Raw genomic sequence first — 128,758 nt, 5'->3', positions numbered from 1 at the left:
CACTAAGATTTTTTTATATCACTGACGTAGAACCTAAACAATTATAGCTCGAGACTTGACATTTTCACGATTTACCTTCGTACCACAATATTATGTAAGTGTGCGCTAAGAAAGAATTTTCCAAAATTCGCATTTTAAGGTGGTGTTTGCACGAGTATTTTTAGATTTAAGAGGGTCGATGGAACATTTTTAAGTTTTGAACACCATTCCGAATATTAAATAACGAATTGAACAAAGTTTGAATCATATAATAAAGCAGCCCTTTTTAACGGGCAACGTAGTGCACGGGGTCAGTAAGTAATAATATATTATTATTTTAACACATTGAACGAAACGTCAACAAACAAAAAATAGGCGGATAATTGAATATGAAAAATGATTCTATGCGGAGACGGTCGTCAGCCTATATCAATAGTGTAGTTCGTAATATTGCTATTGAAGTAACTTATTTTAGTATAGTTAGTATTACTATAGGTTAATTTAATTTTCGCCGAAAATATTTCATTTATTATATTAATTAATATAATATAAATACCTACTATAATAGTGTATATTTCTATCATATTATATTATTGTTATTGACTTTTGAGTCAATACCCACCTTACCGTAGAATTGTGTGAATAGGTTCATGGTATAAACAGGAGACAGCTTAAAAACGTCTCGTCACGCCATCTTGGAGGACGTCAATGGAAAAGTAATGATCTGGAAAATCAGCAGCAGCGGCGGCAGTGTGTAAACTTCGAGTGTAGGTATATCATGACGAGGTAACCAGCTCCTTCACAGGCCTGAAGATGACAGGTTGAAGACGCCTCGGAAGCTCTCGCGGGTAATCCTTGACCATCGTTCTCGGATACTGTAGAACAAGAGCCCCAAGGGACAATGGGACTTCGTGGAAGCGCAGAGTCCCCCCCCCCCCCGGCACTATAAATATTTCTATCCATCGATCCGGCTCCGGGACCGGACGGCACCTAGAGCCACTGTGCAGCAGCCGATTCCATATATGACAGTCAAGAATGTTTGGCATTATAACGAATTCAAACCGACACATTCGCACTGCACACACACCACGGAATGTACATTTTAGTCGAAGGTGCTGGACTAGATAGGTAGATATCAATATACGTGTGAGTTTGGCCGTATGTGTGGCAAAATAAATCATAATATTATATCTCCATGTTATAATAAGCTTCAAAATATAAAGGTACGTTGGTTGAATGTGTAATTACCGTCGCGCAGGCGAATATTTTCGCGTCGTAAATACTCGTAAATTACACGAAACTGTGGAGGTATGTGCGACCGGTGGTGGTGATGTCCATGCAGGTCATGTAAAAAGTTTGTCATTCCGAAACAAAACAGACCACATATTATGGCGTGTTGATTTAGGATAGACAAACAGTATAAATATAATATAGCGTATATCATCGATTAATCGCCCCAATTCCTGGTTCTCGACGCTTTTAAAAACTACAATACTCCTCCAAAATATCCCTCCCCCTCACAAGGTTCATTTTTCCACCAGAAAAAAATACTTAAGTATAAAATCGAACTAATTTGACTGCCCCAAAAAGGTGATGACACGCAGAAGAAATACACATTGTAAAATCGATACGTCAATCATCGCTCCACTCAGAATCTAAAATTAAATCAATTATTATTATAAGTGTTTAGAGTTAAGATACAATTGTGAAGATTAAGGTCTCAGGTCATCTAAACTCTAAATCTTAAATTAGAAAATATCGGTAGGCACAGTGAGTATTTTATCATGGTGAAATAAACAAAACGCTTACAACATTATTATATTGGTCTCGGGATATGAAATTAAAAAAAATCAAAAAATAAAGTACAGCAACATTTTGTTAATATGTATATTTTTGCACGAGTTCATATTATACCGTTATGAAATATATTGCAACCGTTAAAATGTATTTTTATTTTCAAAATTACAAAAATGCACTTGGCCAAAAAAAATAACCAACCTGTATGTGAGTATTATAAATAAGACGTGTAGTATCGTGTACCATCATCGGGATTATGATTGCTAGGTACCTACCAATAAACCAAAAAACATAAATGACGTCTCGACGGTAAATAAATCGAATACTTGGGTGCAAATAATAATTTCATGTGCTTGTATAGTATGTAATGTCTCGAATTCATACAAACAATATTGTGCGTCACGTAATAACAATACATAATATTATTATTGTTTATGTTACATTGAATTTAATAATACTTAAATTATGTACATTATATATTTTATATTATAATATTGTTATACGTATTAAATGGAAATGTCAAATGTTTAAGACTGCGACTTACTTTTTAATATAGTTGGTACGTACGTAATAATGTTATACAAACACCGAAACCAAAGAACTAAGTAATATACCTATATATAATGTTAATATATATGAATGGTAGGCATACCACTCGTGTCGTCAAATATTTTAATACCTATTGATAGTTAATAATAAGCATATAACCACCACCCGTCTCGGCGTCTTTGAGCAGCGTCTACATAAAATAGGTATAAGCAGACAATAATAATACATACTATCTTATTATGTGTTCGTGGGTGCACCCTGTATGTAATTTATTTTACTGTCGTGTTTATGATTCGAACCGACTTCGCGGGCACAATTCATATTGATTCAGCGCAACTATACGACAGAATAGGTGTAGGAGATGAAATGTGGCGGGCGCTAATAGATTATAATTCTTATCTATAAGAATAAATATTAGATACTCTGTTTTTTGGGTTGAAAAATAAACGATTAGAGGCGTATACAAGTCGTAATTTTTGTTTTATTTCCAACATATAAAATCATTTAAAACAAATCATATTAGGACACCGTTACGACGTTTTGCATTACCCTCCGAAAATTTTTCATCGTTACGAAAATTCTTTATACAGTTGAATATGTTTAATTTATATAAAAACAATATTTATGTAATTATAAGATAATTTATTTTTTAAATATTAAAGACATGTTTATTCTACGTGAGAATTTATTAATTTATGTTTCACCGTTTTTGTATTTTTACCGTGTTTTCCAGCATATTTTGCAGATTAGATCAGGTCGTGTTTACTATAATTTGGTATAGGTACATACGTAATTTTATCGGTGAAATTTATGGAGATCGAATTTTAAACCGACCATCTCCACAGTCTCTTCATTTTTATTAATTGCTATTGCCGAGCAGAGTTTATACTTGGCCATTCCCACACTTTTCCTATATACATTTTTAATAAAATATTATAAAAACAATTAAAACTATATAAGTGTGGTTTTTAAAAATATTTGTGCTTGATTACTGAAATATGAACACTTAAGTACATATTTAGTTCCATACACACAATAAATCGTTAAATTGATTAAGACTTTATTTTAGACTATTTTTCGACAGTTATATTATTTCACTCGTAAAAATACGAAACCAAAAGAAAGCAACGGCGAAGCACTTCCATGCAATTGGGGTAGTCTTGTTAAGTATTCGAATACTTGTATTCAAATACTTTTTTTGTATTTCAAATACTTATCAAATACTTTTTGACCAATGTATTTTAAATACTTAAAAAATATTTTTTATTTGTATTTTTATTCTAGAATACTAAATACTTTTTTTCATTCTTGTGGTCTACTCCAAAGTCCAAGCTCCAATTACTAATAATTCGGAATGTACTATTTTAAATGTTATTTATAAAATGGTTGTAACCTCTGATAATTTATAAATAAGGTTTCGCCAAAATATAAGCAGATAACAGAATGACTGAACACTGAAACCCCTGCGGGCTCCTCACTCCCATAGTCACATATTATACTATGGCATACAAGACACTGACCACCACTGGTTAGATTGGCATTTATCTTGAATCTTTAAATAGTCTTTCTTCTTATTTAATGGGTGGTACTGTGGTAGTAGTTTATAATTTGAATATAAGATATTGGTATTAATGTTATTGAAAATTTTTTTTTTCATATTTATTTAAATTTGTACCTACAATAATTTGTATTACAATCTAATTTACAATAAGCACAATAGATGGAGGGATACATAAGAGGGTTTGGTTTGCTTGATCAAAGAAACTATTCAATAATAGTACTTCATGGGCGTGGGTAGTAGTGGTTATAGTCGACTAGTCATTGAATTGATTATTAATTATTCATTTATTGATTTTAAAATAAAGTATTTTGAATACTTTTAAAAGAAAGTATTTGAATACGTATTTTAAATACAAATTACACCAAGTATTTAAATACGTATTCTGAATACATTTGAAAAGTATTCTTAACAAGACTGAATTGGGGTCTAGAGCAGCAATCAAATCAACAAAATAAAAAGAATCGAATACGAAGATACACGGTGGTTACTCTATAAAATAATATCAAATTAGTACTTATAATTTTTCTATTCGTACGAGCAATGTATAATTAGTTCTTTACGATTTTTAAACACTCATTTCGTTTGATATTATTAACCTTTTAAATCCTACGATCTTGAGCAGTGTTATAATTTATAACTTATATTCGTGCGCGTAGAATGTAAATAATGTACCTACCTTAATAACGATGATATTAAGACGTTTCCCATAAAACTATCTACGCACATTATACTGTACATGAACAATATTGTGCTCGACACGAATGCGATATATTATTTTCTAATGCACATTTTTCAAAATAAACATGTACGATGTGAATCTTATTTGGATATTATGATGGCATAATAAATTTGTTGTAATGTGTCATAACCAAGTTGTAAAAAGGTGGATAAGTGGATGTCGCTCTGCTGTACAGTAGGTTACAAGTGGGTCACTGTAATGGATGGTGTTAAATTTGAATTCAATGATATAATATCATTGTATAAGAAAAACGATTCTGAGCGAAAACGGTCAGTCAGCCTATGATATTACCAAGTATATTTGATGATATTATTGTGAATAAAGTAATTTATAAATAACCTATTTACGTGGAGCCTTGTTTTCAATTTTCAATCCTTAGCTATAAAAGTTGAAAATTTTATAAATTTTTAACTACAAAATAATTATTAAATTATAAATTTGATAAATTCTGTCCAAATTTGATCTTTAAATGCTTATAAAAAAAAACTGTGCCTATGTATTTTCAATATTTTTCAACTGCTATTGTAAAAATATATCAGGAGTCTTGTATTAAATTTTTACACTTTTTGGCCCAACAGATAAAACTTTATTGATATTTATAGAAAAAAAAACTAAAAAAATTGAAAACTGAAAATGCCCGTAAACAGCTCAAAAAGTGTCAAAATATTTTCAAAATTGTATGGTGTATAGGAAATGCTAATATAAACATTCAGTGAAATTTTCATGTATCTACAGTTATTCGTTTTTGAATTACAAGAAAATAAGGAAATCGGTACATGAGAAATCGAGTGAATATCTAATGTTGTAAAAATATGAATTTAAAACGCTCATAAAAATTTAATTTGACTTTCTTGTAGAAATTTTTTTTTTGATAAAGTTAGACAAACTTATGAGGAATCTTGTATTAGATTTTAAAATCTTAGATTTAAAAAGAAAATTTTTTATGAATTTCTAACTCAAAATAATTTGCAAATTTTCGTGATTTTTCCGTATTTTTTCAAGATTTGAACTTTAAACGTGTATAAAAAAAAACTGTGACTAAGGATTTTTAATTTTTTTCATCTGCCTTTGAAACAATAACCTAGGAGCCTTCTATTAAATTTTCAAGCTTTTTTACCCAACAAATAAAATTTTATTGATATTTATAGAAAAAAAATTTAAAAAAACTGAAAACTGACAATGTCCGTAAACAGTTCAAAAAAAGTCAAATTATTTTCAAAATTGTATTGTGTATAGAAAATGCAAATATAAACAACCAGTGAAAATTTCATGCATCTACGGTCATTTGTTTTAGAGTTACACCAATAACCAAAATCGATTTTGTTAAAAATCGATTTTGCGTAAAAATTCCCGTTTTTCCTTAATTTTTCTTTTGTTTTTCACATCGCTTTTGAAAACTACTGGGAAATTAAAATTTTGACCTCCCCAAGCACCAACGATATTCACTTTCCCATCGAACAAGATACTGAAGTCGAAAATCGAAGCATTATTTCGACTACTTATCGTGTACACAGACACAAAAATAAAAAAATAAAAAAAAAAATAAAAAAAAATAAAAAAAAAAATAAAAAAAAAAAAAATAAAAAAAAAATAAAAAAAAAAAACACACATCATTGTAAAATCAATACATTCATCGTTTCACTCAGAATCTAAAATTATTTAAATGACGTATAAGGTACTTTAAAGATACAATATAGCTATAATGATACAGGTTTACCGTTTAAAATATTGAACAATTTATTGTCATTATACATAATATTATAATAACGTGAAATAATGACACTGGTAAGTAGCAAAATCAAATATTATTTAAGGGGATTGTCAACGGACAATTATTTCAATAAAAATGTACCAATCTATTGTAAATCATACCGATCACCGATGCATCAGATAACACGATGAGACTTCTGAAAACTGATTTGAATTCGTTAATATATCTACTTGAGATCGATCCGGCCATTTTTTTAAATTTAGTTCTTAAAATCCTATACGTTTTGTTTGAATGTTTAAAATTTACAACATGATTATTCGAAAATTGAACTAAACATCTTCAAATGTGGCCTGATTGATCTCAAGTAGACATATTAACGAATTCAAATCAGTTTTCAGAAGTCTTATCACGTTATCAGGGCTATTGGTAGGATTGACAAAAAGTAAAATATACAAATGAGCATAGATTGTTTACTGGTTAACGCGCCCATATCCGTGGCGGTGACTTGTACGTGCGCGTGTGGTAGAGCTCCGCTATTTTATTTACACACGGTCACACACACTAACGATGACTTACACATTTACAAGACACACATGTTTACAATTTGAAAATGTCCTATTTTGAACTCCTTAAAAACTGTCTTTTTGCATTCCCCTTAAAAATTATTTATTTACAGGGTAACCGTAGAGAGATAATAATTTCAAATTATACAAGTTTGACTAAGGAACATACAATTTTGGTATATAAATTATACTTTATGTATAAGTATAAAACACAATACGATATGATATTATGATAATATTCATTATTAATAATGACACATTGAATATGTGTAATGACTAAAACATCCTATAAAGATCAAGGTAAAAATACATTCATCGCTCCGCTCAGAATCTAATAGAAGTCTATAACTTTGTTTCACGACTTCAACATACGAAAGCTATTACGTAAGTTTAATGTTTGACGGAAAGTAACGGCAGAGCCTCTGGGCATAGAATATTGTCATAGAGTTTTCATCGTGAATACTTTAATTAATTAATACAAAATATGATACTATATTAATTAATACTAAAATATAATACGAACGGGACGTGGACAAAACCTAGCAGCGAATCGGCCGGCGTACTCTCGAGACTCTTGGCGGAATACTATAGAGTATAATAACGATAGCAGGTAATAATATCATAATATAAAAAGTCGAAAACCACAACCTTGGTATAAATATTTTAGAGCTCAGTCAAAGGCAAACGTCAACAGCCCGAGGGAGGGCCTCTCACGGATATGACGTGTAATGTGCTGAAAAACGATTTGCGTTTAATTTTTTTTTCCTCGACGAAACGACGCACAAAAAGTTATAAAAAAAAAAATATATATATTTCGGTACAGTACATTATATTTACTTATGTGAATACGTCGCTATAAACGAAGAACAAACATTGTTACTCGGGGATTTACAGTCAATTTGTGAGTAAATTTGTTTTACCAAATGCATATACGATATATATAGCTCGTATTACGTATATACAGGTTGTATCTATTTGTGTATCGTACAATTTAAACACGAATACATGGAGATTCCGAGTTGTCAACAAATCTCTAGAAAGCTCTATATGTTATAAGCGCGCGATTGCAGTGCGATTAAAATAATACCTTTAGTCGATGATGATGAACCTGTTCAGCAGCTATTATTGTAATATAATATTCGATTTTAATAAATAATAATATATTATAACGTCTCGGCTGATCGCTGTTTTAATTACCTACGGCGATTATTGTTTTGATAATATAATCTCACTACCTTCACGCACAGAAGTTCTTTCACCTTATGGTTTCCAAATAGAATGCATGACTTATAATACCATGCACAGCAAAAAGTAAAATGAAAATTGTCCACGCCAGGATGGAATTAAAATAGACCCGGCTCAAATTGGTTACGTGCAAAGCCAAATCGACTGAATAGAATGGAACAAATAGTTCGATAAAAATCGTATATTGTGTGGCAAGTGAGCACTACGCAATAATCAGATTATTTTACGAAAACAATTTCGTGAAACAAAAATGTTTATGCGTCATGCGAGGAGGTTATACTATGTAACCAAAAGTCTATGTTTTGTAAGGACCGCGGTATAGATTTCTGTATAAATAATAATAATTGTTTTATATTAAAATAAAATAAGAATAAAAAATGTGACCTGCACGGCGATGGTAATGCACTATGTAGGGATCTATGCAACCATGGCTAAATATTTCCATGTATGCAACAATCGGATTATTCTACGAAAACAATTTCATAAGATAAAAATGTTTACGCGTCATGTAAGGAGGTTATAATATGAATATAAGATGTAATCAAATGTCTTGTAATGACCGTGGTATAGATTTCAGTGTCTGGTTGTGCAGGGGATACGCGTAATATGCGCGCCCAACACTTTTTGGGATTTCCACTTTACCACCCGGCACCATTAGGGGTCCCACCTGCAGGACGGAAAAAGGACGCTTTCCAACGCTTCAACCGCTATCAAAAACCAAACTTTCGGCGCAGGCGTGACGAAAAAAAATATTTAACAATTTATCGGGATGGGCGATTATTAGCGCGGGAAAATCGTTCAGACAAAACATAATATCATATCCTATTAGGGATGCATACGCAATGTCGGTGTAATCCTATTGATCGTTAATTATACAAGTCATAATATATACTCGCATCAATAATGTTTGACATCTACCGACGTAAAATATATTATTATAATATGCATGCTCGGTAGGTACCTAAACCGTCTACTACGCAGCTTCTCCGACAAAAATAAACGAGCCCAAGTGTTCAGACATCCTATAGCAGGCTATAGGACATAAGTACGTCGTCATGTGTTGTAATCCACATACGAAATATCCATAATTTAATTGGAATGCCTTAATATCAAACGGAATAAATAAAACCCCATTTAGAAGCATCTCTAATAAACTATTATACGTTCGACTAAACCGAGGTGCTATACTATAGTAATTACCGTACGGCATTGCTGGTTTCCAAACAATTCAATCGAGATTAAAACCGTATTTACCTACCACAAATCAGTAAATATTATAACTACCCACGTGTAAAGGTGCTTTTGAACTCTAAAGAATCTTTCAACTTGCACAAATATGATTATTACGATCATAAATATATATATATAAGTAGGTGATAATAATAAATAAATAATAATAACAAAACAGTAGTGATATGATTTGAGCTAAAGTATTATGACGACGTGTTCAACGTAACAATAATAAATGTTATATTTGTGTTGAAACGATTTAATTTAATTTACCAAAAATTACTGACGTACAAAATAATATGTACAATAGTATTGGTAATGGATGATTACTGAGCCACGAACAAATCGAGGGCTTTGAATGAGCCGACAGAAATCTTGTCGGATGCTATTTATTTATCAAACCCCACTTTACACGACAGTGAATTTCACATAAAAGTAATATCAGACAACACATGGCACATGGATGTAAATTTCGGGGGAGGGGGGGGGGGCAAAATCCGAACCGAATGCAATTATGAGTAATAATGCCTATTATCCACGGATGTTCTCATATTTTACCATTTTGGTACCTTCGGAAAAGTCGAAACTGGCTGTATCACTTGTCAATACATATAATATCAAGAAAATCGGTAGCGTAGCCTAAGCACAACCGCAGTAGGTAGTTCGGTAAAGATTTTTACTTAACATTGAAAATCGAAGTAATGACATACCAATCGGTTTTATTTCTGTTGTAAACGTATAAACAACCGAGCAGATACGATAATTGAAAAATTTTATTATGAAAAAAAAAAACCGTTTCGACCAAACCTGCGGCCTAAAATCATAATGTGTGTTATTATTATTACTTTAGCCTATACGGAGTGCTATTTAATTGATTTATAAACCGAAATCGTCCGATATTTAAATATTATATGATTTAATTGGTTTATAGTTAATTTTCATTTTCAATTCAACCCTTCGCCGTACATTATACGCAATATGGGCCAAGTGTGTAGGCGCACGAGAGAGATGATATAAGCACGGCGTGGAGAGCAGCCTGTAATTTCATGCAAATGTTAAATACACACGCATATATATATATTATATTATGTATAAAAAAAAATCATTTTCTACGCAGCTGGTAACGAGAGAAAAAAAATATCATAAAACCCACAACCATTATTTAAATTTATTGTTATCATCCCAGACGGGAAAAAGACGGGGCAGTCATTATTCCGCATCACACGTAGTAAAATGCAAAACGAATTACAACGGCGGCGGCGGCGGCGCTCTCCCCATAATATGTATAAAATATATTATATATATATATACACACACACACGGCGATACGTTTTATATACCTTGGGACGTATATGTTTTTAATCGGTTATGCCGCGCACTGTCCCCTAAAAAACACCTCCTCTGGAAAAAAATATGATACCTAATGGGGGTATAAAATTACTTGACCGGAGGAAATAATTTGCGACTCGTTCGTCGGTACTGAGCATGCAGCGCGCTCACAAATTCGTATAAGCTATGTCGATAAAACACCGCCACTATTAGGTGGTTGCTATATGAACCGTGTGAATAACACCGCAAAATTATGGAATTTATGGGCGCTACCAAAAAAAAATGTCCGAGTGTCTCGAGTGCCCGGGTATTGTAGCAATTATTATTGTAGTAGCGATAACTATATAGACACTTTAATGTCCTAAAAAATACGATTTAATGACCTAAGAAAATGACACAATTTAAAAAAAAACAGCCCATTAAAAAAATATTAAAATTCATCAAAATATGTTCTGAGCAGTTTGGTTTATTGTTTGAAAAAAACTCATCGTAAAAAATATGTACCTAGAACAATAAAAATAAAAATTGAACAATATCGAGGATATAATATTACTATGAGATAAATATTTATACACATATGAAAGTTAGCACCGTTGGTTATTGAGTGAAAAATATAATGTATTAAATTTAATAAGTCAAAAAAAATATGAAAAATATCCTCTTAATATTATAAACTATCAAGTAAAACGTAAAAAATATTAAACTAAATTTTCTAAAATCAAAAATGTTCAAAAAAGCCAAATGAAAGTTTCATTTTTATGCTCTTCGATGCTTTGAAAGCAATGTCTATGAGACTCAGAGAAAACTGCAATTAGCATTCAAATCTGCACCCTGGTAATAACAGCTAATAACGCGTTGAAAAAACTGTTAAACGCGAGAGAGTTTAAAATAAAAGTTTCGTATCCACTGCGTAGGTACAAAGATAGGTGAAATCGTATAATAAGTTATGATAGAGCTAATGAGTACACACAGCAGCAAAACCTAGAGTTTTTAGTTTTATTTATTTACTCTTTCCAAGGAGTCTTAGGAAATTCAAAGTATTTATAGGGACGTGGTATAGAGGGGAGAGCAAATTTCTGCGTTTTTATGTGCATTGTACAGGATAAAAGAGTTACGAGAACGGAAAACTATCTTATATATATATTATATACAATTGGAGTTACTTGGCCCACTTTACAGATTCCAATGTAGGACATTAATCTTGTTTTCTACATTTCGGTCGGTCGAGTGTGAGAGATGATTTTCTAAGCGGAGCAAAGAGCGGTACCTGTGTCAAACATTATACGTATTTGGGTGCGTTACGATTGCGTATTTGTAGTATAGTTTGCAGTAATTATTGCACAGAAAGCTATGCAAAATATGTAATTTTAATCGTATTTTCGTATCGGTTCGACCGTTAATCACGGCCAACGGAAAATACGAGTAAAGTCTGTCGTGTATTTTAGAAAAAAATTCATAACTAAACTACTCCATTAAACATATTATTTTGCCGCATTCAAAGTTCGTCACGTGCGGTCTGTCGTCAACAACTAAATTAAACTTGTTGTGACTTGGACGAAAAAACATTACTGGAAAATTGGTATAAAGTTCAGTTGAACTGAACGCAGTTACAAGAGTGGTGTTTTAGATGTCCTTTAATTGGCTCTTGAAAACAACGAGAAATATTCTTCTAAACGAAATTGTTCGCGATGTTTTTTTTTTTGTTTCTTGGCAAGACAACACAACAGGTATGATTTACTCGCTGACACCACTGTAGAGGTATCCAAAATATAACATATATAACAAAATATACCACGTCATGTGATAATAATTATGTATGTCTCGTCGTCAGGAACGTCACAAAAGTCCGATAGGGTCTATATTACGCGCGTCTGCCCAATTAAAATTTAAAAATGTATAGGTGCCTACATATAATAACATTATAATATATCATACAAGCGATATGTTTGGATTATAATAGGAAAAGAAATGGGAGTACTTATGCGTTAAGTGCGCTCGCTCGAATAATAGCTAGGATGTTATAGGTTCTATTGTTGCGTGTGCGCATATACAGAAATTATTAGGTAGGTACGCAACATAAATAGAACACAATTTTTACCCTCTCCGTGCCGGTGTACCTACCGTATTATTATGATGTGCACCCTCCTTATACGTACGATATATTTTTTTTGATTAATGCAGCCACTCTTGGCATTGTCATGTACTGAGTACCTACATGGCGGATAAAATGTATATTATGTTACAATATAATAATGTATACTCGTTCTACTCTGGACGTTTTTCCGATGAAAACGAGCTCTATAGTCACAATATAATAATAATAATACATCATATTATATTATACGGATCACTTAGGTCCAAGTCGTTTTGAGGGCGATTCGTGCTTATTTAATATTAACCCTTTTAGTTATATATTTCAGTTTAACCTAACCCGATCTCCGGGAATTATACACTGCTGCAGATAGCTGCTATAATCAGTCGTCATTGTCGTCGTCGTCCACGTGATTGCAGGTGGCGGTGGTGTGGTTTTGATTTCTCTGTCCGGAGAAGGTTTTAAAAACGCCCCTGCACGCCATTAATTCGACGTTCTATCGACCCTCGAACCGTTTTAGGAATGATAATAATAATCCCATGTTTTTACCATGTTTTTTTTCATATTATGTTCAAATGCATTGTTCTCGGCAAAAATTAATTCAACCTACGGTATTACTAAGTTCATTTCCCTGGCACCCCCACTTCCGCATTTCAGAATCGAACACGGGGCTTTCAAATGTTCTTCGTTTGTTCCCAAAATTGTCTTTTTCAACCTACCATATTACTAATAATTGTAAAATAGGTTATTATAATCATAGACAATTAAATAACAATACGATATTATCATAAAATGGTTCTTTTCGGTTGTCGCGAGTCGCGACCACCAACATGGTACATGTTATAGACCTGGTGGAGTAAATCTTATGCTGTGCTCGCATGGACAATATATATTATGTATTACTAATAATACTGAGTAAAAATCGTTTTTCGTATTAATCGACTTATCATCGGATTCAAATCAATTATATCCACACAGTGAATTCTATTCAATGAAGAGGTACACTCGATTCCTTCTGTACAGCAAAGCGGTTATATAGTGGTTACCAGCTTCTTTCCCCTTTTTATTTCTTTTCAATTGCGCGGCAAACCAAGAAACATAACACTTGTTTTATAACACTGCTATACAGGATCGTATAAAAAAACACGAGTACTTACCCATTGTTATGATAACATAACATAGTTTTGCCTTTGTCCACGGGCAAGACGTACAAATCTTTACCTCGCAGACCCCGAAATCTCTGCGATAATTTCGCGTGCAGTTCGCTTTATTGTTTTTGGTCGATGCGGCCAGTGACAACGAATATGAATTACTTGAATTTTTCAACCAAAATGATTTACTTTTGAATCTTCCACAGAGTTGATCGCAATGCGGTATGACCGGTTCCAGTTGGCGGTTTATATATCATATAAGTTTGTTGTTCGATCTGCGATCACAAAAATTACGTCCGGCGGATCCTCACGGTCGGCATTTGATACTGCAGTCTATAATAGCTGCAAGACAACGGATTGATGTTATTTTTTTTTTTTTTAAACACTTACAACGCGACGGTTAATAATATCGTACACTTATTATACGATATCGTACTTTATTATAGTCCGTCGCGTATTAATAATGAAAACATTCACGATATGCCTCGGCAGTATTCATTCTATTTAACAACAGTTTACCGCCGCAAACTCGGTAGACCAGCGACCGATAAGAAATGCAACGCACGGCGGCCGACGTGACAATGAATAATTTAGCATAATTTTAATGGCACAGATTGCACCACAGTATATATTATATTATATATATATTTATGTGCTCCTCGCAATTATTGCTAAGAAAATATCGGCCAAGTTTATGCTTTAACGATGCGTCATGCACATCATGATATTATTTTGTGTATTGTAAGTATATTATATTATGTTCTTATCCACGGAATTATTGCAATATCGGTTGGCCTACTGGGATGTTTTCGTAAAACCTATCCACGATAAAAATTCGAAAAATGAATTTTAAATGACAGAATTGCTAATAGAATAATATCATGCAAAGAGGGGTTTTATATTGTTTCCACCGTTTAAATATTGATTTTTCCGGATATTTTTATAGTAGGTATATCGATTCCGCCGGCTATCGATTCCACTGGATAAAATAATAATCGATATCGACGTCTGCATCAATTACTCTACAGTATTATTTATTTAACAAATTTTATTTTTTCGACAATACGAGTTGGTATATGAACAACCAAATATGTAGGTGAAAAACGACATGATGACAAGAAACTTCTAATTTAATTTTACAAAATGAAAATAGCTGTATTGTTATGATTTTTACAAAATAAATTTATCTATTAGCGATAGGTTTCTCATAAGTAAAATATATTTTGACGAATTTGATAAAATATTTATATCACCTAAATATATATTATATTCTAATAGCAATGAATATTAATTGTATATGGATTACTACCCATGTTAATATTTTATTATCTTTGTCACCACAGTGTTCTATTGTACTGATGCAGTGATGCCTTATAAAGGTTTGTTAGTGTTCTGTTAATAATTTTTTTCTCTTATATTTGTCTTTTATGATATGTAAAAGTAAAAACGATTTCCCGAATGTATATAGGTACCTAGGCCCTAGGTAATACAACATAGTCTAATATTTAATTATTTAAAATATTATACGATTTTCCTATTTAAATTGCAATTTCATCGCTCATTACTCTTACTGCACATCTACAAATGTAATATTACATTTAAATAACATGAATCGAAATTGTTTTAAACGAATCGGCGCTGCAAGTTAACGCAAAATATTTCTTAGTATTTTGAAAGAACTTAACACACACTAAGAGAAAAGATAAAAGTTTGGACTTGGGACTGCAGCTGTTTTGGAAGTTTAGTAAACGTATAATTTAAGTTGAAAATTGTATTTTGTTTTTCATTCTCACAGTTCTTAAGATATACCCGTGATTCAACGAAAATGCAATTCATTTTTTAATTTTAAATATTGTCCGGGTCTTTACGAAAATACCCCATTGCGCGACGTGAATGCTCGTCTCGCAACCGTTTGCCCGTTCTGCGATTATCATGTTATAATAATGCATTTATGCCTATAGTATTATGTTGTACGTGGGTATATAGATTACGTTATCAAATAAGAGTTCAGATCATTTTATCGTAACGACAAAAATTAATATTCGATTGGCGGGCGGAGGGTTAATTTAATACCGAAGACCTATGTCTTGTTAGCTGTAAAACATATGGTGTTCAGACAAACAAAAAAAAAAAAAAAATGTAAAATTTCAAGACATTTCCTCGGGGCGGGTGCGCGGTTATGAGACTTAATCCGTCGGCCTTCGGTCACAGACTCGTGATATAATGCCGACGTCGATGTATACGAACGGAATTTACGCGAATATACATAACAGTATAAACTGCAGTAATGTGTATAATATACTATACACAGGTACGAATGTACAATGCGTATACCTAACCTTTCGACGGAGACATATATTGTAAATATTATACTATGTTAAATATGACTGTTTTCGAAACAAAACGGGCGGTATATTATAATGTGTTTTAGCAACGAAATTTATCGTGCACGAGCGGATAAATTATTATACGCATTCGGCTTTTGTTTTCCAAGACATCAATTTATTATTATGGTACCCACCTATATATTCGTTATTTTTGTCGGTATCTAAAGTGTAGGTATAAAGTATTGTCTAAACATGAAACGATTCGATAGAATTGTTAATGTGAAAAATTTTTTCCGCGACCGATCCGCCAAGACTATGCAATAAAACAAATTAACCCGAACTTTTTCAAATAAGTAAAAGTACAATAACTTACAATTATTTATGGCAGCATTGTTTAGAATAATACAATTTAGATATCTTTATAGTGAAATCGATATAGATAAGTATTTATTATACGCATATATAATAATATAATGTATTTATTATAATATATACATTACATTAATATAGTTGGTGATTTATTTACCTTCAGATGTCCTGATAACTATAATAATGGTTTGTACGTTTATTTTATTTTTTGTAAGTTAAGTTTTTTTAGATACTAGTTAGTTAACTTTACTATGAAAATATTTAAACACTGATAAGAATACGGCATTAACAATATATTAATACAGAGTACTCTCGGTAACTCGAACCTTGATAACAGGAAATTCTCGACATCTCGAACAAATAAAATTTCCCTTTAAATACAATAACGCATTAAGATTTTGATAACTCGACATTTTTAGTATGTCGAACATCGAATTTTTTTTCCATGTGAGCTTCGAGTTACAGAGAGTACACTGTATATATAGCTATAATTAATATAACTATCAATTGTTTCGTGATGTCGATTATTTATTTTTTCATTATTTTTTTTTTATTTACAATTTATATTAATAAATACAATAAGTAAATTAGATTATGGAGAGAAAAAAAACTGACAAGAAGAACGTGATTAGAGGAATTAGCTTGTGATATTACTCTGTAAAATGTACAAAAGTTGTACCTAATATCATTATCGTTGTGATGTAAATTGATGATTTAATTAACAATTCTTCCAGAACATTTTGAATACTAAATAAAAATATTGTATCATGAGATATAAAAAAAAGGTAATTAAAGTAAATATCACAAGCCAAATCAAAAAAAAATATATACCAAATACATTTAAGAGGGTGCCACCACATTAGCATTTGTCTTCTTTTCTTATACGATGGGTAACACACAGCAGACGCATATTAATATATATATACATATACACTACATATTATACCATATAAATAGAGCAATACAGTTTTGTTACAGTAAATATTACTGTAAATTTACATATTATTATTTAATTTATAGAACAGAATATTATCTCTGTCTCGGTATGGAATTTTATACTTTATATATATTTAAATTTCAAACGAGTTACAGCACAATATAGCTGGTCGTTAAATGCAATTTTTCATTGAAAAAATTCATTTTTGACTCGTTTTAAACATAAAATATTTAAATTTAACGCTAGAGACTTGCAGATAATGAGATCAGGCGAGCGTTTATCATGGTAAGTAGGTAGATACCCTATAATTACTACAATTAATATGTATGTGATAAAAATATAAAGCTATAATGTTGGCTAAGGGGTAGAGCCTCGGGGACCGCTGTCAACAGTATGTTCAATACGTTTTTAACTGACTATATAAAATATATAATATAATTTAAAAAAGAAAATTATAGTATAATATTATTATAAAATTAATGTTGTTTACAATTTATTTAAAGTTAAACAATAAGTAAATTTAATGAGAGAAGAAAAAATATATGTCACGGGGTTCTCATGATCAGAGAACATTTCCATCTAACGACCTGGTAAGGTCGCCCTAAGTATACAAATAAAAGAGTGCCTTAAAATGTACACATAGGCAATACAACATGTGATTACTAGCCGGGTAAAATAATTATTAGCTACACGATTCACGAAAAAAATTTCTTCATAAAGCATAACGAATTTGTAGTTAAATAAGTAAAGATGTTTGAAAATACAATCATCTAATTGAAAATTGCACTCAGATGTGCATGCTATATTTTTCAAATTATTTTGTACAATATTAATAGAGTTATTGCCAACTTAACTAGAAATAAATTATTGTAGCGTATTTTCAACATTTTATTATATAATATTCCCCGTAGCCCATCATACAATACACTATCAGACTCCAATGACAACCAATATACGAAAAAAAATAAATATTTACAACCAATGGAAGCGATTTATAAACTTATAAACTTATTTTATAGGATATTTAAAAAAATATATATCATTGTAAAACCCATGTGTTTTCGAAATAATAAGGTATCAACAAAAAATGAGTGATATCGCAACAAAAACACTCCACCTAACTCCATGTAAAAAAAATGTAAAGTAAAAAAAAAATTGCTCTAAAATATGTGATATAATTTTATAGATAAATCTTTGAACTGTAGACATCATTTATGTTAAAATAGTCTGCTAAATATTTGAACTTAGATTGGAAACTTAAGTTAAAAATTTAAAAATACTATACCATACATAATGATTAATGAGTACTTACTTACATAATAATATAGTCTACTAGGTATCATTGAAATTGGCAATGTATTGCTATTCAAGTGTTTGAAAGTCGCCAAGTTAAGTTAAACTATTTAGCAGACTATTTTAACATAAATGGTGTCTTTAGCTCAAAGATTTAGCTGTAAAATGATATCACAACTTTTAGATAAGTTTTTTTTATACTCGACGTTTTTACACGCGGAGTGTTTTTTTGTTGCGATTGATATTACTCTATTCATATATTATATATTTATATTATACATAAGTAATAGTAATAATAATACTATTAGAATAAGTTGTCTTAATAGTTGAGTTCAAGTAGGTATTGTTAGTTTTTTTTTCTTACACAGTCGAGTATGAACAATAGTTAGGTTAAAAGGTTTATGGACCATTTTATTTTCATTTGACGGGTTGTATCGGCTAGGCATAAAAGAAGATAACATTGATACCAGAGGATTTGAATGATTATACGTAGTTTTTATGATAACGTTTGTAGAATTTAGATGCTGATCAGGGATGATAATATTAATATTACTATGTTGAGGTCATTGAAGGAGAGTTCGATTACTAATGATACCATGATCACCACTTGTGTATTCGTTTTTCAGATCAACTCGAAGTTCTTTAGTCAAGTTAGTCCAGTACATATCATTGAAAAGTCTATTCAACATTTTATCCGTTCAGTTTTTTCAGCGGTTATTAAATTGTATTCAAAGTTTAGACTTGAGCCGCAGAAGATTGAGCACTTCTTCCGAGAATTTAAGTTCAGTCATTATAAAACGAGGACGAACACTTAGTTAACAAGGCGTTTACATTTCTGTACCCTACATTTAAGTGATATATCATGAAACGCAAGTCATAAGGAAGACCATTAGATAATTGTTAAGTTTTATCAGCAGTATTTGGTACATTAAAATAACGATATTCTGACCATTCTGGGTCATACAACCAGCATAATATTTATTTATTTATTATTCTACAAGGAAAAAAAAACCTTAAGTTAATAACTTATGTTATTATTATAATTAGTATTATATTCGTTGTTCTGCAATCGTTAATGGGTAAAACCTCACCCCTTCCCTTTATTTATAAGGACATACATATTTTGTAGAACGATTTTGCTTGTACAAATAATGTCTTTAAATTAAATGTGAGGTAATTAATGTATGGCAAGGCTGACATCCTATACGGTGATCTTGACCACTGCTAATTTATAAAATACTCCTCTTCAGTCAACATGAAATCGAACTGTCGAATCTAACTGTAAAATTATCTTAATGCTAAAACTGGTATTGAAGTGATTAAAGTACCCACCTATTGAAATGATTTAGAGACCAAACATATATATATATATATATATATATATATATATATATTATATTTATATACGAAAAAGAAAATAACACTACTAGATAGCTCGAAATCGGATATACTTTAATTTTTTTTACTTATAGTGTTAGAGAGTGGAAATTTGATGATATTTTAACTTTTAAGTTGGTATACTAACTCCTATTTGTCTATTAACATTATCTTAACACGTATGGTATTAATCGACTTAAAATGTTTTTTCAAAACCGAAAAGGTTTATTAATAACTAATAAGTAATAATAAAACCATATGGTATATGAATATTTTAAAACTTGTTTACGGCATATGTTTATAAACACAATGAAAATATTTTAAGTTGTTGTTCTTAGTAGTTATATAGAATTACAAAACTACGAGTTTTATTTTCCAGAAGAAAACTTTGTTTATAATATTAATAATAATAGTGTGGTTACGCACACAACTTCTAGTAAACAATCCGAGACACTCAAATTTAATAATAGTTTATTAAAATAAAAGTATATGATGCACTAAATTGCATTTAAGACTAACCTGTCTTGCTGTCTCTCTCTTACTCTCTATCTCTCTCTGTATTTTGATATGCCTCTCGCTCCAGTGGGACTTCATCCAAATCTACCAACAAAGGGGCTTGTATATACAATTTGTTGTAATTCTAAACAAACATTTATCACCAGGGTGGGACGTCCGTTCATTATAATAAAATTAATATAAAAAGAAATGGCAATGACAATGACCTGCCTACATATATATACGCATTATTGTAATATGCATAAGCAGCTCGGAAAGTGTATAATATAATATTTCGCCGTCCTGGTCGGGAACCCAGGATTTTGCATTTAAATTTTTCAATTACGCCGCAGATTTTCCCTACCACTGATCGCCCACCCGAAGCCTATATTATATAACGCAGGTATATATTATCATGACCTATCACATAATATAGCCCGTCTCTCGATTACCACGACAGTGGTTATCAGTGGCGGTGGTTATATTATTTTCCTTCAAGTTTTTCGTCTTCTATAGTCTGTTGCTCTATAGGAGCGCACCTGTCGTGCGGGCAGCGACGTATAATATTATAGTGAAATCCGTCTCTGCTCGAATTCAGTTTATTTATGATCATCGTTTTATCTTCCTACGAATTAATAATTTAAATGTATTTAAATATTAAAAACGCATCCCAATTTGAATAAGTAATGAGTGTAAGCCAAGTTTTGTTTTTTAAATTTACATCGTTATATGCGACGTGAGTGTATTGTATTATCAAAATTTATTTTTTTTTCGAGGAGCCTAAAGATTTTGAATCGCCCTAAAAAATATCCGAGCCTAGAATGATTGGCCAAATGCGGGGCGGAAACACTGGAACAAGACCAAACGAAATTATCTTTCTTGTCTCCCCCCCCACCCCCAAACCCCTTTACCTCCCACGTATCGTAAACATTCCACCGGCACTTACTGTCATATATATATATATATATATTGTATAACAACACAATCTAAGGACATATTATTATTATAGTATCAATCCTAGGGACGAGCAAAATATTATATTCGCACGTACCCGCGTATTATGATACTGCACGTTACATAATATAATAGCACCATAATAATAATAATATACTGTGCGCGTTTATGGTCGGATAATAATATTCGTGCCGACCCCACAGCTGAGGGGTCTCGTGGGGCGCATGCCCGAGCGCGCGGCGTACAGCCCCGAGACCATGTGCTCGCGTTCGCCGAGTTTTCGACAGCCGCCCGCTGCAGTCGTAACGTACGCACCGGTCGAGCGCGAGTGTGGTCCACCGGTGACCAGAGTGTCCATAGTCTCGCGATCTCCGAAACAGTAATATCATCGTCATCGTCATCACTCTCGCTCGTCTAAGACAACAGCTGTTTTTATTTTTTTCGTCCGTTCCGTCGCGGTCCGCACGTCGTTCGCCTGTCGCAGAAAACGATTCCGCGCGTTTCCGACGGAGGAGTTATTGTTCAACGAGGTTTGAACTTTTGTTCGAAACTGTATGATATTATTGTACAGGAGCTATCGGCCACAATACCGCCAGTAACGATAGCGCCAGACCGCTATAATTTCACGTGCCGACTACCGCAGCAGCAGCAGCAGCAGACTGCGCGATTAGTTTTCCTTGTAAAGTGAAAACCACGCTTCCTCGGCCGATTTCATAAAACGCGCGTGTGGAAAAAACCTAAACAATGCGGCTTTATGATTTCGAAACTTGTGAGTACACGGAAAACAATAGCTACTTTCGTATTATTATATGACGTGTTCACGACAAAGACATTATAGATGTCGATTTTTTTTTCCATGTAATATACAAAATATTTAAATAACTTATCGCCGTTTGTCATACACGTCATACAAAATATAATATACGAAACAAGGATTTAATTAAGTTAAACATTGTTTACATTTTTCATTTTACATTATTACGTAAGACTTTTCGATGGGGGGTCCGAGGCGTAAATCGAAAAAGTTAGGGAACCTCCGCGACCATAATACAAGGCATAGGCATCGAGTGACTTACGAATTCTATTTTTCTCTCACGAAAACTGTACATATGTGTATTGAGAGATTTCATCTCACGTCTCACTGTCTCGTGGATTTTGGGCACTATTTTTGAACAGAACTCGCAGATTATCGTTAAACGATATTTTGTAAGATTCGCGATGCATTGATATTTTTTTTATACCCGTTATTCCATAATCTATTTCAATTAACATATTTCGATGTTTAGCAGCTGTTTCCAGGGAATGAATACTCTGCATATGGTTATATATAGATTTGCGAGACGACTCGTTCGATGTATTAATTCAAAATTAAATATCTTGGAAAAACGTATTAAGTTCTAGGTTAGGTGAAAGATCTTTATTGTTTCTATTATCGTACGCATAGAAGACGTATTATAATGTAATATTAGAACATTTAAACATTCGTTTCAAATAATAGTATGTGTTTATTATTTACGTTTCAATTAACTCACGTAAATTAAAAAAAGTAATCACGGCTAAAACGGTTTAAACGGCTTTGTCTATTTGGAAAAAAATTTAGTATAGACTGTGACAGAAAATGATAATATACAAAACACGTAGTTGGATGTATTGTTATAATTATTATTACTCTGTGGGGGTCTTGTATCATATATCATTGTATCGAGGGAGAAAGGCGCATGCCTTTATAAACGTGACGTACGTGATTTTAACCCGAAACTTTGTATTTGGTTTGAAAATATTAAATCCGATTGCCCTCATTATTATTACGAGTATTGTCATTACTATTATTACAATTATTTAAAAACATAATGCATTGTTCAATCGTTATTGAAAATTGAATGAATTTGGTGGAAGTACCTCTGTATAGCTTAAAATAATAATTCAAGTTTAAGTATTATAACATACATACTTAGTAGGATGTAGGGCATATAAAATAATGCATTTTTTTTTTAACATATGGGTACGCCCGCATTTAAGTGACCAGTTTTGAAAACGCATAATATATAATGTGCACCATAAATTGCATGTTGCGTACACTTACGGAATTTTGTGACGAAAACAAATAGGCACTGCATTTTAAAATAATTTGAACGTCCTATATATTTTCGTTGCAAAAATATTAGATAATAATATTCTAGCAATGATTTAAATGTTAATAAATATTCATATTGTGCATTACCTATAATATTAAAATAAAAAAAAAACGTGTGAATATATAATGGTATAAACAGTAATAAATAACAAATTGTGTAACTTTGAAAACACCAAAAAAAAAAAATCCCTTAAATTATCGATGTTCTTGATTTTATGGTACCTAATACCTACGTCTTAGTTGAAAAATAATTGTCTAACATGTTGTAATAAAGAACAAAATGTGTATCTTAGATCAAACCAAAACGTCCAAAACATAATAAAATCCTTTAAATTATCGACGTTCTTGATTTTATGGTTCCTACATCTTAGTTGAAAAATAGTTATCTAAAATGTTGTTTCTGCAGATATCACGTAAGATATTGTGCACATAATACATTTTCAAATATACTATAATTATATATGATTAACATTAAACTAGTCAATAACAATTTTGTTGTATAATGAAATGTCTGATGATCACTCACATAAGTCATAACTCATAACGTTCCAACACTTCCGACAGTATTTAAATATGCCTTAGTACGATACACATTATATAATTTGTAATGCATTTACTTTCAAACTATTTATTTTGGGTTTATTAATCCTGCAGTATTCATTTCCTTATACAGATATCGGAGAGAAAATTACATCAAAGCATCGTTAAACCAAATTAGATTTTTGTTCAACATTTATTTGTAATTCGTTTAAACTGTGGGGGTACCTACGTGATTAATTAAAACTAAAACTATTATTACGGTGATAGTGTAGTCAAATAAAATCAAGCTGTTAAAATAATTGCTATGAGCATAATATTTACATAATCAGACATTTCAACAGTACTTGAGGACAATTTGAGTACAAATGATTAAAAGTAAATCACGAAACTTTGGAACAGAAAATGAATACTGTGAGCATAATGAAACATCGGTTAGTATATTAAAATACATTATCTGTGAAGCTGGAAGCGTTTTAGCTGCTTAACAGAAAGAAAGCGTCTTTATAGAAAGTTAGTGTTTAGGGTTAGTTTAAATATTTAAATCTCTTGTAATAGTTGTTTAAAATACAAGTAGGTAATTGTCAACTTATTAAATAACTTCAACATTAACAATTTTAATTTTTAAACGCTACATTTGCCATTTGGCATGTACCTTATAACTAACATAATTGACCAAAGCTGTGAATATTATTTATTGTTATATCATTTTAGTATAAATTAACTTTGTCAACTTACACATAATAATCATAATATACAAATTTAATTTGTGTGTAAAGTTTATTATTTTATTAAATTATTATACTTTTGGCTGATTAAAAGTAATAAATTGAAATAATTATTAATTCTTATAAACTCAAGTGTCAATCAAATTGTACGTTAAATGATTTAAATATGCACAAACAACGGCGGGATATTTTCGAAATAGTGTAAGTTGTTAGTTAGTTGTTATTCAATTATAATTTATTACACTCATGCGGCATACGCGACTGTATGAGTATTAATAAACAGAATTATGCTCCAACAGGATTTGTTTAAAATGTGTGTTAGTCCCGAATTCTATTGTATTTTGTATACACTCTCGTTGCAATTTTACAAAAAAAAAAAACATCGTAATAAAAGCCGTGTGTGTAGTTTTAGTCAATGTGAATGATTCTATTGTATAACAACACAGAACATAACGAGACAAAAGAAAACGGACACTACGACAAAAAAAAAAAATAATAATAATAACGTAAACATAATGTGAATCCCTAAAAAAAAAAGAACGCTAATTGATCAGGAATTCTTTCAGTGTTATAATACGTATAATATGTAATTAATTTATTGAAAAGAGGTGCTTGTGGACCGTTAACATTTTTCTTAACATTGAACCATCAGCTGCTGACTAAAGTTTTTGTAATCGCGCAAACACGTAGATTCGAAGGTAAAACAAAATAAAGTTAATCCGACTCTACAATAAAAACTCAACAAATACAGACTCTGATCTATCTATAAAAAATGGGTCTCGATTAGATTATATACATTTTTGTTCTACATTCCAATACATTAACACATTAAAATATTATGTGCTCGTCGTGTCCAGGACTGCAATTTGCATGCACCTAATCGACATTTTATCCACGTGTTGTGGATTATTATATTACTGTAGTTATTCCTAGATGCACCTACTATACCTAACCGTAGTTTCAGTTTTAAACCCGTTCAAATAATATTCCAGTTATTGAGTAAACACCCCCTTTAATATAGTGTGCAAACATTATTATATTTAATTTTCATGCATTATACATAGTTTATGTCTCTATTTTATATAATAATTATATCGGTATGTTACGGTCATGGACGTGTCACGCATCAACCACAAACATATAATTTTGGAAACGAAAATAATTGGAAATTTAACTTTTGTAAATGTTTAATACGGTAAGTGGAAGAGTTGTGCTCATATAATAATATCATTATTACAGTAAGAGTATAAGAGTATAAGACCAATAACTTATCAGTCCTCCATTCCTAAATCCAGAATCAAAAGTTTTTAATTATCATTACGCTTTGAGATACCTATATATAGATGTACTGTTGTAAAACAATGTGTTATTATAGCATATGTACCCGTAACGACAATATCGGAAACTATTAATGTTCATATTTTATATTAAATTTCGAATAAAATAAAATGATTTTTATTTTACGTGGGTAGTTTTTTTTTTAATCTATAATACCGTTACCTACTTAATGGGGAATGACAAGAGTAAAACGGCTTTAAGACCACATAGGTTTAACGTTAAAAGCTTTTTAGTCAAATATTTTTAGTTACCTAACTATGAAATTTCTTGTCTTAAAATATTACAGCTTTTAACCTAACCAAAAATTAACAGTTAGTTATTAGGTATTTTTTTTATTTCTGTAGCTTATATACGCACCATTATTTTTTTTATAGGATTTTCTAAGGAAAACAAACTAATAAAAGTTACGTATTGTTACAGCCGATAATTATTATCTATATTATAATGTTCATAATGGAGGTCTATCTAAGGCAACATACATGTTTATTTTACCTAATTTATCAATATTTTAATAATACAAATGCAATTTGAGTGTTTGACGGCCAACAACTAACACTCATATGTCATTTCATAATTATTGTACATTGGACAAAAATAGTCCAGTGAATTCAATAACCAATGTGGAATGAATCAAAAAAATTGCGTGTCCATACCACAACGGTTTGTTAAATTTTAGGTCACGAATAACGCTCGCACGACCGCGACGATTTGGTATCATTATCCTAATGAGTAGGTATCGAAAAGGTCATTAATTAAAACAATGTACCTTCAACGTACAATAACGACATGTTACTCAATTTTAAAAAACTCCATTATTAATTTTTTTTAAATCTTTAAACAATATTGTGATTATATTGTAAACAAACTCGTACTCAAAATACTTTTATTATTGTCTCACAAGACTTCTTACCACAAAACTGTACGGCAGTATACGCATGATCAAACCGGTGGTTCGAAAACTTATTTATCATACCTACCCACACAGTAACATATTATATTATATAGGTACCTACCTATCTACCTACTTACCTACGAATTGACGAGGTACCGAACGATAGCGAATGGCTATTCGCTGGTATTAAAACTTTCCAACTCGGCCGACCGCCTCATTACAAAAATTAACTTTTTATTAGCTCGTAGTGTTCAATCCCGCATAAAATAAGTAATATTATGTCGATAGTATATGCACCTACCACCTAAAGTCTTTTATTTGTGGATGCGAATAAACTTTTATTAAATCAACAAAATGTTGGTAGATACGTATCACAGTATTCGTTTTAAATTATTTTACCGAATCGTGTTTGTTGATATCACAATATTGTTTTTCGTTCTTCGCCAGTGCCCAGTCGTGGTCGTCAGCCTCGGGTCTATAATAATACTATACAGGGTGTCCCGTGAGGATATACCCACTCGCCGCCCGGACAAATACTGGTTTTTGCTGTTTTACCTATAAACTAAAAAATTATTAGAAATCATGAGGTTAATGAAAATAAAATGTTGAAAGGTCAACATTTTCAGAAAATTAAACTTTATAAAATGGCTATCTTCAATTGTTTCAAAAGTAAAAAATAAAAAAATAATATTGTATTAAATACAATAAAAAAAAATCCTCAATTACAAATAAAAAAAAAATTCACTTAGGTATAATTACTGTGCACTAAATCACCGATGTAATAATGTATGGCACAGCTAATACAACAAAAAATAAGCCAATAAAGACAAAATGAAACTGTGAAAATATTTTCATAATAACACCATATATACATAATATAGAGAATTTCAATACAAACATTTGGTGAGAATTTCAAGTTGTACGGTTATTCATAATAAAACATGTTGAAATACAACGAAATAAGAAAATTGTTTGTGTCAAACTCTAGTTTTGTGTGAAAATTCCCATTTCCTCCATTTTTCCTATTTTTAAAAAAAAAAAATATATTAAAACAATGGTTTTTTATTCAACTTTTCATATATTTGAAGATTACAAATACTTAATGCAAAGTTGATAAATATTTATAATATTGTCTTATTTTTTTTTTTAGGATATTCACAAATTATTCAAAGGATAATCAATTTTGAAAGATCATATTTAACTGAAAAAAAACATGTGGTTTTTCCTGTTAATCATTTCATCGTTTTACATTTGGACATGTAAGTGATTTTATTTATATACAAATATGCTAAATAGTTAAATGAAATATTATGTAACACCACACATTCAATAAAAATACGCGCTTAGAATATTCGATATTGTATTATATCAAATTTATCTGTGGCAATATTGTTTGATATAAATAATATTTTGATATTTGATACAAAATAAATGGTGAGAATCACAGAATATAATAAGTGAAATTATTATCGAAAATTATTGAGACTATCCAAGTTTTTAATTTAATATTCTATGAATTATTCATACATCGCATTAGACATTTTCAGAACTATACCTACATTATCTTACATATTATAGAAAAGCGATTTTTGTTTCTCAATAATAATTAATAAGAAAACTTTTCTTTTCATTTTAGTGTTATAATATAATATATGTCTACATTATTCTTTACAGTTAATAAATATAAAAAATTTCGAGTTAAGTTGAAAATGTAAAGCGGAAGTTAAATAGACTTGGAGGTAAAAACAACAAATGTAAGTTTGTTTTGAAGTTTTTGAATATTACAAATACACAAGAAAATACATTCCATATAAAATAAATTAGTTTTAGTTGAAAAAAATGTATTCATTTGTATACTTTTTCGAGAAAATGTATTAATGCAGAGAGGATGGGGTTTTTTATATTATTGCAGAGTGATGTGTAAAATTGTAAAATGTAAATTGATAACAAGAAGATACGTTTTTTCATAAACTATTGGGTGTTTAAAAGTATTAATATTGCGCGGAATAGTTTAGAATTCAGGATCGTCATACGAAGAAAGAAGGAATATTGACATAGGGTATTATATTAATTCAAACGGGAGCTGTTATCAATAGGAATTACTTACCCAGCCCATGTACGATTGATTTGTGGTGTTAAAGATGAGTTGAGTCCAAAAAACGACCGAAAATGGTTTCGACGGCATCAATCATTATAAGGATAAGGATACCCCCCGCGTAGAAGGTTATTAGTGCGACCGAAAGAAAAAATAATACTTGTCTGCAAACTGAGATAAATGTTTTGAAATGTTTTAGTGTACACCGCCGCAACTCCAGTATCCATTTTTGATGCCATATAATATAATATAGCAATCCGTATTATTTTAGGTTCTTCAGTGTTATGCTGTATGTATATAAAAACTACTACTATGAGTTATTTTAAAAAATGTTAATGTGTGTTTATCGCAGTAATAACAGTTAGTTGTATTATATACGTCCCGAGTAGAATAATATTCTGAAACTCAGGAATTTTAAAATGCGATGACAAATGTCGAGAGTGAATTTATAAATTGAATCGAATTTATAGAACACTAAAGATGTATATAATTTAAATAGATACACCTGACTTGTTTGCAAAAGCCTCGCGAGTCGCTACAAGGACGTCTCTCGTTGAACGCATATTCATATTTAATGTGACGTTCCGTCGCAACATTTCTAGCAGCTATATCACACTAAATCACGAATGCATAGCCGTCGTCGAACGGACGAAAACAGTGTAGTTTCATCAACAGCATTATTGCGTTGCCGGAAGTGGCAGTTGCAAAAATTATCAAATAAATTGCACCGTATAATATTATTTTGTACTTGTTACGTCCAACAATATTGTATGATAGTATATTTATTTATCCAACAAAACTTTTCCCGAACATATTGCTATACACAATATCATTGGAAAATATGAAGGATTTATGCAAGTTATATTTTTTATATACTTGACAGTGTATTCAGTGTACAATGTCATGCGTTAAAATAATAATTAATCATATTATACGAGTACTAAAAAATAATGTGTTCATTTTGTTTGAAATTCCATTAAAATTAAGATATCGATAATATAAATATAAATATTGTATATCCATACAGGATAAAATATAATAATCGTGGTCATAGGAGATTAAAATGAATAGAAAAAAAATACATCAATAAAGTGATAAACGTATTGGCGGCTTCAACGATTCTTAAGAATATTTATATCTAAGAAAAATTGTTGTTTACAATCTTTTCGTCGTTTGTGTATAATATTAAAAAGTGTATTTTCGGGATAGTTTCGTGTCTTGCATTGAAGAGACAATACATTCTTGGCTCTATAGAATCATTCCAATATTGTTAAAACTTTGGTACAAAGCAAAATTGCAAAATATGCTCTCCCACGTATTTATTTATTCAAATGTACAAAATAATGTCAATACAATTGTATAATGTTATTGAATACCTGCTAAGGAATGTTTCATTTTTTAGATGTAAAAATGTCGATACTTTCAATAATTTTAGTTAGATTTACCAAGTTAACATAATATATTATGATCATAACTACTCAGACAACAATTATTCCAAAAAATATTTTTGGTACACTGTAGGTACATTGTATAATATTAATATATCATTTTCACACTGGGAACTTGACAACACTGACAATTGAAAGCAATTTATCCTTTTCTCGTGCTATACACAAGTGAAATTGTGACAAATTTTGGGTTGTAATAATTTCGAAATGTTTCTACTGAATTATTCAATATAATAATATCACTGTGTGTACTAGAATTTCTGTGCGTTTCACTTGAATCAAATGACACAAGGACTAATAGGATACACAGAGTATTATAAATTGAATTTTTTTCAATATGAAATATTCTGATCTGAATCAACGCGTATGCATATTTATCATACTATTACCATTTTTTCACGGTCCTCAAAAGCAACCCTTCGAACTAGATTCCCTTAATTTGCAAAAACTTATGACCTTCCGACCACTGCATTCATTGAATATAATATTATGAAGCAATCAAACAAAATGTCGGTTATTCGTTGTACACAGTTCTTGTCAACGTCTTAACTGTATTACTGTATTAGGTTAGGGCGATACATAATATAATATATAGCACACCAAACATGCTCACCCCCATTTTTTCATTTAATAATAAAATTATTCAAATTCTGATTATTTGATATTTTTGAATATATTCAATGACCATAACATTTTAAGATTCCTGATGTTTGTTTACTCAAAAATCAGATTTTTAATGAAGTAATTATTAAATGGGACGAGCATACTTGATGAATCGCCCTGTATTATAATCACTGGTCAAAATTAAAACTCTTTTTTTATTGATGAAAATGTTTAAATAAATTCCATCGAGAACAAACGTCGTTTAATCATAACAATACCAATATCGTTCTTCACACATATTATTTGGACTGGAAGTTCTTTCTACAATAACGTTGCAAATGAACAATCATCTTTTGTTAAAAACGGTTTCTCGGTTAAGTCGATTTAGTTGATAGCCACAATAAGTTACTTTCCTGGTACACTATTATAACGGTATCGTATAACGTGGTTTAAAGTTCATATTTGGGGATTTTATAGATCACACACACACACACGTATACATATATATATATATTATATAGTAACTGCTGCGGTAAAAACAAGACAAAAACAGCAATATGGTCATTGATCACTGGAGCAATAAGACGGTATTGGTCACGGCACAAGGTGGACAGATCAATATAACATATAATAATATTGTGTTATTGTTCTCGAAACAATAACGAAGTGTAAGCTCCGGATACAATTTAATATATATATATATATAAACAAAACGTCGTATTATTTATATATACGTGGTATATATTTTTATGACACGACGTGTCCGTATGGGTACATATTATTTTATCGGAGCGACGATTGGACGACCGACGAGAGTTGTAGCAATAAATGATTTCTCCTACACAGCTATACAATATTTTATTATTATGATATATATATCGGGACATGCGTATAATATTATAACGAATAGGTGGACGTCGTCGGCTTGTTTTTCGATACGATTTGGCGCGATTCCTGTGATATATACCTAGGTATAATATTATATGCAATCATGTGCTGCGGATGTATAGGAACGGCGGGAGGATTTCATTCTTTTCAATAATAATGATAATAGTAATATTATAATATTGTATACAGCGTACGCGTACGATTATGTAGTGGCCCCCGGCATGGAAACGGTTTGGGGAAAAAAATTGTCTGTCGCTGCAATAACACGCACTAGCCGGTGCAGCGTGTCCGGAAATATCCATCGGATCTCACCTGTTTTTCTTTTTTTTACTCTCCGTCGTCTCTTAATAATAATATTTTTTATCGCGCACGCCTATAATACGACGGAGCAATACCGAGTGAACGCAGGTACAATACGATACGCGTGTATCTATGTGGGATGTGCACATTATAATATTATATTATTATTATCATACAGTATTACATATTGTGCAGATATTATATTATTATGTTTTTTTTTATTATTATATTTCCGTCGGCGGAAACGAAATATACGAACGCGCTCGGTTCACTATACATTTTCTACGAATAAAACATATCGCAAGTAAATTGCGTATAAAGAATACATTATATTATACGGTATCACACGTTTTATTAGATTATATACTATCGATACACGTTTCGTAACGGTAGATTACTGTTTTGTCAAAATATTTTTCAATTCGATTTTGTTATTGTAAAATAAAACCGGTATTATGCTGGTCCGTAAGAATATATTTTCCGACTGTGTGTGTTATAATGTCATCTATATACTATAGACACTCAAATAAAAATATGTACTGCATATATACCTACGTTAAAATATTATATTTTAGTCAGAGTTATCGACGTAGGAAATATCATATACACCGTTTTGTTTTAGATTCTGAGTGAAACGATGAATGTATTGATTTTACAATGATGTGTGTTTTTTTTTTTTATTTTTTTATTTTTGTGTCTGTGTACACGATAAGTAGTCGAAATAATGCTTCGATTTTCGACTTCAGTATCTTGTTCGATGGGAAAGTGAATATCGTTGGTGCATTGGGGAGGTCAAAATTTTAATTTCCCAGTAGTTTTCAAAAGCGATGTGAAAAACAAAAGAAAAATTAAGGAAAAACGGGAATTTTTACGCAAAATCGATTTTTAACAAAATCGATTTTGGTTATTGGTGTAACTCTAAAACAAATGACCGTAGATGCATGAAATTTTCACTGGTTGTTTATATTAGCATTTTCTATACACCATAAAATTTTCCAAATATTTTGACTCTTTTTGAGCTGTTTACAGCCATTGTCAGTTTTCAATTTTTTTAGTTTTTTTTTCTATAAATATCAATAAAATTTTATCTATTGAGTAAAAAAGCTTGAAAATTTAATAGAAGGCTCCTAGTTTATTGTTTCAAAGGCAGAGGAAAAAAATTAAAAATCCTTAGTCACAGTTTTTAATTATAAGCATTTAAAGTTCAAATTTTGACAAAATACGGAAAAATCACGAAAAATAGCAAATTATTTTGATGAGAATTCATAAAAATTTTTCTTTTTAAATCTAAGATTTGAAAATGTAATATAAGATTACTCATAAGTTTGTCTACCTTTATCAAAAAAAAAATGTCTAGAAGAAACTTAAATTAAATTTTTATGAGCGTCTGAAATTTATATTTTTACAACATTTGATATTTACTCGATTTCTCATGTAACGATTTTTTTATTTTATTGTAATTAAAAAACGAATGACTGTAGATACTTGAAAATTTCACTAAATGTTTATATTAGCATTTTCTATACACCATACAATTTTGAAAATATTTTGACTCTATTTGAGCTGTTTACGGACATTGTCAGTTTTCAATTTTTTTAGTTTTTTTTTCTATAAATATCAATAAATTTTTATTTGTTGGGTAAAAAAGCGTGAAAATTTAATATTAGACTCCTGATATATCGTTTTAATAGCAGTTGAAAAATATTAAAAATACATTTGCACAATTTTTTTTTATAAGCATTTAAAGTTCAAATTTTGACAACATTTATCATATTTATAATTTATTAATTATTTTGTGGTTAAAAATTTATAAAATGTTTAACTTTTATGGCTAAGGATTGAAAATTTAAAACAAGGCTCCACGTTAATAGGTTATATATAAATTACTTTATTCACAATAATATCATCAAATATACTTGGTAATATCATAGGGTGACTGACCGTTTTCGCTCAGAATCGTTTTTCTTATACAATGATATTATATCATTGAATTCAAATTTAACACCATCCATTACAGTGACCCACTTGTAACCTACCGTACAGCAGAGCGACATCCACTTATCCACCTTTTTTTTTTTTTTTTGTTTTATTTCGATTTCAGTATTCGAAAATAATAAAATATAGCCAAAATATATTACGTGTTGAACCTAAACTGCCAATGCAATAGTTGCAGAAATAATCAAATTTCAACATCAAAAGCCCACGGATTTGGAACGGGACAAATACACACGAACACGCGCGCCATTGTGTATTGATCCCAATTAACATAATGAAAATGACATGAATTCTTTGTGATACGACGCGTCGACATGGTGATTCGATATTGAAACGATGTCATGTCGCCAGGTATACAATTAGTGAAAATCGATGAAAAAGCCAATTGGATTTTCACTTCACGTACATCGGGAATTAAATAAGTAATTTAAGAAAAATCAAAGTTTAGCAAGCGAAACATGTACGCGCGTCGTCTACCGAAGGGAAAAAAATTGTGTTTTGTTTAACCACGTTATCTGTTTTATTTTTTTTCATTCCTAAATGAATATCCCGGATGAATGTATACGTATAATAGCGTTTATTGTAATAATATTATAATAAATACGCATGGCCGGCGACGACGGCGACAAAACGCATATATATTTTATTATCTTAATTTAAAGATAAACACTTTTGGAACCAAACAGATGTTCTACAACGGTTTCGGGTTGTATTGTTGTTCGCGAATGAACAAAAGCGCAACCTTCTGTCGGTCCACAGTTTATTATGGAAGTCCAAATGAAAGCCGTTCAGGCGATCACGCCTCTATATATACACGACGAAAACGGATATCCGGCGGTACACCAGATCTTCCGGTGTCCCGATTTTTTTCCCCGATAGTCATTTTTTCCCCTCCGTCCGCGAATAACATCCCAAGACAAAACTCCATTAAAACTTTACGCCTTTGACGCAGCACCGCCGCCGAAAAGTTTTCATTTTTATATATATATATTTTTTTTTTGGACGATTTTAACCTTCGACCCTACGCTGTATTAATGTTTTGTGTTTCACCGCGCATGTGTATTATACACGGATCCGTGTGCCCGCGGGTAATCCGGAATGGGTTATTATGTGTTTTTATGTATTTTTTTCCCCGCAAAACGAGCGCGATGTCTCATTCCGAAATCGAAGCCATTAAAAGATCGTGTGGGTAAAAAAAAAAATGAAAAAAAGCTCCTTTCTGTATCGCTCATATCACTCTTGGTCGGTTACATTTTCCGTGACACATAAATCGACGAGTGAAAGATAAAAACAGTAAAAGAAATGACGTCTTTTCCCCAGGTCTCGCGGTATCTCCGAGTGCCATCCATCATAACGTGGATTTGGGTTTTTTTTTTTAAACGCGCGTACCTATGACGATCATTATAATAATAATAATAATAATAATAATAATACGCGATATAATATACCTATACGTGAGACGTAGTACCAGTAGATTGTGGCGATTGTTATAATATTATACGCGACGCATAAACGCGTATCTACCTATGTAATATAATATATATTATAATATGCTTACGCGACTTTGTTGCACGACCGACCGCGACGGGGAGAACTGTAACTCGATTTGGACGGTGTCGTCGTCGTCGTCGTCGTCGTCGGATTGAAAGCCCGAAACCCGTGAGAATCCCATTAAAAGTTACTATTTAGATTTAATAATAATATACACTCGCAGACGCCCTATTATTAGCATTGTATGTGTATAATGGTATATAACCGGTGCGGTTTTTCACAGTCGCGACATAATGTGTTGAGAAATGGATGTTGACTTTGTATACAACCGTCGACGTGCGGGAAAATTGAAAGAGAGACCTGGCTGCGATGAGTTTTTATATATACAATCACTATAAATATAGTAAGCCTCTCGCGCGTACGTGTGCACTGCAGGGTCTCCCAAAGTGTCCCGTGCCAAAGACGGTAGAAATGGCGAAAGAACTACCAACTTGATGCCCGTCGTTTTTGTATCACTGCAGAATTTGGAAAACCCTGTGTAAACAGGTAGGTAATTCACCGAGGACGCTCACCCCCGTGTATCCGTGAAGCTTTGGTATAAAACATTTATTTAAATTCTGATTTTTGGAATGTTTAAGTATATACCTGCTTGAGGACAGGTTTTTAAATGCTTGGATTATTAATTTGATGTACTATTTAAGGAATGCGTGCTGCTATATCATGGTGACATTATATACACTTCGTGTTTGCAAATGAACACCGCCTTCTTTTCTTGTAAATTGTTAAGCAGATTCTGCTATTGAATATTTTAATGCATAATATACTTAAATCGAAATTCGAACGAGTAGTATTTGAATTATTTACATTTGTACACTAAAATATAGGTCGATGAATATAGGTTTAGATGATATGGGAGGTATCATGGTCTCGATATTATAATAATTAGTACTAATTCGTCAACATTTTGTAACTTGAACAAATGTTCAAACACCAGAAGTATTACCTCGATTTATACATTTATTGTACGCAATTTTTAAGGAATATTTTCCTTAGTTAATAGATTTTAGAAACTAGAAAAATTCTCGTTCGAATTTTGATTCAGAATATATACCTACCAACATTTTCAAAAAATTCATCTGCTTAATATCGTACAGTAAAATAGATTGGTCTCGCATCAGAAAAAAGCAAGTCTGTATCGCCACAGGTCCATCCTTATGATGGTATAAAAAAATCCATATACCTTATGGAAAAAATAGTCCTAAAGTAAACTTAAAATTTCAAAAATCAAAATTTGGATTGTCAAGGAAAAAATGGGGTTAAGCATGATTGGTGAATAACCCTGCAGCTACTTACCCATATGAATGTATATCATTATTATTATTTTTTAATACGCAAACGAAACGGGATTATTTCCATTAGCTTAATATAGGCACTTTGGGTAATGCTGTTTATAGTATGTGTCATATTACGCCTTTGCCTAAGCATAATATATTATAATTTATTTCATATGCGGTAACTGGTAGTTGTATTTATAATACGGTTACCTACATTGAAATGGTTAGCACCTATAAAAGTCATCGTGGTCCGCTTATATATAATATTATATAACCCTTATTGCGCCTAGACTAATATTTTTGCGTCCCATAAAGACCTCGACACTATATCCGATTATAATTAATTATAAGCGTACATAATATTATTATTATTATCGATATCGTTTTCGGGCGACTTTAATTCGATATGCAGTGTACTGCGTCTGCACCATATTGTGCAAGATTCGCACGACAAATTTACTGAATTTCGTACGAAACAGTTTAAAAATATATTATATACCAAAGGACATGAGTTAAGATTAGATGTTATATTCATGTATGGTATTTTATATATATCATATTATATAATATTGCATTTCACATTGAGACTACATTTGTATTGTTACATCAGATGTATACCATACAACATAGCTTACATAAAATAGGTAATATCCATGTGTCACGGAGCAATGAATTTAGTTTCAATTGAACGAAGAGTTGAATATATTAATTCTAATAGGGTTTTTTTTTTTGTCAATAAGGATGTTGTTGACAAAAACTCGGGGTTGTTTGATTCTCAACTGAAAAAAAAAACAGGACTTTTGCGAATAAATGGGTTTGTTGAGCCGAAATTCCTCTCTTGTTATAATATACGCCATACTGAACATAGATGATAGACTATAGGTATAGTGCATAAACAGGGACGAAAAGTAAAAAATTGAAATTTGACGTTTTTTATTTTTATTAGAGAATATTTTTTTTTATAGGTACCTAATACCTATATCTTATATTCGTAGAATTGAAGAATTTCGCGTAAAATTATTGTGTATGATTTAATAAAATATTCAGTGATATATTATTCATTTTTACTATTTTACTATAAATAGTTTTTTGATAAATATTGACTCGAATCGAAATTTTCTATTTGGAATATTTTAGAATAAAATTTTTAAACTTCTTACTACTCTTTTTTTTTCCAAAAAATGACTAGATTTTGATTTTTAAATGGCCATTTTACTTTTAATCTTGTAGTTAAAAATATAAAGCCAAAATGAGACGTTAAAGGAATTCATTGCATGACATAAAGTTTCCTAAATTTAAAAAAAAATATATACAATTTAACCATAATGAGTGTACGAGTGTTAAAAGAATCATTCCATAATGTTATGCCATTTTTCTTTCGGATGGTTTTCATGTTGTATTTTAGATTAAAAATACTATAACATCACTGTAAAACGTCTGCAATTAATAAATGTGTAATAAGTTTAATAGCTTGTATATAATTGTGTACACTGTACTTAAGGTTCCAATTATGTTAATGCGTTGATTTTTGTATTATTAATACTATGATCAAATATTTTTATAGTCCATATTAAGTGCACCTGTGTTGTTATGATATTATGTAGAACGAAAAAGCATTATAATTTACAAATAATTAAAACGTCACGTAAACAATAACGACTTAATTTAGACGTGGTACAATATTATACCTATACACAATATCATTAAACACCTAAAAGTGCGTTTGTACTTATCTCCGACTATAGAAGCACACGATATCACATTGATTAGGTAGGCACATAAGTATATTTTCAAACATTCAATAAAAAAAAGGTGGGTAAGTAGATGTCACTCTGCTGTACAGTAGGTTACAAGTGGGTCACTGTAATGGATGGTGTTAAATTTTAATTCAATGATATAATATCATTGTATAAGAAAAACGAATCTGAGCGAAAACGGTCAGTCAGCCTATGATATTACCAAGTATTTTTGATGATATTATTGTGAATAAAGTAATTTATATATAACCTATTTACGTGGAGCCTTGTTTTAAATTTTCAATCTTAGCTATAAAAGTTGAACATTTTATAAATTTTTAACTACAAAATAAATATTAAATTTTAAATTTAATAAATTTTGTCAAAATTTGAACTTTAAATGCTTATAAAAAAAATTTGTGCCTATGTATTTTTAATATTTTTCAACTGCTTTCGTAACAATATATCAGGTGTCTTGCATTAAATTTTCACGTTTTTTTACCCAACAAATAAAATTTTATTGATATTTATAGAAAAAAAACTAAAAATTGAAAACAGACGATGTCCGTAAACAGCTCAAAAAGAGTCAAAATATTTTCAAAATTGTATGGTTTATAGTAAATGAAAATATAAACATTCAGTAAAATTTTCATGTATCTACAGTTGTTCGTTTTTGAATAATAAAAAAATATCAAAATCGTTACATAAGAAATCGAGTGAATATCAAATGTTGTAAAAATATGAATTCCAAACGGTCATAAAAATTTAATTTGATTTTCTTGTAGACATTTTTTTTTTGATAAAGGTAGACAAACTTATGGATAATCTTGTATTACATTTTCAAACCTTAGATTTAAAAAGAACTTTAAATGCTTATAAATAAAAACTGTGACTAAGGATTTTCAATTTTTTTCATCTGCCTTTGAAACAATAACCTAGGAGCCTTCTATTAAATGTTCAAGCTTTTTTACCTAACAGATAAAAAAAACTAAAAAAATGGAAACTGGAAATGTCCGCAAACAACCTACGATCATTTGTTTTAGAGTTGCACCAAAAACCAAAATCGATTTTCTCGAAAACAGATTTTGCGTAAAAATTCCCGTTTTTCCTTAATTTTTCGTTTGTTTTTCACGTCACGTTTGAAAACTACCGAGAAATTTTTACTTTTGACCCCCCAAAGCATTAACTAGATTCACTTTCCTATCAGAAAAGTTACTGTTGAAGAAAATCCAAGTACTTTTACTGTCCTAAAAGATGATGACAGACACAAAAAAAACAAAAAAAAAAAACACACATCATTGTAAAATCAATACATTCATCGCTTCGCTCAGAATCTAAAAATAAAAAACCAAGCATATCCGAGGGTATTATATTTTAAATAAATTTTGCTTCGTACGCTTGTATCGATTCCGGTTGGTCGTATTATGTGCACGTATAATATAGCAGGTACCTAGGTATATAAACGATATTGCCATGTCGGTATTACTTTTCACTTTTGTTTAACTTCACTTTTCGTGAAATAATAACAATAAAATAATGTGCTTTACACGGAGTTTCGACAAACGTAATAATACAATATTATACTTTACGTGTGTTGTACACGTGCGCGGAAGTTGTCGTCTTCACTGTTGAGAAATATTACGAACTGTATGCAAGTAATAAATAATAATATGGTTGTAGGGGTACATTTTTTCATGGTATATCTGGACGAGTACAAGTTAAATAATATAATTTCGGGCAGGTATACCCATCGTGGTTACTATTGTCAGCAAAGGTTCAACTATTAATGAAGTGAGATGTCAATGTTGAAGAGTTGCTAACAAACAAACAATTATGCATATTTTTTTAAAGTGGGTGAGTACGTATTATTGTAATGCTGAAGAGAAAATAGTTTGTTGGTATACGAAAACCTCAAAGACTCAACTCATTTAAGACCCGCCTTCAAGTATGAGTGAACACACAACAATAATTGAAAGTGTGCTAAAATGAACCAGCAATAGTAAAGTTGTATATTCATTTTTCTGTCCTTTACATAATATTATCATCTCGAAAGCTTTTATTATTCCCATTTTAAGTTTTTGAATTGATAAAAATCAGAAAAAGTGATTTATTTTCTTTACTATTCATTACATTTTTTTCAATAGTTGTGCGTACAATAGCGGTTTAATTATAATTGTCTCGAGTTATGTGGGTAAATTTTTTATTAAAGTTACCTTCCTACGTGCAAATGATTACGTAATTGACTAATCGTCATAACTCATAATGGTGGTCGCATAATATGTTATTCAGTCGCGTCACTTTGATATGCATACGTATGCAAATGTAAAACTCAAATTGTTATATTTACAACGAAACGATCATTTGGCCCATCACCATACAGTTTCATTAAAACATTCTTTAATAATTAATTATAATAAATAATTTATAAAAATCCCGCACTTGGACCGACCGCGCGGTTACACGCATATTATTATTATAATCACATCCATAATATTATATCCACGCTGGTTCGCGCTTTATATTTTGCGAGTAACTGTATCATTTTCCATTATATAGTGAAATATTATTAGTATTATAATTCTCGCGTTCCTCTATTATGATATCATATCACCCACGTGTACCTATCAATTATTATTATTATTATTATTACTATTGTTATTATTACCATCGCGCACACTGTGTCTCGAATCGTTTGATTGACGAGTACACGTACAACATAGGTACACATGTTTACTTATAATATAATATTATTATATATTATGTATATGGTATATTGGCAATAAATCGAAACGTCGCGATACGACTTTGATCCGTTTCGTACATGCATCATAATAATATGATTTTCGATGTAACTGCACATATACACGCGAAACGTTTTCGTCATCCCGCCGCAGACAATGTGTATTATATTATTATCGATATTGTAATGCGATGTCACTGCAAAGTAATACGGCGGTTATACGATGTCATAAATATCACAATATGTAAACGGGCCGATCGGAATTTCGTGTTTTAGATAAATGGCTCAGATTTCATGATATATACGATTCTTGTGACACACAATCCCCAGAGTTTTCGCTGAACGAAATTCTGCAGATCATCTAACCGGTCCGATATAAATGAAATCTGTTAGGTTATTGCGTTATAGGCCATTTATCCGATGAACATTGTCGGTCATCTAATACAGTGGGCGCCTTTAAGGATTGTTCGAGGGGCGAGACAATAATTATGAACGTATTTATTTTTTAATATAAAACATATTTCGATCTGAACAACGTTATTTTTGATTGTACGACCATATAATATGACCACCAGAAATAAATGACAAACAACGACGTATTCGATGCACGGGATGATATTCACAAAGCATGCTTACCCCACTTTTCTTCTTAAATAATACTGTTGTACTAAAAAACGATTTTCGGAATTTTTAAATACTCAACCGTATTTTAAAATTCTCGAAATTTCTTTTTTACTCTGAAAGAAAGCCCTGTGGAGAAGCACAATTTGGTAATTTGTAAGTACATCCGTTTTCAACTATCCTCAAAAGTTTAAATCACGGCTAACTTCGGCAAATCTTGGCCGTGTTGGCATTTTAAAGTTTTTGACTATGCCAAAATGTTGTTGACAAATATTGTGAGTATTTGAAAGCACGAATTAAAAATTTGTAAGGTTAGGTATACCATAGTATAATAATAATAATAATATGGTCTGACATCGGTGATAACTATAGTGTCTACACGAATACAATTTTTAATCGTACGTTAGTCAAATATTCCGCCAACTATACAGTAAAATGGACGATCCACATGGGATGACGAGGGGCTCTTATAAAACGGCGTCGTCTTCGGTCCGATAACGCTGCCGGTCTTCTAGTGGGGGGTTCAAGGGGTGTGTCAAATACTTTCGATCGAAACCATATTATAATATAATCGTCTGGTGCGCTGCGGATGCAGTATAGGCTGCTGCTGCTGCAGTTAAAGTGCAATGAATGCGTCTGACCGGTGTGTGTGTGTGTGTGTGTGTGTGTGTGTGTGTGTGTATAATGTGTACAAGTATATTGTGTAGTACCTATTGGACATCGTCGCTGCTGCTGCCTCGGTATACTCGGGTCGGAAACCTTTCCTCGAGAAACGTACGCCAATGGCAAATTGAAAACTGCATAATATATTATATATATAAAATTATTATTATATATTTTATTGCACAAGACGTGATGTGACTTGAAACGATTACGGTCGGCTGCCACACATATACATGTACAATACAGGTACCCACCTATTATACCTATTATACGCGGAATGTACAGCACTTACTAGCTGATATTGGTATATATATATATATATATATATATATATATTTAGCTACACGAATACACGTCACCCATACGCGACTCCATACTATACATACATATTATATTATAATGTTATATTATAATAATATGCATAGCTATAAATAAATGTATATAATGTGTGTGCTACCGAGGTACGTATAATAGAGGCGTGGGAGGTATTTATTTATTTATTTTTTTTTTAGCCGATGTTTAAAACTACGACGCGCGTGTTATCGCGCCGTAAAGTAATGCGCCGAGCAGGCTGCAGCTGGTGTAACGTCGTACGTATATTATAATAGGTGCCTTACACATTTATTATTATCGTCGTAGTTATTATGATTTTTCGTTTAATATTAATCAAACTTTGATCGATGAACGAGTTTAATAACAATAATAATATTATACCTAACATTATTGTACGCGGTCACGTGCTGCAGAACAACGCGCTGTTAAATCTCTATCAGTCCGCTATTACACCGCAACGGTACCTACAACAATAATAATATTATGTAAAAAAACAAATAGCGAATGGCCTGTTCTAAAATTGAGAAATACAATAATTATAATTATATGTAAGTGCATATTATATATTTGTAAAGTATCCTTGAGAGAGGGGGGGGGGGGGGATTCAAAATTGCTGAGCACGCCTCTGACTGCGTGGCATTACCCTCCTCCTTTGAGCACAACCCTGTACGTAGTATACCATTATCGATATGATTATTATTATTCTTATTACGACGTTAAGGCCTAGTAGGTATGCTATTTTAATGTGAATAATAAAATATGTATATATTATTTAAATCAAGACGCATATATTTTTCTATGAATATAATATACAAACCATAATTATTTAAACGATTTTATTTTCGTGCACACGTACGAGTAATATACATAGACTATTTTCTGCATTTTTTTAAAAATTAATTTACACTATTTTTATTGCTATTATTATTATTCAAACCTCATACATAATAATATTTCGAATACGTTTCGAGGAAGTAAAATTAATAATAATGCAGCGCTCTCCGAGTTTAAGGTGGTCGGAAACCACCCTCGATGTTCAGCTTATTATAATTTATAGGTCATGAATGGACTAAACAACATTTCGGGACTTTCAGTTATTCGGTTTTAATTTTGAAAATAACACTCGAGACTCTATATTCTAGGTCGTTGGAGAAATTGAATTTTAAAATATACTTTCGAACGTGTCAATATTAACACAAATTAATTTCTACAACAAAGTACAGCGTTCGGAAAGGAAATCGAGGGGTGGTAAATATTTCCATTCTCAGTGCAACGATATTATTATAACGAGCACCGATATGATTACCTATGTGTCTATTTACAGCTCTTCGTCTACATGGTTTTTGTATGGACAAGGAAATTCAGTTAAAAATAAAATTTAAATTAGATAAAAATATTAAACAAACGGTGAGATACGTTATGTTTAAAAATTAAAGTATACAATATGTATATAAAATGTACCTAGTTTATTATTTTCTTTTTTTTTCGCTCAACTCAGTCTAAATTGATTATACGCACTGCGTACCGTGTGCTTACATTTAATTTTCATTGTTCTATGGTTTGTTTTTCTCGAATTTCATACATGAGATATAGTTTTTTTTATCGAACTATAGTTACACCTCCAAAGAAGAATTATATTTTCATGCCAAGTTCGTATAATAGAGACCATATCGTAATCGGACTGTCGTTACGTACCCTGGAGTTTTGTTTGTAACAGAGAATCGTCTACAATAAATATTTTAATCAAAAATAAAATAATTTTTATATTATAACAATAAACCTAACCTAACCTATTCGAGATTCGTCCAAAAAACTAATAAAACTATGGTGTAAAAGTGATAAAAAAAAAATGTATTCACCTAATATTAATTATGTCAGTTTTTTTATAATAGTATACTATTTAGTGCGATCACAAAAAATCAAAAATAGAAAAAATATTTTTATTCAATATATCAGTTACTAAAAATGCCCCATGAGAAATACGTGTAAAATAGTACGCTTTTTAAATAACGATTGTAGGTACTATTTGCAAGTAATCGATGTATAAGGTACTTCTATACCCGATAATTGAAAATGTAGAATTGTTGCTAATGATATTAATTGCACTGCACTAGATCGCCGATGTTCAAATTTAAAAACAAAAATGTTTGAAATTCCTTATAGAATTTGTGTTTGTTTTACTTTTGTTTCTTATTAAGTATGCAAATGCTAGAATTCTGCGATCAAATTGTTGATTATTGGACGCGCGCGACAGTGTCGTACTGCAAGAGTCGTATATTTGACCTTTTTTTCATTAAAAACTTATCGCGAATTTATGAGTCTCATCGAATATACATATAAACATTGACGTTATGGTGAAAACGGCGTATTATACGTGCGCAGTTCGACGGGCTCTATGATAATAATATATTTCGTTAAATAAAATAATTGCCGATTGTTTTGTGTTAGGTACTTGTTTCATTCTTTCTACATACAAATTACGAATGAATAACGTATTTTCATATAATTTTTAAATTTAATTAAAATTCTAAAAAAGCTGCCGAGCGTTGTTCCGTATCACTGCTTGTTTGGCTGCGCCCGAAACTTGGGGAGTTTTTCGTTTTCGCCAAAAAATGATTTTTTTTTTTGTTTCCACCAAATCCAGTTCTTTGTAAATTAGACTTTGAGAACCACCAAAATCTGTTTCTCTTTTTATATTTATTGATTTCGTCTTATGAATACAATATATTTGTCTAGGATTAATAATGTTATTATTTCAATTATAATTTACAATAAGTAGTTTTTACAAATAGAAATAGCTAGGTAGGCAATGGTTTTAATGGAATACTTTGTTATTGTAGATGAGTTGTTAATTGTTCTGTTCTGAATAGGTACTTTATATTTTTTTGATATTTAATTTCGAACTATTTATTTGTGTACCTACGTATAACCATTAATTTGAACACATTAAATTAAATTGTTTTACATATATTAATACTAGGATGTTAAATTGTGTAGAACTGTTTGCTGAAATGAGCATGCCATGATTCGCAATTATTTGTTTTTCTACATAAACTGACAGTGCAGATATTGAACCTCACTGTGGACTGTGGGTGGAAACGTATTATTTTTGGATATATAAATTTCAGAATATCATAAAACAATAGTTATAATTAAAACAAGGATAATTATGGTTATCAAATCTCATCTCGGACGATAATAGTTTTGGAAGAAAACTGATTTGGCGGAAAGAAAAACCAAACCTTTTTTTCATTTCGGTGGAAACGACGCTCGCCCAAAACTTGAGCACCTATAGATATACCTTTCGCCGGCACCGTCCTTCCTCGGTGGTAACATCGGCCTTGGTGATTTATGGTCGAATCGATTTCGCTATTGTTCGTGGGCATCCAGAGTATGATATGGGAGAGACTCGACGATACGTTTAATACATATATGTGTACTTGAACTCGTTTATCCTCTCGCGGGTCACCGTCAAAATAACGGCAAAATTCGACCGAGACAATGGAAATTGTGTTTATACATGCGCAGATAAATGTGGTCACGACACTGTGAATGTACGGAATTTCCGAAAAAATTTCAATCGTACCGACCTTTTCTAGACGAAACATGTTAGGTACACGGGTACGTAGATAATATAATGTTCTATATTATCATTTTATAGCCGTTGAGCCAACATTGTAAGAGGCGTTTCAAATTATTTTGATTTGTTGTACAACAGTGTCCATAATTTATTTAATATTTTATTATTACCTCATTTTCTAAATTTCGTCGTGTTGCCAATATTGGATTTACTATTATAGAATTTGTCGCAACATGCAAATTATTTTACAATGACAACGATATTTTTGAAATATCTATATAAGTTTTGATACTATCGAGAACATAATAACGCGTAGTTTGACTGTTGCGCATATGGACATTTGAACGCAAAAAGTAAAAGCAGAAAATATTTCTATTTGATATTAAACTCATTTTAGTTTTTAAAGATAATTTCTGTTTTATTTTTAAAATTTTAAATCTATCGGAAATGAATCAAACATAAACATTGGCTTAGAATTAAGCCTTGTTGTAGCCCAACAGTTTAATGAAAAATAACGTAATTTTAATTTGCGTTAAGACGTTGTATTAATTCGTCGTCCACAAAAAACAATTTAAAGCAGCCTGCAATAACGCCGGGAAAATAAATCGTAGTTAAACTGTATATCATGTTTTCCAATTGACCAATAAAAAGTCACATCCTTGTAACGCATTAAATCTTCATACAAATTGGCATATTTTCTAGGGCAAAAAATGTCAAATATTATGAATTATAATGCCATTTTTCACATTAAGTGCACAGAGAAAACCCGTACTTCAATTGTTATGCTTTTTTTTTTCTATTCTTACGATGTTTTTAATATCATTATATACCATTTTTACAACGGCGATAAATTAAAGTGTGAACAACACATGTGGGCTTAACCAAACATAAAATAACGTAGGATTTGGCTTAGTCCTGGTAAATGTACACAAAGTGGCATCTAATCGGCCTCAGCGGCGGCGTATCACTCGTGTGTGTGTGTGTGTGTCGCCATCAACTTACTGTATAATATTTTGTATAAAACACAATACCTACTCACGTTTGGTATCTCTTAAATTCTATAAATTATTACACATTTCCGAGTTTAAGCTACTTTATGGTCTTTATGTTATATTATTATCTACTCACGTAATATTATAATATAATATACATTATTTTGTCAACAACGATAATAATTATTTTTCGTGGCTATAAAACTTTACCAGTGTATGAACTATACTATTATTATTATTATTATTATTATATGAACAACGCAGCACATATTATGATTTTATATGGAAAATGTTTGATTACATTTTGAAATAAAATTTTCTGTTTGTTTAACTGTCGGTACTAAACCAGTTTTTGGTTCTTAGCGAAGCTTGCAGGGAAGCGTATTGGTTTCACAATAACATTATTATGATGTTCATAGAGGTTTTTCGGAAACGCTGCGCTGTCGGGCAGTGCTTCAAAAGTTCTGAAAGGAAATGGAGCTTATAAGTTGATAATATAAGGAGTTTGTATTTCTATTTTCCTGGTAGTTTTTCTATTAAACGTGTAGTGAAAATGCCGACAACTACTGTCGAAAATTTTTGGAAAGACATCGGGCGAGCATATTGCGATTATCGAGCTTTGTAGTTAGTTCAGAATCGTTTTTCGAATACGACGAAATGTAATATTACAAGTACCACACGCCACTAAACTGTGCCGAGGAAAAAGATGTGGGATGAGTTCCAACACTTAGACTCAGTATCCTGCGCATGGATTTTATTTGAAATTATTATGAAGCTAATACGAATTTTTTTTATTCAATGACACTTTAAACTTGTATAGATCAATATTAATTTGAATAATGAAATCATGTAATGTAATAAAAATTCTTGTAACAGAAAAGTACCATTTATATGATTTAATTAAATTTGTGTTCTTTTATTTTACACTGAAAAATATTTATATGCTTCAACTGATTACAGTAAAATAATACTATCAATAATTTCAATATATACCATTGGTTATAAATTGTACTCTATCAATTTAAAAAAAGGTGGGTAAGTGGATGTTGCTTTGCTGTACAGTAGGTTACAAGTGGGTCACTGCAATGGATGGTGTTAAATTTGAAGTCAATGATATAATATCATTGTATAAGAAAAACGATTCTGAGCGAAAACGGTCAGTCAGCCTATGATATTACCAAGCATATTTGATGATATTATTGTGAATAAAGTAATTTATGTATAACCTATTAACGTGGAGCCTTGTTTTCAATTTCAATCCTAAACTATAAAAGTTGAACATTTTATACATTTTTAACTACAAAATAATTATTAAATTATAAATTTGATAAATTTTGTCAAAATTTGAACTATAAATGCTTATAAAAAAAAATTATGACTATGTATTTTTAATATTTTTCAACTGCTATTAAAATAATATATCAGGAGCCTTATATTAAATTGTCACGCTTTTTACCCAACAAATACAATTTTATTGATATTTATAGAAAAAAAAAAACTAAAAAAATTGAAAACTGACAATGTCCGTAAACAGCTCACAAAGAGTTGAATTATTTTCAAAATTTTATCGTGTATAAAAAATGCTAATACAAACATTCAGTAATATTTTCAAGTACATACAAAAATACGTTTTTTAATTACAACAAAATAAGAAAATCGTTACACGAGAAATCGAGTGAATATCAAATGTTGTAAAAATATGAATTTCAAACGCTCATAAAAATTTAATTTGACTTTCTTGTCGACATTTTTTTTTTGATAAAGGTAGACAAACTTATGGATAATCTTGTATTACATTTTCAAACCTTAGATTTAAAAAGAACTTTAAATGCTTATAAATAAAAACTGTGACTAAGGATTTTCAATTTTTTTCATCTGCCTTTGAAACGATAACCTAGGAGCTTTCTATTAAATGTTCAAGCTTTTTTACCTAACAGATAAAATTGTATTGATATATATAGAAAAAAAAACTAAAAAAAAATGGAAACTGAAAATGTCCGTAAACAGCTCAAAATAAGTCAAAACATATTTATATGTTATGGTGTGTAGAAAATGCTAATATAAACATTCAGTCAAAATTTCATGTACCTACAGTCATTTGTTTTAGAGTTGCACCAAAAACTAAAATCGATTTTCTCGAAAACAGATTTTTCTTTTGTTTTCCACGTCACGTTTGAAAATTACCGAGAAATTTTTACTTTTGACCCCCCAAAGTATTAACTAGATTCACTTTCCTATCAGAAAAGTTACTGTTAAAGGAAATCCAAGCACTTTTACTGTCCTAAAAGGTAATGACAGACACAAAAAAAAAAAGCACACATCATTGTTAGATTAATACATTCATCACTTCGCTTAGAATCTAAAAAAAATAATAAATAAATATAATATAAAAATATTTCACAATTGTTATTATATGTATATATTTTTTTATTGTACAATTTATTCGTTATTTGTTATTATTATTTGTGCTACAAGTATAATATGTTTCTATAATTAGAAATTATTATTGTTATTTCATTTTAGTAATTATTAGTGTTCAAAACTTTAAATATTTGCAAGTTTAAAATCTAATTTGATGGTTCGATGTAAATTTGATTCCAAATCATTTTTTCTCGGATTTTTTATTTTTCTACAGTTTTAAATTTGTGTAGTTATTTTTGAACAAATATAAAATGAAAGACATTGCTATATGAATTTATATGAACATAGATTGATAACACAAAACAGACATTTTTAGATATTTATCGGCTTATTGTTATTTTAAATTGTACACGAGTTTTATAGTTTTATTTTCATGTAAAAAAGTGGTACAACTTATTTTGATTTGATTAAATAACTTATCAAGTTTATTTAACAAATATTTATCTACTAAAATTGAAGTATTTCATAGGTTATAAATTATTATTAAGATTTCAAATAGTTTTAGTATTTAAGATGTAAGAATTTGGTTCTTACTTAAATTTGTTCGAAATTTGAAATTCAAAACTTAAAAAAAAAATAGTACAAATACATTTTGTTCTTGTTACCTATTTATTCTTTTAAACAAATTATATGTTGCCTGTAAGAATAATACTTTAAACATTAATTGAATGCATATGATAATTATTATGTAAAATTAATAATGGAACGACGATAGAAATTATAATTATAATAGTAACAATAATACCTAATAGTAATAATAATAATGGACTAACCGGTGTTGTGAATGTGTGATCAGTGATTACTTATAACTTTTCATTTTTATATATAAGCAGTATAATACGAACTGATCCATTTAACTGAGAGTGAATATTTTAATAGTTAATTTTTGTGAATTTTAAAAATTGTATTTTTTTCTGACACTACATTTTTGCTTTTAACTGTTATTTAAATACCACATATTTAACAAATGGTTTTAAAATGTAGATCTGGGTAATATTTTGGTCCACTTCACCAATCGTTTACAATTCCAACATGACACAAGTCAAATGGATTACTTTATATACTTATACATTATAATATAATATTATTCATTATTATAGATATTTATAGATGTACTGTTAATGCAGCTTGCATAATATAGCACATTAATGTTATAACACAATTAAAAATTAACATATTTATAAAAAATGTTGGATACATTTTTCAACTGGCTTAAGTTAAGTATAATATAAATTATTAAAATTAATATTAACTTTTTTAAGACCCAATAATTTATTATACTATACAACATGGTTTCACACAAACAGTGTTATTTTGTTCTATTGTTTCCAACATTCTTGAATTCATAAAAATATTAATAATTTTGTCCTTAGAGGTAAATTGTTACGTAATAATTGTTATAATGCAATAGCTGAAAAATTGTCCTTATTATATAACAGGATCGCTAGTCAAATATTATTTATAATTATAATTAAAGTTGAGGCAACTGTATCTTTTATTTGGAAATATTTTTTTTCGCTTAAATATAAAAATAATAACTTATATTTATAATATATTATGCAAAGTAAAAATGTTAAGATTATTATTATAATTTACCAGAAATGTCAATGTTTAACTAACTTCTATAAGAAAATGTAATATAAAATACCACCTGTACACGTTTCGATACATAACACTTAAACTTTAATATTAATATTAAAAATATGAAAATGTAATTTCCTTTGATTAATTAAATTTTATATTTTACTTATGTATGCAATAACTGTGAGCAAGATCAAGGTTTGTGTGTCAACCAAATAAAAGCACTGAAATATTATAATATCATTTATAATATATTTCAGTAAAAATGTCTCCATGTAAAGGTTATATTATATTGTCTATGGTTTGACCGTATTACATGAATAATTTAATAGCAACCACGTTATATTATTATATTCGTTATGCTACATCCGCAGTATTATAATATTTTAAAAGGTGCTAATCATAATAATAAATAAAATGTTATACGCTAATTATAATATTAATTTGTTTATCAGTTAAAATTTGTCATAAGAGTCGCTTATGAGAATAAAAAATAAAAAAAAAAATTTTAAAAACACACTTTTCCATAAAAACATTTAAAAAAAAATTTTAAAAATTGCACTAAAAAGACAAAAATAATTCTCTGTACTTAAAAATAATGAAAAATTTATTGATGAAAAATTTAAAAGTGTGTGGTGCTCATACACTTGACATATATTCCCAGTCACTATCTTATAAACATGATTGAACAAAGAAGTGTATGTGAGACTTTCCTTGGCTTTTAAATTTTTCATCAGTAAATTTTTCATTATTTTGCTCTTATACTTGACATATACTGCCAGTCACTATCTTATAAACAGGATTGAACAAAGAAGTGTATGTGAGACTTAGCTCGGCTTTTAATGTTTTGTATGATGCACCACACACTTTTAAATTTTTCATCAATAAATTTTTCATTATTTTTAAGTACAGAGAATTATTTTTGTCTTTTTAGTGCAATTTTTAAAATTTTTTTTTAAATGTTTTTATGGAAAAGTGTGTTTTTAAAATTTTTTTTTTTATTTTTTATTTTCTACTTTTTAGTTGAAAGTAAATATTTTTATTAAACGTTTAAGAAATATGTTATCCGGTGTTTTCGGTACCTATATCAGAATACCGGTATAATGTTATTTGGTAATAATTACCGTTGTTACCATAGATATTATAATAATGGATAGGACACGCCTATACTTGCTTCGTAAGAGGTTGCGGTTTTTTTTTGGGGAAGAGAGAAAGTTCAATATCTGCGAGAGATATTACGGCGACGTCGTGGGGACAATCCTTTTTTTTTTTTTTGGTCCATGTCCCAAAATGACAACGGATTATTGTATTGTCATCCAAGACCAAGGTCTATACCAATTTTCAGAATTTTTCATCTTCAAAAAGTGCCTCAAATCGAGCGCGCAAGATTTGATCACAGACAGACGTGAAACCAAACTTAAGAAAAGTGTTAAAAAGGAACACGTATTGATACATTTCAAGAATTTAAGCTTTAAAAACGTCGGCAAATAATGTGATTCAGTGCATATATATATTATATATATGTGTGTGTGTGTGTGTAATATACTTATATAGGTAATTGTGACGGTGATAGAATAAAAATATTTCAACTTAAATTTATGTAGGTTAAAGGACAAAACTGTAAAATTCCATCAGCTTTTAAAATACGTATGGTACCATTCGAATCGACGTATTGGTAAGTAGATAAACGACGTCACACATAATCTGAAATCCGATTTCCTGTATTTTTGGCTTATGTGTATGTCTGAAAATGGATTCTAATAAAAATACATTTTATTTTTTTTTCTATAAATAATTAAATTGTATATCAGTATGGTTATATGCATTGAACTAGTAATTTTAAACAATAATGGTATTAACTATAAGGTTTGATAAACTGTTTAAAACTTGAATGATTATAATACAGCACAAACAAATATTCTTGTTTCAGATGAAAAAAATGTAGTTGTACTTATTTTGTCCTTTAATTTTTTTCAAACACTCATTACAATTATACAAGGATTAAAATAAATTGTGAGATTGTCACATACAATTTTTGTGGGTTTAATTCTATAGGAATGAATAAAAGCAAAATATCCCAAGTAGCTAGAATATTTTAAGTAATATGCCCACATATTGAGTTAAGTATGCAAAATTTAGAATCCATAACATCCATTTACATAAATGATTATATTATTATCGCTATTACATTAAGTGTGCATGAATTATTATCAGCATGTATTTTAAGCGTATATGGTAATATATAATATTATATTTGACTTACATTTTTAAAAAAATAATAGCAACAGTGTACGCAGAAAAATAATAATAATATTATCAAAATAAAAGTCAATTGATATTCCATTATCCTGCAAACAAACCGTGTTAACAAGTGTCAAGTTCAAAGTGTTTAAATGTTTTTTTGAAAAATAAAAGTGACACGTAATTTTAGATTCGTTTACTGCGGCGTAGAACGGATATGAATTAATAACATTTGGAGGATTTAAAAAAATTAGTATTATAAGCCCTGTTTTTTTTTTGTCAATAGTTTATGAATAAAAAAATGTATGTCTTTCGTGAAGTCGGTGGGATTTATTTATATTGTAATCGATTTAATTTATTTATGAATGTCCATGCACGTTTCACACCCTCTTTGGTCCGAGAAATCCAATTTAAATTTACTGTCTGTCTGCAGGTTCGTAAACACATTAGTTGGCTACAAAACTTGACGTGAGATCTTGAATATTAATACTATAAAGTACTCAACGTTTCTGCAGAGAACCTTATTGATTTCGTGTCTGCTCTCAATATTTATTTTTAAATGTTTTTTTTTTATGTTTAAATTTCGCCCAAGCTAAGGCGAGACAATAAGTGCAGCAGCGGCAAGATGTCGATTGTAGTCACGTGATAATACATATAATTTTATTGTTTATAATTATCAAATTAATCCACAAAAATCATCAAATTTGTGCTTCGATTATAACGTTAGATTATACTATCTTAAAAGTTTTTAAATATTAAAATACCCTGTCCATTAAGTTAATAATCATCAGACTAAACACTCTAAGATAGACTATAAAATGGTTTTGCGGTAGATGTTGAGCGTGGTTCAGAAGTGATATGGTTTATGAAACGAGGCTATTAAACTCGACAATAATAATTATTGTACTAAGTTATTTTACACTGTCGTAATAATAACGCAGCGGCAATAGAGTTTAATATTATACACTCAGAGTTCGTAAAAATATGTACCATTTTAGGGCCGTATATTATTATAATATAATACTAACCGGCGACGGGGGGCTTAACGACGATACGCATAATATATTATTATTATTATTATAATTATGTATAGGTCACCGTCATCAGACGTATTATACTTTAATATTTTTCGTGACCGACGCGGTAACTGCAGTTTAACACTCCGATTATCATCGTGAAATTATCATGATTTGTATTCTAATACACGCGTGTATAGTGTTGTATTTAATAGAAATACACGACATTATACTGTTATAACACATGCACACACGACCTACTGCTATAATAATATATTATTTTCCCGTGTTGTTCGTTTGACTATTATATAATATATATATATTATGCGTCTAATAATGTGCGCCGGCAATATAGGCAAATGTAGCAGCATAATATTATTATTATTATCATCATTACAGTATTATATTATTATTATAGATGTGTTTGGCTGCGATATTATTAATATTGGCCGACGACGACCGCACCTCATCCATATTAACAGTCGATTATCCCGAAACCCGATGAATTCTTTAGCGCGCACACACACTTGTATATATTATTATATAATATATATATATATATACATTTAATGCGAGAATAGCGTTTCATTGGGTTAGGTCATATTATATTATATTATATAATTGTGACAAAATACACAAAATGTACATTATTAACCCCTTGGACCGAGCACGACGCATTGCATGGTATTATGATATCATAACGCGAATATAGAAGGTATTATTGTTTTGCATTTCATTGTAATGTCCGCCGTAATGTCGAAACGACCAGACTGTTGCCAGAAGATGACAGTCGGAGAGCTCTAAATAATATTCGCTCTGTTGTCCCGTTATTATTATTATTATGATTATTATTAGTACCTACGTCATTATAATAATATGGTATAAGTCCGATCGGGTCTAGTAGGTATATGGGTAGCTGTAGATGTGAGCACTACCCAGGAATCCCGAGCACAGAAATATTATATTATTTTATTTACTCTTCCGGCAGGTCGTAATAATATTATAGATGGTTCGAGAACTGTAGATTTTCTGGAAAGCGACTCCCGCTGCACGATTATTTGCGGTTATTAGAATGATTTTTCGAAACGTTACGTAGTAGGTATGTTTTTCGATTTTTAAATAATTAATTTTCCGTGTTTGTTTAATGTTTAAAAAAATATATGCGTATTACATGTGCATCGACGTACAGCAACCCACTGACATCGCTTTTTGATGTTTCGTACACATGAAGCATGTAAATCGCTTTAACAGCTTTCAAAATATATCTTAAGTCTTCAGTTTTCATTTCGTAAAATTATACAAAATCTCTCGATTCAAGTCTACTGTAAATAGCTTATAATCACAAAAAAGTTTTAACATTTACGATCGTTCACAAATATTTGGAACTAATTAATTACACTGTCAAGGTTTTAGAAGATTAGGTGGCACTTGAAAGACATTGGAAAAGTTAGTGTAATTTATTAGTTATCATAGCTAAAATGTAATATTACTATAAATACCACGTCGTAAGTTCTTCAGAGTAAGAAATCTTCGAGTGCTGACGTACCTGATAATTTCTCACAGTTCTTTACGTAAAGTTTTAGTTAAAGTGTAATGCAATACCTCTATAGTCTCTATGCTATATGAACCATAATATATTAATATGGTAAAGAGGGAAATGCGATAAGTCACTGAAACTTGTCGACAAGTTTATAATTGCTTTTAAAATTATATTGAATAAAGTTTGAATTTCGATAACCTTAAAATAATTTTTTTTTAATAAGGTTAAATTTGCGGGGGCACTCTATAAAACAATGAAAATATTTCTGTCGAAAATAGCAACCAATATAATATAGCCTTCAAAGTTTCAAAATAAAATACACAATAAATATCTCCTATCGATGTATAACATAATATTATTATTAATTTTAAATAGTTTTACATAGCTTTTTTTTTTAATTTTATAAATATGTTTATAACTCATTCTGAAAAAGATTTGACATTTTTAGGCATTTTTACACAAAAAATGTTTGAACAATAATTATAATTTTTTTTTATTTATTTTTTTTTCTATTTATTTGAAATTAACAATCTATACATTAGGGACACAATTAGTTTATGTAATTAGCGTAAATAACATACATATTCATTTTATTAATTATGTATACAATTAATAATAAAAATAAAACATTTACAGGCGGTACTTTGATGTGAGCAGTCATCCATTAATGACGCTCACCGTTGACTTTTTTTTACTCTATACTTGTTGTAGAGACCAGAGAACCTATTCGTAATACTTATGTGTTCATCAGCTAAGCGCGGAATGAAAAATTAACGTTCAGCGAATCGCAAAGTCGTATTTTGCCTAATACTGTCAAACTATTTTCCAAACAGGTGACGGACTGACGGTGAAAGCGGTGGTACCTCGGTACAAGATCCGCGGCGAGACGGCTGTGCTCCGGTGCGACTTCGAGCTGGAAGGAGCCCTTCTGTACGCCGTCAAGTGGTACCGCGAAAACGAGGAGTTTTACCGGTATGTGCCCAAGTCGGACCCTCAGAAGACGTCTTACGTGGTGGATGGGATTAAGGTCGACGTAAGTATATTCTGTAACGATTTCTCCCTCCCCCCTATCCTATCGCTGCCACAACGACCACCAGCAAACTCATCCCCTTCGAGGCGGTCGTGCGACCATAAAACCGGTGTTTATATTATATTTTACGTATTTGTTTGCGCAGCACATGCATTCCAACAGTCGGCAGTTAACGTTGAGAGACATAACGTTGAAAACCACAGCTAATTACCGGTGCGAAGTTTCTGCAGAAGCGCCGTCGTTTGCTTCCGCACAAGATGGTGGCCGAATGGAAGTTATATGTAAGTATATAGTGATTTACGAAATTTAATCTAATCGAGCGACATCATCTGCAGTAACTTCATTACTGCAGTCACTATATTATTATATTATATATGGTTTAATAAATGACTTTGAATCAATGATCTAATAATGTAGTATATATCGAACAAAAAGCAACGACGTTTTTATTATTGGTGGCCGGAAACGAATTTGCAGATGCGATAAAAAAAAAGTTTAACTATAATTTCATGGAATTCAATAATAAGATATTATTTTTGATTATGTGAAACTTATTCATGGTAAATAGCTATGATACAAAACGGAAAAATTAATTTTTCCAATTTTTTCTCCTGTGGGGTAGTTAGGTATGATTAGGTAATAGAGGACTGGTGATCTGGAGTACCTAGTGTCCTAGTAGATAGATAGGTAGGTACTCATTTGTTTGTATATATTATGACATCGTTAATATTATTCTTTTTAAATACCATTTATACCTAGTTCGAAATCAAACAACAGTTATTAAGTGATGAGTTTATTTTATGATTAAAAAATAAAATGATGACTCTGTAGAAATTATTGATTAAAATATTACATTTATGCAAACTGAAAATATGGTATTATAAATAGGCTAAAATAATTAGTTTTTTATAAGATATGCCTAAACCTTAGTTTACATGGTTTCTCAGAATTTGTCAGTAATACGTTTTCTATTATAGTTATGCAATTATATCGTTTACATTTGTTTTCTATGCGGCAAACACCTGTAAATTTGATAAACATTGATAAATTAACTAAAGACTTTCAGATTTTTATGGTAATCAAATACAACTATATGTGAAAGTGAGATAGGTAGTATGTTTGAAGTATCAAATGTTAGTTTAGTATTTTAAATTAAAAATAATTCATACATTTTATTTAAAGAAGATATTCAATATTTAAATGGTATCGTTTAATGATCAAAAGTTAAAAGTTTCGTTGTAGTTTTTGAAGCTCAGTGTTTAACTTGAAATGTTCCGGGAAAATAAAATAAAGAACATATTTTGTACTTAATAAATACCTACACCTAATCCACAAGTAATAATATTGTAAATGGATCACTCTGCAGTATCCTGTACGGCGTTATCAGAGTTATAATTAGTGAAATCATATTTTCATTATCACAACCGCATATTCAATAAATATTAATAATAAATAAAATGTTTATAGTGAATAGGTATATTATATATGGCGTGATAAATGTTAACATTTATTTTTAGGAATTTTCTATTTAACATATACCTACCTACCTACCTACCTACCTACCTACCTACCTTCAAGTAATTGATGAAGTTCAATAGTTTCATTAATTCAATGAACAACCTTATTCTATAATAAAGCATGTTCACAAAGTATTTTCATAAAAGAAAGTTTATAAAGTATTTCAATTAATTGAATACTCAAGTAAAAAAAAAAATAATATATATTATACACTTTCTATGCATAGACACCGTTTTCAAAGTCTATTCGATTAATACTAAGAAAACCCTCCTCCCTTTCCATTTTTTATTATATAATATATAGATTTCCCATCATGATGTAACCACAAAACCATAATAATATTATAATATACCAATCTGTTTTCGACGTATTCTGACGTTGCCTGTCACCCCCATCCCCGTGACAATATTCGTGATTAATAATATACTTTAAGTAAATGTTTAGTTCAACATTTTTATCGATTTAAATTACGATGGTTTTTTAGAATTTCTCCGAAGTAATATAAATTAATGTTATCCATTGTTCAGTTTCACCCAGTGAAAACTTTAAGTACACCCTAACAAAAAAAAAATGTGACTTTTCGAAAACGATCAAAGGCATTTTCAAACTTTTTTTTTTGTTTTTATTCTAACTAGAAGACTTAAGTTCAACTATTGCAGCTCTACAAACATAACAATTCAATGAAACAAGAATAATAGTAACATAGTAAAACATAAAACAGAAAAGAAAAATTCCAAACTTAAAATCTAGCAGACACATCATTTTATTGAAAGAACACAAATTATATTAATATTATTACGATTGTGTAATACAAAAGTGGGTTTAATAAATATTGCTAAAACGATGGAAGGACAAAATGTTTGAATTTAAATTAAATGAACATAGTTATTATATTATATTATATTATATTAGTTGTTTATTATAATTTATAACATGATATGAAAAACTGTTTGAAAAATTTTGGAAAGCTCAAAGGATACATTTTATAAACGATCGTATAAAATATAAAGTAATGAAGTTTAATATACCTAGAAAATAAATAACACATTAAACAGTATAACTGTATAAGCATGAGGGCTGGATACATATCGTGCGTCCCTGGTTCCTCATTAATATATCTCTTGTAACATAAATTTAAATTTTGTACAAATTCTGAAAACCTTCATACAAATAACAGACTTAATATACATTAAAAAGTTGATGAACACCCTTGCTGGAGGTGAGTGACACAAAATCTCATATTATATAATATTATGTACATTGAATTTTTTTTTCTTTATAAACGGTTTCCTAATATTGTGAAACGTTTTCATTGGTTAGTTTAAAATGCATTAAATTTCTAGCCATACACGTCCAGATGACATATTTTTAAATGTCTATGTAAAGATAATACAAATTCAAGAAGTAGTATGTAAGTGATATCCATTAAAACGGATACTAAAATAATTTTCTTTTTACGATAATATTATACGTATTAGAAATCTACTTACCTAATAGTCATATAAACCTAAAGTACGGGTTAAATGTATAATACAATATAAAATATGTCCATTCAATATTAACACAATCTCTAAAGTGTGCTATAGCAAAAATCGAGGAATTAAATTCGCGTTATATTATTCGGTTGAAGCGAGATATTTTTGTTGCGTATAGCGTAGGTACCTGAATAATACTTTTAAAGTGTCATACTCGGAATCGATAAAATTGTAATTTCAAAATCTAAAAAATATAAGAACAAGGGTTTATTTTTACGCTTGCACGCTGGTATAAGTAAAATCTATTGAACTTTTGCTGTCACATTATAGAGCTTCGCGCGTGTATCAGAAAGTGTAAGAGAAAAACGCCGCATTCTATTATTCGTTGGGTGCATGCATGTGTGTGTGTGTGTGTGAACTATTGATGAGAATGCACGATGGTCTAGCGGTGTTTATTTTTTATTTTGCTGGTCTTTTTATTCAAAATGCGAGAGTACCTCTTGGACGAAAACCCTTGACGTCGGCGACGCCGCCGAGATTTCAATATCACAGCAGTGTTAGTCTACGAATTTGGGTCATCCTTTTTGTTTGTCGTTCGTCCATTTTTTTTCACCATATTTTTACTTTCTTTGAATGGAAAAATTGTGTTTTCAACCCTCAATCAATTTTAACCTAATAATAATACATGTAGTACCTACACGTACCTATAAGTCAATAAAATGTGAATTATAACAATATTATGTATTATTTATGTGACGTTTAAATTTAAAACAATACTTGCATACCTCGTTGTTAATACCGCAAACTGGATGTGAATCACAATTTTTTTTAATTGACACAATTTCGTAATTAGAATGTGTGTTTACTATTTAGTAGATTCATATTTATGTAAGAGTTTCATTATTTATATATTATATTAACAGCATAGTTATACAGCATATAAACATGCATATTATTTTATACAATACTTGTTTAACTTTGACTTCAAAGAGGTACTTCATAAACTATTATACTTAAATTAAAAAAATATAGAATTTTATTTTGATACTAACAATTATGAATTGTATCGGAATGTTTAAGTTATGAAGATTATAATATTATATGCAATAAATAAATACATTTGAAACATGATAGGTATAAGTAGATGTACATATTTATTTAAAAAAAATTTTTGAAAAATTACTCAAGACATACTCGTATGTCAAATACAGCTATCACATCAAGAATATTTTATATACCACAGTTTAAAATATCAACTTAAATGTATATTTTGTTTCATACCCACCCAACATCTATATTTAAAATACTTTTCAAAGGTTCAGTGACTATTTTTGATTGTATATTCTGAGTTTATCAAAAGTCCTGACATCTTCTGCTGTTATTTTTGTTGATCACTTTCTATAACCACTGAACCGAATACGATTGGATACTTGTTATAATTGGCAATTGTATATAAGTAAAATATATATGTTATTTTATTTTGTAGTGAAGGTTTATTATTTTTCCATTATTTTATTTGTTTTTAATTGACTTGTTCCTTAAACAGGACTTCAATATTATATAACGCGAGTGATATTTGGCATGCAATACTTTAAGAAATCTATTGTCTTACAATAATAGTACCTACGCTGTTCGGATAAAATAACAGTAAAAATAATAGATAGTTGAAAAACATTAAATATATTTTATAATAAGCTTTTCTGTGTTTTGAAAATGCTGCACAATCAACAATTTTTAGAGACTATTTTTGGAACTTTCAGTATCTTCCCAATAGGTAAATTGCAAAGACTACTGAAATGGGCAGTCACCTTAACGATAACACGCCAATGAATATTCAGATTCAAACAAAACTTTTTTCATTATTTTGAAACTTTTTAACAATCTTAGAGACTCAAAATGTTCAGCCCACGCCCTAACGCAGGTTCTGTTTCTTTCATATTTTTGGTTTTAAATACATGTTTATAATTAACTGGCTCATATTATTTTAACGACTATAATACATATCTTGTAAATATAAAGTTCAAAATGTTTGCAGTAGACTTTTATATAAGCCCCTAATTTTAAAATCTGCATGTGAAGCTTATCGTACTTTCTTTATTGTTGCGTGTTCTTCACATGACACTGGTCCTGATTTGGAACAAATTTGGACGCCATGTACTTTGAAATTAGAATTCGGTTAGCAAACAAATTCGTATTCTGTCAATATATTTACTAAAGATGCAGATCTAACGGTGGAACTACAGAATCGGATTTCGTTTTATGTATTAAATGTTGTGGCGTTTATAGTATGGCACTAGCGAAACGTTCGTTTACACAGGAGCAGTGAATTAATTTTAAAAATAAATAATACATTGTACGTCTTAAAATGTAATACCTATATTTGCAACAGTAATAATATATTCTTGTGAGTTTCTCTATGCAACAAAGGAAATTATTAAGCCCAAGTATTATTAGGTTTTAATGTTTAACCAATGATGAACAGCTGCTTAATAGTTGGTACATATATGTATATGTACATCATAATACATTAATATTAAACAGGATTCTAAAGGCTTAAATATAAAACATTTTTTGAGGAGGTACCAATATGATTCTAAGTGATGAGACATATTTAAATAAAATTATACATCTCGCAATAAATTGTAATCTTAATTTATGATATTTACTAGATTTATTTTCATCGATTTTGAGTATATACATACAGTTTAAAAAATATATATATTAATTTTTGTAAATACATTCAAAAGGGGAAAAGATATTTAGAAATAACTTTTCATTATTAATTTACTTCAGCAAATATATTATTATAGAATAATATATTTGAAAATATAATATGTATTTGAAAGTATGTCACAAATATTATAATTAATTTGTAGGTTTAATCAATGGCAACAATATCAGTGAATTATTTTTTTTTATAGACTACATTGTTGTGTTTAATATTTTTAGGTACATGGTTTAATATACAATTATTATAGTATACCTAAACATCTAAAAAGGATATCAATTGAACTTTATTAAAATTATATGGTACGAAGTAAAATATGAATTAAAATGACTAGTACGATGAGAAAATATGACTCTGACATAAACAAAATTAATTAAAAATAATATTTTTCAATTTTAGTAAACTCGAGCAAAAAAAAAATACCGTATTATTTTATTATCTTTAGAGAGATTTTTGATGAAAGAGTTGATATATCTATGTTTTAATTATTTTTATATTTTTTTGCGTTTAGAATCCTTTAGTAATAAACCTAAATGATTTTTTGTGGGGGGGAGGGGGTTATAGAATGAATGCTCCAAAAGTTTCATAATACACTCAATGTGTGTATTTATATATATAAATATATTATTTTTTATTTGGGATTCAGTACAGATTGTATACCGACATTGCATTATATAGAATATAGATGATAGGTCATTATTATAATTTTTCAATATTTTTCCGGTGAAATTCGAAAAACTGACGAAAAAAATATCCACCACCTTAACAGATTTGTATACGCAGGAGACCTTGCAGGGTTCGACGAAAACTTTTTGTATTATTTTATAACTTTTTAATAATTCTTCAGAGAGTTGAAATGTTTATCGATTAGGTTTTTATTTTTTTTTTATTATATACGTGATATATTTTTCGGAAAATGTGAACGACGATGCAGACAATATATTTTTGGGCCTTGTGTACACACAATTTTGAAAACATTAAAAATTTGTCCATACCACAGTAGTCTGTAGACGGGGGATACTGATACTTGACATTTTAATACTAGAGAACTCGTATAGTTTTCTTTATTATATTCAATAAATTTATTTTTATGAGCACTTAACATTTTAAAAACTTCCTATAAATTACATGAACCTAAACCGCGTTCCGTTCAGAGTAGTTTTTACAACGCGACAATTGCATAGCTTTCGGGTTTAAAAAAAACAATACAAAGGGCCGAAGTGAGCAGAGTGAGACGAATGACCAACACTCTGAGGTCTGCAGTCTCTGTATCGTTTCTGTATACATTACCAACGTTTATATTGTTTAATTTGTCAAAATATTATGATACCGGCGGTTCAAACTGATCACGTGGTTTCAATGAACTACGCTCTATTTTGAGTTGAATAAAATTATAATATGATTTTATACGACCCTTGAGAGATTCAAGTGAATTTATAGTGAAGTATAAATAAATAACTGTGTCCGCCAACTAACACGGTGAAGATGTACACGCGTCGTTACTGCGGTGAAATTAAAATGCCCTGACTTTTATGAGTAAGTATTAAATATAATCAATCTGAAAATGTTTTATTTATAATATAAAATATTAATTAGTGTCAATAAATGCAAATCAAACATTTTACTTCAATATGTTTTCACTTAACATGTTTCGAAAAGCCCTTTTACCTGTTATTATTAATCGATTTATAAAGATGAATGTAATTTAATAATTCGTTTTTCAGAAACTAAAGAAATTAATTTAAGTGCGTTCGTGTAGTTTTTGTAAAATACTCCCCTATTCAATATACGTATAGCTATTATTTGGTTTAATTTCCTTAAAAGAATTTTTTTACGATTTTATCATCAACTAACTCATTTATGAAAATCGTATCCAATTAACAACCTATCAAGTGTTTACTCTTTAAGTACTAAATATGGCTTATTATTTATGCTCAGTTCTGAATATTAAAAAAGAATATTATAATGCATAAATATTAAAACATTTTGTACTAATGAATATCAATTATAAAGACCATTATGCATAATGCAATCCTCTAATAGTATAATTATTTAGCATTTATACTTCCTGAAAATAAATTTCGCCCATCTCCAAACGATATTTCACGGAAAATTATATAACTCCTGTTTGTATTGAGTATATCTGTAGGAAAAATATTTATCGAGATACATTTTTCCATTATAGGTACCTACAATATTTTTAAAGTTCCTCAGCTGTGTTAAGTATTTTTTGATTTCAGCGAGCTCAGAACATCGTTGAAGAGCTATTGTAATAAATATTGAATAATAATATTGTACAGTTATAATTATTATAATAAATGATCCATAAATATTTTTAACCTTGTAAATCATAATTTTAATATATTTCAACAGCAGAAAAATAATACCACCGTTAAATACGTTTTATATTTTAAAAGAAAAAAAATGTTTCTGAAAAAATTAAGTAAATAAATACATAGGTACACGATATATTATTTTATATATTTGTAATTTGTATTACCTATTTTCTTATTTTGTTTTTTATTCATACACTCGTATCACGCTTTGGTACTTGTGAGACGAAATATTATATTTGTATATTATTTAATATTATTGCCTGTACTTATCGACTGTAGTTTGTGTTGTATACCTAACAATGCTGTTGAAAATTATAAGTACGACCAAAATATCCAAACCACTATGTCGAATTTGTCATCGGCTATGGTAGTCGTCGATGTGTATTTATATATAAATATATTATATTATACTAGATATAATTATATTATACTTTAGCACTGTCCATCGCATTTTTCCTACAAAAAAAACCTTCTCAACCTTATGAAGCAGACATTTTTCTTCTCCCCTTTTTTTCTTATGATTAATTGTCGTGATCGCCGCGGAAAGGTAACCTCCGAAACGCATTGCCATCGGTTGTGTGTACACAAAGCACGCACAAGCACACACATACATATTATATATATTATATAATATACATTCTATGCTTATCGTGTTCTGGTGGGCTGGGGAATGGTGGAAGTGGTGAGAGGGAGCGTTTGCGGCAGTAGATGAATTTGCCGTTCGACGTTTCGGGAAAAGCTAAAGAATTCCGTGACGGGTGTGATAAATTAGGTTCTCTGACTCGGACAATATTTCACGTGCAACACACAAAAATATAATACACTTGATTGGCCGACTACGCGCCACTTTACGATTCTCCGTTTATATCGATCGGCATCAGCTCGAACCTATTCCGCCGTCGTTGCTCATCATCGCGAAAGCCAAACAAAACGGGTAATATCACGACGATGTCTGCAGGTACGCCCGAAAACGAAAAATATTATGTAACGTACCATTAACCCAGTACTTATAACTTTATATACTATATAGGATTCGAAAATTTTAAAGCTCTAAAATCGTAGGAATTGACATATAATAAAAACGTATTATGAACCGCATAAAAATAAAATCTAAAACAAAACAAAAATATGCACTGTTTATTGTTTGGATATTTTGCACATTTAATTTTTAATTTAGGCATAGGCAATTTTATAATGATACAAACAATATCAATGTAACAATGCTCTTCAACTCTCCGCGTAACTAGGTATATAATATATATAATCAATTTCCAACAGACACGTATTATTTCTTACGTAATTAAATGCTGTCTTTGAAGTATAATATATACTGTTCAAGTATTGTTTCAGGCCGGGAATTCACGACACTACCGAGAGGTTAAAATCTCAAATCAACGTAATAATTACTAATTGAACATAACTTTAAAAAATGCGTATAATATTTAAATAACCAAATACATGCGGTAAAAGTTTTTGATTTTTCATTCCCCTAAAGCCATGATGCCAATAAACGTATATAATATAGTATTGTTGTACCTAGCGGCTAGCAATCAATGTTTAATGAGCTGAAAAAAGCATCATACAAATGCAACAATGTATGAACCCTACCTATTACATAATGCAACGTTAAAAATATTCTATTCTATCATAATACAGTAAGTCCATATATAGGTATCAAATATTTATGTATTACTAAAATAAGCGGAGGTACCCTGACCGTGTAGTACGTACTTATTGACTTACAGTCGTTAAATCGTTATATGTACATATATATATAGGTCTGTTAATCGCGGGTCCTTCGTGCCACACTGACGACAAATAATGCAAAGGATACCATTATTATTATTGTTATTATCGTCGGGTAGGTACAGTATCAAACGTATAATAATATTAGAAAATCTATTAGAAAAGTTTTCAGTGACACACAACAAAAAGCGTGCACCGCGTACTCCTTGTATAGGTACACCTACCTGCTACAACGTTTGTATATTTTAATAAATATTTGGTTAGCGTTTTCAAGAGCAAGCGAATAGACGTTTTATTGGCTTTGTGCGATAAAGAAAAAAAAAATAATAAAATAATATACCTACTGCACTTGTCAATAAAACAGTATAAGATACTACATACTATTCTTTCTTTATTGTATGAAGTAAGAATTATAATTATTATGTGACCTATAATTACTTGATGTCTTTGTAAATATGCAACTTAAAAAAAATATATGTATTTAGAATTTGTATTTATAGCTTAGCTTAATACGCATCATATACATTTTTTTAACAACTTTAATAGTATTTACTATACATATTTATATTTATAGTAATTTTTTTCAACAATTAATTGAACTGTTTAGAAACTCCAATTCCACCAACAAGAGACACAACCTCACTCCTCGGTGGTGAATTGAGCCAAACAAACTTTACATTTATTCTTTTTGTATTCAACGTAATATATATATATTCTTTTTTGGCCAATAAATTATCTTATCTTATATAATATCATATATATTATATAAGCATTGAGTTGAAGTACAGGACCTCTAAACGCAATATTTGAAGGAAAACCATTACGGGGCAAGAGTCGCGCGTGTTGACGTATAAAATAATATATTATGTATAACATATTATATCGTATGGAATTCCGAAACCCCGAAATCGTTGAATTAATAATTGCTGCGCCTTAAAACGTATATACAATTCGTTGGACTTCTTCTGTACAACTGCGGTGCTACTATGCTCGGAGTTATTCGCCTGTCACAATGAGAAACGCACGAGTTCTGAAAGAGCAAAGTAAAAAAAAAACCAATATAGGGTGAGATAAAACATCAGCTGGGTTTAAAAAATTGATATGGGTGAATATAAAAGAAAAAAGTACCAGAAAGCCGCGTGCATTAAACTGTCGAATAAAAATACATTATTGTTAACCCGTGTAGTTTAATTATTTGTTTTTTCAATGTTCATGTTTAAAACAAAAAAGGTGGGTAAGTGGATGTCGCTCTGCTGTACGGTTGGTTACAAGTGGGTCACTGTAATGGATGGTGTTAAATTTCAATTCAATGATATAATATCATTGTATAAGAAAAACGATTCTGAGCGAAAACGGTCAGTCAGCCTATGATATTACCAAGTATATTTGATGATATTATTGTGAATAAAGTAATTTATATATTTACTTATTTACGTGGGACCTTTTTTTAAATTTTCAATCCTTAGCTACAAAAGTTGAACATTTTATAAATTTTTAACTACAAAATAATTATTACATTTTAAATTTAATAAATGTTGTCAAAATTTGAACTTTAAATGCTTATAAAAAAAAATTGTGCCTATGTATATTCAATATTTTTCAACTGCTATTGTAACAATATATCAGGAGCCTTGCATACAATTTTCACGCTTTTCTACCCAACATGTAAAGTTTTATTGACATCCATAGAAAAAAAACAAAAAAAAAAATGGAAACTGAAAATGTCTGTAAACAGCTCAAAAAGATTCAAATTATTTTCAAAATGTTATCGTGTATAGAAAATACTTATATAAACATTCAGTAAAAATTTCATGTACCTACGATCATTTGTTTTAGAGTTGCACCAAAATCCAAAATCGATTTTCTCAAAAACAGATTTTGCGCAAAAATTCCCGTTTTTCCTTAATTTTTCTTTTATTTTTCACGTCGCTTTTGAAAACTACTGGAAAATTTTTACTTTTGACCCCCCAAAATACCAACTAGATTCACTTTTCTATCAGAAAAGATACTGTTGAAGAAAATCCAAGCACTTTAACTGTCCTAAAAAGTGATGACAGACACAAAAAAAAATGTAAAAAAAAATTAAAAACACACATCATTGTAAAATCAATACATTCATCGTTCCACTCAGAATCTAAAAAACACACATTATTGTAAAATCAATACATTCATCGCTTCGCTCAGAATCTAAAATAATACATAATCTACATATTATATTGTTATACTAAATTAGGAGTCACACGATCTCTCACGGAAGTCTAAACCAAATATTTGTTTTGAAAATCTTCATACTACAAACATTCGAAAACGTACGCATTGTGGTTTTGCGCATAACGCAATTTAAAAAAAAACTGTACACGTGTAATGTATACAGTAATTATTATCATTCGAGATGTGAACAAATAAAGACATATAAATGTTTTATATTTTTAAATCATTTCTTGACAGTTATAAAAATTATATTATATATCTTACGGATGTACCGAATTGTTATTTGTACTAAATTGTGTCGTGAACCGTATAACAATAATAATATAAACGTTACATCTCACCAACGATTTACCTTCGCTAAAATAATTTCATTTGTGCGCATCGTTACGACCATGGTTAACCATATGGTTACAATTGTTGTTATTATTTTATTAATAATTATTATTATTCGGACGATAGGCCATACCGAACGATTTTGCGACGCGTGGTCGTTTCAGAAACCGTCATAACATTTCATAACTGCGCACAATACGTACCCTCGAATAATGGCACGGATTGCCCTGGCAATTATCGAGATACATAGTATGATTATGATTATGATTATTTTATATTGTGTTAAACCGTGTCCCTGAATAGTTTAATCGTATTATAACATGTATTAATTGAAACGTCCAAAACCGACAACATTACGAACATACTACACCGTCGGTGATTGGTAATTGTTATAAAATATGGTCCACAAAAATCCATCGGTTAGCCCCGCTCGAAATATGTGAAACAGTTTGAAAATATATTTTAATAACTATCACATGTCATCGTCAATGCCGCTGTAAACCGTTCATAACGACATCGTTATAATATTGTTACGATTACCTATAATATATTACACAATAATGATATATATTATTAAAACGTGTACACGGACTCTGACAAAAGTCATATTGTCATTATCTACTGACTAAAACTATGTACTAGCTTATTAGGTATAAACTCATATTTCGATTTTTGCCTCGGGGGCAAATCTAGTCGTGGCCAACATCATTAAGGCAAAACTGCAACGAGGAACAATAATAAATTATGAAAATAGTAGGATTTTATTACGATAATTAATTATTACTGATGCCAGCAAGTAGCAACTAGAGTTTTAAACAAAAATTAATTAGTAGCAAAGATTAGTTGCCATCAACGGAACACTATCGAGAACATCGTACCTATTCACAATTCGTTAAAATATGTTTTGTAGTTCAATGTGCTAAAGATCTTCATAAATGTGCAATAACAAATAAATAAAACTGTTTTTATGTAAATAAAAAATAAATCAAATAGCAGTATAAGATGTAACCATCTCAAAAATATATTTGTATTGTTGAACGTGAATATTATTATTATGACGTTATGTCTTACTATTTTATATCTTATATTATGATAAATTTATTCAATAATAATAAGTTTATGATTTTTTTTTAATTATTAAAATTCACATTACCACCATGAACATATCACAAAACAATTATATTTGTACAATAATATTAACTATTTTATTATTATTTATATGTAATATTACAAAAAAACTTGGTACCTATAATACCTACTGTGAAATATTTAAATAAATATGGTAGCTACGATTTTTTCCAAATTATGTTAGTCACAACTAGGTTTGTCCGGAGAAAATTTAAAATGTGACATTATGCATTATTTGTACCACGGACAATTTGAGTTTCTAAAATTTGCCTGATTTTTACTTTTTCAGGTAGCATGTACACATAACTTGGAAATAAATTATCATTGTTTGATAATATTTTACAATCAGTATTAAAAAATATAATATGCTTATATCGGTATTACATGACATGTATTTATGTTCTAGATAATAGTATGGTATAATGGTGAAACGAAATACAAATAAATAAATAATACGTTCATAATATAATATTATATATATATATGTTTCTACATAAATGTAATATATTATATAAACGTATGAAAAAAAACATGTAAATAATATGTATCGCGTAGTTTATAAATTCTAAGTTAGGTACTTTTTTACTAAAAAGTTTTATGCGCGATTTTTGTAATTTTCGTTATCGCTCGTTATCATACCTATGCAATCGCTAATGCCTAATGTTTAAAAAAATTCGAAAGTCGTAATTGGGAGAGCGGGGGTTAATATATTAATTGTTTACTTATAAGTAAAAAATTTAAATTAACATATTCATGTCAAAAAAAATTTAATATTTGATAAAATGTCAAGGGGGAAGGGGTAGAAAACCCTGATAGCCTTCTCGCATACGTGGCCGATACCTACGCTAAATTACAACGGTCGCAAACTTTAATATATTCATTTTTAATTCCTAAACATTTACATTAGTGTAACTAATACCTATTTATTAGGTACCTATTGAATTATAGACTGAATAGTGTATATCATCCAATATCATTAATGTTATAATGAAAATCGCTTGAATACTTCTGTTTTGGTTCCGTATTTAAGCCATCATTAGATTACAGATATTTTCTGAAATCGTCGTCTATGCAGTTTCGTTGCCAGGAATTTAGAAAGTTGGTGCCCTTATTTGTTTATATAATTTTATTATCTCTAAAAAGTATAGTAGCTGAGTCTTTCTAAAATATAATTTTCACCAAAAATGAGAATGGTCTTTATAGTTTAATAATATTACAGTTTAAATATGTCAATATATATGAGATTGCAAGGCAGGATTACAACTAATTTTAAATAGACAATTATGACATTTTGATTTTCCACAGAGAACATGTTGTTCTAACATAAAACCGCGGTCTTGAGCGTCTTGTAAACACGTATCCATTGATATAATATAAAAGGCATGAAATGCAGATTCAAATTTTTTTAGATTGCCCTTGATTATTAGTTGTGTTACTCCGAACTCGTAACAAACGGATTTCGTCGAGTAATAATATTCTGTAAATTATTATATATTATTAACATACGTATTGAACGACCAACAGTTTTTTTTATTTGAAATCAATTTGATCAATAACTCATGTATATAATAATATAAAATAATATACATTATACTGTCAGTATCAGTTACATTATCGTTGTTACTATCTATAATATAAGTAATTTGTAGTTTCACAACGTTTCGTACACCAAAATACCGAATCGTATAAATTACTGCGCGTACCTATATCGTTTAGAGTTATTGATATTTTATTTTGTGTTAACGACATGCGTATTTGCATATACATATATATTTACTTGGGCGGACCTGTACGTTCTTAGAGCATAATATATACAATCTAATACGGTAAATATAATATTATACATATACCTATACTATATAATATTATTGTACGGATAATAATAATAATAATATAATGTTTCTGTCCCCGCACCGTTCACAGCAAGCAACCGAATTGAATAAAGTCACGTGAATTCCTAAATTCCATGCTTTAACTACGATCGTCGCATAACTCATTTATACGACAACAAGATTACAATTTACAATCAATACTCGACGGATTTCGATCTCACCACAATGTGATTTGACATTTGAATTATAATATTATTATGCGGTATATAATCAGGCCCGGCTTAAGGGGCAGGGGACATAGGCCCACGCCTAGGGCGGCACTCAAGCAGCACTTTGGTAAGAGGGCGGCATTTTCAAAATACTGATAATATTATATTGTTAGGGGTGGCAAATATAAAACCTATAATAAATTGGTTCCGGCCGATCGCGATTACTCGGTCCATTATATTATCATGATGATCGTTACACATATTTTTTGGTTTTCCGATAATATTTAATGAATAGAACCGTTTGATAAACCTTTTCGTTCGTAAATATTATGTTATAATATTATTTCATACCTTGTTATGCTGGAGGTCGCTCATCGTTTGTCCACAGGAATCCGCCGATCTTGTGCATCGTCGTTTAACCAGGTGCAACTAATAATAAGGCTTATCACAAAAATACGAGTTTTGGTCCTAGACCCTGGCTGGCTAGCCGGTGACCACGATTTGTGACACAACCGAGGAAAAACACTGGACATTATTAATAATATGTTCCGTTGAGTAACCGGTATATTATCTTAAATCGTGGACCGAGAGAACCGCGTCATCTAGTCCACGGTTTTGGTTTAGGCGTCCTCGAAAATATATCATGGAACAGAAAAAAAAAACAAGAGAAAAAAAATGTCCAGGTACACCACATCGGAAAATTCGACGGTACCTACGCTGCTCTGAAGTCAACACGCGTATACAGAATATTATATTGTATTCGCTGTAATAATATCGGTCGGTCAGAGGATAAAATTCAACCGACAACTTTTGATGTTCCGGTCCATTAAACTTCCGAGCAAAAGTTTTCGGGCAAAAGAATGCCTCGGCAAATACGTCCGTTCCCGTGAAATTATTACACCGCTCCGCTGTGCAACACGTTGTTGTACCGCTCGTGATTTTATATTATTACGATCGCTCGTGGTTGTTGTTCATACAAAACGTATATACCCATACAATAATATCGTATTATAGACCCGACTTCTGTTATTTTACAACGATAAAATATTAAAACCTAAAAGGATTGTCGTACTTACATGTTATTATGTTAGGTACATGCACAAATCAGTGTAACATCGATGTGTCCATTCGTTTGTAATTTTTTTTTTATTTCCATGCACATCGTACTGCAAGGCGTGTCCATATTTTGTAATCCAACAAAACGTATTGCTGTTATTACCCATACATTTTAGCAGTCCATAAATTCAAATAAAATATTTGATTTTAATTCATCTTCTCTCCGATAAACCGTCACTCCTCTGCAAATCGGATTTTTTTCAAGTATATCTAATTTATTGCTAAATGTTCAACGTTTGTAACCATTGTATATCTTTGTACCTATCACTCATGTGTCAACCTATAAATTCCTCTTAAATACTACTGAATTTTCTTAAGTTTGTTAAATGTTATATCACATAACAGCGCATACACGTAAATACAAACATAATAATAATGTCACAGTAAATAGTTATCAAAGTTAGGGTAGGGGCGTTATTTTATTTATTGCCTACATATTCAGTCTGACTGACGTTGATATAAACTTTGTAGAGTATTTTAACAGTAACAATTGATGAACCAACGTCTCGTTTTAATTCAATCCTTCTTATTTCGAAAATTAGGAAAACCGTAAAAGAAACTATATACAATGTTTTTGGTTGTGATATTATTGTAACAATACGGTTTGTTCAATACGCTAGTAAAAAAATATTATAAAACAATACCTAATTATTATCGTGTCATATATCTATCAAATAAACTACAAAATTCAACACTATTAAAAATTTAGCATAAATAGGTATTGGTAAATGGAGTATAAATGCATAATACTGTTAATATTAAACACAGTGTATGCAGTTTGTAAGCTCTCACTCAGTCAGAAAATACTACTACTTGTCATTATCGATACCTATATCTAAGATGTTCCGAAATCAAAACTTTAGGTGTACGAATAGTGTACGTAGCTTCTAATCGTGAACCATGATTGTGCCATTCGTGCCCTCCCCCAAGAAAGTTTATAGATAGGTATGCATATCTATTTTATTTTTTATTTCACTACCTAGCGTTTTAAATTTATGTGTAAAATCGTTCTGAGAATAAGCCGCCGCTATAATAGTATTCCCGATTGCACTCGAGCTGGAATCGTTCCAAACTGGCAGTCGAATCGTCAGTTTTTCATTTTCGCAATATCAACGAGAAAAATATCGAACATTCGTAGGTAATATCGTTGGATTATATTACATTTTGTTTATTAAAATTATTATTATTATTTTTTCACGTTTCTCATATACCATCTCGCGGACGACATGTTTTTTCTATACCATATATATATATAATATGTATACTATATTCACTCGTACAATATCGATTGCGCGCGTTCATTATGTAAGTACAAGAATTTATACGCATACGCATAGGTATGGGTATACAACGCGTGTGTACACTTAAGCATAATATAACATGGAAGATATCGAAAAACTAAAACGCATTTTTCTCCGTACGAAACGTTCGCAATTTGTATCGCACCGGCAACATAGTAGGTATGCGCGATTGCAACTGCGACAGTCGTATTATAATAAAGAGTCGTATTAAACCCACTCGCGTGTTTTAATGGTTTTTCTCTTGCAGGACGAGACAACAAATTGCACCGTTTATTTAATTTAACTATTTAATAAAGTCTGACCGTGCAGTTACAGGTACAAACCGAGGCGATCAATTTACACGGTTACACTAATTTCGTAATTCAATTTTTGTATTTTTGAAAAACATACTACGTAATATTATTAATCAACAAATTTGACTTTAACTATTTTTAACGTGGTGATTTTCAATTATTACTTTTTTTTTTTACAGTCACAACTGATTATACCGTTATTATAATTAAATAATACAAACATATTATTATTATTAAATTATAATTAAACTAATTATATTATTTAATTACAATTAAATATAATACAATACAATACAATTTATCTTTTATTATTACCTATTAGTGTTTTGTAAGCTTCACCGTTTGGCTACTTACTTACTTAAACTATTTTTTTTTTTTAATATTAACCCGTGGCAACTATTTAGGCCATTGGGTGGTTTTTAACTGTGGAAAAGGATACTGTAGGTTTTTGTAATCACGTGTGTTTTTAGTTCGGCAGAATTTTCAAGTGGGCACCCGTAGGTATCTGCTATGCCCGAGGGGGGGGGGGGGATGGCGGTCTCTCTCTCCAGACATCGTGACTGTCTCAAGAGAAGTGCCGCCCGAGATCGCGGTTCGAACCAGCGACGGTGCGCGTCGCAACCGACGCTTCAGTCCGCTCGGCCACTCTACAATATATTATAGTATTATAATAGACATTAAGGATGATATACTGAAATTAATTTAGTTATTAACACTAATTTGATTTTAATGTATCAAACATCTAAACCAGACTAAATACATTAAAATATGTAAGTACCATGATACTCCATAATCAAATATCTAGTATCTACTATTACGAGTAGTATCGTGATACTCATTTTTGAGTACCTTGCCCATCCCCATCTGCAGTTATCAAATTACGGTTTAAGTACACATGGCCATTTTGATTTTTGGACTGTAATAAGTGGTATTATTTGCTAAATTTAAAACGATTTGTGTCTTATAGTAATTTATACGCTTATCATACGAATTTACCCGAACAGTCCGACCCTAAATTATATGCGTACGTAATCGTTTTGGGCTTGTACTTACTACGATTTTATTGTTATATTTTTTTTGTTGTTTTTAATGCGTACCTCTTAAGTATATAATAATAATATATAGAGAGGGTTACTGCCGTTAGTTATTTACAATTCGTATTGTAGTTATTATTCCATGTCCGTGCTACAGCCGTCTCGCAGAGGTCTACTGCTATTTAAAACTTAAAAATTAATGCGAGCTTTTGTGTGGTCCAAGAAATGAAAAGAAATAAAAAAGCGTAGGTACCAGCTAAATGTACACTGCGAAATAATAATAAAACAATATTTATTTTCTACTTGTCGATTGCGGCGTAATTTACGCAGGAAAAAAAACATTAAGGTATAGGTAATAAAGATAAATTGATTATTATTTTCATTTACAAAAAGCAAAAACGCACAAGTCAAAATATATTAATAACTCCTTGTACACGTTTTGTTAATAATTTAGTTTTTCCATTATCATAGTGTAAAACGTGTTTTGAAGTTCTCCAACTACCAAGTGTATATAAAATAAAAAAATATATGTGCCAGCTATAATAGGCGTTGTGTAAATAATATTATGAATCATAATTTATGATATTATCGCTGTATAGGATACAACTCGCTGCAGGTTAAAAACCGAATTTTATAATAACACAGAAGAAACTTACGATTGTAGTAAATAATGTTTATGAGGGAGTTTTCGGAAAGTGGCATCCATTAATAATTTAGAATTTGAATTATTAAAACTTATACGTTTTACGTTTATATATTTGTGAATCTTATCTACGTGTTTTTTATCCATAATATTATTATCCATTATTACGCGTACCTACTTATTAATTTATAGTTTGAATACTATACACCCATAGGTACCTATAGTAACAATACATTCGTACATAATATTATTATGTAACGGGACAGTATTACTTAAAAGGAGGAGCACACTCAAAGATCGTGCCTGTTAAAAGTTCCGGTTTCTATAAAACGTCCCTTATTTACGTATCTAAAAGTTAAATATTTCACTGTAATTATATATATTACATGTGTTTTTTTTAAACAAGGTAAGTAAACAATACCAATATTTCGGTCAAAAAAATGTTTCAACTGAAATCACAAAAATAAAATTCACAAAACGAATTCTAAATCGTGAGTTATTGGTTTTGAATGTGTGCATTATATTGTATATCAAAGATTTAATAAAATATAATTGAACATTAGACTATTAATTACTCGATATTAAGGTATATTATATCAAATTAAGCGTTAATATTAAATTAAGATTCAAACATTTTTAGATAAACCTCGTAGCTCATATTTTTGAATTCAGTATTCTCACGAACATTATCCGACCAATTGACTCCTGTACGCGAATCAACGCATAGATACTAAAACTAAAACCCAGCAAAACCATTCGGGCGAGAAATCAGGAAATCGAGGATCCCGGAATCCGACACAAATTCGGTGAACGAAAAGCCGCGAACATGATATGAAAATAACCCCGTCTAAGAGCTACTAAGAAGCGACCCACTCGATGATCTTGCTTAAGTCACATTTCCCGGAACGACAGAGATCCCTCACCGTTGCTGTAAGCAATCCATAATATACATACTTAATCGTTGTAGATAGCGTCGTAGGAACGTCAGACTATCACGGCCGACAGCCTGTGACAATCGCCCGCAATGGCCGCCTTGGCTCCATCAGCTGACACTACCCACCCCTCTCTCCCCCGATATTTTATTTTACGTCTAACTTAGTCGGCAAAATAACGTACACGAGAAAGAAGTATCGCAAAATATATACATGCTGTTGAAACAGAGCTGTATATTGAAGTAAAATAATAAGTAATTACCTCTGTATCACCAATATCCGATAGAGTTCGGAGACATCTTGTATTTGTGCACGTTTTTTTTTTTTAGGTTGGTAATTTGAATTGCGTGGTAGCATGTATACTCCAATTTTTCTTAGTGCTATAAGTATCGAGCTCAAAATAAATTAATATTCAATACATTAACATTTTTGACTTTTGTTGAAAATCGTATAGTTAAATTTAAAAAAAAATGTAATTGCATTTGTTAAGACATTATTTTTTTTAGCATTTTTCATCGCAAATATTGTCGGGATGGACCTCATATATTTTATATGCATACTTTTGAACAACCTGTGCAATAAGTCCGGAAACCCAGCCATTTCACTATCGCTGCAGCGTTGCGTAGTTATTTCAATCGTGTTTGCAGATAAATATCTATTAATTATGAAATATATCACTCACTCGAAGAGTTCTAAAATATTATTTTCTACTATTATGCTTAAATATATACATATATATATATAGGTATATTTACTTTACCACTATACACATAAACATAACATTATATGATTTCTGACACACGCAAAGTAAACATTAACGGATATTATATAATATTATTTATACCTAATAAATATAGTTACGTTTTATTATTTACCCACCTCCTAAGGTTCTACAATATATATTATATATACAGAGTGATTCTCCAAGCATGGTCGCCTTTTTTTTTTTTTTAACAGACATATAGTTTTGGGCTGGGTACATTTTTTTTTATTTTCTGATTTTTTACAACACTTTGTTCATCACCATAGAAATGAATAAAATGTAAAATTACCTAAATCCTACAAGGTATATAAGATACAATTAATGGCTACTTATTAATACATATTTATGATTCATACATCTTCTTCAAAGTGGAAAATATCGAGAAGCGTGCTACATTTGTCATTTGGTATTTTTAAAAATAAATTTATTCAAATTATGATCTTTTGAATTGTGAAGGATCATATTTCCAAATATTTAGACCTTTAATAATATTTAAGGAATGTCCAAATACAAAGTCCTTTTTTTCCAAATGGGCACTAACCTTTTTTACTGTATGCTATTGAGCAGATTTTTTTGTTAGAAATATCGATATCAATCGAAATTTGAACAAGTAGTTTCTGAGTTGTCGATATGTATTTAGGTGCTTACTGCTTTGTATAATAGTTCTTAAAAATAATTTACAAAAACATAAAATATATTATACAATAAAAATTGTATTTATAATAGATACCGGGTACCTGGTACTTACTCGAACAGTTTTACAAATAATACAATATTGATAGATTAGTCTTAATTATTACTATACCTTGTAAACCCATTATCATAGAACCATAATATTATACATACTTAGGTAGAAAAGTACCAGTTCAAATTTAGATTTAGATCTACATTTCAAAAACTAATCGAACTAACAATAATTAGCAGAAAAAGTGATATTTTCATATTAAAAATGAAGTTGGTATCGCAATAGGACAGTCCTAAAATGGTATAAAAATCAAAATGTCTGAAAATACCTACCTATGTCTTTTGATTTTATATGATTTAGACATTTTCAATTTTCATTGGCACCAGGCGCCTTAGAGATTAATGTTAGTATGCTCGGTGAATTATCCTATATAATATATGCAATTTGAATAAGCAGAATAATTTACCAATTAGTGCATTTAAAAAAACCATCAACATTTAAGTAGGTACCTACTATACAACGTCTGTTGGTAAAAAAAAATGTAATATGCATTTTGAGTATACCTACTGACAGGTCGTGGTATCTTTTATACCATAATAAAATGACTATTGTAAGTAGTGTGTGTATAACACGAGTACTTAAATAGCATAATAATACTGGTATACACGTGTTTATCAGGACGTGCCTATGCCGTGCGTATATTCGACTATACGTACCTATATTACAATGTAATATTATATACGTATTATACGCATACTATTATACCTACATAGTAGACAAATATAAAACCATATTTCACTCATTACGAATTAATACGAATAAAACGAATAACGTGATTCCGTCGAAATAATTTATGATGGTTGACGAAAACGGGGGGAAAAAAATGTCACAACCACCTTGCGGCACTCCCCACCACTCACACCGACGCTGCGCCACCAATCCATCAGCACGGCGTACGTAATTCGCGGGCTATAATAATATTTAATGACGGGTCAAGACGATCAATGTTTTGTACTTCGATTTATTATTAATAATAATAATAATAATAATACATGTAATAGGTATAGAGTATATACCTATACCTACGGCGGCGTGTTCTTGACACCAGTTGTTGCAATGCGAATAACTAAATAATGCACAGTGCGCACAACCACCGCTCGGCCGGCCATAATATTATATTTTATAACGTATTATTGTTGTATATAGTACAAAGTTATTCATAAATAACTGTGCGTGTGATTGACACGTCCTGTCGGTCGCGTTCTGACAGAGTGTTACCTACCTACGCTTGCGTTTTGTGTACGACAGGCTCGCGAGTTTTCTTCGTAGACATATCGAAGTACCCCACTATATGATATACCTAACGTTTTTGAAATGTTTGTCACAGGCGACGGTACGACGGGTGCCTTGTATGTACCTACACGTTATATTTTTGCGTCTATATTGCACTGTGCACCAAACAGAGCGCCCCGAGACGCGTATGCATACGTGTACCAGTACTATTATATACAACAATATTTACTCTTTTGAGAGTCGACCGGAAATTGAAATAAATAATTTTTTTATATAATACATTATGCAGTTTGATAATGATGATGATTACGATGGCGATAATAATAACGATACGTACGGATATAATATTATATGTACCACCACCTGTATGTGTGTTGGATGTTTTTATAATACTATATTTTATTATTATAATAATATAGACAGCACGGTTTGATCTTTTTTCTCTCTCAAATGCTCACGAAATGAAAATAATATATACATATACCTATACGTTTTTTAGGATGTTTACGCTTGAAGACATCAGCCGCTGACGGATATTAATTGCCTTCACCTTTGCAGTAAATGATAATAAGATTATGAATAATCATCGTAATATAATAATAAGAAAATGAGCAGAAGAAGACCTTTTTTTTTTATGAGTGGTGGGGGGATTCAAATAAAAATGTCCCAGTTATGAATAGTAGGCACTTAATATATTTGACAAAGACTGATGTCGGATCATTAGGACAAAAGAGTGTATAAAAAAAAATATATATGAATGAAAGACAAGAGAAAAATATTATGCATAGTGTTTTTTATTTTCTTGAAGAAAACACTTAAAATTGCACCTATTAAACGGACTGAAGTTTCAATACTTTAACGGCAACTTTCACTTGTACACATATAAATATAACAACTATAGTTTTCCCAGTTTTTAAATTTTACAACATATTTTATGCAAAAAGTTTACACTGGAAACCAAGACGATACTGTATTTTTTTAATGTAATGTTTCGAGCGTTTCGACCGTTGTTTTAGGATTTTATTTTTATTTAGTCGCGTATTATACACTTTTTTGTATTAGGCACTGCGTATTTCACATGCATTTTGAACGAAAAAAAACATAATCAAAATAAATTAACAACTTCTGGTTTACTATTTCTTGTACATTTTTTTTCTTACTTTTAGGTCTTTACATTTGAGAGTCTGAAATCTAAATAATTCAAAATAGATGAAAATAATTATAAAATTCTCAAGGACTGTGTTAAAACATTTTTATTCCGATACAAAAATATCATACACGCATATGCAGGTTATAAATTTATAAGTTTACGGTTAACGTTTGACATTATAAAAAATACCAAAAATATTTTTTTCTTCACATATTTTTAAATATTTAATTATAGTGGCTTTTATTTAAAATTAGATGTACCTAACTCAAACATTTGAATTTTGGATCGTTTTTAAATAATATGAAGATTGACGTTTCGTGTGCGATGTGGGCGTCAGCTATAGTAATACAAGATATTAATGGCATGTATAATGTTGTGACTATAAGTTGTAAATCACAATAAATTATAAATAAATAGGCTAACAAACGAATTATTGTCGAAATATAAAAATCGTTATCACGCAGTTTTGAATGATTAAAATATGTAAAAAATAAGTATATGCCACTGTTTTTTTTTACCAACTAAAACTCATACCATAATACATTTTTCTTTTTAGTAAGTATTACTATTACATAAATTATAATATATAATAATATTCTACGGCCTTACGGGATAGTATGATATTTTTAATATTAATCTTGACAAATAATGGCTAAACAGTCAATTCAATGTATATTGTTACCATGTAATATAAAACAGACCACAGCGTGACATAACTCATAATGAAAGGTGTAGGTACCTATAGCCATATGATATACTGTTCGTTTAGACATTATATTATTATAGTGTAGACAACGCACCGTTTATACTTACTGATTTCATTAAATTTGTTACATAGAACATTATGAACGTATTACCTGATGGCTAGTACAAATTACACGGTAACAATATATTATATATGAGCCGCCCCGTAGAGTTTCAAAATAAATAAATAAACACTTGACTGCAAAGGTTGGCCGAGGAAAATTATTTAACCTATTTTATGTTGCAAACCGTTTTATCAGAATCAAAAATTAGTTCACACTATTCGAACAATTCGGTGAATTTACTTACACGGCGCGTGTACCTATGCTATGATGTACCTACCTATATATACGTTTGGAAAAAAAGGTTTACTTAGCCACGAGAAAGGGTCGTGCCTACCGGATTTGGGTAGCAATAAAATAAATTAACGAAAGAATAACACGTAAATAATTATCAAAATTACTTAGGCATCCGAACGTCACGACACGACATTATATCTTACGCGATTAACGGATTGTGCTATTGGGTTTTAAATTGAATCACGCTGCTGCAGATACCTTCAACGTATTCATATGAAAGGAGAACATTTTATATTTTATTATTATTATTATTATCACTATGTCTTGTAAAATTGTCGCTTACATTATCTCCGATGATGTGTTCGGAATTGTACAGCAGTCTTATTTAACATTATTTCAAGTGGGGAAAAAAATGTGGCTATGAATACGAATTCACCTGCCATCGGGAAGAATAACGATGACTACTCCACAAAAATGTTCACGTTTCATTACGATGTTCATTTGACTGCTGACGCTGCGATTTATCTCTCAAAAAATAATACCTACAAGATGGTATAATATAAAATTATGTACGTGGTACATATTATAATATAAGAAACGGTGTTAGGGTTTAATCACTATACATTCACCATACCGACGAGTCGATTCAAACCACGCGTTAACAGTCGAAAATCAAAGAAAATATAATTATCGTGTCGTTCGTACAGCGAACGCGTTTATCGACCGTCGGATAGAAGAGAGCACAAAATCGCTCAATATTTCAGTTAAATTGTATTTTTATTTTACTTTTTATTAATATCGTAAAGTAAGTACATTAAACGCGTTTGATCATTGTTCGGATAGTTATTGTTTATTGTTGGATATTGAACTCGACCCAACAGTTTACAAGCTTTGCTTTTCGGTTGAGTTTTTCAACTCAACTTTTTGTTAGATAGGTACTATATAATATAATGTATGATATTATATTATATTATTTTATTTTATCGCAAAAATAAAGATAAAGAATACCTAATATGTATTTACTACGTAATAATATATTATTAAATACGTCGCGAGACGGTTACGGTTAGCCAGTTGTACAGTCGGAGACACCTTAATATTATATACCACGACTGGTTTCATTTCTAACCACTCGTCATAATATAATATTATATACGAGTATACGACGTATATTGTCATTAGTGCGACTATACTAATATATGGTGTGGCGTAGGTTATATTATTATTTAGGGTGCCAGTGGCAGTTTTACGGGGCAGCCAATGGGTGGATCACCCCCACGGCCCCACTCTTGTCATGTGCGTAAATATGGAGTAACTCAAATATTCATATCAAAACATAAAACGTCCATTATAAATACATTTTTTTTTTCATATGTAATTATTATAGTGTGTATAGGTAGCACATCAACGGAAAAAAGTGCGATGAGTAAAATATTTTCCCCTCACCCCCTCTTGGTACTTGTCAACAACAGTCCCTGTAGGGTGCTTAGTACCTACTTGGGATTTAAAATTTAGTGGTTCCAAATATTTCTTCGTATCATATTTTTTGTGCAGGTATGTAACAATCAAAAAAAAAAAAAGCTATAATCTATTGGATTTATTTAATTTAGGTTTATCAAAGAAAATGTGGGACCAACATAAAAGAAAACCTTATAGGTTAAGGGTAGTTCTAAGGAAACCTTTTCAACCAAACGTAGAATAAAAAATTTGCTAAGATAATCTTAGAACAATGTTTTTCCGAGAAAATCGGCTTAGGAATATCAAATCTTTCATAATACTGCCGATAGATATATTGAAAATACAATTATTATAGTCAATTACTTCTTGATTACAGTTATCTACCTAACATTAAATTGAAAAATGTATTTTTTAGAAAATTTTTAATACAATATTTGAGTACCTAAGAGTTGGTATGATACAATAGTATGAAGTAATATTATATCCCATCAAAGTTTAAAAGGTACAGTTTTAGCGCTTTTGTCAATTTTATTTTCTTGTTGAATTTGTAAGGGTGTTTTTTATGATCATATTTTTACAGTTTTCGGGATTAATACGATTTAGCGACAATATTCTCCAACAACATAATTTGCTGTCATAAAATATATGATGCGTATTACGTATTAGGTATATTATATAAAGTGTTCCGTTTACTCAAAAATACAGAACAAGGAGATTTCCATTAAGAATTTAAAACTTTCTTTTCCAAAACAGAATATAAAATAAAACCCTTTTAAATCCTTAATAATCTTTGTGCTTATCGGAACACACACACGGAGTTATAATCTATTATTATTAATTGTTGATTGGAAATTGCTTTACCATATTTGCTACAAAGAGTTTTACCGTATTATAGTCGAAAACTGTTTTCTATTTAGTATTTTTGAAACACATTTTTGAATAGTGTAATTTTGTTCATAATGTGTCAGAGATCCGCAATATTATTAAACTTAAAATTATTGTTTTTTTTTCAAAGTTGATGAATAAAGTTTACGCACAGAATATTTAAAAGGTTAAATAATATTACCTTCCGCTACCCAAGTAATCACATAGGCATATTATAAATTATTATATGCATTTTAAGTCGGTATACGGTCATACAGGTATAGGATAGGATAGCCGCGTGTTTGAGGACGAGTAGGTACCTAGTATTAAATAATATTATGTCCTGCATGGCTTACAGGCGGGGGTGTTCGAGGACAAATTCAGACAGAATGCACCCTAAACTGTTAAACATGTCAGCGTATTTAGTGCAAGATGATTCCCAGGAAACCTGTTGTCGAGCGACAATAATTTTTAAAAAAAATAGCATATATTATCGACACGTACATGTGTCGGGCGGGCCGCGTAATCAAACAAAAGGCGTGCACTATTGTGTTATATTTCTGCAATAACGATACAATATTATATAGAATTTCAATACGCTATTGTTTCCATCGGTGTTGTGTATATTGGCGTAGATGATATTATATATTGATATTATTATTTCGGATGAAGTGTGTCCGCTGCAGTTATCTTCGTAGGGAGCATCGTTATACTATGTTAAGTGTCAGCGTAAAATAAATATTTTTTTTCCGTCGTAATACTTTTTCTCCTTAGTTGTATATACCACGTGCAAGCTTTGACGGTCTTGCGCTTTTCCGATTACGCTCAGCAGGTAAGTACCAACACGGTTACAGTCAGAAACGTCATAAATGATAACGTTTATACGTCTTCTTTTAATGTTTGTTTCTCTGAAATAATAAGTGTTGTTGAACTATCTACGGTACGACACAATATTAGGTGTTTATTGTCGTACCCACGCCAAGAATGACGGTATTTTATTTTATAATTATATTATAATATAGCTGTCGAAGGGGGATATCTCTTTGATGTCTGAGCAAACGTGTATACATAGGTATATGCACGTAAATGATATATTTTAACAATAACAATAATAACAATAATGATAAATAATATTAATAATCGTCGGGAGACTTTTGGTGAGCTTCGGATGAAATATCGTTTGCCGGTGTCAAAGGGATACGCGTGTAGGTACCTATACCTAACCTACCTATACACTATTGGAAAATCAATAAGTCACGATTCTTTTTTGATACGCAAATGACCCCGTTCAAAAGCACCGCTTTCTTCGGAGAGATATATACCTTTATTCCGTCCATATTTCTTTTATTTTCACTCACATAAATATCCCCGTTCGCGTCGATCTCCCTTCATTTCCTATTCACTATTCTTGCGCGCTTGGCCATCTTTTATACCGGATTAGGAATCATACGTAAAGGATGGCGCTTATATATATATAGGCACGACACGTGCAACGGTGATCAGAACGTTAATAATTCAAAATAATCGTACCCGGCCGATTGCGCCGCATATATAGGTACTACCCGTATCCAAGAGTAGATAATAAATGAGCAACAGTGCGCAATGCGTACTATACATGGTAATAGATATATGCATGCAGTGGGTATGTCAAGTGTGCGAGGTAAGGTGTATATTGTACCTACGATGTAATGGCGGGGAGGAGGATTTCAATTTTGTAAAATTTGTCCGACCTCGTCATCTTTGCTCGCGGAAAAACGCACACATTTCCGGAATGATATTATCATTATCATCATCGTAACCAATCGCCTAGGCCAAGCGTATCGCGTACGACCACCGACGACAATGGCGGAATAAAACGATTAATTGTCGCGTATTTATTCGTGTAATTATCGTGATGTACAATAATATTATCATAACGACGAAAGCCGTCGTTGAACTCTTTGCGGTTCACACTGTTTAGGTTTAAAAATATGCTCAACGCGTGCAAATAACGAGTGTTGTAACAATACTAGTGAGTTACACACGCAAGTCGTTATATACTTTGCAGAGAGATACGTATAATATAGGTTGGGTTAGGTACTATCTTCAAAAATATCAATTTTCGTACGTTTTATTATACACCGAATTTGTCTGTGCCCACGAAAGAAAAACCACAATACAACGAGACAATTACTGTCGAGACGAAAAGTTATAATTTGTGACAAAAAAACAAGGAAAAGTCTTAAAATGCGATTCGACCGTCGTGGTATGATCCGAAAACCGACGAATAGTTTGTAAATGTACTAGACAGAATAAGAGAGACATTTCGATTGAACAAGTCGACAACAAACTACTGAAAAAATAATTCTTAAAATCTCCTTAAAATCGTTTTTGAATAACTTTTATCTGGAAGTAAGCAAACTATAACCGTTCAATACAAAAAATGATGCAATAATATTTTTAACACATTGTTTAACACCACTTTGGTCATAACTCATACAAGTGTCAACCTACCAAATAATATGTCTAATGCGGTAATACTGACATTTCAAAATGCACTGCACAACTATAATGACTGTAAAGCGACATCGTAAAGACGTGTACCTATACACCACCTCATAATATGATTTCAATAACTTATATAATATAATAATATTATGCTTTGAACATTAAACAATCCGCAAACAATAGGATCTATATATAGGTACCTACAGACTGTTTATATAGCTGATGCCGCTTAGTATTCGCTTTGACTTCGGTGCGTATACATATTACATATTATGTGCTGTGTATAAAACAACGGCGGTATCATTTTGCGGTACGTATACCTATGCATTCAGTCATTTATTCCGAAGAACCTAATATTATAAATAAATTATTCTGCACACAGAAGCTGGTTTTCAAAGTTGTAGTGTTATCGCGTTTATCCTTTGTAGTCGAACCTATAATATAATATATATACCTACAAGACACACACATGATATATATATATATATATTGTATTAGTATATTTTTCAATAACGTGTGACTCTATATACGTTTGCGAACCTATCTTTTCTCTCTATTTTTATTTCTCTGCATCCCGCGAAACCAGGTCGAATGCCACCGAAACGTGTCCAATGTAATAACAATATTATTATAATATTATCATACTATACAAATATGTTTGGATGCAGTTCACGATAATATAATATTAATATTACAGTTTCAAATCGTCATTAACCGATTAACGTTTAGGGATAGTATTAAGATTTTTATTGCCATATTATTAAGGCAATATTCAACTAATTTAATATTTATTATATTAGCTGTAAAATATTCCATTCTGCTTAATAGCATTTTGATGAGATTCGCTCTTGAAAGATATAGCAATATTGTTGATAAAGTTCAATGCGATATTAATTAATACTTGTGTTTAGTACGAAACTTTTAATGGTGATTATATTCGAAATATAGACGTAATATTGTAAAGAAGTTTAGTGTTAATATCAGTTAACAAGTACTAATGTGTTATAGAATTTATTATTTTTTTCTAACAAACATAATTTCGAGATTATAACTTTATACTTACCTGCTTATAGGTGCATAGAAGACTACAGAAAAAGGTCCATTTAATCGGATTAAATATAATTTCCACAGTTTGGTGTTTTTACATAACAAAATGCATGTTTAATATTATATAAATAAAAGTGGACACACAATTTACAAAAAAAATATTTTTATATACCTAGGTAGCAATATAACAAATTGTAGGTACTGCCGTTTATTTTTTTGTTCGTGTTTTAATAGTACCATATCATTATGATTTTCTGATATTTTTAAAGAAGGATAACTTTAAGGTAAAGGGAATAAACAAATTGCTGATACCCTTTCCATTTTTTATACGTAGTTATACGTACATTTAAAAAAAAAACTTATAAAGTTCAAGACTTGTAATTCAAGGAAATAAAAATTATTTCGAGGACGAATGTAGTTTTTTAAAATTATTATGTTGTTTTCATAACGTCTACATATTTTTCTCCGTAAATAACTCGTTTTTAATACAATATTATGAAGTTTACTTATTTTATTTATTTTCCCATAGGAAACCGTATGGAAAAATCTATCCACCTGCAGTATATTATATTTTTCACGATAAAACATTATTATTATTATTATTATTATTATTATGTATCATACCAATTGAAATTTGTTGGTTGTATATTTTTATGAAACTTAAGTTCTACCTATATGCATTGGCTACATCTGTTTCTTGTTACGAGGGGCAATAGAAAATTACGCATTTGTCTTACACCACACTGCTACTGCAGACGTGCCAAATAAATATCTGTAACCATCTTTTTAAAATTATTATTATTATTTTTTCGAACAACCAAACATTATAATAATATAATAATGGGTACTCTATTTTTAGTGCACGGTGAAAAAAAAATTGAATGAAATTCGACGTCGAACTCAGTAACCGTGAAACGGATAATTCGATTTTAAATGCATACTACAAACAAGAAAATTATAATAAAATTGAGTGCAGTATAACAGTCGCACGAGTTCAAAAAAGTCATAATTTAGTTGACACTGCAAAGCATTTTTGGCGTAACTAGGAGTTATTATTTTTCTGGGGTAGGGCGGCAGGCGGAAGATAAGACAATACATTTATTTTTATTTATTGTAAATTAACGTATATGGGCAATGGAATTGAAGCCATTTTATTGTTTGCCCCTCAAATAATTCATCAGTTTATACTAATATATAAAGCTGTAGAGTTCGTTTGTTTGTTTGAAGGCACTAATCGCAGGAACTACTATTTCGAATTGAAAAATTATTTTCATGTTGGATACTCCATTCATCGAGAAAGGCTATAGGCTATATAACACCACGCTACGACAAATGAATAGAAGCCTGGAGGAGTGATTTTTTCTATATATATATTAGTACAGATATAAATGAATGTTTGTGTGAAGATAAGACCTCTGTGAAGAATATAGGCTAATTTAAAAAGTTTTAAATTTGGTTTTTTTTTTACTTTTTTACTTTTTAAAAGGGGTAAATTTTCAAAACAATTTCGGAAAAGTGTAATATTTTTGAAATATTTTTTTTACAAAAGGGCCGATTTGTAAATAGCTTATTTTTGGAAAGGGTTATCTAAAAAGGGTTACTATTTTGTTAAAAGGATTACAATTTTCCCAGAAGGTTATAAAAAAATCACAAAATTTTTAAAAAGTATCAAATTTTAAGAGGCTTAAATTTTAGATTTTTACTTTATAATTTTTAAAAAGGGTTAAATTTATTTATTTTTGCTTTTTTTTCATCAAATTTATACCAAGTAAAAACGGCAAACTTGGTATAACTTTGATAGAGTTAATTCATACACTTGCGTACAAACAGCACGGGGTCCGCGATCTACTGCAGGTAGATTGCCTACCTGGTAATATACTGCTGCGAATCAGAATTTTTATTCCGGGCATCAGAAAAGTTAAGATAAATTTAGAACATCATACACCGAATATTAAATAACACATTGAACAAAGTTTCAGTCATATAAAAGTTTGTACATTTAACGGGCAACGATGCGAACGGGATCAGCTAGTAATAAATATATACACTTAAATACTTAAAAGAGGTTCTTGTAGATTGTAAAATTGGCGAAAACATAATATCAAGTTAGTAATTATTGTATTACCTATAATATGTGTATAACTTAAGTGTATCTATACGCAAAGATGGGCATTAGTTGGTTAAACATTTAATTTTTGTTTAAGATTTCACGCATAACATGTTAGTTCATTCTCAAATTAACTAACATGACTTACCTGGTTAAACTAATTTCGGTTGTGATTATTTTGTTTTTATTTCGGTTAATTTGAAAAAAATAACAGTTACCCGTTGAATTAAAACATATTTATAAAAATCTAAAACTGTGGTTAAAACTACAAAATAATTAATATTTTTATTTATTCATGCGACATATTTGTCTTTAATGTAAAACGCCAGAGGGCAGCTACCACCCAGCCACAAAAAACCGTAGGGACAAGAAACTGAACTAGGTTTCATGGCACTGCCCAAAAACTTAAAACTATTTTATATTACATTGCGTTGTAGTATATAATATACTATAATGTTATAATGCCATCACTACCGCCTTGCGTCGTGGGTCAAGTTGTTTATAACTCAACGAATCCATCTGTATAATCTGTATAATAATAATAATAATAATAATAATAATAATATTACGAACTAGTCTATGTGCCTAATTGTGGTCTTCAAACCGTATCATAATATTATTAATATAATATGATCGCATTGCGCCATACATCGTCGCCTGCAATTATCGAATATTATGTACATAGTCTGAGTGGACCCACATGGGTTCGAGGACCACTTTCGGGTTTAGGCGCAGTGTTGTGTACCTACCCGAACTGCGCCTCGCGGGTTACGACAGGATTATGTGGACACCGCTTCGACACGGAACGGATAAAAATCCTCTCACCGGGGAAATCTCGTAGACAAACAACGCGTAAATAAAACAATAGGGTTTTACCTAATAAAGTAAATTGAAAACGATTCGTTATTTGTTTTGACGTCGTGCACAACGGTCGTAGTTGTATGGTTGCGGTATACCCGCCGCCGTATATTATTACAATATTATTATATGAGTATCGCAGCCGGTGTGATATTAAATTATGCAGAGTGAACCACCGAGCGGCTGATCCTCAATTTTTTAGTTTTTTTTTATTTTACTTACATAACATAATAATATGTATTACGAGTTTTATGTGAATTCCGATTTTAAAAAGGTTCGAGGTTACTTGATCGATCTAAGTGTAGTTAGCAAACACTCAAAATTGTTACACCGTTTATGCGATAAGTGTCCTGAGGCGATTACAAACTTATATTTTTCAAATGATAGCACCAGCCTTTTTTATTGTAAATTAGATGATTTTTTTAGTAATTTTCGATGTAACTGCCTATCCGAATAAGTTTTGGAGCGAGTAGTTTTCGGTTTATTAAAATGTATATACTAAGCAGTAAGCATAGCATTCCTTAAAAATGGATTTACAGAAATATAAAATATCTTTAGATGTAATATTGAATTTAGTAATTAATAATTATTACGCTCAGTGATCGGCTTAAAAGTTTACAGGAAAAATAGTGATACTTATTTGAAATAAATAAGTTATTGGCAACAACAAATTATAGTTTGCATAAATTCATTATCAAAAGCTACAACCGGGATGACTATGCTTGGCGAATCACTCTGTATAATATTATGTGAACAAGTCGCACGTATCGAGACGCGGTGTTTCGTAAAACAGAAAGCGTATGTGTTTCGTACCTCACGGCGTATATTTCTTTAAAACCCACAATATTCTTTCGTGCTCGGTACCTACATATTATAGACAGTTTAAACTTATAGGGTTTTAGTGGCGAAAAAAAATGGACGTTCCGAATACTTTGTAGATTAATTTTTTACCCGTGCGCGCCATTATAATAATAAAAAAAAAAAATGTTTTGAAAAAATATGCTACAGTAATAATAATAATAATAATTGACAGGTGCTTAATTTTTAATTAAAACGAAAAAAGTGTCTTTTATAAAGCGTTTGACGTACCTAATACATCATATAATACCTATGTGCGTTATTCGATAACGCTGATTTTAAATAATTATCGCGTACGCTGTTCAGTATCAAATAAAACCGTGTTCAAATATTATTGTGTCAACTAATATAAGTATTTGAATTATTATTTTAGTCGTGTAAAGTTTTAATGATGATTCACTGCACTGATTATATAATGTGATCTGTTGTATCTTATGGGATAATTATACAAACTGAAAAATTATTAATTATACACCGAAAACACTGATTACACGAGGTTAAAAAATTAATGAATGAAAATAAAATTCTGCAGAAATCGTATAGACCTGTGCGAACTCAAGACTTGGTGGAGTATGAGCAGAGACGTAAAAATGCATAACTAGAAATGTGGCAAAATAGTACAAATATTAGAATGCGTTCCTTAAGTCGACGGCTCAATGGAAATGGAAACTGCAAGGCATAACTGTTGTGAAAGGAAGAGCATGGAGGATGCGTGTAAAATGCATTTATGGCCTGTATTATAGCACTGGTAGTAATAATAATAATAATAATAATAATAGTAAAAAAAAACTGGAAAAAAAGAAAACTGAAATTGTTGTAATTTACTGTTCAAGTATTGACATAAACTGTAATATTATGCGGTTTTTTTTTTAAATATGATATATTTATGAGTACTTACAACAAGTTATGTAGGTGTTTTTATATTTTTCTCTGTTCCGTAGAGGGTCCTTGTTTAATTGTCTTACAGTTGAATCAAAACAGCTTGGCACTTATCTTATGTTTATGTGATAGTATAATTTTAAACAGGTAACTCGTTTTTAAAATAAGTTATTACAATGTATGAGTATTTAAATAGGTACCTACTCATATATTAAAGAAGTTAGGTATACCATATGAGTTAAAACGGTACAAATAAAAAAAAAAGTTTTAATATTTTAATATAACTTACCAAGTAGAAATTACATGAGTTTTTTATGTACATTCTGTATATTATATTCATATTTAACTTATAATAATTATTTGTATGAAATTAATAATTTTGTTTGAAATATAGTTTCAATGAAACATAATATATTACTATATTATTATTAAACAGAATGTATTGAACTATACAATGTTGTGGTTATAGTTTAAAACGAATAAAACGCTTTGTGTTAAATAAACAATTTATTGACCGTTGAATTTAAGACATGACTTTGTAAATATGTTTTTACATTTTTAATTATAGCTGTAATTGCCATATATTATTTTATATTTGTTTATAATTATATGATATTATCAAGTTTATACCAAAAATAAAAGAATGGTCAGTGCGTTATTAAAACTATTTATTATCAAGAGTAAACACATTTTAATTTCAGCCCATGTACTAATAATTATAATATAAACCACGATATGAGATACTAAAATATTTATATTTATTTTACGCTTCAGTCAATAATATTGAAATATGCTTTTATATGAAAAAACGGAATGCAATTGTATTAATAACATACATTTTCACCCTGAAAATTTAATAAAATATAAAGTTGTATAGGTAGGTATTAAAATGCTATTATACTATTCTACGTTTAATCATATTATAAAGCTATAAACAACATGGTTTAAATATTTGTGTTGAAAAATAAAAACAACAATAGAGCAAATTAATTCCTATATTAATTAAAATGTTTAACACAAATATAGACAATAGATAGGTAGGTACTTTACAGTTTAAAATGTCTCTGTTGGCCAGAATTATAATTATTAGGTATGTATTTGTTTTTGATAAATTTTAAATTTAAATTTCCACAGAAATGTAATTACAACGGCATATTATAATTTCCGAGCATCAACCGTATGAATTTGCCATTGTTTCCAATACTTATCGGAATATCTCATAATTCACTCGGATATCAAATTTTAATGGGCGTTTAATACTTTACTAACTCCGCTTAAAATTGAATCACAATTTAACATTTTATCTAAAAATTAAACTCAAACACACTAAATTATGTGAACTAAGCTATATCATATAACAAGTTCTCGACGTCATATTATTTATATTTTATTTAATAATAATAATATATTAGCGGTTAGACGGCGTCCCGCATAGGCAATGTAGGTGCTTTACCGAGTAGAATAATATTTTAAAACGTTCCAAATACGAAATGAATTTATAATATTAATATTTTGATGTATATTTTTTTTGTTTTAGTTAGTTTTCATTTCGTAATTTGGAGCAGTTATCAAATCAAGTGGTATTAAACTACCTTAACCAATAGCTAAACGGTAATCAGCCCGCTAGAGAAAAAAACAAAATTCAAAATTAAATATACGAATAAAAATGATTTATTAGCTTATAATATTGTTCGATTCCATTACGGAACGTCTTAAAATCATTGTGAATATTATGTCACGGAATAGCTTTTGATGTTATGTAACGGTTAACTAAACTAAGCTCATAGTATAATAAGGAGTACCTAAGTCGATTAGTTTCTGCAAGAATAAGGAAAAATAAAACTAGATAACAAATATTAAAACATCCAAATTATAACATACTATAGTCTATAACCATGTTTTATTTTCATTTTTCAGACTTGCCTAAAGATGGTCCATACATCACTGGCGACAAGTCAATTTACCAGTTTGGTGACACGATAAATTTGAACTGCACTTCAGCCAAGTCTTACCCAGCATCCAGTCTTCATTGGTTCATAAACAACATTTCGGTAAGTAAATTACGGTCAAAAGTTCTTCGCATACCTACTAAACTTTTTTAAAACTTAAAACCAAAGGTAATATTCTTAAAATTAAAGATGTTCAGTAGTTCAATGGCATATTATAATTATTAAATTCGATAAAGTATGCTATCCGCATTGTTGAATATTAATATTTGATATTATGTTTAAACTAAAACAACTCAAGTATGATTAAAAAATATATATAACATTATATATATATATATAGCAGTATTTTCAATTATTTTAATTGAAAATTAAACTAAAAGTTAAATCTTTTGACTCGTGTTCAAATAATAATGATAATAATAATCTATAAAATAAAACGTAAATAAATGGTTTCCGGCGAGTTTCGTCGTATTCGATAACTGCAGCAGTAGATGCGTGTTTCTATAAAGGTCTCTGGACACAGTACGACCCTTTATGCGGTCATAATATTCCCGATATGAAATGGTCTGTTCAAAGACAGGTTATAATAATATAATGTTGTACAGTCATAAACTACGTCCACCGTCCCTCCTCGTGTCCCAGACCGTGCAAGTACACGACTGGTATACAGATACCATCTATATTTATAATATTAAATATACTTTGTGTGTGTGTGTGTGTGTGTGTCTGCCAGCAAAGTACACCGGAACGAAATTACATATTTCACCGACTACATTATAAACTCTAAATCCTCTTTTTGTGCCGTAACAATAATTTTTTTTTCATTTAAAATTTCACCGTTCTATAAACTATTTTTCGATCAACAGTGTAGATGAACACGCAATTTAAATTATATTTTTATCGAGTTATTTTGCGATGGATAACTACTACGCCCGCATATAAAATGTACCTACGTACAATTTAAACCTGTTTGATTTACATAATTTTGATTCCTATATATTTTGGGGTCCTTTGACATCGATGAAAGTCTACATATAGGTATACTAATGGAATGAGGTGAAAATGTGATAAAAAATATTATTGTAACACGTTAAGAATAACTGTAATAAGACGTGTAGTTAGTTAGATTTATGTCGATTTATTTTTTGTTTAAGGATTTTATATAACAAATATAATATTATATAGGTATTTGATATAAATGTATATTGCTTCGTAATATGTTTTTCGAAAACATAAGACATATAATATTGTTTTTCTTACTCAACAACGACATGTTCTATTTTTTATATTTATTCGGTATACGAATAGATAAACGATATATTTGTTTTACTTCAAAAACCCAAGTCTCATAGATATATATATAATATATAATATATGTGTTTTATATAAATATAAGATATATGTAAGCTGAAGCTGTATGTAGATAAAAATAATGCTTTGTTTTAACATAGCTCTTCTATATCTAATATTATACATTTTATATTTATTTTATCTTTTCAACCTTCCGTATACGACGTAGATTTGCAAAAGATAACCGAATTTTATAGATAGAACATTAACAAAATACTAAATTAAAAAAATTAAAATGAGTCGGGTAGTATCCTTTCTTATCGCTATTATAATTGAAATAATATGAATCACTATAATTTGAATATAAATATGATGGATGAAGTTACTTGCAATTCGATTCTATACGTAAATAACTAAAACCGTATAAATTTAAAAACAAACTAATTACGTTTCACTCAAAAATGTAGTTACTCTATATTTTAGACCATAAATTAGATAAATTAAAAATAGGTCGGATGACACTGAAACGTATAAATTATTTATAGCGGATGCGCATTCCATGTCTGACGTGTGATAATAAATAAAAAAACAAAATTACAATAAGAAACGGATATTTAATGTATTACAATTAACCATTAAAATGTCAGATCAGAACAACAAAATGTTGATCTTGTTAAAAAATGTTCCATTTTAAGGGTTTAAGTTTTTTTTTCTTGTTTAGTTCATAACGTTTGATTACGATCCTAAAAAACGTATATAATAATAATAATTATTAGTATAATGTAAAAACTTTCATTCGGTTTTGTGACTTAATAAAAATAAAATTTGAAAAGTTATTGTCGGTGAATAAATATTTAATTTAGTTCTTACAATGTAACGTGAATAATTTTACAAGCTTAAAAAAATTAAGTAAGTACTTGTAATTGCATTTATTATAATATGGTAATAAATTATTATTACCTATATGGCGTACTTTTAATATTATACTAAATTATTATCAATATCGATAATTAACTGTTGCACGTTTATTCAGAGTGAAAAAGATTATTATATTTTATTATCATTATTTTAGTTAGATTAGGTTATGAAACACAATTAACGAAGTAAGTAGTTACTACATTTCGTTATCTAATATTAAACGCCTTTCATCATTAATATTTTAAAGAATGAGTTTTTGTCAAGTCGTTTGCCGAGAGAGCTTTGTTTAATATTACTATCAAATCGTATTTACAAACGTTCGGTATAGTCGTTACCTATCACCCCTGCCCATGTCTAAGTTTTATTTTGAAACTATTGCCAAACAGTCGCGGAGAAACTTACAAACAACGGCGAAACGTTCAAATTAATAACAACAACTGTATAATAATAATAACAACAACAACAACAATAATAATATAATAGCTGCTGCTGGTGCATTTCGCTTATCCGATCGTGCCTAGAGACCGTATTTCGGTCGAAACGGGAAACTGCATTGCCCGGGGCTCGGCGATTTAAATCTGATCCGACGTCATTCGTCCGTGCGTTTTAAAATAATAATAATAATACCTATGTTTATAGCGTTTAGAGTAAAAACGCATTTTTTTTTTAAAAATTTTTTTTACGACACAGGCCTGGCCGCCGGATTGAACTGCCGGAGCGTTCGAAAAAGTGTACTAGCTAGATAATATATTTACGGGCGTGAAAAATAATAAAACCTTTATTTCCTCCTCCTCCCCCCCCCCTTCCCCTTCGTTACCGCGGCTATGTTTTCATCGACTTGCAGGTTTTATTGCCGCCGCCGGAGACGAAGGACGACGATACGTTCGCACGATCGAGGCGCTAATGAAACCCATAACCTCGGCCGTACATCGGATTTATAGGGCGGCGCCAAAGAAAAATTCGAGCACAACAAAACGGCGGCGGCGGCCGATTCGGATTCGTTTTTCTTTCTCCGCCGCCGGCCTCGCGTCGCGTTCAATTCCGTCACACCGAGATTCCGCTAATATACACTTGCAGCAGGTGTTTAATTAATTGCTGTCCAAACAGCATAGTGACTACATTAACGCACGAGTGCTGCGATACCTCGAGAATTTCCCCAAAACTCGATTCCTATATTGTATATAGCGACTTGCGGAACGCAAATACAATTAAAAACCATTGTTTATTAGTTGAAATAGATCGTTCGTTTTCGAGCTGACGCCAAACAGTCTGGGCGAAAGCGTAAATAACCCTACGACGGTCGGTGACTTTAAACGTATTATTATAGGTGCCTAGCTGATTGTTGAAAATTAACGTGAAAATCCATCAACTCTCATTTCTATACAATACACTGTACCGAGATAACGGGGGAAATTTAAATTTTTTAGTTATTACAGGACTCGCGTCCAGAACCGCCGTGACCCGGAAGTCTCAACTGAAATTATTAACGTAGTGATGCGTTTGATAATATTATAATAGTTTATTAAAACAGAGTTTTATCAACAGCGCTGAACGCGGTGGAGTATAGTAGACAAAGTAAATAATATGTGTTTTATTTTTCGAAACCTAAGTGTATGCTATAATATAGGTATGGAATAAAATGTTTTAATACCTATGGCGCTTAAACGTGTGTGCTTAGTCCGACCATTCATGAAGCGACAAAGCATTAGCTTCTCGAGTTGAATGAAAATCCATTTCACCACCTTATACGTGTAATCCTCTCTGGTCTAAGACACATGCGAAACGGATGAATTCCGGTCTGTTGGACTTGACAAATATTTCAAAAGCTTACACATCCATATTGGCAGAGAACTTGAAAGGCATTAGATTTTCTAGACGGACACTGTAGTACTATCTCAGTTAACGGAACATATTATTTTTTGTGAAAATATATATTCTTTTTTTTAGCAATACATTCTACGTATATTTAGAAAACAACAATATAGTTTACGAAAATATAATTAAGTATTATCCACGAATAATAATAATAATAATATATTATTACGTTTCTCTGAGGTTATATTTTCATCACACATTTGTATTATTACCTATATTAGTTGCGATAAAGCTGTATAAATAAAACTTATTTTTTTTTTTTATTTAATAAATTACCTAACTGTATTAAAATATCAAATGCTTTTATACAGTCATATGTTTATAAATTACAATAAATACGTGAAACACGATTAGACAATGAAATATCTTCTTTGATAGTTGTCTGGTTGGTCTCGATGTCTTGTAGTAAGCGTGGTTTAGACGTTTTTTAACCGATTTTGTAATGTAGTGCTCCTTCGGTTTTATTTAAAATATCGTTGAAGTTTTCGTAATTATCCATGATGATAGATTGGGCTATCCCGTGTCATTGTGGAGTTGTTTGTTTCAGATGCACCCAGACCGCCGTGAAGTTGGCCCTTACACTTTTTCAAAAAAAGTTTTGCACAGTGCCAATATTTTGCAAGTAATTAGCAAGAATTTGCAAGTCCAATCCCAGAATTTGCAAGTCAAAAATAAAGGAGTTATAAGGGGTGGAACCGAGGAAGGGCTAACTTCACGCAGCCCTGACATGTTGTCAGAAACTTTCAAAACTGGTGTCAAAACACTCGTTATAATTAGCAAGAATTTGCAAGTCCACTCCCGAAATTTGCAAGTCGAAAATCTCACCCCTACGATTTTTCAAAGTTTTCCACCCCAGCCCTGACTTGTTGTCAGAAACTTTCAAAACTGGTGTCAAAACACTCGTTATAATTAGCAAGAATTTGCAAGTCCACTCCCGAAATTTGCAAGTCGAAAATCTCACCCCTACGATTTTTCAAAGTTTTCCACCCCAGCCCTGACTTGTTGTCAGAAACTTTCAAAACTGGTGTCAAAACACTCGTTATAATTAGCAAGAATTTGCAAGTCCACTCCCGAAATTTGCAAGTCAAAATTCCTACCCCTACGATTTTTCAAAGTTTTCCACCCCAGCCCTGACTTGTTGTCAGAAAGTTTCAAAACTGGTGTCAAAACACTCGTTATAATTAGCAAGAATTTGCAAGTCCACTCTCGAAATTTGCAAGTCGAAAATCTCACCCCTACGATTTTTCAAAGTTTTCCACCCCAGCCCTGACTTGTTGTCAGAAACTTTCAAAACTGGTGTCAAAACACTCGTTATAATTAGCAAGAATTTGCAAGTCCACTCCCGAAATTTGCAAGTCAAAATTATACTTTAACATATTATACTACATAATTATGGCATTTACTATAGCTTACTTATGCTAAAATAATTAAATGTAAAAAATAATTTAAAATGAAATAATTTAAATTACAATGTAAATCATTTAAGAATTTATTATAGGTTGTTTAAGATAAATATTATAAGATATAATTAGCAAGAATTTGCAAGTCCACTCCCGAAATTTGCAAGTCGAAAATCTCACCCCTACGATTTTTCAAAGTATTCCACCCCAGCCCTGACTTGTTGTCAGACACTTTCAAAACTAGCCCACCACAAATAATTACTTAGAATCATTAGGTTTGTAACATTGGTATTAACATAGTTATGAGTTTCAGTTTGATAGCTGTTTAATTAATATGTACAGTAATTTATTTTGATAATAAGAAAAAAAAATTAAATGCTTATAAAGATATCAATGTATTCATTTTTAATATGTCAAATGTAATATTATAAATTATAATGTTTATTTAACACTTGTTTTTCTAGAGATTTAAGAGATAAGTAATACATGAAAATATGAATTATTGAAACCATACCAGTTTATTTAGCTCCAAAGCGATTTTTATGAATTTTGTTTTTTAAAATGTTTGTTTTTATAAGCATAATAATGGCACTTTTAAAAAAAGTCGGTTAAATTTTCTTTGGAAGTTATGGTTAAAAAATCTTCAAAATCTTATTATTAAGTTTGAAATTCTGTTTTTTTAGGGTTCCGTAGCAAAAAACGGAACCCTTATAGATTCGTCATGTCTGTCTGTCTGTCCGTCATGGTGTCACTGCCACTTTTCTTCGAAACTATGAGAGCTATACTGTTAAAAGTTAAAACTTGGTAAGTAGATGTATTCTATGAACCGCATTAAGATTTTCACACAAAAATAGAAAAAAAATACATTTTAGGGGTTGCCCATACTGAAACTCAATAATTTGTTTTCATCCAACCCATACGTGGGGGGTATCTATGGATAGGTCTTCAAAAATGATATTGAGGTTTTTAATATCTTTTTTTTTAAACTAAATTGTTTGCGCGATAGTCACTTCAAAAGTGGTAAAATTTGTGTCTTTCCCCCCCCCCCCCCTATAACTTCTAAAATAAGAGAATGATAATACTAAGAAAAATATATGATGTACATTACCATACAAACTTCCACCGAAAATTGGTTTGAACGAGATCTAGTAAGTAGTTTTTTTTAATAAGTGAATAAGTAGACAAGTAAATAATAATAATAATAGTAATATATATAATATAATATAATATATATATATTTTGTCATGTATATATTTAAAAATGTAATCTTAATCACAGGCTAAGATAGACTAAGATGGGCTATAATGCCATAATGGACTGAGACTTGGTATAAGACTTCTGCTGGACCTGGTGGTGGGGCCAAAGTTCGTGCCGGCCGAACTAAACGACTTAATATTTACGTTACTTGGTGCTACGGAACCCTTCGTGTTCGAGTCCGACTCGCACTTGGCCGCTTCTTTTTTAAATGTGAGTTGTTCAATGTTCATCCTTAACTTTTTGGTGGAATCAGACCTTACCTATATATTGCTTACTTTATATTTTATTGTTAATAAAGAAATTTAATAAAAAAAACTTCTGTTGCCCTGGGGCGATAAATGTTTAAATACGGTCTAGTACATTTAAGTTGTTGCTTTTACATTGTAAAAACGCACTTGATATATTCTATTTCATTCTATAATTTATTATGTGAGGGTTTTTTATTTTGTTATAATATTTTTGAGGACTAAAGGGTTATAAATTATTGTGTTTTGACACCAGTTTTGAAAGTTTCTGACAACAAGTCAGGGCTGGGGTGGAAAACTTTGAAAAATCGTAGGGGTAGGAATTTTGACTTGCAAATTTCGGGAGTGGACTTGCAAATTCTTGCTAATTATAACGAGTGTTTTGACACCAGTTTTGAAAGTTTCTGACAACATGTCAGGGCTGGGAAAAATACTTTGAAAAATCGTAGGGGTAGGAATTTTGACTTGCAAATTTCGGGAATGGACTTGCAAATTCTTGCTAATTATAACGAGTGTTTTGACACCAGTTTTGAAAGTTTCTGACAACATGTCAGGGCTGGGAAAAATACTTTGAAAAATCGTAGGGGTAGGAATTTTGACTTGCAAATTTCGGGAGTGGACTTGCAAATTCTTGCTAATTATAACGAGTGTTTTGACACCAGTTTTGAAAGTTTCTGACAACAAGTCAGGGCTGGGGTGGAAAACTTTGAAAAATCGTAGGGGTAGGAATTTTGACTTGCAAATTTCGGGAATGGACTTGCAAATTCTTGCTAATTATAACGAGTGTTTTGACACCAGTTTTGAAAGTTTCTGACAACATGTCAGGGCTGGGAAAAATACTTTGAAAAATCGTAGGGGTAGGAATTTTGACTTGCAAATTTCGGGAGTGGACTTGCAAATTCTTGCTAATTATAACGAGTGTTTTGACACCAGTTTTGAAAGTTTCTGACAACAAGTCAGGGCTGGGGTGGAAAACTTTGAAAAATCGTAGGGGTAGGAATTTTGACTTGCAAATTTCGGGAGTGGACTTGCAAATTCTTGCTAATTATAACGAGTGTTTTGACACCAGTTTTGAAAGTTTCTGACAACATGTCAGGGCTGGGAAAAATACTTTGAAAAATCGTAGGGGTAGGAATTTTGACTTGCAAATTTCGGGAATGGACTTGCAAATTCTTGCTAATTATAACGAGTGTTTTGACACCAGTTTTGAAAGTTTCTGACAACATGTCAGGGCTGCGTGAAGTTAGCCCTTCCTCGGTTCCACCCCTTATAACTCCTTTATTTTTGACTTGCAAATTCTGGGATTGGACTTGCAAATTCTTGCTAATTACTTGCAAAATATTGGCACTGTGCAAAACTTTTTTTGAAAAAGTGTAAGGGCCAACTTCACGGACGTTGCACCCAGGGGCTTTGTGTACTATTCTTAGGAACTTGTTTTGGAGATTTTGAAATTCTTACTTTCGTCGGAGAAGCAGTATCCTTGCTGTTTCATTGGTTGTTAATTTGTATTAATGCTATATTTAAGTATTTTCTTGTGTCTAATTATCTTGGCTTCACTTTTGATGGGATTGAGGCTACATTTCCGTCCTGAGAACCACAGAGATAATTCGTCAAGAGAGTTACGTAGATCTTTTATTGCCAGTTGATTTAAAAATATATACACCTAAAAATAAAAAAAAAAATAGGTAAATTATTAACTTTTGATTTGAATTTACCAATATAAAACTTGCAACATGTTCAGCAAAGCTATTAACAATATTATGAATGCAATTAGGTATTTTATTTCAAGCCGTCAATGTTTATATAATATATATATATATATATATATATATAATATTATTACTCATTGTATTCGATTGTACAGATTGTAAATATTCATTTTCCTCAATAATGATAAACGAAAAGGGAATTTTATTTAAAACTGTTTAAATGTGCATCCATCATTATTATAGTCACAGAATCCGCATAATTGTATTGTTCCATATTACATACATATATATTATTATAAAAATAGTGTGATTGAATCATTTGTCATTAAAACATAAATTCCAATATAATAATTAATCAACCACGTTCGAAAATGTATCCACCACGATTTGATGACTGGCCAACATTATAACGATATAATTATACATAAATATAATATTATATGTATATATAGGTATAGAGAAACGATACAATGCCACACCCCTCGTTACGCGGTGTATTGTTAACGTTTTTTTCTTCTATAATTCATAATAAAATACCTATGTGCACATGTCATTGTACCTTTAATGTATATATTATTATTATTATTTGATATTCTATAGTCATACATAAACATTACATTGGTCAACTATAAATATGGAATATATAATGTTCGGTATAGTACAATGTGATTGTATAGTACCTACACATTGAAATGTTAAATTAAGATGAAATATTAGTTTTTAATGTCTGTGCTTTATATCGTAGGTGGTTGTTAAACCATTATTTATGCGTAATCTAGGTACGTAGGAATGTTTGTGAACGATAACCAATGATTGTTTACTGTATTCGAACGCGTCAAAACCTAGTTATCCTAGAAAAAAAATCATCAAAAATAAACGTACGTTATTATTACGCATTATAAATCATGGTAAAAAAATGTTACTTGAATCCGACGAAAATCGATTAAAATTAAACGATCATAATATTATATTGTGTAATAGGTGCGCATTGCAATTATTATTGTGGTGATGCGCGTATACAATGATTTATTTACCATTGATGATGGCTTCCGTTTAGCACAGCACTATATTATTTTTTACACCGACTACTGTAAATTGCTGCGTAGAACGGCTTTAAGCGGCCGGTAAAAAATGTAAACAAATAAATAACTCGAGAATTTCTTAACGAGGTTGTCTTTTGCATAATGGCGTTTAAAATATGATGTGCCGGTGAAAAGGATTATTACACGCAAGCTTCATGCACGCATTTCGGTCACGGTGTGGTTTTTTTTTTTTTGTCATATAAGGGGGTACCCCGTGCCAAAATCCGGTGTACGAACCGTAATTATACAGTCGAGCAAGGGTTGAAGTGAATTTGAATTTTCATCACTATATAATATTATTATATTATAAGAATAACTTATAATTTCCACTAGAAGGTTTACCCGCCAAATCGGATCCATGCTAAAAACCTAACGATCGTTTACCATGATTTTATAAGACCTAAAGTTCGCGGCGCTCATATCCCGGTTAGACTAAAACACATTATCGTTTTCACGATTTGCTTTAAAACTCTTAGCAGGTATCCACATAACGTTTTATAGTTCATAATATTTATGTACAAAAACGATTAAAAAATCTGTTATTTTTTGTTTACATAATATTGGAGAACACTCGAAATGAACCGAAAAAAATATTATATCATAGCCTTTGAAGTCCAAACAAGATTCTGTTAAATTATTCAGTTTCTTTATTTAACGCATTAGTTTATTTGTTTTAAGTTCAGCAGTCCAGATGTTTGTATAAGGTTTTTAAGACGTCCATTATACATACATTATACATATATTATAATTTATCAGAATATCAATACAAATATTACCATAAAATACATAATCATGAATCATACATTATAATAAAAATCACTTGTCACCAATGATTTATCTTATAAATATATATTTTGAAAAATCAGACAGTTTATTTTCTGGTATAAAACGTAACTGTATTAAAAAACAATGATGAGTTTGTTATTCAAAAACGAATACAATAATAATGATCTGATTTGACAATCGACAATGTACCTTACACTATTTAAATATTTTACTAATTATAATTTCATTCAGACAACCACGGAATTTCGGTAGAGTTTATTTCATAAAGTTCTTCAACAGTGTGTCAATGTCACCAAACTTAACTTGAGACATATTTTCGGTGAGCCAATATTTGTTGAGCAATTCATGTTTGCTAACTGTGCTTATTCATAACTCTCAGTAAACCATTAATAAAAACGACGAATCCTCTCCTCAAATATTTTTTGTTTTTTTAAATTTCTATTGTAAATATTGCCGTCCGAAAAATTATGATTCTTGAAGAAAATTTCATTTAAACGCATAACTCGTTATTTTTACACGATGGTTATGGCCTGTGGAATAATATTCACTTCTAGCGCATGGGACATCGCCATAAGAATTTAAAGCTAAACATTTGTTTTTATTCCTATTTTTATTTGGCACCGATTGCAGCGAGACCGTTCTGCATCATGATTGCTGGTGGTTTTTTGTTCAGTAAAAATAACGACACTCGAGACAGTTTTACACCTAAAAGTTATTTAGACTTAAGAATCAATGAACGCGTTCAATAAATAATATTTTCCTCTGTCGGGCGTGTGTACGGGTGTCTGCGTCGTCTCGATCAACTTGAATTTCGTTCGACGATGGATTAAACTGATAATGAGTACAATATAACATTATTTCAACGTGCTCGATTGTATTATAGTCATTTAATGTTCGTCCGATATCATATTGTGCATGACGTACAGCTGTTTAATAAGACTTATAATAGGAGAAATATTAGATTTTGATTTTGGTACCCATAGTCAAGGCTGGGCAACTTAATGATTTTTTTTAACTCAGTTAAGTTAAGTTAATATGCACCAATAACAAAAAGTTAAAAGTTAAAAGTTAATTTAACTCTAGGTTAACTCAGTTAAGTTAAAAGTTAACATACAAATTTTGTTAACTTTTAAATAAGTTAAAAAAAAGTTAATTTGTTTATACAACGCTAGCGTACTTAATTTTTTTCCAACCCAAAACTAAATTATAGGATATAGTGTTAATACTTCATACAGTATTTCCATATAAGTTTGTAAAATTGTAAACTTTAAACGATTTACGATACATATTTTTTGACATGAAAACGAAATAGACTGAAATAGTAAAATATTATAAAATTAAAAACAAAATAAATTAACTTAACTTACTTCTTAAAATGAAAAATTAACTCGTTAATTTCACGTTAATTAAGAAAGAAATTTAGTTAGTTAACAGTTAAGTTAAAAACTTAAAATAAAATTAACTTTTTAACTCGTTAATGCCCAGCCTTGCCCATAAGTATATAGTATTATATTATATAAAATGAAAGGCGCCGAGCTTTAATTCAAAAATACGTACCCAACTCCGTTTCCATTTCGTTGACACGCCCAGTATAACCTTTAGTCAGTTATTATGTAATTTCAATTGGCCTAAGAGGTTTATTGACAGTTATATATACCTATACATATTATATGCAATTGAAATGCTGAACATTTTTCATTTTGATGGTACTCAATTTTATTGTATTTCATTATTTTATACTTGTATTAATGTACAAAAGAAGTGTATAAATTCCTCGTTTAAACATCAACTCTTAATTTTATATTATTATAATATTATGTTGGTGTATATAAAAATATTTATAGATACCGTTCACAATATTGTATTTAGATTATTATATTATTTTATTTCGACAATGTTCAACTTTCAGTTAAGTAAACTATAAATATTAAATCACGCAAAATTATATTATTTAACATTGTTACAATTATAATAATAATACAATGTATAATGAAATCGCGAAAATGCTTTATAATAAATGTATTTTGTTAAACAGTAACAGTAAAAAAGTACAGTAACTTATTATTATTATTATTTTTTATCCTAGGAGGTACGCTTAAGATAATTTAATTCACTTGTAATTTAGAACAAAAAACAAAACTATATAATCATGACAAAGCATTTTTTTTTTTATCTTATTATATTATTTTTTAATATCTTACGGTTGTTGGTTATACTACGCAACAATATTTATTTTATATAGCCAATAGGTAGTATAATATCACGATAGAAATACGTACCTATCGTTAATAACTACTATCACCTTAAATTTTTTCACGTAAGAACCAATTAGTTTTCTTGTTATTTTGAAGAATATATTCATATACCTGTTTACAATCGATAGATAAATGCCTTTTTACACGTTAAGCAAAGCATTCTATAAATATTTTACGCGGAGGTGAAAATAATGATTTTTGCACGTACACGCTCGTGTATTGTGCATAATATGCGCCGTGTTATAAATATATATTTATTATTTTTTTTTTCACTTCTTAGACACAGTAAGTTCATATTATAATATGTGTGTGCGTGTGTTTCACAGGCGAGAGAAGAATCTTTGAAGAGGTACCCAGCGCAGAAACACCCTCGAGGGCTCGTGACGACAACTTTGGGGTTGCATTTACCTCTGGATGCGGAGACCGTGTTGAACGGGGCAGTGAGGGTCAGGTGTGTGGCAGTACTATCACCCGTATTGTGGACTAGTGACAACGAGAAAGTGCTGCCCAGACAGGATAAAAGAGAAGCACTCCTGCTTGGTAATAAATTAAATTGAATTTATACATCCATGTCGAATATAAAAAAATAATACTAACAGTAGTTGTTATCGCATTTTTGAAAATCGGTTTGGAATAATTTTCAAGTGTCAAAACAATCTATTTGATGATATAAAGAAAAAAAAATTTGATTTTTTTCTCGTGTTTACCTTCGCTATCGTACGTTTTGGCTTCTACTTTTAAGACGTTAGTACAGTAAAAATACATGCTCGTCGTAAGACACCAGTGGCGGATCAAAGGTGTGAGGGAAGGGGGCATTTGCCACTTATCCCCCTTGACCCCTTCCCCCCCAAAATTAAACCCTGGATCCGCCATGCAAGACACAAATCATGACTCCCACATTGATTAATTATTTACAATGTCCGTTCAAATCACAAAATATCCAATACCGCTTAAATGTCATAACATCTTTAAAGTTGTCTTCTACATCACTGTACGTAGTATTGTAGACGTCATTATCTAACGTTCGATATTATTATTGTTTTAGTTACAGGATCTTCCAACGAATGTAAATCCAACAGCGTCGTCGTGTTCCTATTTTTAATACTCATACATGTGTTTTTTTAAAACAAATTATCAACAAGTAAATAAAAAAATATCATATCAAAAATAATTTTACTCTTATATTTAAATTTTTTGAAAAATGTATTTTATTTGTAAATTGGATTGTATTAGATATAGTTTAACCCTATATAAATAAACATGTACTACTTGTGTTAAATATATTATGTGTTTTAAATTGCTAAATACCTCACTTTGATTCGTTTCTCACGTTTCATAATACTAATGTTAAAAAAAAAAAAAACCTTATAAACTAAAGTATCTCTATTATAGAGACAGAAACTTACAGGTGCGTAGCTAGATATTTCCTAGGGGGATGTTATAAAAATATGTGTAAAAAAAATGTTTATATTTTATATTTAATATCTTACCTATTACAGTTGTCAATATCTACTAAAATTTATATTTAGAACATTTATTTATATTAAATAGTGACTATATATTGTAATACAATATGTTTTTCTCAATTGTATTAACATACACATTTAATAAATAAACTCGATTGGTGAGGGGTGGCACCTACAACCCTCTCGATACGCCGCTTATAACTTGTGTTAGAAAATAATATTTTAGGTATCCTAAATCTTCAATTCTGGCTGCAATTCACAGACACAGTATACTATACAACATTGCATCAATTCATTAAGACGTGCAATAACTAATAGGTACGATTTTTTAAAAAAACAATTTAATTTGAATGACATATCATGATATTTCAGAGACGTTATAAAATAAACAAGTGTTTTATTTACCGATTTGAAACCTGACAATTGTTATTACAATAATTATTACTGTTAACGTTTCAAAAACGTATTTGATTTTTGTTTACACTGGATTGATGGTTATCAATAACAAACATTGATATTGTTTCCATTGATTTAATGACATACAACACATCAATCACACATAAATATAATTTTGTTTTATGCATATATTTACTTAATTGTGTGTTATATTATGTAGAGCTACATTCTACAATTCTACATAGGTACGTACACTTCAGGTTACCAAATACAATCAAAGTAATGACGTAATGTAAAAAATTAAAGAGTTTCAAATTTCAAATATTGCCAATACTAATCAATTTCATAAGTGTATTTTACCGTTTTTAATTATTATAGTCATTAATCTATAATACTATATATAGAAGAACAATTGTTTGTTTGTACGTTTTTTCGGGGTAATCTCTGGAACTAAAATAACCGATTAAAAAAAATGTTTACCATCAGACAGCGACACCATCCCAGAACTATAGTCTATATTTTATCTCGATAAGCGGCCCTTAATTTTTTTAATTTTTAATTTGATAATTTTGTAAATAAATAATATAAATAATAATTTTATTATAATAAATAAAACATAGTAATATAATTTTGTTTACTATAGGTTACTATTGGTTATAAAATATAATATAGTTATTATGATTAACATAATTTTAGATCTGTATTTTATGTTTGGTCAAAACCATGAAATTACTGTGGTAAAATATGTACCTAATGGAGATCAAGATGGGATAAACAGATGGTAAATATATATAATAAATAAATAAATAATATGGTAATATTATAATAATGGTAGTTAATAACTTGGTATAACTTTGAAACTTTAGAGTCAGATGTATATGGTTTATACACTTACGTACACGTACCTCGCAGGATCTGCAAAATATAATAATAATAATAATAATAGTAATAATAATATAACCTGACAATATACCGCTCGCATAATCACAAGGTATTCTCACGGGCGGGATGGCTATAATAATATAATATAATCAAACGTGTCTTGACTGTCTCACTGACTGATCAACGTAGATCCTAAATAACGATAGCTCAAGGCTTGCAAATTTCACGGTACCTTCGTATCACCATGTGAATTTGCACCGAGAAAGCCAAAATTCTCATTTTAATGTGGTGTTTACACAAGTATTTTGGGATACAAGATGATCGATGAACATTTTTAAGTTTTGAACACCGCGCATTACACAGAATATTAAATAAAGAATTGTCCAAAGTTTGGATCATAATATAATAGAGTTGGCATTTTTAACGGGCAACGCAGTGCACGGGGTCAGCTAGTATTTAATATAATAATTATATTATGTCCAATACAACAAAGTACTCGTATCATGAAATCAGCCGTTTCGTGTATGTTTATGTAAAGTTAGGATTTTTTTTTAATGCAATGAATAATAGGTATGTTGGCTAGCATGATATCGTCTAGCATGATATATTATTACTTATTACTTATTAGTAATTAACCATGTATGAGATGCATTATAATGTGTTGAAAAATATGTGTGGTGTTAACACCACCGAGTATAGTAAATACAATATAATTACCTTCTAAATCAAAAATGGGCTATTGTACGACTTCAAATAACTGCATAAAATACACTTATATGATTCAGCGCAGGTGTGATGAAGCGACATCTGGGTCAACAATATTTGTACAACCCCCCCCCCCCCCAAAAAAAAAAAGAAAAAAATTTAATTAATCCGTTTTTTAATTGTTATGAAAATGTTGTTAAAAACACAGATTATGTTGATAATATTATTTTAATTATTGTCAAAATGTATAACAACATACAATATCGTAAATTATAAAAGAAATTACAAAAATGAACTGTCATCATTGAATGACAAAATGAGTAAATGACGCCTTATGGCCATATCATGCAATGCAAAAAGACCAAGTAAGTACTGGTACTTAAATAAATTCTTACAAAAAAAAAAAAGTTATTGATATAATATACACCGGTGCCTGGCCGCCCCCTAAATGTATCAAAAATTGGCCACTTGGGGCAATTGTCCCCGTTGTCCACCCTTAAACACTTTTCTGGCCATGCGTATGTCACTCGTAGTCTGCGCTTGAAGCCGATTTGTTCGGCTCCCTGTGAATTTGTTGCGCACAGGAACACAATATTGCAGTTATGTTTTGTGCATGTGACGTCGGGGACAGTTAGCGTAATTCAAGATTTAAAACCATAGCTCTATGAGCCAGTGTATGTATTATTTAAGTTTAAATGAAAAGGTTTTACCACGACCACAAAGATAAAATGAATTGTTAGTGGCTGATATTTGTATTATATATAATATGTTATTTCAATTCAATTACTATGTTTTATAATGCGTCTAATGTGTTGACGCGGACTCCGATGAGTTCAGTTGTTGATCACAATTTATCGTCATTGTGCAAGAGGTGAGAATAAACACAGATACCAAAATGTGCAACATCGAACGTACAATGGATGTTATTATAATATATTTTTATTTCGACGTAATACTAATATGGGTAGTACCCAAGTTACACTCCATAGTCACAGGTACGTAATCAGGGCAAGTCACCAACGGCATTTGCCACCGGTCCGTAAAGCCGATCCCGCGTAACTGCGTAAGGCTGAAAAGTTTCAAAAATTTTCAAATGAAACTTTTCGTGAAATTCGAAAAGTTTTAAAAGTTGTTGAAATCAAATTTTAAAAGTTTCAAGGTTGTTGAAATGATAGGTTTTTAAGCTTTTCACGAACTGCCAAAGAGTGATGGATACTATTATTGAAGTATTAATTTTATTTTAATAAATAAATAGATAACAGCTAGTAAATCACTATTATATAATTAGGTAAGGCGATGAGAAGTAGAGTATAATAAACAATTTTAATTATCGTGGAACAGGTATACAAATCAAATTAAAGGCCTAAAAGAGCAAAATGAAAAGTTAAAATTTTTTTGTTGACAAGTTTCATGAAAACATGAAAAGTTCTTGAATGGTTTCATCGGGCCAGTGAAAACATGACATTTTACATATCTGCTACTCACCCGCAATAGGGTAAGGTGGTAGAGTCGACCTAGTCGCGCTTTTAGTGACGTCCCGAAGTGGCGGTTGACGAGGAGCGTACTCGTACTCGACGAGTGTACTTTGTGTTCGCTACTTCCGCGACAGTGTATACATAAAATAAACATTATATCGGTTAAAAGTTACCCATACGATATTATACACACGGTCTATCCTGTACTAACTATCGGTACACACAGTGCCCTGGTATACATTTCACACAAAACACCATATTATCCTCTATTATTATGTGAATATATAATTTATTTATAAATTCCAAGTTTTAATATAGTCGTAGTATAAATTAAAATACATTTATTCACCACGGTGTTATAATATATAGTGCTATATACTCTAGTAATCCATATAGGTGCGTTTAATCTATATTATATTGAATAAGCTCGTACTACAAAAAAAATATTTGCATTTTTTGTAATAATTACTATATTATGTATGTAATAATATAATGTACATAACTATTACTGTTTGTTCGATACATTTTGTCAACAATTGTTTTTATTTAAGTTATCGCTTATTTACATTTAAACTTTAAATTGTGAATATTATATAATAATGTTTCGTATTTTCATACTTATGTCTTACCCCTTACCCGTAGAATATTTATAATACATTATCAAAGGTATTTTTTTTTTATAACTGCTCAAAAATAGCAATCCAAGATTCTCACAGCAATAGTTTCAAAAAGAAGTAACATAATACGTAAGTACTCAACAAATTGTATCTTCAACTGTTGAATCTAAAACATGAGATATCCGATTTCCGAGAACGTCAAGGACACAACCAGGAGCAATTTTCTATAACACTCAAATGTATTTTTACTTCATATAAGTTTTCATTTCTTAGTACTCATCTTTATTACTCGGAGTATTCCTAGAATTATCCAAACTTACTACTTGACGAGCTGTGAAAAAAATAAAGTAAAACAGAAATATTATCTATTCGACTGGATCACGTTCGTGTTACATTGTTAGTTTATAAATATAGAAAGTTTTAATGATTGCTTAATATTACCGTAGACACGAATCTTTCTAAAAATCATGGCTGCGTCTCCTTTTAATTGTCAACGAGCATAATAATATGATCCATATTATGATATACCATCACGATGAACACCTATACCACGGTGTGACTAAAAAATAGGACTACGCATACGATTTGAGGTAGAACGATTGATAGTAATTTTTTGGCACGTAGTATCATCACGTAGTATTTTACTGTCCTGATCAACATGACGTTGCCTATACCATGATAACATATCGTTCATAAGATTTACACGGCAATTGTGTGCACAGACTAGAGGTGTAGGTAAGTAAATTTGCATTTCACATATACTGCGAAAAACATTTAATATCGTCAACTACATAACCCTTGTAAAATACCGAGTTATCCACCCTCGTTTACCGGTATAGGTGGTGCCTGCCTATTTAACTATCCGTTTTACATTTACACACGCTGTTATATTCGGCACAAACAATGATGACTACACCGATCCCTGCACACTGAAACGGCGTAATGAGAACCCCGGCGACTACTGGGCGTAAAATCTAGGGGACCATACTTTAATACGGCGTACACTAAATTAAAAATATTCGATGTACTTACCTGTACGCACTTAAAATTATACGTTTTTAAAGTGTTATTTACAGAGAACCTGTTATCAAGTGGGTTTTCTTCGCACTAAACGCATACTGCAGCAGTCACGCATTTTTTAAACTCGGAATAAAAAAAAAGAAAACCAAAGCTCTTAGAATATTAGAATATATTTCGGTATCGAATTTGTTAGTCAAATCATTTTAAACGTTTAAAAGCCGTCCATATATTTGTATAAGAAAACGTGAGTTGGGATCCAAAAAAATAATTCCCTTCTAGAAAATTAAATATTTTCATTAAAAAGGTAAACACATTATTTCGAACATGTATTTCAATACCTATATCGAATGATTTTCCAACAACGAATTTGAAATGTAAATTTTTATTTTTGTTTCGGCTTGGTCAATCTATAAATAATTTAAATATTTATGAGTTCTAATCGAAATAAGTTAAAGCTTTATGGCTATGATATTATATTACTGCCGTAGATAATATATAAATGTATGTGATTATACACTATGTCTACGAAGTATATACATTTGCACTTGATAATAATATCAAAATAAATTGAATAAATTTAAATTTAAAAAAGAAAATGAAATAAAGGTGGCATCGGATTGTTGTGCGTTTTATAGATTTAATGGTGAGCATGACATTGTAAAGGATAAGCGAACCTAGGCATAAAACAGTAACCATAGTAATCAAACGCTAAAATGTTGAGTTTCATATGCACCGATCAGAAGTTAAAGTAGCTGCGGTACTCGCATATGTTTAAATTAATTCGGTATTTATAATAACAGTTTACAATTGGTGTAAGTTTCGAATAACTGATTATAAATGGTTTTTAGAGCGTAATTTATATAAATACAAAATAAATATGTATATTATATTATATTATACAACTCTATACCAGTGTACGTATACTAAAATAATTGTTTCCGTTTATGAATAATGTAGAATTAAAATATCAAGTTTTAATGATTATAATTTACCTAATGGCATTTGAAGTCATAAACTTTTGCTTACTGCATTATTTTTGTTTAACCAAGTAATTCATCGGTGAAAAGGGGGCATAAAACGTATTATGATTTAAAATCCCTGAGTATTTTTCTTTTTGTACAGAACTTAAAGCAAAATAATTTAAGATTACTGAACTTTTGAATCAGATGGATTTGTTCACAACTTTATAATTTGATTTACAATTTTTCAAATGTTAATAACTTTGATACCTATAATGCAGTACTTATTATTATGGACGATATTTTTCTAATTAAATATATCTTATGTATAAAACTGAAATTGAATTTATTATAACTGAACAATTTACCAATATAAGTTTATTATGATATAATATTTTACGTATTATATAAAACCATCAGACTCGTCGTAGACATACATGAATATAGTATAAATCATGTAATGTGTAGATTAGTAGTTTTTAAAATGTATTTTATAAAAATTATTTACTGGTGTTACAGTTAAAAATCGGAACTTTCATAATGGCACGTCTAAGGAAAATTAATCACATGAACAACTATGAACATGACGGCAGTCCCCAACGAAACCATTTCGTAAAATAATATGAAAGTCCAAGATTTTGTTGTTTTTCACTCCGTATATTATTATCCACGTATAATATCGTTATAAAATATGGTCAAAACAATTATTTTACTTATTTAACCTATAATAATATATCGAATTCAAGGTTTGGTATTCTGTCGCATCATAAATATTATAATGATTGTCATTAATTTTAAAATTAAATGCTAGAAAAAGTTCAACTACCAAGTGTTGTTTTAGAGTATTATTTGTAAACAAATATACACCACAATAATTATTATTGTCGAATGAAATTCATTTCGACTTTGAGCGATTTTGTCTATTTATGTTTGTTCTATTAAATATCGCGAAATTAATTTCCAACAACAATGAAAATAAAAACGCTTAAGAATACAACCAAGTCTGCGTCGTGTACCTTTAAAGGTAAATAATCGTTGTCGATTTAGTTTTATTAAATTTTTTTTTATTTTTCAGTTTATTTTTTTTTTAAGATTTGCGACCCACATCAAGTTTCAATAAATAATTAAGTACCCTGGCACGTATCACCCCACACATAGAACATAGTTTAAACGTTGGACGGCGTATTCGCTGTCGGAAACGGTTCCGAAATCGTATGCGTCTGACCGTTTCGCCGCACACCGCCACCCACCCTACGCACCCGCCACGAGCGCGCATCGACACCGGAAGAATCACTCCGAAACAATTTGCGGCGGTCGTCTCGCATCGAGATGGGTTCCTCTCTCTCTCACTACATTATATAATATGTATATATAGTATACATAGTATATATAATATATATTGTATGGTGTGTGTTTGCGTATGTATACATATATATATATATATATGTTTGTACTATAGTACATATACATTAGGCACGGGGAAAAAAAATCACCCGGCAGCGGCAGTACAATAAAACAGGCTCGTCCATTGGGATTTGCCAAATTCGTTATTAAAGGGAGCCGAGACTTGCGGGGCAATAACGTTTTACCGGAGTCTATACATATACCCTCTCTCTCTCACACACACACACACACACACACACACACACACACACACACACACACACACACGCACACACACAATACACGCACACACACAATACACCGCACACCCGTTAAATTGCAAACGAACGGCTGACCGACCGCGCAAGACGAAGAGGACGGCGTTTTATTCGATTCCTTTTCGCGCGCGGATATCTTCCGAGGCCGAGGGCTTAGCCGAGGTCGTATACGGAAGGATAACAGCCGCTTTTTTTTTTTTTTTACCAAAGAACGATTTTCCAAGAACCCCCCCCCCCCCACCCGGGTCACAAATGCACGCCGCACAAATATATATACTTACGGAGTATTATCGTATACGCGCGCGTGTATATATATATAACATATAATCGTAAAAATTATCGTTGTGAAATTTCACTTCCACATAATAGCTGCGGGGACTTGCACCAGCCCATTATCATCGTATATAGGTATATGTACCTGTAATACGCACTGAATTCGTAATGTACAGGGTGATGTGTTTTTTATGTTTTTTTTGTAATCGTATACTGTCGTGTTAAATTTTATCATGATAATATATTATTACTTGTCGCAGCTGCAGGTCTCTACATAATAATATTTCAATCGCGAAAACGTGCCGTGGACAGTATAAATTATACAGCAATAATACATTATCAGTTACGACCGTATAGTCCGGTACCCAACCTGGAGATGTTATTATATTATCCTCGTTTAGCACTAAAATAAAAAAAATCACCCTGTATACGTCTGCAGCACTCTATAATAGTATTTGAACTGTATTTTCGGATTGGATCTGCGGATACCCGTGAATCGAATACACTGTAAATAAAATATAAACGCTTAACACCATTTAACTGGATACGATGTACAATATAATTGCACGGAAAGCACGTATGATATCTTCTGTTTATTATTACACTGTTTATTGTAGAATGCCATTACAGTAATGACGTTTTGTAAATAGTTCTCTAGTATTCAATACATATACTGTTGTATTTAAATGATTATTATTATTAAAAAAAAAAAAAATTATAACAATATAGATATAGGTATTTGGTTGTTTTAATAATTCATTTTATGGTTAGTCTAATAAATACTATCGAGGGTGCTGATTATTACCATACAGCATTACATTTGGTTGTAAAGAAAAATTAATCGATTTTGTATTAGGTCATTCCCAAGTATTTTTATTTGTACTTGAATGCTTTTTATGTGACTGTAATATTTATCAGCTTTTTAAATACAAAATAAAATAATTATCTTTTTATACAATTTCAATAATCCACCTTACAATCTAACACGACCACGAAAATAGTGTAAAATATTACGTTAGGTTTCCCATGCATAATACGAAAATGATATTATACTAAATAATTCATTTTCATTTTCGTTAAAAACAAAAATTGATTGATTAGTATATCAAATATTTAACATTGTATCAAACATTTTTATTTTATTATTAATATTGCTAATACAATTGGCATATAAACGTATAATATTTACTACCTATTACTTAACCATTGTATCAGCAACAAGTAGGTACAATAAAGTAAACATTTTATAACGTGGGTATATTGTATATTTTATCGTCTGATAAAAATATGGTTGCACATATGTACAGGTGGAAACCTCAAGGCGGTGCAGACATCATAATATATATATACATATAGTATATAATGTCATAAATACACAACGGTTGAAATTATGGAGAGAATAAGAGATGAACGAACAGTTGCAACTCGCTCCTCGTGTGAAATATTTTAGTATTTTACATTTTATAATAATAATTGTGTAATAATTACATATTATTTTGTTTGTAACTTTATAAACACGTTTAATTCATGTATCGTGCAGATTTCTCATATGAGTAATTTTGTAGAGATTAATATCGTTTTGTATTTTATACAAAGTTTAAATAAGATATAAAAACGGGAAAACGTGCTCGAACAAACCGATACAGAAACAAGATATTATTATACACTTCTTATCAGATGGTTATTTCTTGAATTTTTTGTTATTTTAACCACCAGACGCATTTCACAAAATAGTTCACGAGTCGTCTTCGCAGTATAAAAAGTGTTTTGCGAAATTAAAAGAAAACCCTTTTAAAACCTTTACCGTAAAACTAATACACATACATACATACATACATTTATATGTGTGTGTATATATATATAATAGTAATATTTATGTAGGTATATTAAGCTTCCTCGTTTCGTTTTGAATGTACATGAAAAAGTTTTGTTTGCAAATGTGGTCACGCGAATTATTTTTTTAGGTTTAATATTAAAACACACCCTGCTCGTCCTTAAACGAATACTAATTTACGCAAGCAGATATTCGATACAACGGGGGTTATTAAAAGAACAAAAAACCACATATGGGGGAAGTCACATCGTTGCAATATACATCAGAGAGGTATGGTATGTATAATATACAACAGTAACTGGTCACCTGCACCACCACCACATCTGTTTCACTCCCATTATTATAATAATAACAATAATATAAAGTTATTGTTTGAGCTGACCGACAAAAATCAATATAATATTATTATACACATGACGGTAATATTTGAACAATGGAACTTGGAAAAAAATATACATTATAATATAGTATTAATATGTATAATGTATATGCACCAGGAACCTCCCGGTATTCACTTCCGTCTTTATTTAGTTTTTTTTTTTTTTGGTTTATATTATATAAAAAGGAGAGTGCTCATATTAATATTTTTTCACTATTTTGATCCGTGGTTTTTAATGGGTTTTAAATAAACCGTTTTTATCCGTCGAAAAATTCTATTGTATATTTACGCTCTAAATATGTTTTTAATTTTCACCTACCCAATATTTTATTTATTAAAAAAAAATAATAATCACAGTAAGAATTTAAATAATTTGTACCGCTTCATTAATTATTCATAGGTAAACTTCGCGATAATGCCTAGAGCCTTGAATTTCATATTATATGATGATATATATATATACACATATTACATTTATATTTATATACATAGAGTGTATATGTACTTGCAAAATGCGCGTATATACTTACAAGTACTTAATGAAACAAGAAAACTGAAGAAGTAACAAAGTTGTGATAATTTCTCTTGATAATCATGGGAATTGTTCCGTACAAGCGACACAAGTGTAATTTAAATTTGCATATGCCAGAACCCTTACTTAGTATAATATCTGTCACATCAAAAGTATCAAGAAGGAAATCGTCCAAACGAATGTAATAATATTAAAGTAAAAACAAATATCACGATGGCTATAAGTTAATAAGTAATAGTAGTAATAGTGCTGCTGTTGTTATTTTATTTTATATCAGCGAGTTGTACCAATATTATAGACGATGAATAACGGAAAATAAACAGCAAGATGAATCTATTATTTTTGTTTTTACGATTAATGTTCGCGGGTCCGTACCGTGTAGGTATAACTATCGTAATAATATACGTCTACGATAATTATTATTATTACGTGCATCGCCGTCCTCGATCCCGTGTAATTGAAATGCCTTCTCACTCGCAGAGTCGCAATCTTATACCGATTGCCTTATGGGTTTTTGTATATTTCCTTTCGGCGAGTTTATACAATATAAATTAGAAAACATAACTTCTTTTTTTATAATTTTTTTTTTTTATTTTTATGTTTTTCTTTCTTTTCACCTGTACATTTTCACCCGCACATCCATAACTTATTATCATCACGTATATATTTTCAAAGTTTCATACAAAAATGAAAAAAAAAAAAAATGAATAAAAAAAAAACGAAAGTTTTACCGTCGTAAAAGTTACTCTGCAGGTGTATAAATATATAAAATAAAAGACGAAAAAAAAACCCACTGTGGTTACGGTCGCACCACTGCCACTGCCGGTCGGCATATAGACATGTATAATATATATAGACAGACGAGAGACGATGACGACGGGTGAGAGAGAGTGAGAGAGGGGTGGTTGGCGGAGTGGTGTGCGCGGTGACGGTCCGTAGTCCACTGGGTGCGGTGCGTTATACCGATCTGGAGTGGTGGTCGGTGGAGGTCGGTGCAGGCGGGTGTATAGGGAAAAGATTTACAGTCGTTATTCATTAGCACGCCGGCGTCAAAAGTTGGCAACAATTACAACGGTACCGCCGCCGAGTCTCGGCGGGCGGGCGGCCGGGCTCGGCAAAGGCTGGCGCGCGCGTTTTAGGACGTCGTAACTCAAAGGTCCCGCGTGTAATTCGACCCGCGTATACGAGTGCGTGCGTGCTTTCATGTGGATGCGGCGAAGAGAAAGAGAAGAACGGTAGCCAGATTTACCGTGTTGGAGGGTGGTGGGTTGGTGGGTGGGTGCGTGGATGGCAAGAGGTAGGTACTTTCTGGGAGGAAGTGACGGCGACGGCCACCCCCCACCCCTCACACCCGCATTGTGTACCTAAATCGTCGTGTTGTTTTCTTTCTTTTTTTTTTACACCTGTTATTGTACTTTTTTTTCATGAAACGCTTTGGTTTTTTAGACTCTGAGCGGTGCTTTTAATAACTTTGTCTATCCCGCGTACAATATAGGTACATACACGGTTTTTGTCGCTTCACAATAGAAGTACGCGGAATTGGCACAACCTCCTGAAAACCTCCCAACTGTATTATCCCACGCGGACTTGTTGGACATTTGCACTATAATAGGAGTTCGTTGGTTAAATAAAGTAACGATGACAAGTAAACATGGCGAGCACGACTGTGGTTGTTCGATTATAAAAATGATTTCAGCGCTCCAATACGAACAAATTATTTATAATAATATATTAACATACTTGTGATACAATTAATATATTGTTTAACAATTTTTTACTGCAATAGAAAATATTGAAGCAATTTGTTGAACACGAATCCTTGTTAGTCCTTCCTCCTTCCTACTTCCTACTATATAAAACAGAAACCCGAGGGCGCCCCCTATGGCGAATTTTCGTACTTCTATAGAGGAGAATGGAGGGAAAACGGGTCTCCCGGCTGCGGCGTTATCACTCTTCGAGATTTTTTTCAAATTTTTTTCAGATTTTCGACTTTTACCCCCGCGGTGGGCTCGCCGCGGCCGAGACGACGTGCTTTACGTCCGCCGCCATCTCCCGCGTTTTTTGCCGTTTTTCCCTCTATATAAAACAAAAACCCGAGGGCGCCTCCTATGTCGATTTTTCGTATTTTATAGGGAACCCGCCAATGAAAAAATTGCATTTCCCGGATGGGCGGTCTGAGCCGTCGCTGTGTTATCAACGCTCATTATCACTCTTCTCGATTTTTTTCAAATTTTTTTCAGATTTTCGAGTTTTACCCTCCCGGGGGTCCCCGGGCGGCCCCGTTTGGACCTTATTCGCGTTCCCCGTCAGATTTTGAGGCCGCGCGCGGCCGTACTTTTTTCTCGACGGACCCTCCGCGGTCGAGACGACGTGCTCTACGTCCACCGCCTCCGCGCGCGTTTTTTGCCGTTTTTTTCGACAATTCGAGTTTTAGCCCTTTTCGACGCTTCTGCCATCCCCGTCGAAGACTTATTCGCGTTCCCCGCTAAATCTATAGGCCGCGCGTGGCCTCGCCCCGTTCGCGGAGAGCGCCTCCGCGGAGAAATCCGTCGCCGTGGTCGCGGCGTCGTCACGTTTTTGACGATTTTCCGAAAATTTTCGACGCGGGTCGCCTGAAACCCCCCTTTGAGAGGTCCGACATCCAGGACGAAGTCTTATTCGCGTTCCCCGCTAAATGTATAGGCTGTGGGCGGCCGTACTTTTTCCGGGACGAGTCCCGAGGCCGCGGGACGACGCCGAGAGTAGAGTGCGGAGAGCGTCGCCGTCAAGTGGGTATTACTATATACAGGCATACATACGTGAATTAGACAATAGTAATATAATTTATCTACATGTATACTATGTAGGTAGTACTAAATATATTACAGTTTGTAGGGCAGTTGATTGTTTGAGGTAATATAATTTGCTAATTATAAATAGTTATTAAAATTATAAATAGTAAATTATAAATAATTAGCTACATTTATTAAGCATCGTTTGATAGGTTCAATCATTAGCATAAAATCAAATTAATAAAATATAACAAATATACACAGCTAATGCTTTTATTATCTAATAATAACTAAACTAAATGCATACTATGTAGTACCCACTTCATTCATCACAGATTTTAGGTGAGTCAAATTTGTTGTAGCATACAAATGATGATACAGATTTTAAATAATACAATATTAATAAAGAAAATAAAAATGTATGTATTTAATTAAAGTCTGGAAATTAAATTGTATGATGATATGACTATATACTATTTGAAACAACTTATATAGGTAGGTTTAATTATGTTTATTATATGAAATCAACTATAGAATAGACAATAATAACAAAACTAACGTACATGTATACTATGTTGTGCTTAATATATTACAGTTCAAGTGATTGAGGTAACTTGGTTGTGAGGATACTATATAGGTAGGTTTTGAGCCCATGTCAAACGACTATGTGGTTAAATATTAAATATATAATAAAATATTACAGTTTTTAGGTGAGTTAAATTATGTATATTAATAGACAAAATACAACTTATTATGTATTTAATTAAATTCTGGCAGTTAAATATTGTATTATATGTATTCCTAACCTTATCACCAGACCTCCTTATCACACACCAACCGGCTCAAGACCGTCGACCAGATCAAAAGACCACTGCAGTTTCCGACATTGGTTAAAACCCTTCGTTTTTAACTATAAAACAATCATTAAATTTTAAATTTGATAAATTTTGTAAAATTCGAACTTTAAGTGTTAATAAAAAAAAAATGTGCCTATGTATTTTTAATATTTTTCAACTGATATTGTAACATTATATCAGGAGCCTTAAATTAATTTTTCACGCTTTTTTACTCATCAAATAAAATTTTTTTGATATTTATAGAGAAAAAAACTAAGAAAATTGAAAACTGACAATGTCCGTAACAGCTCAAAAAGAGTCAAATTATTTTCAAAATTTTATCGTGTATAGGAAATGCTAATATAAACATTCAGTGTAATTTTGAAGTATCTACAGTCACTCGTTTTTTAATTACAATAAAATAAGAAAACTGTTACATGAGAAATCGAGTAAATATCAAATGTTGTAAAAATATAAATTTCAGACGCTCATAAAAATTTAATTTAAGTTTCTTCTAGACATTTTTTTTTTGATAAAGGTAGACAAACTTATGAGAAATCTTGTATTACATTTCTAAATCTTAGATTCAAAAAGAAAATTTTTTATAAATTTCTATCTCAAAATAATTTGCAAATTTTCGTCATTTTTACTTTATTTTCTCAATATTTGAACTTTAAATGCTTATAAAAAAAATTGTGACTGGATTAACAACAAATAAAATTGTATTGATATTTATAGAAAAAAAAAACTAAATAAAATGGAAACTGAAAATGTCCGTAAACAGCTCAAAACAAGTCAAAATATTTGGAAATTGTTATGGTGTATAGAAAATGCTATTATAAACATTCAGTCAACATTTCATGTACCTACGGTCATTTATTTTAGAGTTGCACCAAAAACCAAAATCGATTGTCTCAAAAACAGATTTTGCGTAAAAATTCACGTTTTTCTTAAATTTTTTTTTGTTTTTCAAGTCGCTTTTGAAAACTACTTGGAAATTTATATTACTTTTGATATATGTTTATGTATTTGTGCCACTGTTCTATACTTACAACCACTTAATTTCCCATTTGTAGGTAGATTTTATTATATCACATCGAATAACATAAAAAAAAAAAAAAAAATTATTGTATTTTAGAATTGTTACCGAATTAATTTCGTAGGTACCTATCACAATGAGGTATGAACCAGGAAAATCGATAAGAAAATCGTCGATTCGTATATTACATATTCATCTTCAACGTCTAATGAATAATGTATAAAGTTTTTTAATCATAGGCAACATCATCAATATTGTAATGAAATATTGTGACCAGCTGTAAGTAATCACTCATTGGTTTGTTATTTAAATAGTATATTATGTGGCAAGGGAGGAAATTGCCTTCCCGCACAAATCACACATACTATTTCTTGTTACGCTCCGCATTCAATGATCTCGTCATCACGATTCACGGCAAATGTAATTCAGGCTGGCATCTGCAACAACCAGACTACTATACGAAAACAGTTTCATGAAAGAAAAATTACCATTACAATTTCCATTACCATCACAACTTTCATCACCATCACCATTTCCATAACTTTTTTCCTATTTTCCATTTTTATCACCTTTTTCCATTTTCATCACCTTTTCCAGTTTTCATCACCTTTTCCATCACCCTTTTTTCCTATTCATCACTTTTTTCCAGTTCATCACCTTTTCCAGTTTCCATCACCTTTTCCCAGTTCATCACCTTTTCCAGTTTCCATCACCTTATTCTAGATTTATCACGGATTCCATCGCCCTTTTCCCAGTTCATTGGGAAAATCACCTTGTTATTTTCAATCACCTTTTTTCCAGTTTCCAACATCCTTTTTCCAGTTCGTCACCTTTTTTTCCAACATCCTTTTTCCAGTTCATCACCTTTTTTCCATCACCCTTTTTTCCAGTTTATCACCTTTTCCAGTTTCCATCACCTTTTTTCCAGTTTCCATCACCCTTTTTCCGGTTCATCACCTTTTTACCAATTTCCATTACCTTTTCTTCAGTTTCCATCACCTATTCCATCACCCTTTTTTCCAGTTCATCACCCTTTTCCAGATTTATCATGGTTTCCATCACCCTTTTCCAGTTTCCATCACTTTTTTGCCAGTTCATCACCTTTTTTGTAATTTTCAATCTCCTTTTTTCCATTTTCCATCACCTTTTTTCCAGTTCATCACCTTTTCCAGTTTCCATCACCTTTTCCCAATTCATTACATTTTTTTGTAATTTTCAATCACCTTTTTTTGTAATTTTCAATCACCTTATTTCCAGTTTCTATCACCTTATTTCAGATTTATCACGGTTTCCATCACCCTTTTTCCAGTCCATTACCTTTTTTTGTAATTTCCAATCACTTTTTTTCCAGTTTCCATCACCTTTTCCCAGTTCATCACCTTTTTTTGTAATTTTCAATCACCTTATTTCCAGCTTCCATCACCTTTTTCCAGTTTCCATCACCTTATTCCAGATTTATCACAGTTTCCATCACCCTTTTTCCAGTTCATTACCTTTTTTTGTAATTTTCAATCACTTTTTTTCCAGTTTCCATCACCTTTTCCCAGTTCATCACCTTTTTTGTTATTTTCAACCACCTTTTTTCTAGTTTCCATCATCTTTTTTCCAGTTCATCAGCTTTTTTTCCATCACCCTTTTTTCCAGTTCATCACCTTTTCCAGTTTCTATCACCTTATTCCAGATTTATCACGGTTTCCATCACCTTTTTGCCAGTTCATCACCTTTTTTGTAATTTTCAATCTCCTTTTTTCCATTTTCCATCACCTTTTTTCCAGTTCATCACCTTTTCCAGTTTCCGTCACCTTTTCCCAATTCATTACATTTTTTTGTAATTTTCAATCACCTTATTTCCAGTTTCTATCACTTTATTCCAGATTTATCACGGTTTCCATCACCCTTTTTCCAGTCCATTACCTTTTTTTGTAATTTCCAATCACTTTTTTTCCAGTTTCCATCACCTTTTCCCAGTTCATCACCTTTTTTTGTAATTTTCAATCACCTTATTTCCAGCTTCCATCACCTTTTTTCAGTTTCCATCATCCTTTTTCCAGATTTATCATGGTTTCCATCACCCTTTTTCCAGTTTCCATCACTTTTTCCAGTTTCCATCACCTTATTCCAGATTTATCACAGTTTCCATCACCCTTTTTCCAGTTCATTACCTTTTTTGTAATTTTCAATCACCTTATTTCCAGTTTCCATCACCCTTTTTCCAGTTCATTACCTTTTTTGTAATTTTCAATCACCTTTTTTCCAGTTCATCAGCTTTTTTCCATCACCCTTTTTTCCAGTTCATCACCTTTTCCAGTTTCTATCACCTTATTCCAGATTTATCACGGTTTCCATCACCCTTTTTCCAGTTCATTACCTTTTTTTGTAATTTTCAATCACTTTTTTTCCAGTTTCCATCACCTTTTCCCAGTTCATCACCTTTTTTGTTATTTTCAACCACCTTTTTTCTAGTTTCCATCATCCTTTTTCCAGTTCATCACCTTTTTTGTAATTTTCAATCACCTTTTTTCCAGTTCATCACATTTTCCCTGATTTATCACAGTTAAATGCATGCCCCTCCGTTTATCTTGTTTCCAACCAAAAATAATAATAAAACAACAAAATACAGAACATTGAAAATTTAACAAAATTTTTTTTGTTTCAACTTGGGATGGCTGTAATTTAGTCAATTTTTGAGATAGGAAAAAAGTTTGTTTATCAAAGTTGCTCAAAAAAATATTTCTATCGAAATCTGGTGTTGAAAATAGGTGTTTCCATTTAAAAAAATGTAAGGTTTATTGCGCATGCGCTCAATAAAAGAATTACAAATTCGAAAATGATCACAAAATGTGTA

General features: G+C 30.7%; 1 protein-coding gene across 1 annotated transcript; it reads left to right on the top strand.

The window, feature by feature from the left end:
* The first annotated feature begins 21,991 nt into the window (after nt 1–21,991).
* On the top strand, nt 21,992–110,349 carry LOC132952602 (uncharacterized). The gene is made up of 7 exons (XM_061024938.1): nt 21,992–22,467; nt 28,478–28,586; nt 57,779–57,978; nt 58,121–58,256; nt 96,220–96,353; nt 109,395–109,608; nt 110,114–110,349. Exons 2-7 carry the CDS (start codon nt 28,541–28,543, stop codon nt 110,191–110,193), a joined length of 810 nt encoding a protein of 269 aa, XP_060880921.1. The 5' UTR covers nt 21,992–22,467; nt 28,478–28,540; the 3' UTR covers nt 110,194–110,349.
* The last annotated feature ends 18,409 nt before the right edge of the window (nt 110,350–128,758 follow it).

This window comes from Metopolophium dirhodum, chromosome 9 (assembly GCF_019925205.1).
Source record: "Metopolophium dirhodum isolate CAU chromosome 9, ASM1992520v1, whole genome shotgun sequence".
Taxonomy (NCBI): domain Eukaryota; kingdom Metazoa; phylum Arthropoda; class Insecta; order Hemiptera; family Aphididae; genus Metopolophium; species Metopolophium dirhodum.
This window is presented reverse-complemented; position numbering and strand designations above follow the sequence as displayed.

Bases quoted from the DNA above. Each gene is read 5' to 3' on its own strand.
- LOC132952602 (XM_061024938.1), top strand. From the start codon at position 28,541: ATGTGGTTTTTCCTGTTAATCATTTCATCGTTTTACATTTGGACAT. The intron at 28,587-57,778 runs GTAAGTGATTTT...TTTTCCAAACAG, and splicing joins ATCGTTTTACATTTGGACAT to GTGACGGACTGACGGTGAAA. The intron at 58,257-96,219 runs GTAAGTATATAG...TTCATTTTTCAG, and splicing joins TGGCCGAATGGAAGTTATAT to ACTTGCCTAAAGATGGTCCA.